This window comes from Mesoplodon densirostris, chromosome 12 (genome assembly GCF_025265405.1).
Source record: "Mesoplodon densirostris isolate mMesDen1 chromosome 12, mMesDen1 primary haplotype, whole genome shotgun sequence".
NCBI classification, from domain to species: domain Eukaryota; kingdom Metazoa; phylum Chordata; class Mammalia; order Artiodactyla; family Ziphiidae; genus Mesoplodon; species Mesoplodon densirostris.
The window spans coordinates 78,745,583-78,867,478 of NC_082672.1; the positions used below are offsets into that span (position 1 = coordinate 78,745,583).

Sequence of the window (121,896 nt, forward strand, 5' to 3'; positions counted from 1 at the left end):
AAGGGTATTTCCTCTATAGGGTTTCTTACACTCTGAGCTCTCATAATATGACTAAATGTTTGTTTTTGAATCTACTAGGTACTTAAATTAGAGGTGGGATTACAGGAATATTTCTTAAATATAAAGTTTTTGGAGCCCTGATTATTAAAGAGCATTATTAAATAAAGGAAAGCACCTTAGAAATAACAACAAAAATAGTTAATAAATATTGAGAATTTATCACCTAACAGACACTAAACTAAGCATTTTATACTGATTTTGTGTCTCCAGTAATCCCATGAAGGGGATAATATTATTATTCCAATTTTACAAATGAAGAAACTGTGACACAGAGAGGAATAATCACTAGTAGAGTTGGCCCTCCATATCCAAGGGTCTCACACCCACAGATTCAACTAACCAGGGGATAAAAATGTTCAGAAAGAAAATATTCCAGAAAGTTCCAAAAAAGCAAAACTTGAATTTCCAGTGCACTAGCAACTGTTTACATAACATTTACATTGTATTAGGTATTATAAGTAATCCAGAGATGATTTAAAGGAAATGCAAGGATGTGGGTAGGTTATATGCAAACATTCCACCATTTTACACATGGGACTTGAACATCCATAAATTTTGGTATCCACTGGAGGTGTCCTGGATCCAATCCCCTGCAGATACCAAGCAACAACTGTATTCACAATTTTCAACTCTGGAGCCACATTTATAATTCTCTTTGACCAAAAGAGAGAAATAGGACACAAATATTGGAAGTGGAAGGTAATGTAGACATAATATTGTCCATAATTTCTCCCACTGGGCTCCATATGAGAAGATACAGGACAAACAAATCCTTGATCAAATAAATTCAGAGATCACTGCATATTGTATTTATTATTTCTCTAGGTCAGTTACAACCTCTGAATTGCTTGAATTCTTTTACAAGTTCATATCACCTTTAAACTGAAAAAGGTATGTTTAATCATGAAAAAACTATGAAACAACATGCTAAAAGCATTTGAAGAAAATTCTTTTTCACATAGTTTACCAGTCCTCCTTCTGTAGTTTTATAAATTTTATGTCATTAGCCAAACTTTCGTTTAGTAAAACTACCTTTAGCAAAATGATTTTTTTTATTGAAGTATATAGTTGACTTACAATGTTATGTTAGTTTCAGGTGTACAGCAAAGTAATTTGGTTAAACATATGCATATTTTTTTGGATTCTTTTCCATTATAGGTTATTACAAGATACTGAATATGGCTCCCTGTGGTATATAGTAGGACCTTGTTGTTTACCTATATTATATATAGTAGTGTGTATCTGTTAATCGCAAACTCCTAATTTATCTCCTCCCCCTCTTACTATCCTGTTTGGTAACCATAAGTTTGCTTTCTATGTCTGTGATAATACTTCTGTTTTATAAATTTGTTCATTTATATCATTTTTTTAGATTCTACATATGTTATATCATATGATATTTGTCTTTGCCTGATTTACTTCACTTAATATGATAATCTCTAAGTCCAGCCATGTTCCTGCAAATTGCATTATTTTATTCTTTTTTAGAGCTGAATAATATTCCATTGTATATACGTACCACATCTTAATCCATTCATCTGTCTATGGACACCTTGGTTGCTTCCATGTCTTGGCTATTGTAAATAATGCTGCTATGAACACTGGGGTGCCTGTATCTCTTCAAATTAGAGTTTTCTCCAGAATATGCCCAGGAGTGGGAGTGATGGATCATAGGGTAACTCTACTTTTAGTTTTTTTTAAGTAACTTCCATACCGTTCTCCATAGTGGCTGCACCAATTTACATTCCCACCAACAGTGTGGTATAGTTCCTTTTTCTCCACATCCTCTGCAGCATTTATTATTTCTATATTTTTTAATGATGGCCATTCTGACTGGTGTGAGGTGATACCTCATGGTAGTTTTGATTTGCATTTCTCTAATAGTAAGCGATATTGAGCATCTTTTCATGTGCCTGTTGGCCATCAGTGTGTCTTCTTTGGAGAAATGTATATTTAGGCCTTCTGTCCATTTTTTGATTGGGTTGTTTGTTTTTTTTATATTAAGCTGTATGAGCTATTTATATATATTGGAAATTAATTATTTGATTTGCAAATATTTTCTCCCATTCTGTGGGTTGTCTTTTTGTTTTGTTTATGGTTTCCTTTGCTGTGCAAAAGCTTTTAGGCTTAATTAGGTCCCATTTCTTTACTTTTGCTTTTATTTTCATTACTCTAGGAGACAGATCCAGAAAAAAATTGTTGCAATTTATGTCAAAGAGTGTTCTGCCTCTAGCAGTTTTACAGTATCCAGTCTTACAAACGTAAGTCTTTAATCCACGTTGTGTTTATTTTTCTGTATGGTGTTAGAGAATATTGTAATTTCATGTTTTTACATGAAGCTGTCCAGTTTTCCCAGCACCATTACTGAAGAGACTGTCTTTTCTCCATTGTATATTCTTGCCTCCTTTGTCATAGATTAATTGACCATAAGTGTGTGGGTTTATTTCTGGGCTTCCTATCCTGTTCCATTATCTATGTGTCTGTTTGTTCCAGTACCATACAGTTTTGATGACTGTAGCTTTATACTGTAGTCTGAAGTCAGCAAGCATGATTCCTCCAGCTCTGTTCTTCTTTCTCAAGATTGTTTTGGTGAATTGGGGTCTTTTGTGTTTCCATACAAATGAAAAAAATTTTTGTTTAGTTCTGTGAAAAGTGCCATTGGTAATTTGATGAGGATTGCATTGAATCTGTAGACTGTCTTATAGTCATCTTAATAATATTGATTCTTCTAATCCAAGAACATGGTATATCAAACCATCTGTTTGTGTCATCTTCAAATTCTTTCATCAGTGACTTATAGTTTTTGGAGTACAGGTCTTTTGCCTCATTAGGTAGGTTTATTACTAGTTATTTTATTCTTTTTCATGAGATGGTAAATGGGATTTTTTCCTTAATTTCTCTTTCTGATCACAGAAATTGGCAGTTTATACAGACTTCTGTATATTAATTTTGTATCCAGTAACTTTAACAAGTTCATTGATGAGCTCTAGTATTTATCTGGTCGTGTCTTTAGGATTTTCTATGTATTGCACCACATCATCTGCAAACAGTGACAGTTTTACTACTTCTTTTCCAATTTGGATTCCTTTTATTTCTTTTTCTTATCTGATTGCTGTGGCTAGGACTTCCAAAACTATGTTGAATAAAAGTGGTGAGTGTGGGCATCCTGTCTTGTTCCAGATTTTAGCAAGAAGGCTTTCAGCTTTTCACCACTGAGTATTATGTTGGCTGTGGGTTTGTCATAAATAGCTTTTATTATGTTGAGATATGTTCTCTCTATGCCTACTTTGGTAAGAGTTTCTATCATGAATGGATGTTGAATTTTATCAAATACTTTTTCTGCATCTATTGAGATGATCATGTGGTTTTTGTCTTTTCTTTTGTTGATGTGGTGTATCACATTGATTGAATTGCATATGTTGAACCATCCTGTGACCCTGGGATGAATCTAACTTGCACGTGGTATATGATCTCTTTTATGTGTTGTTGGATTCAGTTTACTAATATTTTGTTGAGAATTTTTGCATCTACATTCATCAAAGATATTGGCCTGTAATTTTTTTTTTGGTAGTGTTTTTGTCTGGTTTTAGTATCAGGGTGGTGGTGGCTTCATAGAATGTCTTTGGGAGTGTTCCATCCTCCTCAATCTTTTGGAAGAGTTTGAGAAGGATTGGTATAAGTTCTTCTTTGTATTTTTTTTTTTTTTTTCTTTTTGCGGTATGTGGGCCTCTCACTGTCGTGGCCTCTCCCGTTGCGGAGCACAGGCTCCGGACGCGCAGGCCCAGCGGCCATGGCTCACGGGCCCAGCCACTCCGCGGCACATGGGATCCCCCCAGACCGGGGCACGAACCCGTATCCCCTGCATCGGCAGGCGGACTCTCAACCACTGCGCCACCAGGGAGGCCCTCTTCTTTGTATTTTTGGTAGGATTGGTCTGTGAAGCCATCTGGTCCTGGACTTTTGTTTGTAGGCATTTGATTTTTTGTTTGTTTGTTTTTGTTTTTTGGGTTTTTTTTTTTTTTTTTTTTTTTTTTTTACAGATTCTATTTCACTTCTAGTTATCGGTCTGTTCAAACTATTTTTTTTTTCTTTATTCAGTTTTGGTGGAGCATGTTTCTAGAAACTTGTCCATTTCTTCTAGGTTGTCTAATTTTTTGGCATATAATTGTTCATAGTATTCTCTTTTGGTTTTTGCTATTTTTGTGGTATCAGTTGTTATTTCTCTTCTTTCATTCTTATTTTGTTTATTTGGGTCTTCTCTCTTTTCTCTTGGTGAGCCTGGCCAGAGGGTGTCAATTTTGTTTACCCTTTCAAAGAACCAGATCTGGATTTTACTGATTTTTTTCTATTTAAAAAAAATCTCTATTTATTTATTTCTTCTCTGATTGTTATTTCCTTCCTTCTGATTTTAGGTTTTGTTTGTTCTTCTCTTTCTAATTCTTTTAGGTGGTGGGTTAGTTTGTTTATTTGAGGTTTTCTTGTTTCTTGAAAAAGGCCTGTATGGCTATGAACTTCCCTCTAAGAACTGCTTTTGCTGCATCCCATAGATTTTGTATGGTTATTTTCATTGCCATTAGTCTCAAGGTATTTTTAAATTTCCTCTTTGATTTCATCATTTATCCACTGGTTTTTAAGTAGCATATTGTTTAGACTCCTTGTAATTGTTTTTTTTCTCATTTCTTTCTCTGTCATTGATTTCTAGTTTCATGCAATTGTGGTCAGAAAAGATGCTTGAAATAATTTCTATCCTCTTAAATTTGTTGAGGCTTGTTTTGTGCTCTGTTATGTCATCAATCTTAGAGAATGTTCTATGTACAATTGAAGATAATGTGTATTCTGTTTTGGGGGGATGTAATGTGCTGAAAATATTAAGTCTAGCTGTTCTATTAGATAATTTAGGATCTCTGTTGCTTTATTGATTTTCTGTCTAGAAGATCTGTCAATTGATGTGAGTGGGGTGTTAAAGTCTCCTACTATTATTGTATTCCCATCAATTTCTTTATGTCTGTTAGTGTTTGTTTTATGTATTTGGGTGCATATATATTGAGTGTAATATCCTCTTCTTCTATTGATCCTGTTATCATTATATATTGTCCTTCTTTATCTTTATGGCCTTTGTTTTAAAGTCTATTTTGTCTGATATGATTATTGCGATCCCTGCTTTCTTGTCATTTCCATTTCCATGAAAGATCTTTTTCTATTCTGATACTTTCAACCTATGTGTGTGCTTTGCTCTAAAGTGGGTCTCATGTAGGTAGCATATTGTAGGCTCTAGTTTTTTTTAATCTGTCCCTCTGACTTTTGATTGGAACATTTAGTCCACTGACATTTAAAGTAATTATTGTATTTATTGTATATGTATTTATTGCCATTTTAAACCTTATTTACCAGTTGACTTTGTATTTCTTCCTTTCTTTTTCTTTTTGTTATTCCTATTGTGGTTTGATGATTTTCTTTTGTATTATGCTTGTTTTCTTCTTTTTGATTTTTGTGATTCTATTGTATGCCTTTGATTTCTGATTACTGTTTTTAAAGTATGTCAATCCCTTCTTATATCTACTTGCTTTAGACTGGTAGTCATATAGGCTCAAACACACTCTAAAAACAAATCTACAGGTTCTTACTCTCCTCCCCCACATTTTATGATTTAGATGTCCTCTTTTACATCTTCATGTTTATCCTTCTGCCATTCATTGCGGTTATCATCACTTTAGGAAAAATGTTTTTATTTTTTAATCTGTGTACTGGTTTATTTAAGTGATTTACTTTCCAACTGTGATTTTTCTCTTTGCTATAGATTCTTGCTTCTTTTTTATTTTGAAAAGAACTTTCAAGATTTTTTTTTAGGATAGGTTTAGTATTGCTGTATTCTTTTAGTTTTTGCTTGAGAAATTCTTTGTCTCTTCTTCTATTCTAAATGATAATCTTGCTGGGTAGAGTATCCTAAGTTGCAGATTTTTCCTTATATCATGCCACTCCCTTCTGGCCTGCAAAGTTTCTGTAGAGAAATCAGCTGGTAGCCTTATAGGGGTTCCCTTGCAATTAACTGTTTTTCTCTTTCTGCCTTTAGAATCCTCTCTTCATCTTTAAACTTTTGCCATTTTGATTATAGTATGCCTTGGTGTTTGGGGCCCTCTGTATACCTTGTACTTGGACATGTTTCCTTCTTTAGGTTTGGGAAGTTTTCAGCCATGTCTTCAAATACATTTTTGAACCCCTTTCCTCTTTCTTCTCCTTCTGGGATCCCTATTATGCATAGATTGGCTCACTTTATATTATCCCATAGGACTCTTATATTGCTTTCATTTTTTTTCCATTTGTCTTTCTGTTATTTTGATTGGATGATTTCCATTATTCTATCTTCCAGATCACTTATTTGTTCTTCTGCATTATTCAATCTGCTATTCATTGCCTTTAGCTCAGCTTTTGTGTCGGAAATGAGTTTTCTAATTTTTCTAGGCTCCTCTTTATGGTTTCTAGTTCCTTTTTACAGTAATTTGCATTTCTATCGATAATTTTTTTTTTGGCCACACCACGTGGCTTGTGGGATCTTAGATCCCTGCACTGAACCTGGGCCCTCAGCAGTGAAAGCATGCAGAGTCCTAACCACAGTACCACCAGGGAATTCCCTCAATAAACTTTAATTCCTTCTGTATTTTCATTATCTTTTTAAAACTTGTTGTCTGAAGAGGTCTGTTTCATTGTTTGTTATTTCCGGGGAATTCTCTTGATCTTTTAATTGGGAGTGGTTCCTCTGCTTCTTCATTTTACTTATATTTCTGATTCTATGAGTTTAGGAGAAACTGTGTTCTTGGAGGGTTGTTTTTATGAGGGAACATCCCTTTGTAGCCTGTGTGGTTTTAATATTTTTGGTGTGAGGGCTGTTTTTTGTATGGATGCCTGCCATGTCTTTCTTCAGTGTGTGCTGGCCATTATCCCCTTGATAGCGGGTGTGACTGGTGTTGTGGTGACCAGAGCCTGCACTGGATGTTTAGCGGGACCTCCTCTTTGCTCTGTGGCTGTCACTGCCCTATTGTGGGGCAGGGTCTGCTCCCTAGTTGTTGGAGTAGAAGCCACCAGATCCGTTTCTGAGCTGTGGTGTGTATAGGTGGATTGGAGCATGCCCACTGGGAGATGAGCCACTGAGTATTCCTTCACTGGAGTTGTCCACCAGGGAGTGCGCTCTGTGGCGTCACCTGAAACCTGTTGTGAGGGCTCACAAATATGTTATTGTTGGCACTGCCCCCGGCCCTGGCTCAATTGTGGGAATGCTGGCAATCGTCCCTGGTGTCCCTCAGGTGCTCTGTTCACAAAGCCACCAGTGCAGATCCACTGAAGACGTCAGGTACCAGGACCGCAGCAGTCATGCACTTGGACCCACCATGGGAACTATGGAGGCAGCCCAGACCCTGGCCCTGTCTCTGCATGCATGTGCCAACAGAGCCCACAGCTGCTAAGGCCAGACCTGACCCAGCTGCGGGAGTACCCATTGTTCACTTGGAAGTCCTGTAGGCAGAGCTTACAAAGCTGGTGGTGGTGGTGTAAATCTGCAGATCCCACGGCTGAGGGGAGGGCTCAGATTTCATCCGTTTCCTAAGTCATGCGGCCCCTGGGGATCAGCTCTGATTTCAACCCCACCTCTGCGTGTGGGCAATCTGCTGGCACTTACGAGCTCCCAGAGCTTGTAGAGGTGGCACCGAGCCAGTTGAGAGTGCACCAAGAGGCTGCTATGGAGGCCCCGCCCCTCCCTTCATGCACCACTTAATGAAGGTGCTTCACTTCTATGGCAGGCCCAGGCTTCTTCCGTGTACACCCCTGGTTGCAGCCATACCACACTCCAGCCCCTTCAAGCTGACTCCACATAGCCAACACTAGCCCTCTCCCTGGGTCTGTCCTCTAAAGTCCGAGTTTAGCACCCGGACCCACATGCAACAGAGAACAAGTCTCAGGCTGGCATGTGCAGGGCAATGGCATGGACCATCTATGCAGTTCTCTTTCTGTTCTGCCTGCTGCCAACTTGCTGTTGTGCTCTCCTCCAAGCCTCTGAAGCTCCCTTTCTGTCCTGGCTGATCTCTCTGCCAGTGAAGGGGCTTCCCAGGATGTGGGAACTTCTGCTCTTTCACAGCTCCCACCTAGGGGCGCAGGTCCCATCCCAATTTCTTTCTTCTTTCGTCCTACCCAGTTATGTGGAGATCTTTCTTGCAATATTGGGTGTCTGAGATATTCTGCCACCGTTCAGTAGGTATTCTGTGAGAACTGTCCACATGTATGAGTATTTTTGATGTATTTGTGGGAGGAGGTGAACTCCACGTCCTTCTATTTCGGCATCTTGATTCTTCTCCCATAAAGCTTTGAATTAGCAAATTCGCTTGCCAACTGAGTGCTTTCCAAGTGCAGGGAGCTGCTCTGGCACCAGGGTCAAAGTTCAACGACCAGATATGTGTTCAAGGACTTGCAGCCCAGAGGAAGCAGCCCTGAAGCTAACAGTCACAACACACTGTACAGGGAGCCCTGTGAGCAGGGAAAAGACAGCACCTAACTGTGCCTAGGAGACTAGCGGGGGGTAACTGACCAGATAACGTCATGGCTGAGATCTGAAGAGTAAGGATTCTCTTAGGAGACAAGAGGAGGGGAAGTGTGTCATAGGCAGAAGGGACAGTTCAGCAGAGTGGGGATGTGAGAAATCAGAGCCGTTTGGATAATGGTGAGACATCTGTGGGGATGGCAGTGAAAACTGGATAGGTAGGTAGGACACACACCAGAACGGCCTTAGATGTCACATGAAAGCTATGAATTTCATTCTGAAACAACGGAAAGCTTTTCACAGCAAAGAAATGTCATCATCTGATTTGTGTTTTCACTGTCGAGGAAGGATTGAAAGGAGCTGGGACTCAGCAGAAAGCCCAATGAGGAAATTAAGAAGCACTGTGCGTTAGAAGGCTTGGGCTGCTATAACAAAATACCACAGACTGGGGGGCATAAACAACTGAAACCTATTTTCTCACAGTTATGGAGGCTGGTAGCCCACAATCAAGGTGCCGGAAGGGTTGGGTTCTCCAGAGGCCTCTCTCCTTGGCCTGCAGGTCCTCACGTGGCCTTTTCTCTATGCACACACATCCCTGATGTCTCCTCTTCTTATAAGGGTACCCGTCATACTGGATTAGGGCGCCACCTAATTACCTCTTTAAAGACCCAATCTCCAGATATAGTCAGTCTCAGTTACTAGGGGTTAGGACTTCAATATGGAAATTTTTCTGTGGCGGCAGGGCGGGACACAGCTCAGTCCATAACATAGTAAGAATGGAGAAGAGGGAAAATGGAAGGACAGTTAAGCAGAGATCAACATGGCCTGATTAGTGATGGGCCAGGTACACACAGGAGATAAGGAGGTCTGCTTGAGTTTTGGTTTTGGCAACTAGGTATGTGCTGGTACCATCTGTCAAAAAAATGAATAAAGAAGGAGGCTTGGTATGACCAGAAAAACGAGTTCAATTATCAACATGCTGCAATTGAAGTAGTAATTTCTAGTTAACAGGTAAGTAAAAGTTTGGAAACTGAGGGTATATGAGATTGTCCAAAAAGAAAATGTGAATTAAGAACAGAAGGGAATGGAATCTTGGTGAATAACATCAAAGGTGCCAAACATGAAGGGTGTGGAGGTCTATCCAGAGAGACAAAGAATGAGAGCAAAGTGACACAAAAATTAAGAGAGAGATGAACTGAATGGGAGATGGTTGTTAATTCCTAAGTCTTTTTCAGAAACTTAATGGTATTCTACTTCAAGGATCATAATATGTGCTTTTCATGAGTTCTAATTTGCCTGTGTTAGTAAACTAGGATCTCAGTATCCAGGATGCCTTCAAAATACCCTATCGATAGTATAGAGCTTTCCCTATATCTTTTGCAAATTCTAAATCTTTAGAATGAGAAAATCTTTTTAAAGGTAAAGTATGATGTCATATATCTTAAACTGATCAGTACACTGATTTTTTTCAGGATTACTTATTCTTGACAATATTCCCATTTATGCTGGAATACAACTTTTGAGGTTATTTTTAACAATGTATATGCCTTAAATACTGTAGAGGTGATAAGATATCTAATGGACTGAACAATATAATACATCTTGGCACACCAAGCAGCCTGAAATCTGTTCATGAAATCTATTTCAATGGCGCTAGTGATTTAATGTAGAAAATAGAAAACAAGCTGCATAGCGGAATAACATTTATTTATCAGCTATACTGTGAATATTATTTTTCAACAATCAGATATAGACACTTGAAAATTCCACAGTACTCTAGAGACCCAAAGGCACAGATACAAGTGAGTTATTATGTTTTTAAAAAGTGACCAAAGGGAATATTAATTCTGGAAGATTTTTAATCAATTCAACACTATTATACACTAGAGGAAAAAAAAAAATTGTTACAAACATTCCCTCACAAGGCCGGTACTTTTATATTTATATAGCATTATTATAGCAATTTAAAATGTTAATCTATGATATAATAATGTCACTTCAGAAAACATAAAAAATATAGTTTTTTTTTTTTTAATAGCCATGCTCTCATTTTTGATGAAAGCTAGTCAGTTCATTCTCATGTTAGTTTGACACTTTACAAATGCACAAGAGATGCAGAGTCAGCTTAGTAAACCTGTGTAACAGAAGCCCTCAGACGGAGTGGAGAGAGGGCTCATCATCACTCAGGTCTGAGTCATCCTCATCCACCCCTTCAATGACCGACTTCTTCCCTTTACAGCAGGAGACAATCAACCCAATCATGAACACCTGCAAATGTAAACAAGGTGTATGTTATTTCTCAAACCTGAAGTCATCCAGAAAGCACCAAACTTAAAACCCAATAGCATTGCTGTGACAAAAACAGCCCACTAATGGTCACAGCATCCCTGGGACACCTGTACTTACCCCAAGAAAGGCCCAGTTACCAAAGTAGTAGGCGGCACTGAAGAACCAGAACTTGTGAAGGAACAGGTAGGTCCGGGTGACAATACACTGATCTATAAAAGCAAATAAAGGACTAGGGTGAGGTAGTTTCTCTCTTGAAATAGACTATTAATACTTGACCTAAAAGGTTATTAAGCAAGACTAATTATCAGTGTTAGAGACAGGATTGAAATATAGGCCTATCTCCAAAGCCCACTCTTTCAATCACCTTAATATAGTTTAAATTATCAACTAATATGACATATTTTTAAAAGTCAATGCTACCACTGTAACCCCAGCTCTTGGGTATAAAAAATTATATTGGCTAGTTCAGTGTAATTGAAAAAGCATTTTAACCTGGAATGCCAGACACATCCTAAAACAAAACAAAGTTTTCCTGATGAAGAATGAAGAAAGTAATCAGATGTGGTTAGCATTCTTTTCTAAGAATCCAACTGAGATTTTTTTGAGCTTTTTTTTTCTTTTTAAGAATGCTATTGAAAAAATGGCCACTGCTTATAAAGAAATACAGAAAAATCATTATCTACTGATTTGCTTACTGTCTGAATTTTAGACAGCATTATAGCTTGAATTTAAAAAGAAATCACTTACTTTTCTCCTTCAAAAAAAAAAAAAGTAACCTTTAAAGAGAAATTGGCAGACTGGTTACTTGGTATTTGTGTGAGACTCCATACTATTTTATCCAAACACATTGTTTCCATTAGTTTACAAAGTCCTTTATACATATATCTAGTACAGGAAGTCTAAGGAAATACTTGTTTATGAAAACCACTTGTCCCATGGATTTCTGAAAAGTAGCATTAGGTTCTATTTTATCCCAACCCTCCCCTCCCTTCCCCTACAGTTCAGCATGTCCTTCCGGATGGCTCAATGCCCAGCTGGACAGACAGCCTCTGCTTCTGGCAGGAAAACATGCCACTTAACAGAGAAGCACCTTCCTCTCAGAAGCAGGACAGCAATTTAATGCGGATCCTCTGATCCCCAAGGGCCCCCTTTGTATTCCTCGTTCTCTTTCTCAACACAAAAGTCTAAGAGGAATATTCCAAGCATCCTAAGAAAAACCAAAAAGGTATCAAGCAGCAGGGGAGGGACAAATGTTTCTCTCCTGTCCTACAGTCCCTGGCCCCCCAGATCACGGCCTCACACCAGGCGCCAGAGCTCAGGCAGCAGAGACGCCTCCCTGCAGGAAAGCCACTGGTCAGCCACTCTGCCCCAGAGCAGATTTTCCCCTCGATCACAGAAGGTGCTTCACAGTAATATAACATACTCAATTTGCCACTTTTTCCACTGGATTGGCCTGAATATTCCACAGTACCCATCAGAATACCTGGCATTCATATTCAGTATGACTGCTGAAAAACTAAACTTTTTAAAAAGGGGATATTTTACTTTAAAATCATATTGCTAAATAATACATTTTCTAATTTCTTTTGACTAAAATCTGAGAAGATTCCAAGGATGTCGAAACAAGATGCTCTGAATATGCCTCGAAAATGAAAGTATAACTTAAATGTCCAGCACGACAAAGCAGGTCCAGGCCCTGGTCTTGACAGACTTGACGTCAGGTATCATTTGGTCACTTCTCTGCCATGTGAACAGGCAAAACTGAACCATGAGACTCTGCTTGTCACCACACTTCCTGATAGGGTCATCTTGAAGACCAAACGAGGGTTGCAAAGTGGAAGTTAATGTCCATTTTCTTCTTCAAGATATACTAAGACCATGATAAAGAATAAAATTTTCAAGAGCTGCTCAAATGGTGCCAATAAAAACTCATCTTAAGATTTTAGAAGATTATGTGCACACTAGTAGTGAGGAAAATAATCGCTTAGGTATTAGCATCATGACTACTCTGTACATGTTCATTATTCTTCTGTCTCTACAGTCAAAACAGATACAAATGAATTTGGTGAAATTTAAATGTGTATAATTCAGTAAAAGGATACCTGCTGCACAGCAATATACTTTTAAATAAAAATAACCAATTTGGAATGAAGAATGGAACGGGCTGTAAAAAATGCCTGTTCACAGTTATTTTAAAAACATCAATGCTTTTTGAGCGTTGCGCCAAGGGCTTTCTCTTGTTACGCCAAGGGCTTTCTCTAGTTGCAATGAGCGGGCTTCTCATTGCAGTGGCTTCTCTTGATGCTGAGCACGGCCTCTAGGCACGTGGGCTTCAGTAGTTTTGGCGTGTGTGGGCTCAGTAGTTGTGGCTCGCAGGCTCTACAGCACAGGCTCAGTAGTTGTGGCGCACAGGCTTAGCTGCTTGGCAGCGTGTGGGATCTTCCCAGACCAGGGCTCGAACCCGCGTCCCCTGCATTGGCAGGCAGATTCTTAACCACTGTTCCACCAGGGAAGCCCACAAACCTGTTTTTAAAAAGTTATTCAACCTTCTCAACATTGCTAATGCTCTAAACTTAAAAAATAAAAAGTTCTATTACTCATTTCCATACCTAAAGGTATTTGGGGGGTCAGAACTTGAGTGAACCAGAAATTTCAAGGCCAGAACAGGGATTACAAGACAAAGGCTGAGCTGGCAAAAGCAGGTAGAATCAAATCACTTTTCCCAGGGGGTCTAATAATCCACTCAGTGACATTTTAAATTGGCTATACCTGCTGATTATTTTCCCCACCACAAAAAAAAAATATCTTAAATATTTTTCCTATCACATTATTTTACACGTTTACCACTTTCAAAGGCTGGAGATTTGATGCAAGCCTTCTAAAATAAGAAAAAAATGTACATTGTTAGTGTTCTGCTTTGTTGTTGAAAAGTATGTAACAGCTTTTACAGTTATCTTTATATGTACATGTCATTATATTTATATGTGTATAAAGTGGCATATGTCCACAGAGGAATTTTAGTTAATAATCCCCATGCATATATTTTATATTTGAGTGATAACTCCACACTGAATACACCATCTGCCACCTCCCAGCTGCCCACCTGAATCATAGATATCTAGGAGATCTAGAGAGGTGTTTCTACTGCTATCTAAAACACTACAGTAAGTATTTCGAACTTGGTTTGGCCTTCAAAGTAAATGTGAATTCCTCAATTTAGGGAGTACATTCTAAAACTGGAATTGTTCAGGAGACTTCTGGCTGTTATTCCTCACAGGGATACATAAACTTCCAATTACACCAAAGAGTGCATGTTTACAATGAAAAGCTAAAAATAGGGGTTCACACAAAATTTTTTCTTCAAAGTGGCCATACAGTAAGGATCAGGATTAAAAGAACCAAGAAAGAGCCCCTGGAGCCTATGAATAGAATCAAAATCCTGCTTCTACCATCCTCCCCCCATCTGCTCTCACTTATCATCAAACTAGATAAGTAACTAACAGAAAGTGCAATTAAACTTGTTTCTCATGTAACAGCCGCCTTTATAAATATACCTGATAGATTTAATACTACTTATTTCTTGTTTCCTTTTAGACCACTGGTTATGTCCTTGTTAATGTATGCTGACTGCCATTAACATAACTTTGCTCATTAACTGTAATAAACAGCACCTTCTACTTTAAGTATATTTTGAAAAACAATACTTAGCGTGATTTAAGCCACCATTATGCCATCGCCATGTTACACCTTCACTTGAAATCAGCTTAGAATTAATTAACTCTACATTTGTACTTTACTTATAAAACAAATCCTTATGTTACATGTGCATACAGAGAGAGGGCATTTGGGAAAATTCATGTACCACAGAGAATTTTAAAGCAATTTCTTTGTTTGACTAGTGACAAAAAAACTGGGAGAAGACTGGACTGTTTATAACACCACTTCCTTTCTCATGGTTGCCCGTGATCGTGCTCACTTTGGTTTCTGATTAGGGTCTTGCTACTACTGAATACGATAGACATACAAATCTTAACTGGAAACAGGCTAAGGATCTCAGGCTTTATTGTGATATGATTAGGAATTATTTATCAAATGGTTTTAACAAAGGGGATAACATGAGTGCACTGCAGGCTGGCAGAGGGAACTGAGAGTAGGAAGAGGTTCATCAAACCTGGAAACAATCCAAGTGAAAACACGAGCTGTCGGGATGAAAGGAAGGCTGGATCTGAGCTTCTGGGGAGTAAAATGCCAGTGAATAACTACTGTCAAGTGGATTTACAGCATGTGAAATATATACACACAAAAAGATCTGAGCAACTAGCAACATATATCCAAAGAAGGAGGGCAGAACAAATTTAAATATGTAATAAAAACCAAAATTGTATGCTCATCTGAAACTTAACAAATGGCATACAGTTTAATAATGTTTTGTTAAATCTCACTGCAGGAGATGGGTAAAAGGGAAAGAAAGAATTGGTGAACATCAAAAATCACAGAATCATTTAACTTCTAAGTATCAGTTTCTTTCTAAGTGTCACTGAGATAATATCTACTTCTGACGGATAGTGATAAGATAAACTGAACTTCTGAGAATTAAATTAGAGAGAATTCTACATGTGCTTAAATAAAAAAAAAAGGTTGATGTTTTAGGAGACCGCATCCTTAAGCAAGGATCTATAAAAAGTGGCTGAGAAATTTTACAAAATAACCTGGGCTGTCTTCAGAGTGGACTCCGAAGAACTGAGAAACCTTACACCTAGCTAACTTCAGTGGACTGTCCTAGCTGAACTGTCAAGAACACAATCAAAATGTCACCTAGAAAAACAACTTCAACAGTAAGAGACTTTCTGGATCTCAAGCAAAACCCAAGAAAAATATGCTGTGATCGATACTTAATTTTCTGGTCTGCACGGCAACCTCACTTGACAACGGACACAATACATAAGGCTTCCTCAGCTGGATGATACCAGCCAATGTCAGTGAGGCCCTCTTCTGACTCCAGGCCCACTTAGAAACTATGTGACTATAAAGTTGGTTTTCCAGATTCCTTCCTCCAATGAGAATTCACAAGCGCTGAGCCTCTAGTTTCTTTAATGGTTATACTTCCTATGGTAAATTAATAAACTGCCATCTGGCTAAAACTTTAGTTTCCTCTCCACTTATCTGGAGTCAAATACAGATGCTGGAGATCAAGCAGGATTCTTAAATAATAATTCTATCTCATCACTCTAACTTCAATATTGCTCTGCCCATTTGATGGGTAGAATTAAATCGAATGAGGCTATCAACACAGAGTTATTATTTGTCAAGTGAAAGATTATAAGTTCATAGTACTTAACCATGAAGGACTATTTTAACTTGTTGAACACAAAGTCTTCTGGTTCAAGAGGGTAGCCTGAGCACAGTCAGTTGTTTCCCGTCCTGTTTCCCAGGACCTCATTAAAGTTATGGAGCAGGAATAAAGCCAGGAGCAAACTTTTGTGTGTGTGTGTGTGTGTGTTGCGTCTTCATTTCTGTGCGAGGGCTATCTCTAGTTGCAGCGAGCAGGCGCCACTTTTCATCGCGGTACGCGGGCCTCTCACTATAGCGGCCTCTCTTGTTGCGGAGCACAGTCTCCAGATGCGCCGGCTCAGTAGTTGTGGCTCACGGGCTTAGTTGTTGTGCGGCATGTGGGATCCTCCCAGACCAGGGCTCGAACCCATGTCCCCTGCATTAGCAGGCAGATTCTCAACCACTGCGCCACCAGGGAAGCCCCAGGAGCAAACTTTTAACAGCAAAGAGAATGGGAGGAAGGCCACACAGTGATGGGAGACCTCAGCAATATTCTGGACGATGGAAAGCTGCATTTAAAAGGTCTCCAGTAAAACAGCTGGTTTCCTTCTCATTTACTTTAAAAAAATAACGTTAAGGATCAAGAAACCCCAGTCATAAGGTCCCCAGTGATGAGGCTTCCCAGGTTCCTGATACTTAAATACAAACTAGCATAAATATGAATGAATCATCAGATATATACAGAAAACGATGAGCATGAGGGGAAAGAACAAGATAGACAGAAATGCTCCAAGATGAACTGAACTGTAATTTACTTAAAGGAAACAAGGAAACGATTAAGAAAAATGTTTAGTATCTTCACATATTGACGAGGATATTACATCCATAAAACAAAGATGCTTGAAAAAGAAAAATGAGACACATAAAGTACCTCAAGGAAAGTACAAATTTGTTACAAAATAAAAAATTCAGGGTATAGTTTGAAGATAAAGCTGAGTACATATCCAAGAATCTAGAGCAAAATGGTAGGCTGAAAATACGAAATATGAGAGGAGTCAGATGATGAAGATATCCAGCAACTAATGAACAAGAGCTCCCCAAGGGGAAAATGGAGAAAACAGAAACTATCAAGTTAACTTCCAAAGAAGAAATAGACTGGCATTGGATTTCTCACCAGTCAAAAATGAAACACAGATGGTGCAATGCCTTTAAAGTTCTAAAAGAAATGAAGTCTTCCATAGAATTCTAAGCACAAACTCATCAATTCTATCAATTGTGAGGATATAATACTTTTCAGATATACATTTTGCGCAAAGCATTTCTTTTCTTTAACTCTAGGTAAACTAAGAGCTCTGGGAAGGAAATCAAGAAAGAAGATATGGTTTCTAATGCATCAGAAGTCCAATGAACAGAAATTATAACATTAGAGCTGAACAGCGCAATTAGAAAGCAATTAATCCAAAGAAAAGGGGTCAGTAGGTACTTAGAAGGAAGTAAATACAATGGGTTTCCTCCCATTGTGAGCAAGAAGCGACAAGACACTAGGTAGATATCAATCTTATGTTACTTTAAGAACATTTTTTAACAAGAGAAAGAAAAAAAGGAACAAATTTTAAAAGTGGTTCAATTCTACAAATGCTGGTTGAACAAGGCAGAAAAATATACTCATATATATATATATGTTTTCTTATCCTCAAGGAGCTTACACGTTCCTATAAAAGGGTAGGACAGAGATAAGACACATAAATGATGATAGATTAAGACAGAGTAAGGTCATGTCATCAGAAGTATAAATGCTATGGGGATTCAAATGAAAAAAACAGAAATGGCACACGTGTTTGGAGATTCAAAAAAGAAGGTCAGGTTTGAAAGAAACCTTGTAAGACGGCCAGGATTCTGACTGACAAAGATGGGAGGAGATGGGTAGAAACTGGCTGCGACATTCCAAGAACAAACAGTTAAAAAGCAAAGACGGAAAAGATGGGCACGTTCTGGAAGTGTATGAAAAAGGGCTGGAAACATGCAGGATGGGTTAGAGAGTGGAATCCTTCAGTCCTTGGCTGAATTTATCAGATGGTACAGGGCAGCACTTAAGGCTCCTGGTGGAAGAATGACATCGCCAGAGGACTTGAGAACAGCGGTTTCCACAGTGTGGTTTCCAGACCAAAACCGTCAGAAAATTCTAGGGTCCCTCCTCAGATCCACTGAATCAAAAATTTTGCGATGGCCGCTGGGCCTGCACATCCGGAGCCTGTGTTCCGCAACGGGAAAGGCCACAACAGTGAGAGGCCCGCATACCGCAAAAAGAAAAAATAAAAAAAATTTTTTGCGATGTATTTTGCAAGCGTTCCAAGTGATTCTGATGCACACGAAACTTCGATAACCACTGCTTCAGAACAATTAGACTAACAGCACTGTGTAGTGTGGATCAGAGTGGAGCACTAGTTAAAAGGCTCAGCAATTCATCTGACATGTCATTTAGGTGAGATGTGAGGGTCACTATGGCAACAGACTCTGCATCCCTTAGCAACTGATTAGCTGAAGAGAAAGTGAGTGAAGATAACTGTGCATTGAAGAATGATGGTAGTAAAAGCAATAGTGAAGTCAGGACATACGGCCCAAGACCTTATCTAATAGTTTGTACTTCCCCAATAATTATTCATTTTAAACATTTTTATAAAAGCACATTACCAAAATAAGAAGGCTCTGTATATTATTTTCATATGGTTGATAAGTCTCATTTAGGACTACCCATAGATTAAGCTAACACGCTAACATCTTAATTTCGCTTTCTTCCTTGACCCTGCACACCACACCGCAACTACACACGTGCTTTCAGCCGTAAGGGAAACCTAATGAAAAAATGTGCTGTAACCAACGGTAGACTGAGAAGTTATTAGGTTTCTTATTAGTTCTCAGTTTATGATGGAATACCAAGAACAAAGTCAAACAGGTTCAAAGGAAAAAAAAGCACAGCCTGGAAAGTTGGAAACAGATTTAAAAAGACAATTATTCTAGATATTATCAAATACAGAATATAAAATATTAAGCAATGTTTTCTAATTAAAACTCTAAAAACACACACATAACCCCTTTCTCTCTCATATGCTATGCTCGACTCCTCAGCAAATCCCCCTGGGTCTACCTTCAAAATCTGTTCAGAATCTGACCACTTCCTGCCACATCCACCACCACCACAAGCTCTGCCTTGGATTCCTGCAAAAGCTCTCTCAACTTGCCTTTGCCCTTGGTTTCTTATGGTCTATCTCAGGGGCTGGTAAACTTTACCCCAAAAGGAAACATTTAGACTGTTCCTTCCTTGTTTTTGTAAGTTTTGCTGGAACACGGCCACGGCATCCGTGACGTACCGTGTACTGCAGCTTCTGTGCTGCGGTGGCAGAGCTGAGCAGTGCGGACCCGACTGTAGGTCCCACGGAGCCTAAAATATTGACTATCCGGTCCTTTAGAGAAAAGGGTTGCCAGGCCCTGGTCTACATATCACATCAAGTCATCTGCTCACAACCTTCTAGACTTTGCATCTGAGCGTAAAACCTGAAGTCACCCTTGATGACTTGCCCTTCCTCTTCCTCTTCCTCGTCCAGTCCCCCTCCCCCGCCCCACTCTGCACCTGCTGTCACCTTGGTCTGCAGGGCTTCTCCCCAGGAATCTCACTTCCTGAAGGTCGTTTTGCCCAGATGTCAGCTTCTCAGTAAGGATTTCCTTTCTTCTCTACTCTACTCAGCATTTCAAACCGTCCCTCCTTCTGTGCACTGCCTACCCTCCTTTGGCACTTTATTTTTCTCCATAATGCTTACCGCCTGACATACTTATTTGTCTCCTTCTACTAAGTAAGCTCCATGGGGACAGGAATATTTGAGCTTTGTTCACTGTTGTGTCACTAGTACGTGGAATAGTGCCTGGCACATACTAGATATCAATATAAACATTTATTACATGAAAAAGCAAGGAAGAATAGATAAGAAAAACTAAATGATCATATGGAATCCTGGAAATTAAGACATTTATAAATTTATTTTAGAATTTCAAGACACACAGGCTTTGATTCTCAGTATTAGAAAAAGTATGTCAATATCTTCCAAAAGTGTTCAAATTGCAAAGGCTGTTATTATTGTTGTATTCCTCAAATAAACAGGATAACTTTCTAAATAAGGCTATCAAAATTATCACAATTCTAGGTGACCTGACTTCTCCTCATCTTTAGACTAAATCTAACTGTCCTTAACTTTCCCATCCCCACCTCCAAATTTGCAGACTGTAAGACAAAAAGACCATATAGTGTTTTTTTTAAAGGCCCCATGTGCTTGAGTCTAAGGGAAAGGATTACATATATTCTCCTGAAGTGGATCTTCTTGTTACAAAATTCCAGAAAGCTAAAATTAATTAGCTTCACTTAACATGGGGTAGGAGGTATTAAATTTAAAGTCCATATTCAAACCTGTCTTTTAAATCCACACAGAAAGAGTCTGGTAACATTTTCATTTCAAATTACATTTATGGACCACCCACTTGGGCACACAGCACCACAGGAGACATTAACAAATACTGTCATCACAAAGCATCGGTGTCCCTTTTTAACCTCAGGCCATACAGCTAAGTTTCTAACGAAATCCCCTGAACAGCTTCATTTTCAGCCTCTAAAAATTGGCTTTCCTTAAAATGAGCTTTTTATTTATAACTGTATACCAAACATCAAACGTAAACTAGTGGAGTAACTCCTTTAATAAAACTAGTTTTAAACAGTAGCCTCTCCTGCAAAATACATTTTTCAATTAAAAAAATTTATTTTTATTTTTATTTTTTAGTTTTGCTTACAGGCAAAAGTATTGGTAGGTAAAAAAAAAAAAAACAACAAAAAACAAAAAAACACCTGAATCCATTGTTAGTGATTATGTAAGTACTTGAGCACTACTGCTTAGTTACCTTGAGTTATAAAATCTCCTGGAAACTCAGTTCAAGTAGAAAGAAATATTCCACATTCTGGGAAGAAGATGTTACCAAGAATTCAAGAATTACATTTTTTCAGGGAATTCCCTGGTGGTCTAGTGGTTAGGATTCCACACTTTAACTGCTGAGAGTGCGGGTTCACTCCCTGGTTGGGGAACTAAGATCCCACAAAGCCATGGGGCATGGCCAAAAAAAAAAGAAATACATTTTTTCAAAGTCTCAGTAACTACCCTCCACACTGCTACCTTTCAACAAACTGGAAGGAAAAAAGTCTTCTCTATAATCAATAGCTACTGGGCAGACGCATGCCACTATCTGGTCTCTCACTGTTTTCATCCTTTAAAAGGCTTAACGATGTTTTTTCTTTAGTTACAGAATAAAAGCTATTTATCAACAACAAAAAACAGTGAATATTTATTTCTTTATTCCACATCTTGTTTCCCGGAGGTACAGCCCGACTTTTTAATATATTTTATATATATATATATATACACACATTTTTTTCTTATTGAAGTAGAGTTGATTTACAAAGTTGTGTTAATTACTGCTGTACAGCAAAGTAATTCAGTTATGCATATATATACATTCTTTTCTTACATTCTTTTCCATTATGGTTTACCACAGGATATTGAATGTAGTTCCCTGTGCTGTACAGTAGGACCCTGTTGTTTAGCCATCCTGTGTGTAATAGTTTACATCTGCTAACCCCAAACTCCCACTCCATCCCTCCCCCACCCCCCTCCCCTTGGCAACCACAGGTCTGTTCTCTAGTCTGTGAGTCTATTTCTGTTTCATAGATGAGTTCACTTGCATCATATTTTAGATTCCACATGTAAGTGATATCATATGGTATTTGTCTTGCTATTTCTGACTTATCTTCACATAGTGTGATAATCTCTAGGTCCATCCATGTTGGTGCAAATGGCATTATTTCATTCTCTTTTATGGCTGAGGAGTATGCCATTGTATATATGTACCACATCTTCTTTATCCATTCATCTGTCGATGGACATTTAGATTGTTTCCATGTCTTGGCTATTGTACATAGTGCTGCTATGAACAAAGGGGTGCATGTATCTTTCTAAATTATAGTTTTATCTGAATATGTGCCCAGGAGTGGGATTGCTGGATCATATGGTAATTCTATTTTTAGTTTTCTGAGGAACCTCCATACTGTTTTCCATAGTGGCTGCACCAGTTTACATTTCCACCAACAGTGTAGGAGGGTTCCCTTTCCTCCACATGCCCTCCAGCATTTGTTATTCGTAGACTTTTTAATGATGGTCATTCTGACCCGTGTGAGGAGGAACTTCCTTGTAGTTTTGATTTGCATTTCTCTAGTAATTAGCAACATTGAGCATCTTTTCATGGCCTGTATGTCTTCTTTGGAGCAATGTCTGTTTAGGTCTTCTGCCCATTTTTCAATTGGGTTGTTTTTGTTGTTGTTGAATTGTATGAGTTGTTTGTATATGTTGGAAAATAATCCCTTGTTGGTCGCATCATTTGCAAATATTTTCTCCCATTCTGTAGGTTGTCTTTTCGTTTTGTCTACAGTTTCCTTTGCTGAGCAAAATCTTGTAAGTTTGATTAGGCCCCATTTGTTTATTTTTGTTTTTATTTCTACTGCCTTAGGAGACTGACCTAAGAAAACACTGGTACAATTTATGCCAGAGAATGTTTTGCCTATGATCTCTTCTAGGAGTTATATGGTATCATGTCTTATGTTCAAGTAGGTAAGCCATTTTGAGTTTTTGTGTGACGTGAGGGAATGTTCTAACTTCACTGATTTACATGCAGCTGTCCAGCTTTCCCAACACCACTTGCTGAACAGACTCTTTTCTCCATTGTACGTTCCTGCTGAAGATTAACTGACCGTAGGTGTGGTGGGTTTATTTCTGGGCTATTCTGCTCCATTGATCCATATTCTGTTTTTGTGCCAACACCACGCCATTTTGATTATTGTAGTTTTGTAGTATTGTCTGAAGTCTGGGAGGGTTACACCTCCTGCTTTGTTCTTTCTCTTCAGGAATGCTTTGGCAATTCTGGGTCTTTTATGGTTCCATATAAATTTTAGGATTATTTATTTTAGTTATGTGAAAAATGTCATGGGTAATTTGATAGGGATTGCATTAAATCTGTAGATTTCTTTGGGTAGTATGTCCATTTTAACATTATTAATTCTGCCAATCCAAGAGCATGGGATATCTTTCCATTTCTTTGAATCATCTTCAGTTTCCTTTATTAATGTTTTATGGTTTTCAGCACGTAAGTCTTTCACCTCCTTGGTCAGGTCTTCCTAAGTATTTTATTTTTTTGGATGTGATTTTTAAGGTATTGTTTTTTTTACATTCCCTTTCTGATATTTCATTGTTAGTGTAAAGAAATGCAACCTATTTCTGTATGTTAATATTGTATCCTGCTACCTTGCCAAATTCATTTGTCAGTTCTAGTTGTTTTTGTGTGGAGTCTCCAGGGTTTCCTAAATATTGTATCATGTCATCTGCATATAATGACAACTTTACATCTTACCTACCAATGTGGATAACTTTTCTTTTTCTTGTCTGACTGCTGTGGCTAGGGCTTCCAATACTATGGTGAATAGAAGAGGTGAGAGTGGGCAGACCAGTCTTGTGCCAGATTTTAGTGGGAAGGCTTTCAGCTTTTCACTGTTGAGCATTATTTTGGCTGTGAGTTTGTCATAGTTTTTATTAGGTTGAGATATGTTCCCTCTATACCCACTTTGGTAAGAGTTTTTATCATGAATGGATGTTGAATTTCTTTTCCTGCATCTACTGAGATGTTCATGTAGTTTCATCTTTTGTTTAAGCAGTGTATCACACATTGATTGATGTAAGTATGCTGAACTATCCTTATGAACTTGCAGCCTGACTTCTACACTGTTTATGCACAAAAGCATAAAACATGAGATAATATATACACTCTTCCATCTATCATCAAAAATATGGTGAATATTTTTCTGTCAAAACATATAAAGCTGTATCATTACATTGTATGTAACGTTATTTCAAGTATCCTCATTGATGGGTAAATACCCAAGTTGTTTCTTTTTGTTTGCTATTTCTTATCTAACCTTGGTGGGATGTGGAAACTGGTTAGTATTGAAGGAGCAAGAAAATGCAAATATGATTTCAACATTTCCCTCTGAGTAAACAGTTTAGGGAACACAAAAGGCAGAGGACAACTCCTGCTACCCTATGAGATGAGGGTGACAGGTGGAAACTAAGTGGAAGAGGGAAGGAAAGGAGTTCAACCTTGGAATTGAGGCTTGAGGGCTTGGCAGGACATGCATTTTGGTACAGATAAACCAGATAGTGGTTAGAAGATAGGAATGGAAATCTAAGGTTCTGAATTTATTGATTAAATTATTAACACCCCTTAAATTATCCAGAATAACTAGGCTTATTTATTGTCAACTGTCAAGTCTCCAAAACATGACTTAGAAAACCTCATTGATGTAGTAAAGCTACATTTATTAGACTAACTACAGTGAGGGAGATCAAGGAGGGCAAAGGCAAAGGGTATTTATAAGGTTTAAGGGGCTGGGTTGGACCACTTTAATCAAGGTCTTAGAGACTGTGGGGGAACAGGCTAGAATTGGGCTACGTTTATGACATAGGTTTTGGGTTGGTGGACGCAATGAAATGAGAAATCCTGAAGCAAGTCTTCTTGGGCAATTCATCTTGGTAAATAAGCTTTTGGAGTTGTTTCACAGTAGGAGTTTTCAACCATTTGTGTTTGTTCTCGGTGGTATTTAATGCAGGGGAAGGGAAGTGCATCTGTGCCCAGAACTGTTGAGCATTAGCAACACAATGTTGGTGTCAGTTCCCCACATCTTATGGGATTAAAAAGCTTTTAAAACTTACAGAGCAGCATTTGGGAATGGTTTAGACTTTAGTCTACTATGAATTTTTAACGAGAGTGCCCTGGAATGGATAAGATGCTAGAGTTGGAGTACGTATGGAAAATATCCAGAAAGAAGGCACTAGGTTTCTGACACTATCATAAGAAGTGACTTTGACTAGAAAATCCTCCTGTTTCACTCACAGCTTTCTGAGCAAATGCTTAACATAAGAAAGTGTAAAAATTGCTCTATCTTTAAAAATAGGTGAGAAATTTATAGAAATATCTTAAATTGTTTAAGTAAGTTGGATTATATAACCAAACATAGAATACCATCTTTGCATTTAAATTGGTGGGTTATTTAAATATATGAAAAAATTCTTCAACAAGTTTTCAAGTATGGTGTGTCCTTAGAGGTTTAATTTCTGAAGGGTTTTCATTATGTTCTTTGTGTATTTAAACTGTCCTTTTGCAGAGCCTCAAGAGGAATAGATTCTGTAAACCTAGTCAAAGAATGATTCATTTTCCACAGCTTAATATTCCTATAATTAAACCAAGGTTTATTTGATGCTAGAAATTTATACCAGAAATGACAGGAAAATGTGAGAGACAAATTATTTTGTAGCAGATTCAAGACTGAAAGTAAACACAAAAGATCAACTCACTTGCACAAGAAGGTATACTTTTTTATCTAAATTGCTTAGGGAATTACCAGATAGCATACACTGTATTCACTAATTCTTATATTCAAAATATGTTCTGTCATTTTGTGGGGCAAAATTCATCATGTTGAACCACTGGGCATATCAATTTAAATTTTTTGGAATTTAAGAAAAATAATATATAGAAGTGTAAATGTTTTAAAGGATATAAGTAATGTATAATTAAATAATGTAATTATAATACCCCCCAAATGTTAATTAGAAGTGGTTATCTTTAGTAATTCCATATCGTGGCCTGCACTTGGTACTGTCAGTTTTTAAAATAGTAGCGTGTACAGTGGTTCTCATCTTTTTTCCCTCCCTTTTATCATTTTCTCAAAATATATACACTTATGTTTTCTGAACCATATATCATGTGATTTAACCTCTTAACAACAGAGCACTTTTTAATAGCCAGATGTTCTCTTACATAACCAGAGAACAGCTATTAAATTTAGGAATTTTAATAATGATTCTATTTTTTAAAATGTGCTCTACAGTCCATTCTTCGACATGTCATTTACCCCAGTGTATTTTTCACAGTGCATTTACCCTCTAGTGCAAGGTCCAATCCAGGACCATGTACTACACTGCGTTCTGCTGTCCCCTGACTACCCTGAATCTGTGACTTCCTGAGCCTCTGGTCTTTGAGGACACTGACAGTTCTGAAGCACACAGCCAGTTCCTTTATACCATGTTTGTCAGTTGTCAGTCTGGGTTTGTCTCCTGTTTCCTCGGGATCTGATTCTTGTTCCCTGTTCTTCCCAGGGTGTCACATCCTGAGGCACAGGCTGCGCTGCCCCTGGATGATGTTACTTTTGTTCACCCGGTATGGCGTGTGCCCATTTTCCTCTGAGCTGTGCTATGACACCTACTACTTTTCCTCTGACAGCGAACAAACGGTAAGTGGAGACGCCTCATTGTGGTTTTAATCTGCAGTTTTCTAAACTGAGTTTAACTTCAATTACTGTATCTTCATTTTTAAACATTGTATTTGGTTCATTTACAAATCTGCTAGGGTTTCATTCATTCTTTTTCAATACTTTGTTGTTCCCTGCCGATATTTTGATCTGGTCTTATTCCTTTCATCACAGTTAGCTGTTCCATAATCTGTGTTGGTAATTCCAATATCAGGGCTTTGCAAATCTCTTTCTGTTGTCTGCTATTTCTTCTAGCTCTCTTACATGGTATTTTGATTCCTGTGTGCTTGTATATTTGGCTCTGATGTCTTCACTTGCACTCCTCTGTGGGAATTCCGTGAAGCCAAGAATTATGGTACTTTCCTCTAGGGAGGATTAAATTTACTTGCACCATGTGCCTACCGCACTGCCAGAAATTTCAATGAAACAAAGTCACTCTGGTGATGTGCATTTGGCCTGCAAATCTGCAAAGGGCTAGTCTGTGGCTACAATTTCTTAGGAATGCGATTCCTTCCTTCCTGTTTTTGACACTAAGGCCAACTTTGCTTTCGGTTTTCTGCGAGTAATATGTTTAACTTTACTTGTGGTTCACACTCACACAATGGTGCCATCCTTGGGTGAGGGAGGGGCTTAGCTTTGTAAGAGGCTGCATTTCCTATGAGATGCCAACCACTCATGTGGGCCCTAGACCTGCGTTGTCAAATATAATAGCCACTGGTAACATGGCTGAGACTGAAACTAGGGAACTGAATTTCTAATTGTATTTCATTTTAATTAATTTAATTTAAACTAAAAACTGAAGCAGTGTAAAATATTTTTTCATTAAACAACTTTAGTGCTTTGGTAGAACTATACTTCACTTTAACCAATAAACGTTCTCATTTAGATGATGAAAATTTAGTGTTTGAATTAAGATGTTCCTTAAGTATAAAACACACACCAGGTTTTGAGGACTTAGTATGAAAAAGGATATAATGTATGACACAGAGAAGGCTCTTGGACACCTCCCTTGTTTACCTGGGACGAAGCCAGACAGCAGCCCTGTATACTCTGTCTCTCCTTCACGAAAGATCTGCTAAGCTGTTTGTCCCCACTGATCAATCAGAACAAGAGGCTTGTTGATTTGACCTGAGTAACCTTTAGTTAGATTTCCCTCCTTCTCCAGGCCCCCAAAGGGCCTCCTTCTGCCCTAGCCTCAGCCTGAGCCAGCAGACAGCCCTTCCTAAGCAAGCCCTCCTGGCTGACCTCAGGAAAAACATCCCATGGTCATCTCACTCTTACAGCTGGTTCCTTCTAGCCTTGCTTACTCCTCCCTAGAAAAGAAAAGCCCTCTCCTGCCTGGTGTCTGAAACACCTGCAAATATCTCACGGTCAGCTCCTCTTTTTGCAGCATCCCCTCTTCCTACTGTAATAATCTGTTTAAATATGTCTCTCCTTTTGACTGCTTGAAATGGTGAATCACTCTTCCTTTGGCTTACAGGAAACTACCGTCACCTAATCTTCCTTCTTAGTTCTCCATTGCTGGCTGCTCTTCTTTCAATGGGACGGCCACAGAGCTCCACCTCTGCACCTCTCCTCTGTTTGAGTTCACCCTCTAGGTGATCTCACATCCAACCTCACAGCTTTCCTTCCCACCTGCCCCAGCCAACCCGGCATAAACTTCTCCAGATCTCCAGACCCAACTCAACTGCCAACTCAAGATCTATACTTGGATGTTCAACAAAGGACTCAACCCAAAATACTCAAACCAGAACCCCATGTTCTCCCTCACTGCATGAATGAGGGAAACAGATCTGTGGAATTAAGAATATACCCACTTTGCAAAAAGCGTCAAGAGCCATTAGCCAAACAGCAAGCTCCTGAATGCACTTCTGTATGGTATCAGATTAAAAATTAGATTCATATACAACATTCAGCAATATCCTAATGCCTGCAGTCCACGTGCCACTTATATGTGGGATTTTTAAGGCTATTTAGAAAGCATGGTAAAAATCCCAAACAAAAAACAAATTCAGAAAGGAATTTTCTTCATAGTTAAATCTTTTCACTTAATTCTCTAATACTTCAGCCCATACTACCCTTCTGAAATTGCATTCTCAAAGGTTTAAGATTGGCTAGTTGGTAAATATCTCTCTGAAGCATCCACATGAATGATCTCTGCACACAGCAGTACCTTGGATCCTGCAATGCTTTAGTATTCTGTTCATCTCTCATTGTCCAGACTCATGTTTCCTTCTCAAATAACCTAGGTTTAAGCTCTCTGACCTCTGATTTTCTTTTATATCGTCTGTGACTTTGATTTTCTCGTGACTTCAAATGACTGTCTCCATTATACTAAAAAAGCAGTAACACCCTTTTGTTTTTAAAATTAAAGGACAGATGATGCAAACAAAACACAAAAATGTGAAATGTAGAAAAAAAGAGACTTGGAATCCAGACACTTGCATTATAGTCCCAAGTCTCATACTATCAACTTTTAACTTATCTCTTAGGGACTTATTAATATCTGTATCTGCAAAAAAGGGGTATTAAACCAGTTAGATGGATGGCCTCACTAAAGTTCCCTTTTTTTGCTTTAACATTCTAGTTTATATTTTTAAAATTGTTTACAACTTAAGTGTCTCTTTGTAGCCTGTATTTCCATTTCTATACTTCTAATACAGAAAACAAGGGGGAAAAGATTCTCTAACTGACATAATATCTTAGATAAAAGTTTGCAGAAGGATAGGTACTTGAGGTTCTGAGAAAACAAGTCAACCTGCTTTTATCATTGACAAAAGCAAAACAGCTTGGTAAACACGTTTTATTTATAGAGAATGTATTTTGAGTCACTCCTTGATAATGGGCTTGTTTACTCCAGAACTTAGTGTTCAACTACGTTCTAAAGTAAGATATCAATGCACATTTTACTTTATTAATTTTCCTCTAACATTATCTTTAGTTATTCAAAATAATTCTTACTTTTCCCTTTGTACTTAATATATATAATTTTAACCCTGCTTTAGCTCTTTAATTTTAAATCAGTTTTTTGTAATTCACGTAGTTTAAAGTTTAACACATCAGTTTTTATTTTAGCATCATCAGCTAACTTGAGGCATCTTAACCATTTGTCCTAGTAAAATTATATCCTAAAGCTAAAATCTAAAGCCACAGATTGTTCGATGATTTTTTAAGGCTGGCTATATATATTAACAAATATACTTAACCAGAATAATCCACAAAAATCCAGTTTGATTTATACAGATCATCTCATTTCCAGTTGCTTTAATGTCCAAATAAGACAACACAAGTTTACTCCAAGGAAAGATAAAGTAATTAAATAGGATGGCAGAAATAAGACTTCGGGTTCATAGATTTTTAAAAATGATCATTTGGAAATATATTATCTTGCTTCATCCCTCACTGTACTCCCCAAATATTCAGTGGTCCTGCCACAATTTATTTTTTCTGTAAGATGCCAAGTAGATTTGTTTTTATGCCTTGTTAATACAGGTTTCTTCTCTGCTTGGAATAGCCTCCAGTTTTTTTTTTGTTTGTTCATTTGGATTTAACTTATGCTTTGGGGCCCAGTTAAAAAGTTACACTGCAGAGAAAACCATTAGCCCCTTTTGCCTTCCCATAGCATTTTGTCTGTAATTTCATTACAGCTTGCCATTTACTTTTCTATTACAATTATTTATTTCCATATCCAAATCCATTAGGCTGTTTGCTTTCCAAAGGCAGGGACTGTGGTATATGTGTCTCCTCTGATGCTTTCTCTCCTTCCCAGAATCTACCCCAGTACTCTATTCTGTTTGTCCACAAAGGGACACTGATCATTCATCTTCCTATTTGGGCTCAAATATTTCTGTATATTTATGTTACTCTTCATAATTCTGTATCTGTTTTAACTATTTTATTCACACTAACATATAAGTTGTCTGTGTATTAATGCTTATTAGATTAAGCAGCAATTAAAGAACATGAAACTAAGAATGTAAATAAAAGTCCTTTTGTCATATTAGCATATAAAATTTTAAACTTGATTTCTAATTTGCTCAGCTGACTCACTTTGAACTTATAAACAATGCATTACCTTTAAGGGTAAATTAAGTAATATTGTTGTTTTAAGGTAACTTTGTGAACATAGTATGATAGGCATTCTTTATAAATCTGCTCAATCATCCTATTCTTTAAGGGATCATTTTAAACACAAAAAACCTTAACTATTTTTAGATGACTCTCAAACATTATAACATTTCATAAATGCCAGACCACCTCATATATGAATGCAATATTACTTAAGAAAAACAAGTCTATAAAAATGCACTCAATAATGGTAAGAGATCAATATATGCATTTTTAGAAATCACTGCTTTAACATCTTTCTAGGGAGATTACCTTTCCTCAAAAATAATTTTAAGGGCTTCCCTGGTGGCGCAGTGGTTGAGAGTCCGCCTGCCGATGCAGGGGACACGGGTTCGTGCCCCGCTCCGGGAAGATCCCACATGCCGCGGAGAGGCTGGGCCCGTGAGCCATGGCCGCTGAGCCTGCGCGTCCGGAGCCTGTGCTCCGCAACGGGAGAGGCCACAACAGTGAGAGGCCCGCGTACCGCAAAAAAAAAAAAAACCATAATAATAATTTTAAGTATAACACTCTAAATTACAATTTTTGTTTCATAATCTAAAAATCATTCTCCAAAATTCTGTTACTTGCAAAAGGTACATAACGAAGGTGACATCAAGTACTTTATGGGGGTATTTCTATTACAGTATTATCTACTCTAGTCAGTGTGCCCACTAAAATGTCACCAAGTAATAGTGTTGCGTTTCTCCTCTGCGTGCTGACGTTTCCTAGTGTGCAGTAAATGGACTCTGTCACCACACTTAACACCCCATCCCCACTCGTATGCATCAAATCTCATGTTCCAACCTGCTCCTTCATCTTTCTCTATCATTTCAAAAAATTTTTAACATTTAAAACTCAATAATTTTCATCTCCTTATATATGAATTAGTAGGATTAATATTTTCTTTATGAGCAGCAGTCCCCAAAGCCATCTTAATTTTGAATCTGGGGGAGGAGAGTTCTCTTACAGCCCCTCATCATTTTTTTTGTTTGTTTTTTTTGCAATACGTGGGCCTCTCACTGTTGTGGTCTCTCCCGTTGCGGAGCACAGGCTCCGGACACGCAGGCTCAGCGGCCATGGCTTACGGGCCCAGCCGCTCCGCGGCATGTGGGATCTTCCCGGAGCAGGGCACGAACCTGTGTCCCCTGCATCGGCAGGCGGACTCTCAACCACTGCGCCACCAGGGAAGCCCCTCATCATTTTTATTTAAAGTATTCTCTTAAAAAATCTACCCTGCCACCCCAAATTCAATGGTCATATTTCTACCACCCTCTTCCAAGTATGCACAGGTAAACTTGACATTTAGAGATTAGCTGGAGAACCAAAAAAATACTGGGAAAAATAAAGCCATAAACCTAAAGGGTATGTTTTTGTACTGCAAAGCAACATTTCAAAGAATAAGTCAACTAAAATGTTTTACAAAAATATTCGACAGTTCAAAGGAGGTCATTTTAACCAGTGGTCCCCAACCTTTTTGGCACCAAGGACCGGTTTCATGGAAGACAACTTTTCCATGGACTGGTGGGGGGATGGTTTGGGGATGATTCAAGCGCATTACATTTGTTGTGCACTTTTCTATTATTATTACAGTGTAATATTTAATGAAATAATTATACAACGCACCATAATGCAGAATCAGTGGGAGCCCTGAGCTTGTTTTCCTGCAACTAGATGGTCCCATCTGGGGCTGATGGGAGACAGTGACACCCAACCTGTGTAGCTATGTCCAGTCTACTCTGTGATCTCGTTTTGGTTGCTGCCACTGCAGAAAACCCTGCTTCACAAAGATGGGATGTTGGAAATGGAAGCAAGCTTTTCAGTGCTTTTGTGGCAATCTCAGGATATCCCGCCTTGACTTTAATCCAGAATGTATGGAGATTTGAAGTTGTCTCAAACATACTTTTAAGGCCACTGTCACTTGCGATCTCAAGCAGTTGATCCCCTTCTAGCACGGACAAAGTCGATTCACCTGGCTTATTCACAGATGGGTCGTGGATCCATTCCTTCCCAGTTCAGGGGTCTTTTGTGGTTGGGAAGTAATGCTCAAACTCCTTTGAAAGCTGAGATAGGTGACCATGCACCAGCTGGGAGAAAGAAGGCCCTGGCTCAGTCCTTCAAAATCTCTGCTAATGTTTGAAACATGTCAAAAATCCCAATGTTCACTCATCGCCCCCATAATTCCAGTTTGGCTTTGAATGCAGCCACTTTATCTGCCGACTTGAACACAGTTGTCGTTCTCCCCTGCAGTGACAGACTGACTTCTTTGAGCAAGTTGAATACGTCACATAAGTAACCAAGTTTTGTGACCCATTCTGTGTCACTGAAGTGGTGACTGTTTTTCTAAAAGAAATCTCTGGAGCGGCTCTGATAACTCAGAAACTCCGGCCAGTGATCTACCTCTAGAAAGCCATCTCACCTCTGTGTATAAGAGAAGACGTGTGCTCTGCGTCCATCACCTCAGAGTTGCGCCAACAGACGTGAGTTAAGGGCATGTACTTTAAGGTGGTTGATAATTTTAATCACATCCTGCAAAACATTAAGTTCAGGTGACATTTTTCGGCTAGCCAGCATTTCTCTATGGACAACACAGTGTGTGGACTCACATTCAGGAGCGACCTCTTTGACTCGAGTAGCGAAAACAGAAAGCCGTCCAGTCGTGGCAGCCACTCCATCCATGCATATACACTGACACAAAATGACCAATTCAGTTTTCCTGATATGTAGTCATTCAAAGACTTGAAGAGCTCTGCAGCTGTGGTGTTGGTTGGTAACAAAAGTACACATAACATTCTCATGCACACCCTCCTGAAAAATATATCCCACAAAAACAAGCATTGTTGCCTTGTTGTCAACAGCAGTAGACTCATCAACCTGGATTGCGTACCACAGTGACTCATTAATCCTCTCTAACAATTGTGCCTCAGTGTCCTCTGCTATTTCATCAATTCGTCTAGTTATGGTGCTAGCCGAAAGAGGATCACGTGACACCTTTTGAACTGCAGCTTCTCCTAAAAGTTCATGACAAATGGCCTTAGCAGCAGGCAGGATCGACTCTTCACCCAATATAAAGGGCTTCCTAGCTTTAGCAATGCAGTTAACTACTAAGAAAGATGCTCTCAGTGCAGACACATTTGATGAAGTGGTGGCCTTCAATAATTGCTTTTCTTCATGTTCATGTTTTTTCCTTTTGAAAAACTCCAAAGGCTTGCTTTTTAATGCAGGGTGCTTGGTCTCCATGTGGCAAAGCAGTTTTGAAGGTTTCATGGCTTTGTTGGATAGCCAGTCACCACATATTATACAAAGCGGGCTTGGAGAATGTGAATCACCTATTGCAATGAACCCGCAACTTAAGTAGGACTCTTGGTATTTTCTTTTAAATGCAGCTTTCTTTTTGTTGGCAGTCTTAAGAGTCTTCTATCTCATCATTGAGTCTTTCCCCCTTTTCAAAGAAGCTCCCCAGCGACGTTTGTTTTTTACTCATTTTGCCTACGGTTATCTTGTGGGCTTACCAAAAACTGTGACTGAGACAAGGATGCAGTGCAGGAAAGAGGCATGGATGGAAGTGGTAAATAAAATAATGGGCAGGCCAGGCACAGACTAAAATAAGTGTCAGATTCCAACTTAAAGCCTGCCACCAGATGCAGCTTAATTGTCACTTGCCACTCACTGATAGGGTTTTGATATGAGTCTGCAAGCAATTGATTTATTAGGGTCTCTGTGCAGTCAAACCTCTCTGCTAATGATAATCTGTATTTGCAGCTGCTCCCCAGCACTAGCATCACCGCCTCAGCTCCACTTCAGATCATCAGGCATTAGATTCTTACAAGGAGCGTGCGACCTAGATCCCTCACATGCACAGTTCACAGCAGGATTTGAGCTCCTACAAGAATCTAATGCCGCTGCTGGTCTGACAGGAGGCGGAGCTCAGGCGGTAATGTGCGCCATGGGGAGTGGCTGCAAATACAGACAAAGCTTCGCTCCGCTTGCCTGCCGCTCACTTCCTGCTGTGTGCCTGGTTACTAACAGGCCATGGACCGATACCAGTCCGTGGCCGGGGGGCTAGGGACCCCTGATTTAAGCCACTATAAATTAGATTAGACTGAAAAAGAAAAATACTGAATGTGATTCATAAAAAAGTTACGGCCAAGGGTATGATTTAACTAAACTTACTGATCTATAACATAAAAATTCACTCAGTTAGCAATATAAGGGCATTTTAAAGACCTTTACCAGTGCAACTTAATTTTGAAGCTTCTCTGCTAAGGTTTCAATACTACTGTAAGAATTTAAGAAACAGAACCTATTTTAGATCTTCAAGATCAGTGCCCTCTTAAAAAAAAATTACAAATCAACTCAACAGTAATTTTTCATTCTACTTTCACTGAGCTAAAAATGACAACCCAAAGCATTTCAACTATCAACCCTGCTGTGACGTGTGTATGTACATTTCAAAGTAAAAAACCTGGGACTAAACTCATTACAAAAGTAGAGCTGGAAAATCAAGTCACATTTATTTATAATAGAAACCTATAATAGAATCTAAAGAAAAAATGGTTCTGATGAACCTAGGGGCAGGACAGGAATAAAGACGCAGACATAGAGAATGGACTTGAGGACACAGGGAGGGGGAAGGGTAAGCTGGGATGAAGTGAGAGAGTGGCATGGACTTATATATACTACCAAATGTAAAACCGATAGCTAGTGGGAAGCAGCCGCATAGCACAGGGAGATCAGCTCGGTCCTTTGTGACCACCTAGAGGGGTGGGATAGGGAGGGTGGGAGGGAGACACCAGAGGGAGGAGATAAGGGGATATATGTATATGTATAGCTGATTCACTTTGTTGTAGAGAGGAAACTAACACACCATTGTAAAGCAATTATACTCCAATAAAGATGTTAAAAAAAAAAAAGAAACCTTTACTATTATTTCTTCTTCATGTCTGTTTCCCCATCTCATCTCTTGATTTATTCTTTTCTCCCAGCTTTAGTCTCTTCCTTTCTTTCCCTTACACCCTGGACTCTGCGGTAGGTCTCATTCTCTCACTCTTAGCTTGTCCGTGGCTTACCATTCTACTTCAGTCCTTCAACCCACCTTCCCAGACAGCCTAGGCAATGATGGAGAATGGTACCAGCTATACAGATTTGTTCAACAAAAATACAGAAAGATAATTTCATCTCTGGCCCTTGACATATTTATCTATCACTAACTTATCTTCAGTCAGATCCTTCTTCTGTTCACCGATCAAAACCTTTGCCACTTTCTTCAGTTCTGTGCCCAATGGCCCACACAATTCTCAGCAGATGAGTGAACTTAAACTTCACAGCAAAATGAGACAATCATATAGAACTTCCTGTTCACCCTAAGAAATCACTATCTGAGTCCATACTGCTGCTTCCTTCCTTGCTCTAGAGAAAGAGGTATCCGTCCTTCTAGCTAAAGCATTCAGTCTTTGATGTTCTAAATACCATCTCCTCCAGAACTGGATGGTACTGGCCCATCATTCATCCTTTCTGATATTTTTCTTCAACTTTTCCTGCTCCATTAATTCCATTCCATCACCCCTGAAGTCTCTACTCATTTAAAAAGAAAAAAACAAAGATTCTCCCCTGACCCTGCATGCCTGCTCTAGTTTCCATCCAATCCCTCTCAATCTCCACAAATAACTTCTGTGAAGAATATAAACTCAGTCACGGCTTTATATCACTTTTTATTCACTGCACTTAGCTTTCGCCTCCACCGCCTCTGTGCAGTCCCCTCCTCCACACCTGCTTCACCCGCCTGCCCCTGCGTAGCCATCCTCCTCCGAGCCCCGGTCTCCATGCTCCTCTCTCTCTACCTTCTGAGTTCATTATGTAAATATCCAAGGGCCCACGAAATCTCCGCCTCAAGGTCTGTGAGACATCTCAAGTCAACTAATCATTTCTTACATTTCTTCTCTAATCTTAGTATCCATTTTTAACTCAGTTTGCTGATACCAAAATTTACCCCATTACTCAGTAACTGGAGGGCCATTCTAGAATATTCTGTTGCCTGCTTCAGACCCAAGCAAGCAGAAATCCTCTTGCTTCTCTCTTCATCTCACACCCTCCAGGCCACTGTTCACTCCAGGCTCTCGCCATCTCTCCTGCATGACTGCACACAGCCCCTGCCGGCAGCCTCTCCCAGCCGATTTCTACACTCTGCTCTCAACTTCTCCAACCCGTTCTCTCTGTTATAATAAAGTTACTGAAAACAAACCAGACCACAGTTTCAACTTCCTTGCTTAGAACTCTTCCAAGGCCTTCCGGGGCTTGAGTCCTAACTCTGCAATCCCATTTTCTCCCTCCCTCTAACCCACACCCCTCCAGAATTAAAACAACAAAACAGTAACAGTGCTTTACATTCGCTGGACCACAAAACTTTACAGTTTAAGCGAATTACGTTTGAGCATTTTGTTCCTCTGCCTAGAACAGCCTCCCCTTGATGCACAAACCAGGTAAATTCTTCGTTCACCTTGAGAGGCAGCACTGCTCTCCCTTTTCCGAAGCCCTGCTTTCTGAAGCCCCCCGCCCCCGCCCCCGCCCCCCACCCAGTGATTCCATGTAGAGCTCCGTACTTCTTCCACTGGGCTACCCTGGACTCTGTACCTATTCCTGTTACTCTACCATATTCCAGAGTTGACCCTGGTAAAAAACTCCAAATTTATCTTTTCCATAACGGTACCCCTGAATGATTTATCAAGAAATATACTATATGTGACATATTATTTTACCCTGAAATAAAAGCATTTTGAAGACAAAAGTAGAAAAAAATTTTTGCGAATCCTGAAAGAATCAATTTAGAATCCTTAATCAGGACAGCATACTATAATATTCAAAGGGGAAAAAAACCTCATCTTAGCACATAGAAAACAGAAAAAAAAAGACTGTCTCAAAATTCACAGAGGTTAAGAGCACAGGATCTCAGAGCTTTTGTCAGAATACACACGAAGTACTTAGCACAGTGTCTGAAATACAATTACATGTTCTTAATAGTTAATCGCTGTCATCATTGACATTATTATTATTAGCTAAGGTAACTAGAGTTGGATGGATCAAAAGTTGTTCTAGGTCATAGGTACTTCTGGTCTCAGTCCTAAAAATTGCAGATACCACCAAAACTCTCCTGAAATTTTTAAGAACAATGAAAAAAGACATTTCGAATGTTTCTCATTATACTAGTACACGTGATAAATAATAACTACGTTTTGTTCTTCAAAAGTAACTACTTTGTAATGATACTTTCCCTAATGGAAATCAGTAAATTACCAAGATATTCTACTGAAGAGACCAAGGTCTTCTTGCTAGAAGTTCCTTTGTCGCCACATATTAAAACAATGCATCAAATGATTAAGACACCAAAATGCAAGACACATCTTTTCTTACAGAGCTATAAATTCTAAGATGGGTGATAAAACCTACTTTACCTTCAGGGGCATCTGCATCACATCTCTTTGAAACAGAAAGGGTTGAATTGCCTTTATGGGCATCATAAGTTATATTGCTCTGAAAGATGAAAATATAGTTAAAATATAAATAGTATATTAATAAATATATTTTGATTAAAAAGTAATCACTTTATGAACTTTATACTGTTTTCTATTAAACTACATCTAGCTAATATTCTAAAAGGTATATTACATAAAATTGCAACTAGAAGAAAAAGATTTAGGGTAAATTTAACATTAGGGCTTTCCTATAACAATCTTTAGGCCCTGTGTTGAACAACAGAGCTTCTGCCCAGAGAAACAGCCTACTTGTTTTTCCACGGTGGAATAAGAAAAGAATATCATTCATCCATGCAAAAGCATGCTGTTATTTCATTCATTCATAGAAGCATGTTTTATAAGCACGACCTAGTGAACCAGGTGCAGGAGATAAGGCAAGAAGAGAATAAAAGGTATAAGAAATGAAAAAAATGACTAAGGTGACCTTCTAGCATTGTTCCCCAAACTTGTGTCATTCGTTACCTCCATTATGATCGTGCCTTATCTTTGACCCACTGGCATTGTTACTTAATATTTTTCAATGAACTAACTTTTCAATCCTTAGCAATATTATGGATGGTATTGAAGGTCTGATGTGCTTACTAGATTTTGTTTGTTTGTTCCTAATTACATATTAGAGTAAAGAAAGAATGGAGGAAGTACAGGATAAAGGAGTGACCCAGGCAGACTGGATTAATAATGAAAAACTCCATTAAAGTAAGGCTTGAACTGGGCCCTGAAACATGGATTTGATTTGATTTGTTAGAAGGTAGAGCAAGAGATATTTTAGGAAAAGGAAACTAAACAAAGGCTGAATTAGATATGGTCAAAATATTTTAAGCTGTCAAAATATTCAAACTAGCTCGCCAGGTACAACTAGGAATCACAGCTGGCTTTTGAAAGATCAACACCAAGGAATCATTGTAACAGGTAAGAGAATCCCTGTCATGTTAAGAGAAAGCATAGTTACGTACAAATAAAAGAGTTATAAAGTCTCTTCTATGGGATTCATGGTACCAATGAGCAGACATAATTTTCTGCACATGAAAACTTTTTGGGGAGCCATATTAATAAACTTACTTAAAATATTATTTTAGAGTAAATATTATGAGTTTTAGCAAAGTGCTGAGATACAGCTCAGTAGCTTGGCACCATGGGATCCATTTAAGGAACTGCTGTAATGAAATTCAGTGTTATTTTTAAAAAGAATTTGTATGAAGCAAATATAAACATGCAGAAAAATGGAATGAAAAACTAGTTTGAGCAATATTAAGTTTAACCTGATGAGCTAATATTTTATGTTAGCTTTCACAAATTAGAATTTGATTTTAGATTTCACTATGTTTAAAATATCCAAATGATGACTTTTTTAAAGTTTGCACTTACTTCTGTTAGGTACTTTTGGCTTCCATACATAACATACTGGGGAGCGAGACTGTAAATCATGTAGCTAGTGTGAAGGACAATAAGCAGAAGTATCATGCAGAGAAATAAGAGCGCCTGGGGCCTGGTCCTACCCCGTCTGATTTTATACAACTGGAACGAAAGAACATAGTGACGGTATTTCAGCAACACGTTTCATGGGACGGGACTGAGTCCCACTCCTTTGTTCGGGGGTAATGAACACAGTTCAATCCACCATTTCTTTTTCCCAAAATAAATGCTAAGAATTCTTAATTTTTCCAGATAATTATAAGAATAACAAAGAATAACAAAGCTTTCCCTGTAAAGCTTTTAGGTTTAGATTCATGTTTATTTTAAAAACTCGAGACCTAGAGAATATATTCGTATTCACACGGTCTGTTTCAGAAAAATCTTCTAAACTTATTATGTAATAGCATCTGTTAGAAGTTCCTAAAGCTAAGAACTGAGAACTACTTCTCATTCTATCTAAAGATTAGAGGAGTTTCAACTCTAAGTATTAGTAATATATTTGAGTTTTATATAATATTACTTCCCAAGGACAGACATGTCACGTTTTAAATACTCATTTCTATGAAATACGATATCCTCATATTATACTCTACTATAAAACTATAATATAGTTTATGGTAATTTATGTTCATCTGACTACAGCTATTTTCACATGTATCCATACAGGAGGGAAACTAAAACATGTGGTAACAGATAGAAGGAGCCTGGTGACGGGCTTCATTTCAACGGCAGAGCACACTTTTATTCTAGCAACTAAAATAGCACCTCCCTGTTTTATTACCAGATTGTACTACAGTATAGAGTAACAGGACTCCAATACTGGATGGGATATGATCACCTAAAAATGTACATTTCCCAGCTTCCCTACGCCTAGTAGTGGCTGGTAGTGATAAAACATTAAACGTCAAAAGGAAGGCAGTCTGCTGGGGATTTCCGGGAAAGCCTTGCTTTTTTATATAGGTGTCACCACTTCTCCTAGCTACCTTTTCCTTACGGAACACAGACAGAATAAATGGGGTTGAAGCAGCCATATCACAATCATGAGGGAGAAGCCAAGAGAATCCAGAGATATTAGACTTAATCTAGCAATACTAGATTTAAAAAATTTTCCACAGCAAGAAGTCTTTCATTAGTTCAAGCCACTATTTAACTGAATTTTACCCACAGCTGGAAGTATGAAGATGATGTATCTCGTTTTAAAATTCTTAATTTATATCAAGATGACTCTGAGAAGAAAATAACCCTTTCTCCAAACATCCAGTAATCTTTCACTCCCAGTAGTAAGGGCCATCTTTTGAGCTACCATGCATCCAGTTGTGCTTCAGTGTGTTTCCATGCAGCCTAACACTAAGGAAAATAATAGAACATTCTAGCCCAGGGCTTCTCAACCTCGGCACTACTGATGTTTTCCGCTAGATAAGTCTTTGCTGTGAGAGGCTGCCCTGTGCAATGCAAGATGTTTAACTGAATCCCTGTACTCTAACCAACAGATGCCAGTAGCGCCTCCTAGTTATAACAACTGAAAACATCTCCAGACTTTGCCAAATGTATCCGGGAGGGCAAAATCTCCCTGTAGACAAAGAGCACTTTTATTTTAACATGAAGTGAAAAAGGTAGTATTTCCATTTTTGGTATCAAGATATTTACAACTTGTATATTATAAATCTAAGATAATTTGCAATAATGGAGATTATTGCACAAAATGATGAAACAATCAAAATGATATTGTAACATATACTCACTCTAATCCAAAAGAACCATATGCCAATACTTCGAATCCCCGCCATTGAAGTAAAAATAAAGTACATAATAATAATTGTAATAAGAATATAATCAAGAGGAAACACCTGAAAAAAGATAAAATTAAACTTAATACACAAACAATAAGGGCTTTAGAAGTCATGTAAAATTAACTGAAAATTCATTGTTCATATTTGGCAATGTTTAAAATATCAACACTGATCAGGTTACTATGATAATGCAAAAAAAAAAAAAGAAACAAACCTCCAAGAAACAATTACCAAACTACCAAACTATTACCAAATTGTTCAGTATCATTATCCTAAGAAAAATCCTATAACAAATTAAACTAAAAATTACATTTATATATGGAATAAAAGACTTCATTAAAAAGTAAAAACGGGAAGTGCTTGGAAAAGTTCACCCTAAGTCTTATAACGTATCCCTAAATCAAGTTATGTATAACATGAGAGTTCAGTAATACATCAATACAATAATTTTTAAAGCAACATATCAACATAGAAGTTATATGTAAATAAAAAGCCAAATCAGCAGAGGGCACAAGCATATACTTCCAAGTACTAATAGGTTTGTCAACATAATAATTTGATAGAGTGTGACAATGTTTGCTAGAGTATAAAATGGATGATTTTTTAACTTACTGTTTGTAGTAAAGGCAAAAGCATATTCAGTGGATTACTCAGGTTAGCTCCAAAAATTATGAAACCAGAATCTATTCCAGCTGAATGAAGAGCTTTATCCAAACTATAACAAAAAAATGTATAAAGAGTGAATTTATCTATTGCACCACATTTTCAGTTACTTTAGAAAGAATATCATTATAACTTAAGCATACAGACTCAATGGAGTCAAAGAAAACCATAGATAACAAATTAAACCTCACTTAAATATCTTACAGATATTGCTCAATTGATATAGAATAAAGAAATACTGTCTATTATTGGGGCTTTTTAGTCATTCTTTGAGTTAATGCTATAGAACACTTCAAGTAAAATTGCTACTTAAGATGGATAGGCTACACTAATGGAATTCAGCGTGGAAAATGTATAATATCATAGGATATGTGTAAGTGCTTTAGAAAATGTGTCTACTGTACTTACTTGGACAGGAAGAGAGAAATTATAAACAGCAAGGCAACTAAGATGAAAAATATTCCCCAAATGATCTAAAAGCAAAGAAAAAGAAAATAAATCATTACAATATACTTCTGAAGTTGATATTAAAAGCACAAAACCATTATGCTCAATGAGTTACTAGCATATGACAATGATCTAAACAAATGACCGAAGATAAACTTTAATTTAATATGTAATCATTTAGTATATAATCCTAGGCGCGCATCATCTACATTTTCATTATGAGACTATTTGAGAACAAAAACACAAAAGAGACAATGCATTTGAAAGTTTTCATTGGTAAGTAAACAAATGAGACTCTTTGCTAGGTCCAATAAAAGGTTTATATTCAGTTATACTCAAATATAAAAAGTTAACTGAAAACTACATTAAGACTAATACACATACACAAAAAACCAAAACCGAGAAACTCATCATGTGATGTTAACCTGTTAAAACAGAGAATTTGGAACATTTTCTCACAGAAGTAATGAGATACTATATAGCTGACCCTTGGACAATGCAGGGGTTAGAGGCACTGACCCTCTGCCCAGCCAAAAATCTGCGTAGAACTTACAGTCGGCCCCCTGCGACATCCACAGATTCAACTGTGGATGGCATGGTGCTATAATATGTGCTACTGAAAATTATCCATGTTTAAGTGGGCCTGAGCAGTTCACACCATGCTGTTCACGGGTCAGCTGTGTATATCTTATAAATAGATTATACCACAGCCTAGAAAAGTCTACATAACTGATAATATTCTTGAAATAGAGTGCTAACAGCACTGAAGAAACTGTCACGTACAACTCTCTCTGTGGAAGAATGTGGTAATAAGCATTGTACACTTCCTTGTACTCAAGTATGAACTTTATAGTATGAAAGGATATGTATGAAGTATGAAAGGATAGCATAGGAACTTTATAGTAGGACCACAGAAAACAAGGAAAACAATGATGGAACTGGGTCCCTAAGGAATAAAATTTCAGAATAAAAAAGGGATGAAATCTATGTTTGGCGAGAGCCAAAAGGAAGAGTCCTATTAAGTACAGTTAAGTGTTTTCGTTTCTCCTTTGCCTGGAATTGACAGGAATCGATGGAAAACATCATGAATGTTAAGGAGATTTTTCATCTTATTTCACATGATCGTTGAGTGTATTTTAGAATTCTGACAGGATAAAAAAAGTAGAATAACAACCCATTATCCTACCCAGCATATAAAGATGAATATGGAAATAAATTTTAGGACTGTGTTCTAGGGAACTCTTCAGTTCTGAAAGAGTGCTTTCAGAGCTCACTGGAAGAAGTAGCTTGGCAAGAGAGGACCAAAAAGACTATAGGCTTCCTGGTGGCGCAGTGGTTAAGAATCCGCCTGCCAATGCAGGGGACACGGGCTCGAGCCCTGGTCCAGGAAGATCCCACATGCCATGGAGAAACTAAGCCCGTGTGCCACAGGTACTGAGCCTGTTTTCTAGAGACCGCGAGCCACAACCAAGAGTAGCCCTTTCTCGCTGCAACTAGAGGAAGCCTGCGCGCAGCAACGAGGACCCAATGCAGCCAAAAATAAACAAACAAATAAATAAATTTATTTAAAAAAAACGACTATAGGCATCATTTGAAATAAAAACCCTTGCATGTATCCATTTTACATACGGGGTTTCACATGAGCATTCATTTATTTAAAAAAAAAGTTTCATTGCTAAGTAAGTTTGAAGTGATTCATTCATAGTAACAGAAGTTTATTAGTAGCAGGTAAAGGAGCGCACACAATCTTTTTCTACTAGGTTTGAGCATGGCACTTGATGCCTAAGTGAACTGGAGACAATATCCTTACACTGAGGAAACATATTACTTCCAAGTAGCCTGTTGATAAGAAATAGCTTGTAGCATGAGGTAGTACAGCTGCCAACTACCAATGAGCAGTAGAGGAACATGACCCAGAGACAGCAGGAGAAATTAACATTCCCCTCCCCTGATCCCCATTTTGGGGGAGGAAAAGAAAAGAAAATCCTTAACTACTTTTCCAGTCTGTTGAGATGAATGACCCAGAGTTAGACTGTTTAATCACAGCTACTTACAAAACAAAGAAAAAATATTAATAAGATAAATGTTTTATAAAGACCAAGGAAACTGTATATATTTATATATAAGAACTTAAGTTAGTACTTCCAGAATCATGTCAGTGGTGACCACCCTGGGCTGACCTAAATGCTACATATTCCACACTAGCTATAGTGTCAGTTTTAAAATAAAAATTAAGCCAAAGAGATGACATCAGTAAAGGTAACAGAATAAGAACCTCTGAAAATCCTTTCCCCCCTAAAAGCAATGAGAAAACTGGCATAAATGGTCAGAATCAACTTTTTCAACACTCTGGAAATTAACCAGAGGCATGCAACAATCTAGGAGCATTTATTCAAGAAAAACGGCTGAATCTCAGTAAGAGCACAGAGCACCGTGGAATTCCGACTGGCTCTAGTACCAATCCCTCCTCTCTCGTGCATGGTAGATGGCCTGTAAAAGCCATAAGCCTGGCAGCCACCTGCGAAAGCAGAAAGGGGCTGAAGTTCTCTCAGAGTCCCCTTCCCAGAGAACTGCCATTACTCGACCCGCCTGGTAACGCCATGGAAGATCCCATTTGCAAAACTGTCTGTGTTTGGCCTGAACTGGAGTTCACACAGTGCAAAAATTCCTTTTCCGCAGAAGTGTCTGTCAAAAAATTACAGGCAGCCAATGAACTTCATGGCCACAAGAGCTAGTCAATATCAGGCAAAGAATAAACTAACTAAAAAGATTAAAATGGAAACCTAGGGAATGAGATGTCCACAGGTGCTCTGAAAAGTTTCCACATATTCCTGGGAATGAAGAAGGCCCTGTGCACGCTCAGGAAAGACGGGAGAGGCCTACATGTCCACTTGTGGTTGACCCTGAAACTGTCTGCACGAGCAGGAAGTGCAGGTGAAGGCAGCACTGTAAGTGCCAGCCTTGGTGCTGAAGTCATGTCTCCACTCACACACAGTCCCTCAGCAAAGACTGGGAGACTTACTGGTTCTAGGTATTTAAGAAAATTCTTGTCCAGTTATTAACTAAAGTAACCAAGCAGAAACTTGGGTGACTACACACAACAAAGAATACAGACTTTACAGAATTAATTCACAAAAGTCACTAAACAAACAACAACAAAGAGTAATAACAGCAAATCCAGGGGAGACTCTGATCTCCAGTTACCACATTATATTATTTAAAATTTCCCAGGTTTTAACCAAAAATAAACAAAAAACAAAAAAGCAAAATTAAAGAGACATGCAAAGCAGCAAGAAAGTATGACTAATAGAGAGAAGAAAAAAATCAACAGGCACTGTCCTCGAGGAAGTCCTTGAGGAGGCTGAACTTACTAGACAAAAACTTTAAAGCCACTATTTTAAATATGTTAAAGGAACTAAAGAAAAGCATGTCTTAAGAACTAAAACAAATCATGAGAACAATTTCTCACCAAATACAGAATATCAACAAAGAAGTGGAAATTATAAAAAAAAGAAGGGAATTGAAATTCTCAAGATGAAAAATATAAAAACTGAAACAAAAAGCTCACTAGAAAACAAAGTGAAAAGTTCAGCAGATTTGATCAGTCAGGAGAAAAGAATCATTAAACCTGAAGATAAATCGATTGAGATGATCAAGTCTGAGGAACAGAATACAAACTCCTTGAGGTTATAGGACTGAGGTCTTCATCTCTTTGCTGGCTATCAGATGGGAGCCTCTCAGTTCCTTGAGGGCACTCATTTCCTGCATTCCTTTTCACATCCCCTCCATCCTCAAATCAGTAATGGCAGCTCAAGTCTTACATTCTGAATGTCTCTTTCTTACACTTTACTTTAGCACATCTGTCTGACTCTAGCCATGGAAGTTCTCTGCTTTTAAGGACTTGTGATACTAGATTGGGCCCATCAAGGTAATCCAGGGTCAGCTCCGTATTTTAAAGTCTATAACATTAATTGCATCTGCAAAGTCCCTTTTGACATTTTGTGTATATTATACTCACAGGTTTCAGGAATTAGGGTGTGGACATCACTGGGGGAAGACAGAGGCATTCTGTCTATCACAAAAAGTGAGAGTGATTCTTTGTTGGATTTAACGTTTTTGGGCATGAATCCTACTTTGTCTAATAGCACGATCATTACCTGCTTTCTTATTATTTCCATTTGCTCAGTATATGTTTCAATACACATTTTTAGCCTTTGTGAATCACTGTTTTAGGATATAGTTATATCCTGCTTTCTGAGGAAAATTAAAAATTTTTCTTTTAATAGTGAGTTAGGTTCATTCACATTTATTGATATGACTAACACATTTTGTCTCAAAAATATCTTGCTGTTTGATAACTGTAATTTCCCGTGTTTCTTTCTCCAGTTAATGTGAATTCCTTGCTCTTTGATTTTTAGTTCTTTTGTTAAGAGGGTTTATATTTTTGTTCTAGTGTACTTAAATTTTCAAGTGCCCTTAGCCCCCATTTCCTTATTCATTCGTTTACTAAACAATTTATTAGTTTTTACGTGTCCAACTCCTACCTATTGCCTACACAGTAATCTGTGAGAAATTCTACTTTTCTTTCTCTCCCTTCTTAATTACATTATGTCTATTCATCAGCACATACGTTTCTGCCTTATTCTCTGCCCTAACCCACACCTTCTCTCCACAGACCTACAATATTACATGTTCACCATTTTTTCCTTCGCTGATGTTTACGTTCTCACTTCTTAATTGGTCAAAGCTCGGCAACGAGTGGACTTCTCAAAAGAGCTCATGGGTACAGAATTCTGTAACTGTTTTTCTAAAGGCTATTTTGGCTAAATATAAATTCCTTGGTTCTGCCAACTAAAAACTGGCACTTGCCATCTGCCTCTACAAGGACTAAGTCACAAACCACTGCAGCCGCTGACCTTCAGCACCCCCTGAAAGGAATTCAAGGTGGAGATCAGGAGTGAGGCCCTCTGTGCTCTGGGAAAAACGGGCAGAACAGACCTTCATATAGTTAGATATTTTCTGGAGAAGATTTTATGAGCCCGATTCCTGCACCTCCTCGTATCTATAAAAGCACTGAAATCATCAGTGGTGACGTCTGCTCCTCAGGACTAGCAGCCAGCCTCTGCCCCAGCGTGTGCTTGGCTGCACGGGCCCCGTCACCACCGTCCTACAGCCTCTGCCCCAGCGTGTGCTTGGCTGCACGGGCCCCGTCACCACCGTTGTACAGCCTCTGCCCCGGCGTGTGCTTGGCTGCACGGGCCCCGTCACTACCGTCGTACAGCCTCTGCCCCAGCGTGTGCTTGGCTGCACGGGCCCCATCACCACCGTCGTACAGCCTCTGCCTCAGTGTGTGCTTGGCTGCACGGGCCCCATCACTAACGTCGTACAGAACACTGCCCTTCCCCCAGCTCTTGTGAGCGGTTCCTTAGAGCCACCCGAGAGGCTGTCTCCCAGGCTATAGTCTGCATTTTGCCCCCAATAAAACTTGACTCACAACCCTTTTTTCAGTCGACAGTTCATACATTTTCTTTTGAGTTTTTTTGTTTGTTTGTTTGTTTGCCGTACGCGGGTCTCTCACTGTTGTGGCCTCTCCCGTTGCGCAGCACAGGCTCCGGATGCGCAAGCTCAAAGTCCATGGCTCACGGGCCCAGCTGCTCTGCAACATGTGGGGACCTTGCCGGACCGGGGCACGAACCCGTGTCCCCTGCATCTGCAGGCAGACTCTCAACCACTGCGCCACCAGGGAAGCCCCTGTTTGTTTGTTTTTAATGTTCATCCATTCCTGCCTTGCTTTGTATGTTTTTTTAAAAAGTCTAACAATGTTGCCCTTGTGAGTTGATTTTCTTTTCTTAGAAATCTTGAGGATTTTTCTTTAATTTTGAAGTCAGTTTTACTAGGAAGTTGCACATAAACTTTCCCAGGTACAAAGTGTCTATTTCATGTCTATTCATGAAATAGAATATGTGGTGCTCCAAGGACAATGGTGTCTCAAGGACAAAGGACAACCCTGCCTGAAAAAGTGTCAGCGTTACACCCCCTACCGGACTCTTACTCGCCCTCCCCTCCATGTTGCCATGGTTATGAAATTCCTGAGCCCACCTGGGCGATGCCCACCTGGGCAAATAAGGAAAGGCATCTGCCCTGCCCCACTCCCACCCAACAGAAGGAACGTATATTTGCCTCGACCAATCAGTAAACGAAATTTTTACCTCAGACCATTCCTTTCTTTTCTGGCTATAAAAACTGATCCACAGCACATGTTCAGGCTCGACTCTACCTGACTACTAGGAATTCAGCCCGCTGTCCTGGCAGCGACCCTTCCCTCTAATAAATCCTGTCTTCTCTACATTCTGCCCTGTGTCTGGAAATTCTTTTCCAACCAGCGTTCGGAGCACGACAGAATATTCATGACACGTGGATTCAGGTCTATTTATTTTTTGGTATTTTGCGGGAGATTATGCATTTCAATATTCTGCTAATTTGTTTTGTTTTGCTACTGCATGGAAACCACTACACACAGGTAGTTTTTCTTTCTCTTTCATTTCAACACTCTTTTTCTGATCCTTTTTACTTCATCTTGTTTTCCTTCTCTTGGTTATCTTTCTGGCTTTCTTCAAAGCCTCCCCTTACTAAATTGTATTTGATTCTATTCTCCTTTGGACACCTTGTAATTTTTTTTTTCATTTCTGAAATTAGGTGTATTTTCCTCCCATTTTCCCCTCTGAGTTCAACTCTCTTCATTTCTACCTGCTTTTTGGCCATTTCTGTTTTTGGTTTTTTAAATAGTGGTAAAATACAAATAATATAAAATCACCATCTTAACCATTTTTAAGTGTACAGTTTAGTTGTGTTAAATACATTCACACTGCTGTGCAACCGATCTCCAGAATTATTTTCATCTTGCAAAACTGAACCTCTGTACCCATTAAACAACAACTCCCCATACCTCCTGCCCCCAACCCCTGGAGACCACCATTCTACTTTCTGTCTCTATGAATCTGACTGCTCTAGGTACCTCATATACAGTATCTATCTTTTTGTGACTGGCTTATTTCACCTAATTTTGGGGGATTTAAGATCAATCTTAGGCCCACCTCCAAATCTTCTCTTCTCTCTACCATGCAATGTTTTCCAGATTGTCTTTGCTTAACACAAAGTTTTGCAGTAAGAGTTGGAGAGAAAACTTGCTGGACTTGGGGATTTTTGTTGTTGTTTTTACTTATAAGTACAGTTGATTCTCTGGCATTTGCAAGCCCACTGCTCACTAAAATTTATTTATGACCCTAAAATCAATACATGTGGCTCTTGGCAGTCTTGCAGATACATGCAGAGAGGTAAAAATTCTAAGTCACCCGATGCTCAATTTCCTAGCTGAGGCTGAACCAGGCCACACTCTGCTTTCTTGTTTCAGCTCTCACACTGCAAACAAGTACCCTGTAAGTGGTCTATTTAGTGCTACATTCTTTGCATTTTTTGTGCTTTTTGTTGGTAACTTTGTTGTTTAAAATGGCCCCCAAGCATAGTGCTGAAGTGCTGTTTGGTTCCTAAGACTAAGAAGGCTATGATTACTGAGAAAACACATGTGTTAGTTTTGTTCAGGCATGAGTTATATTGCTGTTGGTCCTAAGTTCAATGTTAATGAATCGACATTATGTCAGTTGTTCTTAAACACAAACACATAACAAACAAGGTTATGTATTGATCAGTCACTGATATCCAAGAACCCAGTCCAAGCTTTTCTATGCACTTGAGGCTTACTGCTATGCCAGTGTAAAGATGGGATAGGTCATTTACAAGTGGGTTTATGTGTAATATTATAAATGAAGATATAGATAAATTTATCAATATATCTGCAAGACCTCTATACTGAGAACTACAAAACACTGCTGAGAGAAATTTACGATAACATAAATAAACAGAAAGATATCACATTCATGGATTAGAAGATTCAATATTAAGATAACAATTCTCCCCAAATTTACCTACTGATTCAAAGTAATCCAAGAGAAATTCCACTGGGTGTTTTGTGGAGTTATGAGTCAATTCTAAATTTATATGGAGATGCAAAGGATCTAGCAGAGCCAAAACAATACTGAAAAAGGAAAACAAAACTGAAGAACTGACACTGCTTGATTTCATGACTGATTATAAAGCTCTAGTAATCAAGTTTTAGCATAAGAACATGTAGATCAACGGAACAGCAGAGAGTCCAGAAACAGACCCACACATATATACAATCGATTTGACAGAAGTACCAAGGAAATTCAATGAGCAAAGGATAGTCTTGTCAAAAAAAAAAAAAAAAAAAAAAAGGTGCTGAAACAACTAGCTATCCATATGGAAAATAAACTTTGACCCCTAAGTCACATCATTCCACAAAATTAACTTAAAATGGACCACAAACCTAAAATATAAGAACTAAAACTATCATCTAGAAGAAACTCAGGAGAAAATGCTCTCTATAAAAACTTAAGAAACATCTTTTTGAATGACAGTGTTGAGACAACACAAAAGCAAGGCATAGGGCCTCCCTGGTGGCGCAAGTGGTTGGGAGTCCGCCTGCCGATGCAGGGGATACGGGTTCGTGCCCGGGTCTGGGAGGATCCCATATGCCGCGGAGCGACTGGGCCCGTGAGCCATGGCCGCTGGGCCTGCGCATCCGGAGCCTGTGCTCTGCAACGGGAGAGGCCACAACAGTGAGAGGCCCACATACCGCAAAAAGAAAAAAAAAAAAAAAAAAAAAAAGCAAGGCATAAACTAGGGGTCAACATTAAGAATACACAAATTTGGGCTTCCCTGGTGGCGCAGTGGTTGAGAGTCCGCCTGCCAATGCAGGGGACGCGGGTTCGTGCCCCGGTCCGGGAAGATCCCACATGCCGCGGAGCTGCTGGGCCCGTGAGCCATGGCCGCTGAGCCTGCGCGTCCGGAGCCTGTGCTCTGCAACGGGAGAGGCCACAACAGTGAGAGGCCCACGTACCGCAAAAAAAAAAACCCAAAAAACAAACAAACAAACAAACAAAAATACACAAATTTGACAAAGTACTTGATTCAGAATATACAAAGAAGTCTCATAACTCACTCATAAAGCAAAAACCTAACTTTAAAAGTGGCCAAAGATTTAAACAGGCCTTTGAGAAAAGATAAACAAAAGGCCAATAAGAATACAAAAAAGATGCTTAATATCATTAGTCACCAGGGAAATGCAAATCAAAACCATGAGATAAGATTACACACCCATTAGAACTATCACAAACAGTTACAATATGAGTTGACAAGGATGTGAAGCAACTGGAAATCTCATGCTGCTGTGGGAATGCAGAATGGTGCAACCACTTTGAAAAATACTTCACTTATTATAAAGTGAAATGTGTATTAAACATTAGACCCAGAAATTCTACTCCTAGGCATTTACTCGAGAAAAATGAATGAATGTGTAGCTGTCTACACAAAGTTTTGTACACAACGTTCATATCAGCATTAATCATCATAGCCTCACGCTGGAAACAAGTCGAATCCCCACTAACAGGTGAGTGGATAAACAAACTGTGATACAGACACACTGGAACACGACTTAGCAAGACAACAAAATGAACCACTGAAAAGAAATGCAGTAACGTGGATGATACCTCAAAAGCACTGTGCTGAGCCAAAGAAGCCAGACAAAAGCCTATATATGCCATGACTCCACAGAACAAATAAAAGTAAACCTCAGTGACAGAAGGCCATCAGTGGGTGGCTGGAGCCTGAGCTCAGTGGCACAGGGGAAGACGTAAAGTAGCTTTCTGTAGTGATGTAGATCTTCTATACCTACATACCTACATTTGGCGAAATCAATCTGCACACTTAATAAAGTTGGTCACCTTGGGAAAAGGGACTGAGGTAAGTCTTAAGAAAGGTTTAAAAGTGATACACAGTAGATCTAACTGATTATGGTATGTTTTTGAAGAAGTCTTTCCAAAGAGAAGCTTTTTAGGGGAAGCAGTCAGTGCATTTCCTCATTTCCTTTTGAATTATAAGAGGAAGACCACAGTCTGAAGAATTTAAGGCTAGCTAATGATGGTTTCAAAAAAAAAAAAAAGGGAAATTAATGGTTTTCCATTTTAAATAATACCTTTTTACATACTTTCAGAAACATGCCACCTCACAATGAAGCAAATTCTATTGAAATTTTCAATCTGAATATTGAAATCTGCCTATCTGAGAAAGGTGTAATATGGGTCCCAGATCTCCCACAGAAAAGTACAACCTTGTAAAACCAGGAGAATACCACATTACTTACCTATATTTTAATTTAAATTCCCCCAAGCCTCTGCTATAATACTTACATTACACATGAGTAAATGAAGCTCAGAGAGGTTACGTACCTGGCCCAAACTACCAAATATCAGAGCTGTGATTTAAAACCAGATTATTTTAACTGCGAAACCCATGCTCTTAAGTTCCACGCTGCAGTGCCTCACAAGGAGAACTCAACCCCTCTGAGAGGTACTACAGAAACTTGGAAGAGTGACAGCATAATTTTGTAAAACTCCACTTACCTTCAGGGGACGCAGAGCAGCACAGAATTTAGTCCACCAGCTATTTTCAATGACATCTAAGTGCCTCTCTCTCTTCCTAAGTGTTCGTAACTTTTCTTCAAGTTGTTTTAAGGCACGTTTATCCCTTGCTGGCAAAGGTCGACCATCTTTGCTCTGCAAATAACAGAACAAAATAAAACAGTATTTTTTACCATTAAGGTCTTTATAAAGTACCCATCAGATTTAGCAGATCAGGCAACACAAACTTTTTTAAGTTCGATTTGACTCCTTTGGCAAATGTACAAATTGGAAAAAAAAAAAAAAAAAGAAAGAACCCAACAACTTCTATGTGACAATACACATCTCTGAACCCAGATCAGTGTCAAAATGTGATGTGAATGTGTGTACATTTAAGGCTGAACTTCCTCTCGACCCCTATTTTCCAAATACCATATACGGTAAAGTCATGTGGAGACAGATAAATATTTTTAAAAACACCCTTTTTATGAGGCACTTTATGTTCTTTGCTCAATTATTCTCCTTCATCTCCAAATTCCTCATCCTATCCCTTATCTTAACATATCTGGTCCTACGCTCTCTCTCCTTTTGGTCAAGTGATTGTGTTACAGTGTATCTGAGCTGATGCTTCTCAGTCCCTGATTCAAACACCAGCAGAGTGATGCAGTACTAGTATGTGGTGTGCACAGGTTTTTATAACAATTGCTAAGAGCCAGCACTTTCTTATCTCCACTTACATTGGCAAATGAGTCATGTTTTCTTCGGCTGGCCTATCTGACAGATAATTCTCATCTATTTTCATATGATATTTACCGTAACCATGAGCAGTACCTTTCTGTGGCATCTGAGCGACACTTTCCCACTCGAACTCCCCCCTGCCCATAATTGTCTTCAACTCGGTACAGTAATAAACCACAATAACAAGACAACTGCTAAATACTAAAAAGGTGAAATATAAGTTTGTTTGCTTTTATTGGAAGGACCAAGAAAATATTTACATGGGACAACATTTTTTTTTTCTTTTTTTTTTTTAAAGTTTTTGGCCAGGCCATGCAGCTTGTGGGATCTTAGTTTCCCAACCAGGGATTGAACCCCCAGGCCCTCAGCAGTGAAAGCGTTGAGTCCTAACTACTGGACTGCCAGGGAATGCCCGGGACGTTTTTTAAAGCGTTAGATAATTCGAGTGTTAAAAATCCCTATCAAGGTTGAAATAGGATGCTGAGGGACACGCCAGCCAGTGTGCTCTGCAGCCCAGCCCAGAGCAGCATTAATGTGGAATAAGGGACACACGCAAACAGCCCGGATACCCTTTCATAAGGGGATGTCAGGGTCACAGCGACCTCTCTACACTACAGCACTGCCATGTTCTGTTCCTGATCCTGTTGCTTCCCAAACTTCACATGCATAACAATCAATAGGACAGTCCGTTCAATGCAGGTTTCTAGATCCTACCCCAAGAGAACATGACTTAGGTCTCAGGTGGGGCCCTGAATTTGCATTTCTGCCAAATTCCCAGGAGATGCTGATGCTACTGGTCCAGAGACCATACTTTGCATACATGGGACTATTATTATTATTTAACTATCTTCACTGCTTTAGGTACACTGGTTATTATCAAATTGTATCCCTCAAAAAGCAAGCTTACAGAAGGGTATTTTCTGAAGACCAGAGGAATAAGATACCTTCCTCCAGAAGACAGATCCAGGCCACGATACTTCCAGTGTGTGGTACTTTATATCTTAACTATACAATTTTTCTCAAAACTGCCATTCTTATATCAAAAGGATACCAACAAGGTAGATTTATTTCACTGCTGGCGTTCCCTATTTCAGGAAAACAATTTTTTAGTAAGCTGATTTAAGGGTCCACTGAAAACACACTCAAATTATCTGCCCATTTGCTGAAGCATCAGTGGGATGAATGGAGGCGCTGTACCAACTGTCTAAACCAACGTAAGAAGAACTGTGGTCAGACAGACACCAGGAGAGACACCCAGCAGTCAACCAATTATTTCATTTGGAAAGAAAGAAATGAAGTTACACAGCATATAAACAATATCCTTTGTTGGAAAAACAGGAAAACGTGAAAGCTGCTCTTCCCATGGTCCCCAACGACCACCCCCCCTTCTGTGGTTATCGCTGTCACAGAGACCATGTGTATCTATGTGTCTACATGTGTCCCTCTGCGTAAATATACTTATGGTTTTTGTTTTACGTAATAGGTAACATTTCCTGTGCCTTATTCTCCTTAAATCTTCCGAATAAAACTCTGAGGTTGATAACAGCATTTTATTCATTTATTAGATGAGGAAAATAAGGCCCACAGATATTACCTGCAAAATCAGGAGAGCCAGAATTTAAACTGAGAAAGTCTAACTTAATTTCATAAGATATGTTCTCTAAGCTATATAAATCTACCTCATTCCTTTTCATCATTGCACAGCACATTATACCATGATATTTTCATTTAACAAATACCTTATTTTTGAACATTTAGATTATCTTCTTTTTTGAGGGGGCAGGGACATGAATATCCTTATTCACCTGGGTACAAGCGCATACATACAATCCAGTAAGATAAGGCTCCTAGGCATCTGTTGCATTAAAATTTAATTATTAAAAGGTATGTTGTTTGTGTGTTTGTGTGTATAGGTGCATGTGACAACATTCAGTTTTCTTTAAAAAGCTGTATATTTTATATTCCCTCAAACAGTATTCCTATCCCCAAATTCTTATCAACCCCTGATGAAGGTAAAAATTTTATAAATTTCTAAAGGATAAAAAAAATACTGAGTCGCTCTAATTACCAGCCATCTGGTTTTAGCAATAAAAGCCCCCCCCCATGTTCTGGAAAACTCCTCAGGTCCCACACAAACTGGGATCTTAGTCAACCTACTCATTACTAATGAGCTGAAGCATCACTTCATATTTTCACTGAAGAGTTTAATTTCTCCTTCAGTAAACTCTTTAGGTCTTTTGTTCATTATTTCTATGTATTTCTTGTCTTTTTTTCTTCTTGACTTAAAGATGCTCAGTATATATCAGCTATATTGCAGATTATTTCCTCTCAAATTATTTTTGGTTCTTTAAATTCCCTTTTGGTGCCACTTTTTTGGTACATAAATTTAAAAACATAAAAATTTAAAGCTCACCAGTTGCTCAATTTGCACTCGAGTTCTGAGTCTTATTTAGAAAGGTCTTCTACATACCAAAATAAAATTTGATTTTCACTTTCTCCTAACGTTTTGTAACTGTTATATTGGATTTAAATTCTGAATTTGTTTAGTGTATGGTAGGAAGTTTATAAAGATTTCATTTTTTATCTTTTATAGACTGTATTGAATTTCCACCTAAACGTATGAAAACTGTCGTCTCTACAATATTGAATCTTCCCAAGTAGGAACGGATGAAGTTCTCCATTTATTTCAGTCTTCTATTATGTATTTCAATAAAGTTTATAATTTCCACCAGGAAGATTCTGACATTTCTTATTATTCTATAGTTCACAGTTATTGGAAATAAGGTCATTTTCTATTACATCCTCCACCTGGTGAATGATCCTGTACATTTGTATCTGGACACCTTGATGAACTCTTCTTAGGTCTATTAATTTGCCAGTTGGTTCTTTTAGATTTTCTTGGTAGAGGCTATCTGCAAATAACAGAAGTTACTTCCCCTTTTCTCTCCTCTCCCTTCCACAGTTACCCCTACGTTCTTTTCTATCTGACTAGGAATAGGATATGAACATCCCTGTCGTATATGTGCCTTTAGTGAGAACGTTTCTTTCATTAGGTACGATGCTCACGGTAGGCCTCCTTTGCTAAACAACTTCTTTTCTTCCAATTTGGTAAGAATTTTCTCTAAACATCGTTAACTACAAATTGACTCTTACCAAATACTCTTTGGCATCTATTAAGATGTTTATGTTTCTCATTTATTCTCAATATATTAAACTACTTTATTTTCTAACATATCATCCTCACCTTCCTGGGATAAACCTAATCTTATAATTATGAAATATTCTCTTATTATAGCATAGTTTTTGAATTGCTAACATTTTTATTTATATTAAATTATTTGCCTGTACTTTCATAAGAGAGCCCAGTAAACAGTTTTCTTTTTGGTGTGCTATTACCATCTGGTTTCTGTCTCAGGATTATGATAGTTTAATAGAATAATTCAGAAAACTTTCCATTTTTTCCTATGTTCTATAAATAAGATTTATCTGGTACTTGAAGGTGACAGAGGAAGAAAAAGTTTATTGTGTTTTTAGAAGTACATTTAATTGGCAATCTTATCTTATTCACGTAATCTTATCTTATTCAACTAGTACATAAAACTTTAACGTAAGTGATACAGTGAAATCTGATATTACACACGGAATCAGCACACCTGGGAACTAGCAAGGTCTTCATCATACGTAAGTAGAACTTTTGTGTTTTAGCTGTTAGAACACTGATAAAAATTCTCATACTGTCAGTGTCTTACATTTCACAGAAGACAATTTTTTAAAACTATGGTTCTTTAAAGATACGTTGAACAAAAACTCAAACAATGTCAAAATATGGGCTTACCAATGTCTAAGTCACAACACAGAGCAGCTCAAAGACAAAGTACTTTTATGCTCCCTGATTACAATAAAATATCAACTCACCTTTGATTTAATCATTTGGATGTGCTGCTCCACTTCTTCAATGTCTTCAGTGTTTTCTAGACGTTCATAAGCAGTGTTTCTAGTGCCTTTTATCAGATTTAAAGGCAAGGCCGACATGCCATAGGCCTGAAAGAAACAAAAGTAAAACACGTTTTAGTAATACTATTTTATTTTATTTCTTTATTTTTTGGCTGCGCCATGAGGCATGCGGGGTCTCAGTTCCCCAACCAGGGATCAAACCTGGTCCCCTGGCAGTGGGAGCGCCAAGTCCTATCCACTGAACCACCATGGAATTCCCTAGTAATACTATTTTAAACATATTATACAGAATTTTCAGGTAAAAAATGTCCTTTTAAGTAATAACAAAATGAGTAAGCAGTTGTGAAGGGGACAGTCACCGAAGAACAGGGTATATGGGAGCGAATCATGATTATATTGCCTCATAATTCTGTTTATTTCATATTTAGTTACATAGAGTTATGTCTGTAATACTATTCTTAGAATAGGTAATATCTATTTTTCAAAGGACAAGTTATAAAATTAATGTAAATATAATACTTTATCAAAGTAATAACTCACAATTTCAGGCTAATCAGGGGTTAAGATAGTATGAATCAGTAGAAACAATTTATAAAATTATTTTCTATGGAAAAAACCAATTTTACCCAAGTGTATATAGTAAACCCTTAGTAAAATGTAAGTATTTTAATATACATGTTATTTGATTAGCATACCAATGATCTGTATGTAGTTTATTTGTAAGTTCTAAATATTTATAGTCTTTACACTAAGTATTTTAAATATAATTCTTACAAGAAATTTTAAAATATTAATCGGCATTAAAAATAAACATATTATTTTATATTACCCAATTCTATATTAGCCAGTCCCGAATGTGAAATTTTATTGTAACTATTAAAAACACTTAATGGCAACTGCCATGTGACCATTATTCCAAATCGTTACTGACCTTAAATCCTAGAAGCAAAACTGACAACTATCACCTCTTGGTTGCAGCAATGGGCTCTAAAGTAGATACAACATCATGTATTTAAATCGTTCCATTTTCTTCCTGAGAACACAGCCAAACTACTTCAGCCAGCCTCCCTGAAGTTAGGTAGGGCCATGAGATTGAGTTCAAGCAATGAATGTGGGCAGAAGTGATAAACGTTACCTCTTAGGCTTAACCCCAAACTCTAAAATATCCTGAGTAATCCTGCATATTTTCTCTCATGCTCTCTGCTACCTGGCTGTCAACTCCCAGGATGATCTCAAATATGTTTAGTGTCGATTTTAATCACTTCAGTATTCTCACTGAGTCTCCTTTAGACATTGATTAAATATTGATTAAACCACAATTCATATAGGGAAGCATAAATTCTGACACATCAGAGTTGTTTTTTAATTAAGGGGGAATAGGAACAAACAACATGATTAAAAGGAAATCCCAGATATCAACCAGTTCTATCAGGTAGTATCAACTCACTCTATATAGCATGTTGTATTTAGATAATTAACTAGCTGAAATTATTACCCAATATGCAAATCCTTGCATTTTCTAAAGGAGAGACACTTAAAATCTTGCATTTTAAATATTGTTAAAACATAAGTTAATGTTCTCATGATTTCCCCATCATTCGAAAACAAAAACAACAAGGAGAGGTTGGGGAAAGGTTCTATTTGTATTAGAAGAAAATATAATTTGGACAGAGTAGAATACTTTTCTTCTAACTAGCTAAATTCTTATCTAACTTATACTCCTAATGACCTTGGTAAAATATAAAAAGGAAAAACTTAATCAGGTTTATTTTTTTAACAATAAATTTTATATACTCAAAATACTGAAAATGTAAAGAAAAAAGCATATGGAAGCCAAGGTGTCCCAGAGATGTTACCCTTCCCTTGTAGGAGTGTCCTATCCCTATTACCACTCTGACTTATCTGTTGTTCTAGTAGTTCCACACTTTTTAAAGGGTAATGAAAAAAAAGTAACACAGCACTTTAAGACTCTGATGAGTATACAGTATTACATGATGATTATTCACCAACTCTCCACACTCACATATCATTTTACCACAAGTCCACGTTGCTTTTTACAACCAACTGCCGAGGCAACATTATTTTGCTAAACCCAGTTTACGCCCAAGTATATTTTCCTGTCTTTCCAACCACCTCCGAACTAGGCTTATTTTACCCCAAATTTTGCTATTCTGATTGATGGATCTGGGTCTCTAAATATACTAACCTCAGAACTCAATACTATTGGGTTGGCCAAAAAGTTCGTTTGGGTTTTTCCATACGATGTTATGGAAAAACCTGAACGAACTTTTTGGACAACCCAATTATTTCCCAAGGAATCTGTACTCCAGTCAGTACTAAAAACGTGGCCACTACTTAGAGTTTACTGTCAAAGACAAGGTCATCTAAATTCTCCTCACTGGTCTGCTGGTCTCACTTTCTACAAATCCATCCTTTACGCTGTTTCCAAAGCGATCTTGCTCTAACCCTCATGTCAGATTATGTCATTCCTCTGATTAGCATCCACTGAGATTCCCCAGGACCAAGTGTTCTGGCGGGAGTCCCCAGGATTCTGCGTCAGGGCCATCAGGACCACACAGGAGACAAGAAGGCAGGGAGCCAGGGAGGGTCGGTCTGCTGCTGCTCCTTTAGCCAGAGCCACACTACTCTGTTCGCCTCTTTCTGTATGTATCAGAATTTCATGAACGACTGTTTGAAAATGTCACTTTACAATTTTTTTTTTTCCAATGAGAGGTACAATTACTAGTCTTGTGAATAGACGTCACTATCTAATCCTGGCCTACGAAGCCCTTCGTGACCTGATCCCTACCACCCAACCTCATGCCTCTAAATGGTTCACTGCTCCTCAGTCACTGCAGTTTCCGCATCCACACCTGTGTACATGCAGTGCCTCATCTGGAACACCCACGTCTCACCCTACCTCATTAACCCAGTCCACTGCCCTCCAGGTTTCAGCTTAATTACACCGCACCTGAGAAACCTTCCTTGATTTGTAAATGTGCCTTGCTTATAACTCAATTATAGTACAGGACATTGGACATTAACATTATTTGTCTGCATGTCTGTTTTATCACTAGATCTGCCAAACTTAGCTAATCAGAATCATGTGGAAAGTTCGTAACAATATAGATTTCTCAGCCAGACTAGTAATAACTGCAGTAGACTGTTTGGTACGTAAGGTCTCAATTCTTTTGCTCTATTAGAGCAAAAGGGTTAGAGCTCTATTAGGGTTAGAGCTCAATTCTAGGTCTCAATTCTTCTTTTACCTACCTTTATTCCAAGAACAAACATGTGTTCAATTAATAAAATAACTTCTCTAAGAAAATAATATTCAAACAAAAAAAAATTTTAGTTCCCTTTATTCACATGAACTTATTTCCTTACATGGAATTTACACATTTATTCAAAGAGTTAAACTGCATTCCTATAGCTTAAATAAATAGCTTAAAGTAAAAATTTTAGAAAATAAAAGTATGTCCTTGGTAACACCTTGTGGTAACATGGTACCAGAATACAACATCTTTTTGTGAATTATTAATTGTCTGAAGAGAACAAGTAAAAGAAAGTAATCATTGTTTTGGTTACCTAGCTTTTAGCTTATTTTTGGATTACATGCTTAAATTTCAATGATTATCAGGAAATTTAAGTATAATATTTAGATGAAGATAAACTTGACATAACACCATATACAAAATATTTAATCACTACAACTTTAAGATCTTTAAACAACAATCTTTTGAATTTAACCTCAGATTTCTTTGAAAAAAATATATGAAGGCTATCATTTTTCAGAAACACAAAACTTTTATTGCTTACTACTGCCCTCTAGTGAATTACCAGAAAATCAACAAAGATAAAGAGATCATATTTAAAATGCTTCCAGGTCAGCCATAATTGCTTCCAATTTTATTTGTTTCAACTTCCAAGAATAAATCACCACCTGTATTTTAAAAGCCAAATGTTTTGAAAGAATATATACAAACTACAAACATTTCTAATACCTTCTTGCCCCTATAAGAACAGCACTTTTCCCTGCACCTCTCTCTTCTGTGAAGGATGAGTTTCCAACCTATTAGCCTTGGATTAGAAAGGTCAGCACCAAGCACTGCCTGTAAACTGAATATATGTCCTGCGTATACTTATAACACCTATTATTCAAGGACACGGATGCTGTCATGACTAAGGAAACAACTCACTTAACATGTATTCAATGAAGATTTCCCTTTTAAATATTCATTGATTCTAAAATATACATATATTTTTTCACATTTAACATCAGTGAAATTTGGATGCATCTTACAAACAGTGGCTAGGCAGAAGTCATGATGTAATTGTCATTACCTGCACATTCACAAATTTGGTCATAGCTAGTTACATTATAGTTACTTCTCCAGTGGAGTTATCTGCATTCTTGGTACAACTCTTGAGTTTAACTGCCACTTACCATGTCTTATAAGATAGTACTACGATTTGACATTGAAGCAAAAAGTTAATGTGTAAGGAAAGACAGAACAAAGGAGCAAGCAGTGAAGCAAAAATTAACTGGAACAATGAGCATGATTCTATATTTTCTTGCAAAGCAACAGTCAAAGGCTTTATAAGCTTAAGAAAGGAAGATGCCCAAAGTAGAAGACATTTTGTACTTTGCTACTTAGGTAGCAAAAGAAGAAACAACAACAAAACAACAACAAAAACGGCTTAAATTTACACAACAGGTGTGTTAGCAGCTTCAAAGAAAATCCCTGAGACAAGAATGGAGCACCCAAGAAAAGCTGTTAGCATCAATTCCCTTGATAGCATAAAACAACCCTGTAGAGTGAAACATGGACATGAACAGCCAATTCAAAAAAGTGATTCAGAAGACTCACATTCCAAATGTAAAGTTTTAGGAATACCTTTACAACTTATTTCACTTATATTTTCCTTATCTTGTATGCAGAAGATTGATATGCCTTTTTTTTTTTTTTTTTTTTTACGTAGGTAAGGCTAAAACACTTCTCTCATTAATATAAAACAAAAACTATAAATGATTAGAGAGCATGGGCAGGGCCTTTTCCTTACAGTGCATCTTACATAAGGTGCATCTTACAAATCAGGTCACAGACTCAATGAAGCACACTATCACACAGAAGGCTGAGAAATTTAATTTTTAAAGTGGAGTTCTGTCTTCAAAGATTATGAGAACCACTGCTCTATTTATTTCTATTTTCAAATCCTTAATTTAGCACTCTAGTTTTCTTTAATACATGAGTCTACATTTATAGTAAACTGATATTTATTAGCATAAATATATATATATAATTCATAAACTCCTGGAAGACATGTTCAGTTTTTTTACTGATAAGTGTACATAATAAAAAGTTCAGTAGTCGCTGCCTTTACAGGCACTTCAGTGGTCCATATGATACATTTTGTATGAAAATAGCACTATTCAACATTTCCCCACTTGGTGGCACCAAAAAATTAAAATATCTGCATAAATATTTGTGTCTAGAGGTTTTTTTGTTTGTTTGTTTTTAATTTAAAAAGTAGCAGATTCCCTTTCAATTTAAGCTGAAAACAACAGGCAAGATAACATGTCATTTGACATTCTTCTCCTAAAATTGAGTGCCCAATTACTTGGCTATTCCTTGAGATGTGGTACAGTGGATATAATCTTGGTAAAATTTAAATAATCAACTAGTTTCTAAACTAAACAACAACGCATACCTAAGAAATTCACATTCAACTGACACATACATTACAAAAACTTCTGTGGTTTCAATACTGATAGCTACAGATTCAATAACAGACATAATCTTACCTTTAATAATTAATTCCTTGTACTCAGGGTCAAAGTGCTCTAAGCATTAACTTCCCACTTTCGGTACATATTAAAACTAAACCTCTTCTATTCCCCATGCTTATCTATTATACCCTCATTCATGTTCTGCTCCAATTCTTGAGTTTTCCCTAACTACTTAGGAGAAAACTTTGCTTTCACAAGCAAATATGATAATTAGCACCATTAGCCACCTACCAATAATAAAACCACGTATCAATAAACAGTTGATTTTCAACAAGTTTTTATTGAAGTCTGAATAAGTATTATTGGCCCATTTTTCAGATGGGGAAGTCAGGACTCAGAAACCACATTTTACATAAACACTCACACTCATAGCTAGTCTTCGGCTATGCATACCATGCTCCCCCTTAACCAGGGTCTTCTCTATCCCACCTAGGTAGTAAAACTGGCGAGACTGTGGTTTGGTAGCAAAACATTCTTCCACCCAGTTCTGAGCACATTCTGTAGTGCTATTTAAATGATGTTTATCTGTCTATCCACACACCCAAGAGTAACCACCACCCGACTGTGAATGTCTCTTTGACTGACTTACCTCTTCATAATCCACATTCTCACTGACCATGACACAGCTGCTGTTAACACCTGGTTTACTTTCACCGTGTGAGGAAAGCGGTGGAATCTGTAGCTTGAACCACATGAAACTGAACATTCAACAGTTTGAGCGCCTAGTGATTACTGATTGAGTGGCCAACAGATTCCAAGACTTGATGAATTGCTTAATTAAATCCTCACAACCTTATTAAATATTACTCCCACTTTAGATGGGAAAGGAGTTCAAGAGATCCATGGACTTAAAAGGGACCCACATTTAAGCCTCTCCCCCAAGGATCATAACGGTACTGCTTATGCTACTTAAAGAAAACACACACGGTAACTCCTAGGTAGGTAACCCCTAGGCAGTCTCACCTGGTGCCTATGACACTGGACCCTCCCCCTTGGGCTCAGGCCTTTGGTGGCCCCTCCCACCTACTCAGCATCCTTTCTGGTTCCCGCCATCAGGTCCTCTGATTATTTTATCAATGGCCTTCAGCCCAGCCCTCTGCATTCTAGAAAAAGTAAAGCTCTTCTAAGGCTATCTGAACTAAGTCAGTATAATTATTATACTTGGTTTCATTGCATAAATGATAAGTTTCACAGTTTCCATTTGAATATAAACTATATTAGTTTGAAATATTTATCTTTACAATATCGTTCCTACAGGGAAGCTCTCTTTCAAAGAGTTTTAATAATTTCACACATTTTTCCCACTCCCACTCATCAGCCCCAGAGCTTACTGAATTCAGACCCACCAGAGTAATACTGTTAAAATGTTAGTCAGATCCTATTACTTTCCATTTAGAACCTTCTAGTAGCTTCTAATCTCAGTCAGAATGAAATCCAAAATCCTAATCACGGTCCATGAGGCGCTATAAAACATGCCCTCATCCACGCCTGCCACCCTCCCCAGTTACCTGAGCTCCCACACACCAGCTTTGCCTCCCGCTAACTGTCTGAACACAGCACAGGGTGCTCACCCCAGGACTTCTGCACTCACCTCCCCTCGTGGCTGGCTGTCCTTCCACCTCACTCAGGTCTCTGGTCTAAGGTCAGAGAAGCTACTCCTGACCTGTCACTACTGTCTGTCCCCTACACTGCACTGTGTGAGCATCTTCACAGCATCCACCACTCGGCCCGGCCGTCAGAAGACAATCCTCCATGGGTCTCTCATTTCTGCACATCTTGCAAGCCAGGCACTAACTGCCCTTTTTTTCTCTGTACTATCTTTTCAAGAATGTTTGTGCAGCAAATAGCCTGGGAAGACAAAGACTGCATTCCTCTGGAGCAAGAGCAGGCACGTTTCCTGTCCGTTAATAAAGACTCAGCTTCCCTACACTCGAGGGTCCTCAGCTTTGCGACAGTCTCGATGGGTGCTCTTCATGTTGCCCCATGGGAGTCAGGACTCAGGAAACGGGCGCAAGACAACGCGCTCCCGTGGCTGCTGCCATTGCTGCGCAACAGAAAGTTCTTCTCTGACCAGAAGTCTTACACCTTTGACCAACATCCATGGAACTGTAGCAGACTACAAGCTACAAGTGGGGTAAAATCGCAGACCCTTCATGGTTCCTGACGATGACCTTACGTGTTGGTTTCCTCTTTTTCTGTTCGTTTCTCCCGACTCATCTTTCATTGACTGTTATATCCTCATCTCCCTATACTTCTCGAAGCACTTTTACAAAAAGTATCATTTGACCTTCAAAAATCCCTAAGAGGCATTTTTTTATTCCCATCTAATGGGGAAAACACTGACCCAGGAAGGGTAAAAGACAAACCCAAGATCAGCATAACAAATCAGTCACAGAATAGCAATTAGAGTCCTAATGTGTTATTAACTTGTGAATGTTTCCTAAAAGACAATTCACATGTAATATATATATTCTCTGAGATGGGAAGATAGTTACCCACCGATATATTCCTTGTATAGTAATACATGAAAAAAGCAAAAATGGCTATGAATACCCAAGCACCTGAAAGATACTAAAATGCATGATTTTAGACTTCTTTTATTATACATTATGACACTTGAATGATTATGCAACAAAACCAGATTCTGCTATCACACTAATAGCCCATTTCTTTTGTTTAAAGGGAGACACTGGAATAATACCCAAAATGTTTTCTTTATAACCAGCATTTTTCATCTTTGTATCAATCAAGAAGGCTCTAAACATAAACTCCATTAATCTGAAAAGTTTCCATATAATTTAAAGCTTCCTACACAACTCTCCCTTGGGAGGCAAGTAAGAAGCATTTTTACTGGCTTTTCCTCTATAATTTGAGCAAAAAACTCAAAAAGCACTCTGCACACAAGTTTGTCAGGCTATAAGTCATATCGTACCATTCCCAGAGAGACCAGAAAAAAAAAATCAAAGTCTCTGAGAGTATAAGATTAGATTCTTTATACTAGAGAAATATCAAGTGATGTAAAATATCTGATTTTAAAAGCCCTATATCCCCATATAGGATAAATCTACTGAATCCACAACAGGTACTGATCTATGGTTCAGAGTTCTAATATGCTTATAAATCACTAAATCTATTACTGCATAGTATATAACCACTTCAAGGTTCACAAGTTATAAAGTTTGTTTCTGAATATTAAATTTCACAAATACAGATAAAATGATTATGACCAAGTAGTTAAAAATCTACCCTCCTCTCAAGAAAAATGAAGAAAGTACTAGATAGTAAAGAGGAAAACAGAGCTAAATTGAATATACCAATAAGGTAAGAAAATTGCATCATCAAGTGATTCTTTAATTTTAACTCAATTATTACCATTATACTTACTGTGTAGGTTATAGCTGCCAACATTCCAATCAAGGTCAGAGAACTAATGGAAAATGACAAGGCAGCTAAACCATCTGCAAAAGAAGAAAAACACTGTTAAAAATGTACAACTATTCAAATGTTTATATTCAACAAATCAACAGAAATATAAAAATTGGGTTTCTCACACATTCCAAAGGAATAAACCCAACATGCATTACCCCATTCTTGAAGTGCTAACTCCAAGTGGAAAGGAGTTTTTAAGTAGCTCTTCATAAAAGGATTTGTTAAAGATCTTTCAGACTAAGACTTTCTTTCTTTCACCTCTTAAAATTAAAGAGGGAAATTACTGCCTAATTATTGAGCCTAAAAAGAAATCAGCAAAATACTAGATGCTCAAAAGTTGGCCAAAAAAATGCCCTGGCCTTTCTCAAAGGCAGCCCCCTGAGAAATAATATGATAGGAATGCCACTGACCTTGGCCCTGTCTTCCCTCTCCACTCAAACTCCTAGTTCCTCTGTTCTTAAACTTCAAGTTAAGTTTTTAAAATTTAGCCTAGAACTAAAATCGTAAAGAGTTTACTTCCCTCTTTAACTTGAAAGGAGCTAGCATGCTCCCTTAGTGAGGGGGGGAGAAGCAAACAAACAGAAAATAGATTCAAACATAATACCAAAACAGGAATACTATGCTAACAAGTTAGATTTAGGAAACTTTTTAAAGGAAGGCCAATGAGTGAGTAGTGAGAGTGACACTTTCAAATAAACATACCAGATAATACAATGAAATATGCAAATTTGAATATTCTTAAATTGGAGTAATACTAATTGTTCTAGTTTTAATACAGGTTCTATTGGACCTGTATTGATCTAGTTTAAATGCAGGTACTGTGGAACCAAATATAATTTTTAAATTAATTTAATGTATCAATATTAAATAATAACAGAATGACCCATCCTATTAAAACTCACATCTCAGTTTTAAAATATAACACTTAGAGACAGCATATTATTAACAAGTTCAGAAACTATTCAAGACAAATTTTTAAGCCTTAATTTTTTTTAACTACATATAATACTACATTTTATTAAATCAAACACCATTGGTGCTGTTACTTTCTTGATCTTACTAGAAGTATCAACAGAAAGTATTCATACAACTAGGAGAGGTCTGGCATTTCGCTGATAGCCATTTTAAGGCACCTCCACTTATAAAATACATCACAAAATCAGAGATATGAAAATGTATAAAAATATGCATCTTAGAATTGATAAAGTGGAGTGTTCTGCTAAGATATCTGGCTAATCAAAAAGTTGATATTACTAATAGTGATAAGCCAAATGTGCTCTAAAATATGGTATTTAAGATATGAGGTTTTTCAAATGTTAAGACTAAGGAGATTACAGCAAGTACAGTAATGCTACCTATTATAATCACCGATTCAAGTTATGCTAACACTCAAAGACTATCAAAACTTACAGAATAATGTTTAGGGCAGAAGAGTAGTTACTAAAGAGACCTGAAGGAGTTAACTGCAGGAAAAGAAGCAATTTATTTCTCAGTAACAGGCTCAGGTACATAAATCCTGACACACAGTATCAGTATATGCCAGACCCGCTATCCGTATTCTTGCTGGTATCAGCAAGATATTAATGGACCACAATTTACAAGATGAAATCTTAAGTGGAAAGCAAGAAAATTAAGAAGTTGTACAGCAAAGACTCCAAGACCTAATTTAACCATCATTTAATATTGTATCTGGGTAAAGAGAAAGTGCTGATCAAGGAACGTGCCGTACCTAATAAAAAGAATAAATACAAAAGCAATACGAATTTTCAGCATAATGTTTATAAAATAAGTTATCTAGCTTTCTTTGAAAATAGTTCAAAGGCACATGAAATTCTCAGTAATAAAATACACATTCTTATTTGATATCAGTTTCTAACACCAACTATATTTTTCAATGATTAAGCAACTTTCTTAAGCTAACTTCCTAAACCTGCTTTTTTGTTCCTCTCTAAAAACCAAGGTCATGTTGATTAAGAGAAGGAAATCTTAGATCTTTTGGTGAGGTAAATTTATAATAAACTATATTTCATCCACATAAAACCTCTGTAATTTATATTCCACAAAAAGATTACTTAATCATGGTCAAATAGCAATATAGGGTTCTCTCAGTTAAAAATTAAAAATAAACACCAATATATCTAGCACATTTCTTTAACATATTATTCTATATTATCCTAAGTGAATTAAAGATCACACAGAAATTATAAGACCTTTACCGCTAAAACACTTTGAAAATTACATTGTCTTTTCAACATGGTAATTTTATGAAGAGACTTCTAGCTAGATGGCTAGAAGTCTCAGTAACACAAAGTTCCTAATTTGTCTAATACCCTTTTAACCACAGGTTAAAAGAATTATGAAGTTAAATTTTTAACAGTGTAAAAATAGACTACTTATGAAAAAAGTTGCAAGAGTCATGAAATGTGAATTATTATGGATTTTATTTTTTCAAAGAATACTTACGACTACTTCCAAGTTCTTCAAACAGGAACTTCACCTTTTCCCACTCTGTAGAATTTTTGTTACTGGGAGGATTCAATGGAACAAAAGCACTATGAAGGAGAAAATAACTGTTTAATGGTTTTAAGGACAAAAGGTCAAATAAAAGGAAATGACCTGAAACTCAATTTTTAGTAATTTTTTAAACCGAGATCAACTTTCCCCCCAAAAGAATTAGCAAATCAGATCTGCACCAAGTACAGAGAGGTGTGAGAAGTTGCTTATCTATGTGTTTACCATATCACAAATTTGTTTTAATGGCTTAATTACTGTATTCAGCATAATCAGTTTCCTTTGTAATCCTGTGTATTTTATTTTTTGCATTTAAAACTATTTTGAGAAGGAGGCATAGGCTCAAGATGGTCAAAAAGGTCCACGGCACAAAATAGGTTAAGAATTCCTTTGTTAAATCAGGAGAACAGAATATGAACATTAAGTAATGATTTCAGTATATTTATATGCATAAAAAAGAACAGAAAGGAAATACACTGGAATTAGCAGTAAATATCTCATTGTAGAATCAGGGGTGCTTTTTACTTTCTTCTTAGTATTTTTCTGTATCCTTCAAGATTCTACCTAATATACATAACGAAAGTAAGTATTTCCTGTTTATTTTTCTACCTAATATACATAATGAAAGTAAGTAGTTTCTATTTATTTTTCAATCGACAGCTGAGAGAAAGAGAGAGACAGACAGACAGAAAGGCGCTTTATTATCTAGCTCAGAAGCAACAAGAGACTAAAGTAGAGGGCCCAGTATCCCTTAGATTGTGTATATGGAGAATCAAACAGGAATGTAAGAAGTAACTCTAATACTACCTCCTTTCCAACCTAATTTTAATTGTAAGCAAAGCAGTAACATCTATCCGTTTTTGTGACAAAAAATACTGCATGAGTTCACCAATATATTTAAGTACCTGCCCTGATAACGTAAGCAAGTAAAACAAAGTAATTATTCTAATTTTTAAAAATTCCAAAAACCTTTACTCCTTGGTACTACCAATACTTTTTATTCTTATAAAAAGATGAATCATCAGACATGTCATGAGGTTATTTAAATTTCTAACTATTTGTACTGACAGCAGTTTACTACACTCTTCTCAGTCTTGGAGATTTACTTCTCACTACTTTTAGAAAGAAAAGTGATTACTCACAGGGATAGAGCAATAAATGTAAAGAGCTCATTGTTTGCTGCCCTGGTTATAAAATCAAAAACAATTAAATAAAAGCAGAGGGTGGAATCAAAAAACAAACTCTTGCATATTATACTTCAGCAATGATATTAACTTATATATCAGCATTTAAACAAAAATATAAATCAAGCAAGAAAAAACTACCTATGTAATATCCCTCTATTTTATTTGAACAATTTTTTCCAGATATATATATATATATATTTTTTTTTGAAGAGTATATTTTGAACTTGTTATTTGGAATAACCACTTCTGTGAATATGGGGAAAAACTTCTATGTTGTAATAAAATATCATCTAAAGTCTATTAAAATAGAAATACGTGTCACAAATACCTAAAAATAGCATTCCTACTTAGAACATTCAGTATTTATGTCAGTTTTAGGTAATCAGACGTTCTGTCCAGTGGCAGAAGAATAGTAATTAGCTCTCTCGATCTTGACACTTTCATGTTCTAGCGGCTGAGCAGGGCTCTTGAGCAGTTCAAATATTTAGTGAAGAATAACACCAGAGGAAACTTGACATGACCAAAAAATTTAAAAATAAAAAAAATAATAAAAGGTTAAATGGCCCAAACTCCGGTCAGAACGACTTCAGGAAAATACTTACTCTGAAGCAATCCAGCAGAGCGCTAACATCTCAGCACTAGTATTTTAGGTACAACTAGAACGAGTAGCAAAAGCACAAACCCAGGGCTGGCTCCGCAGCCACCTGGCCACCAGTGAGGTATAATCCAAGAAACAGACATAAAGTATCTTCTCATAAGCTAAGAGTAACATCCGGAAGCAGAATTCAAACGAGTCACAACTAAATATGTCAATATGTCCTGGGCAGTACTACTCAAGACATTTAACAACCAATACGGCAAAGGCACTAACTCATCAACGGACGCTGGCCTTGGTCCTGAAGACCTTGCTAAACAGGGCTTTACCCTTTGACTGGGCTGAGGGTGAGGTAAGGGACTCCGGAACATGGAGCATAACAACCAGAAGGGCCCAAGCAATGTTCACGGCCAAATACCAGCCCCGCAGACAAAGACCTGCCGGGAGCACCTCCTAACAGACGAAGAGGCCGCTTCAGCCAGACGAGCCTGGACCACAGCCAGAGTCATTTTGAAGGGAGGAAGCAGTTATAAGGTTCTCAGGCCTTTACCAAGTGGTGACGGTCCTCAAGTAACCGAGAGTGTAATGGGATTTGTGTGGTAGGAAGGTACAGATACTTTCTTCATCTCAGTCCCTCTCAAAGAACTGGATACAGAGAACCTCAGCTTTCAAAGACACACAGTGCTAGAACAAGATAAGAACCGGAATCTCGTGAGATTATAAATTTCCCTTAGGCTCTTAACAACAGTGAAACTGCTTAGAAAAAATATTTTACATCCCATCTGACTGAGTGAATTAGCTGAATACAGATTACCTCTTCAGGAAGAGACAAAGGAAAGGCTAATGCATTTCAGTGGATATGGAATTGAAATGATGAATTCAGCAGAACTGAAAATAAGATTTTCACCTCCTACACTCAAATGCCAAGTCCTATTTATCTTCCAAATAGCCTGTTTCTTCCCCTCTGCTCTCTGTAACTACTCTCGTTCAGGCCCTCACCTCTCCCCTGAACTACGACAGTGGTCACTAAGTGGCCTTCCCAGCTACCATTTATATATCACTCCCTGACCAACTCCCAAGTGCCCCTTTTGACGCATCCTTCAGTGTTAGAACCAATTCACACGTATTTGCTTTCCTGCGTTCACACACCAACACATACACATCTGCCCTGCCTTTCAGTTGCTCAGCAGGATAAAACGCAACGTCTTAAACACTGTAAGTAAGACCCAGAGTCCACCTATGTGGCTAAGGTCATGGTCTGTCACTTGCCACCACAAACACTTGAAATGTCACATCTTACATTTTTTTTTTGTACCGAGGGAGGGAGGATTTAAATTTACATTGTACTTTTTATATCATTCTTTAATTATTCCATGCTAACTTCAGTCTCTCAGTTACCATATGTTATAGACGCAACTGTGTCCCCTCCCCCCAAAACTACTATGTTGAAGCGCTAACCCCCAATGGGGACGGTACTTGGATACAGAGCCTTTCGTAAGGTAATTAAGGTTAAATAAGGCCCTAAGGGTGAGGCTCTGATCCGATGGGATTGGTGTCCTTATAAGAAGAGGAAGAGACACCAGGGCTCTCTCTCCCCACTGCTAGCAGAGAGGAAAGGCCGTGTGAGGACACCGTGAGAAGGTGGCCGTCCACAAGCCAAGGAGAGAGCTCCCACCAGAAACCAAACTCACCGACACCTTGATTGTAGACTTCTAGCCTCCAGAACTGTGAGAAAACAAGTGTCCACTGTTTAAGCCAGCCAGCCTGTGGCATTTTGTTAAGGTAGCACAAGTAGACTAATACAGATTTTGGTACCATGAAGCGGGTTGCTACTTTGTAACAAATACCTAAAAAATGTGCATGTGACTTTGGTACTCAGTGACAGGGAGAGGCCTAAAGAGTTTTGAGGTTGCATGCCAGAAAAAGCCTAAGCTGCCCCGAAGGGGCTACTGATAAAAATGTGAATGTTAAAGGCCATTATGTTGAGGACTCAGTAAGAAAAGAGAAGCGCTACAGAGAACACCTCTGTCATCTTGGAGAAGACATACATCACCATGAATGGAATGCTGGGAGAAATATGGACACTAAAGGTCATTCTGGGGAGCTCTCAGCTGGAAACGAGGAACACGTTAATAGAAACTGAAAGAAAGGAGATCCTTATTAGAAAGCGACAGAGAGCTTGGCTGAACTGTTTTGTAGTGTTTTATGGAAGGCAGAACCTGCAAGAGATAAAATGGGATATTTAGCTTACGAGAATTCTAAGCAAAGTGCTGGAAGAAGCTGGTTGGTTTCTCCTTACCATTTATAGTAAAGAGAGAGAGTAGAGAGATAGGTTAAGCAAAAAGGAAGCAGCCTATCCATATTGCAAACAATGAGAAAGGATGTTCTAAGAGTGTGGCTGAACAACCATTTGACAAGGAGATTAGTATAGGTGGAAACCATGGATTCAATCAGCTATCTCAGCAGAAGACAGGAAGAGAGACAGGGTAACACTAGCAGAGACACGGCCAACTTGAACTAAGGGAACAGAGATGAGACAAAATAAAGGAAGGCTATGAGACTTTGGGGATTCTACGGGACAGGGTGATAGTTATTTAGCTGAGAACATGCTTTATCCTTCAAGAAAACCCAAGAATGACCCCAAAGGCAATTCAGTTATCACCAAGGCTGCCACTTCTACTGCCCCAAGGAGGCAAGGCTGTTTCCTCCTCAATTTCAGAGGACCGGGTACCCCCCCGCCCTCCACTCAGCTTTAGCTGCCAGGGAGCTGCTGCAGAGTCAAGGGGGCAGAACCCACACCCAGAATCAAGGGGGCGGGCGGGGCCGCTGCCTAGGGCCATGGCAGTGACCTGCCCCTTGGGGGCCTGCAGGGCAGAGCATCCATCCAAGATGCTTAGCCTTGAGCCTTAAGGTCTGAGGGAATTTGCCTTGCTAGGTTTTGAACCTGCTTGGCTCCCATCACTTTTTCTTTCCCAGTTCTCCCTTTTAGAATGGAAATGCCTGTCCCACCTTGTATCTTGGAAGCACATAACTTGTCCAGTTCACTTCTGGGGAAGAATTCTGACTCAGGAGGAATCAGTCTCACCCATACCTGATCTAGATGATGTTTAAATGAGACTTAGGACTCCAGCTGGATGCTGGGTTAAGACTTTGGGGGCTTGCTGGGATGAAGTAAATGCATTTTTTGTGTGAGAAGAACATGAATTTTGGGGGGCCAGAGAACAGAGTATAGACTGAACTTGCCCTCACAAAATTAATGCTGAAGCCCGAACCCCCAGTGGGATGGTATTTGGATACAGGGCCTTCAGGGAGGTAATTAAAGTTGAATGAGGTCATAATGGTGGGACCCTAGCCCAACGGGACTGGTGTCCCTACAAGAAGAAGAGGAGACCCTGGAGATACTCTCTCCCCTGTGAAGCACAGAGGAAAGACCAGGTGAGGACACAGTGCGAACGACACTGTCCCTGAGCCAGGAGGAGGGTCCTCACCAGAAACCAAACTTGACCACACCCTGATCAGGACTTCAAGCCTCTACAACTGTGAGAAGATAAACACCTGCTGTTCACGGCAGTGTGAGCAGACTAATACAGGCGACCCTAGAACAATACGGGGGTTAGTGGCACCAACCCTCCACGCAGTCAAAACTCTGAGCATCGACTTACACTCGGCCCCCCAGACATGGTCCCACCACGTCCACAGTTCCTCAGCGTCCACAGTTCCACATCCACACACTCCACCAGTCATGTAGTACTGTAGTGTTTACTACTGAAAAACACCCACGTGTAAGTGGACCTGCACAGTTCAAACCCATGTTGTTCAGGGGTGAAGCATACATAACACCTGCTGTTCATCTTTTTTCTAGTCTGCTGACCAACTTCCACTCCATCAAATTTTGATTCCAAGATTACTTCCTCTTATGTCTTACCTGATTCTGCAAGGCAGAACCTGCTACTCCACCATCAACACCTGGCGTCTATCTCTTATTAGAGCCCTTAAATATTGTAACTCAGGTTATCTATTTGCATCTCTCCCCATGTGAACCTTGAGGACAAACATCACGACCCTCCAACCTTATTCCCAAGACTAGCCAACCCACAGGAGTTCCAAGTGTTAGCTGTGTGAATTAGTTAAACCTAGACCACGTTTTTGCCATAAAATTATCTACTGTTTTGTCAGAAAAAAATACTCACTTAACAAAAACTAGAAGCGTGTCACCTTCAAGAAAGTTTCAGGAAATGCAGTCAATCAGTTAACCTAAATGCACCTCATTCAAATACTCACACACAGTAATGAGAAGAACACTGCCCTAGATGACCAGACACCACTTGTCTTTTAGTCACAAACTTCTGGCTTGCGAAATAGAGGAGTCCACACACTCTCCCCTACATCAGTGTCCGGGGCAGATGCCTTCACCTCAAATATGGAGGAGAAAATGAAGGCGACCAGAGAGGAACTCCTTCATTTGCCCAGCAAACCTCTGCACCTACCTGGAACTCTTTCCATTCTTATCCCTCTCAGAACCATGCAGGACACGTCCTTCCCCACTGACTGGCCCTCCCACGGCCTGAGTGCTTCGGACGCCCTGCCTGCTCTCTTGTTGCCCCCCGACAGCCAACGCCATCAACTCCACCAAAACAGGCTCCTGGTACTAAGAAAGGCAGGAGGCGACCCAGGGAGAACCGCACAGCCGTCACTTAGCTTACTGCCCACACCTCACACAGGATAAAGCTCATTTTCTTCATTGGGTGTCGCTACTGGAAAAGAGCAGGGACTACAACTTGAGTGTCCTGAAGTCTGACCTGGCGGCTGACTCCGAATCTCCGCCTGAACGTTCCAAAGACTTAGCCATGGACCAGGCTGAGCTTCTGATGCTCCCTCTCCTAAGCGGCTCCTCCTTCAGGTCCGCCTGCTGATGATAACGTCACCCCTCCTGTGTAGTGAAGAATTCGGCCTTGCCCCAGAACGAGGGCTGACTTTTGCCCATGATTCTGGGATGCCATCCGTGTCATTCCTGATGGAAGTGTCTGTGTTTAGGACAGGGGGTGGCCACACCCAACCTCAGGTGGTGGCCAGAAAGACCAATATGTGGTTTAGGGTGGGGCTTTGGGTCAGTGGCATCAGTGGGGGTTGATATAACCAGGCAGGCGACCAGTGACTCAGACACGCCTGCATGAGAGGGTCTCAATAAAAACTCCAAGCACCAAGGCTCACGTGAGCCTCCCTGGCTGGCAATACAAGTATTCCCCCAGGTTTCCGAAAGTCCACTTTATACCACTTCACTTTTACTAAAGACCTACATTAGCACCTGTTGTCACTAACCAAAAGAAATCTGAAGGATCGTCACTTTTACAAAAAAGGCAAAAAGCAAAGACAACGTCAGTGCTGGTTCTGGAGTGAGCTGCTCCGGAGGCGGCGTGCAGCGCACCTAGAGCAGAGAGCGCAGCCCCGCCAAGCTCCCTGCCGGGGACCACGCTCAGCATCTCAGCATCGGCCACCACAGCTCTGACCTTTGTCTGTGGGCATCTGTGCTTTACCCGATTTATCTTGTGCGTCCATGAGCCAGATGTGTCCTAAGGTAATTGCTTCTTCCCTTTACGCCTTCTCAGCTTACGAAAGGTTTCATAGGAACCGTCTACTTTTGGATGGCAGGGGAAACCTGTACTCCATGCACGTTGTCATACATGGAAGCCACAAGGGGAATGTGTCCCGAGGACAACACACGCTTCACATCTGGAATCTTCCCAGACTCTGTCCTATGCATGTCTTAAAAGGTTGATTTTAGTCTGTATTCTTTACCTGTAATAGATGGTAACCATGAATATAACTGCTTTTGGTGAGTTCTGTGAATCCTTCCAGAGAATTATCAAAGCTTGCGGTTGGTTTCAAAAGTGAGAGAAGGGCTTCTCGGACTCTACAGCTGGGCTAACTCCAGGTGCACCCTCCATCCTTTTCTCTCTCGTACCCCCCCGTACCTGACCTACCAGAAGATTCTGCCAGCTCTCTCTCTCCAGAAGACAGGCAGGATCCAATCACTGCTGCTGCCATCCTGTCTTGCCTGGGTTACTGAACAGACCTCACGTCTCCTGCCTTACCCCCCACAAAGTCAACCCTCAAAACACCACCCGGAGATCTCTGCAAAATGTCGATCATGTCACTGCACGACCAGACCCCCAGAACAGCTCCCCACTCCTCGAGAATAAAGGCCAGAGTCCTGGCAACGGCCCCTGATGCCCCACTCGGCTCGGCAGCTCCGGCCCCTCTACCCGCACCTTCAGCTACTCCCGCCTCCACCCCTCCACTCCAGCCACCCTGTTTTCCTCACTTCGTCTCGGACGTGCCAGACGCTCTTCTGCTTCGGGGCTTTTTACCTGATTTTGCTCTGACTGCAACGCTCTACCCTCCACATGTGTTCACGGAGCCTGCACCTCCCTCAAGCGTCTTCTCACCCCACCTTCTCAGCAGTGCCTTCCCCGAAAATGTCACACTCCCAACACAAGCTATTTTCTTCGTCCGCTCCCCTAACCCCTACTGAACGTACGCCCCATGAGAAGAAGGAACTGTCTTTTCTATTAATTGCTGTTTCCCCAGCACCTTGTACAGTATCTGGAACACATCAGGAACACAGTAAGTATTTGGAAAATAAGTGAATATTTTATTGTTCAAAATATCTGGTCAAACCATCACTTCTCGTTATTAATGGATTTACAAGGAGCTGTTTGCTTCACTTTTAATATACTGCTTCTAAATAAATAAATATCATGTAGACAATCAGTTAAAGCTTATTAAAATCATACAAAATGTAAACTCTCTAGGACTGAAGATGATTTTCCATGCAAAGAACCAACAAATTTCAGAAGAACCTTCAGGAACCCTTTTGTCTGGGAAAGATATTCTGGCTCTTGTAAAGATCTGTGGTTTTACTGACGGTTCCCAGTCATGGTCTAAATCAGAAGCTGGCCAATTATGGACTGCCCGTGTTTGTAAAGTTTTACTGGCACTCAGTCACGTCCTTTGGTTTATGTATTGTCTGTGATTAGAGCTACAGGAAGAGAGCTGAGCAGTGCCACATGGACCCCTAACCTGAAATATTTACTATCTACCCTTTAAGAAAAGTTTGCTGATCTCTATTTAGATTTACAGATAAGGGACCTGAAACTGACAAAGCAAATTCACCTAACTATATCTAGCTTAATTTAAAAAGCCAAAAAAGACTTTAAAAAATATACTTAAGAGCTAAAATAAATAGCAAAACCACTAAAATGTGTCCTTTCAGCAAGTACTCTTTTTCATGACATATCAAGGCAAGGAAGGGACCTAAAAATATACTTTGACTATAGAACATGTGCATTCTAAGAACTCCTAGAACTACAAAAAGTTACTGACCAATTTTATTCACACCACAAATTGTATTTGATAATTTTTTTTTTACTTATTGAAAATTCTGAGACCAAATTACAAGCAGAAACTTTAAAAAACTTATTAGCACCTCATATATTTCCTAACATAAAAAACAAAATTATCAAGATCTATTTTAACAAAGATGAACATCTTCCATTAACAGGGACAAATGTTTTCCAAAAAGAAAACTTTAAATGTATAAAAAATGTGCAGAATTTTATTGCCATTACTTTATAAAAACTTAAGGAAGAAGAATTAAGAACGAAACTCATTGACAAAGTTTAATTCAAAGATTTAAAGACTGATGCATCAAATCTAAAAAGATATCCAGACAAGGATTTTTCATCAAAGTGTTGTTTATAAAAATGGAAAAACCGCTAACATGGAAAAACTGCTAACATCATAAGAATCAAAGTAGTCATCACTAGAAGATCAATTGTTGTATCCTAAGAAGGAAATGCAATACAGACAAAATTGATGGATATACATTCACTATACTGAAGAGATGTCAACCAGTGGATTACCAAGAATCCCATAAAATATAATCACATTTGTGTAAAATTACAACATGGAAGGTTATGTGGGAGAAGGGGCTTTCCGCATGTATTTGAGCACATAAAAAATGTCTAGGGCCTCCCTGGTGGCGCAAGTGGTTGAGAGTCCGCCTGCCGATGCAGGGGATACGGGTTCGTGCCCCGGTCTGGGAGGATCCCATATGCCGCGGAGCGGCTGGGCCCGTGGGCCATGGCCGCTGAGCCTGCGCGTCCGGAGCCTGCGCGTCCGGAGCCTGTGCTCCGCAACGGGGGAGGCCGCAACAGTGGGAGGCCCGCATACCGCAAAAAAAAAAAAAAAAATGTCTAGACAGAACATTGTAGAAAAAAAGGTTAATTATGGTTATTGCTTGTTGGTGATATAAAAGGTAGTTTGTTCTTTTTTTTAGATTTTCTTAATCTTCTTTCCTATACTTTTATGAATGAGTCCTTATTATTATTATTATTGTTAAAATAATGCTATTTCCATTTTCAGGAAAACAAAAATCAAGACTTACCCAACTAAAAGAAGTAGTGCACAAATCACAACAAATCCGAAAGTATACTTGAATGCCGTTTTAATTTGCTAGATGTCAAGAGAGAAAAAAATATTCCATTTAGTAAGACTTTTAAAATATAAAATATTCTCGGCTATAGTGTAACAGCACTTTCATATCCTATGCACATTTATATTCAACTGTGTAAAGCTCCCCCTGTTGAAAAATAAATCTTAAAATTTGAAGAAAAACAATGTATATACCACATCTTAAGTATCTATCAAACTACACTAGATTTTTAAAATCTTTTCAACGGTTAGACCTTGTGAAAAGCAGAACACCTAAAGCATAATTAACTCTCCAGTGGGAGAATTAATAGTAATTAATTTACTTTAGTAAAATTATCACAATATTTAATAAAATATTTCTCAAAACAGGGAGCATTCAGAATCCACAATGCCCCTACCCCAATTCACCAAAATGGGTTAAGTAATAATTAATAATTACAATAAATATTTAATTTACATAGGTTTGTATGTATATGTCATATATAAAACAAACATATACTTATGTATATAAGTATTATATAAGATCCCACATGCCACAAGGCATGGCCAAAAAATAATAAATAAATAAATAAATAAATGTCACGAGACGGATGATGGTATCATTAAAAAAAAAAGAAATTAACTTTATGCTTAAATGATGAATTCTTATTCACAAATACCTAAAGTAAAGGTAAGGAGGGTCAACCAAAAGGGATGGGGAAGATGTGCTTTAGAAGAAGTGAAGAGAAGAGAAGAGAAAGCATTTATCTCATTCAGTTTTCAACAGTAAACTGGTGACCAGCCACTTTACCTTACATACCTTGGGTTTTCAAATGTAGAGTTACATAGTATCTGCAAACAATAATTTGACTTTCTTTATAAATATTTCAGCATAGTATTTTTGTTCTCTAACAAACTGCACTGATTACCACTCTGGGAATCATTTAAAATACTGTTGAAGTGCTTTGTTCATGATCTTAATGCAAATGTTTTAAGGTTTTAATAAACACACCTATGCATAATGCTGGCTTTTGAGTGAATATATCTGTGTATTTAAATACAAAACAAAAACAAGGTATAAAACAAACTCCTATAACTCAATAAAAAGACAAAAGAAATTTATTCCTTTTCTGCTGCTTTTTCCCCCTGAAATCACAAATAAAGTGTTCGATTTTCGCAAATACCCTTCAACATACAATTTCTTCGAGGACCTATTAAATTACTATTTATTAACAGATGTGCTGATTCTAAACCACCAATGCAATCTAGAGATAGGCCCAACTCAGTTATACTGCATTAATGTACTTTTAAGATGCTCCTGAATTCTATCTGCTAATGTTTTAGTGAAGATTTTTCTACCAAGACTTAAGTGACCTTGATCTGCAGTTTTGGGCGTGCATCTGTGCTCTACTAATCAGGTTTCTGTAGCAGTGTTATCATGGACCAGTAAGACCAGTCTGCAAATGTCCCTCCTTTATGCCCTAGAACAGGGGTCAGCAATCTACATCGTGTGGGCCACACGCAACCCCCTCCTACTTCACATCACACTCGCTGAGTCCCGTCTCTGGCTACGTTCACACTACGACCACAGAGCTGAGTGCCTGAGATAGAGTCTGTAAGGCCTACAAAGCCTAAGATATTTACAACCCGACCTTTTACAGAAACAAGCCTGCTGACCCCTGCTCTAGAAGCGCTCTAAAACAGCAGTCACAAGTCCCATGTGGTTCCTGAGCACCTGGAATATGGCTGGCTGGAACTGGCGTGTGCTGTAAGTGTAAAATGCACTCTAAGTTTCAAAGACAAAGTGTGACAAAATGTAATGTCTCATTACTAACATGTTTTTGACTATTTGAAATAATAATGCTTGCAACATATTACATTAAATACAATGTGTCATGAGAAATAATTTCAACTGCTCTTTACTTATTTTTATGTGGCTACTAGAAAATTTAAAATTTCACATGTGGATTACATTATATTTCTATTAGACAACACTGCTCTAGAATAAATTCAAAGTCACATCACTCTCTGAAAAAGAAGGAAATAATCTTTTCCCCCGTAAACTGAGACATCTAAATTAAAGCTACTCACAGTGAATTTACCAGTATCATCATCATCCTTTTCTTCATAGTAGAAGTAGACAAAAGGGATCCAGAAGAACACACAGAATAATATAACAGAATATAAGGCTGTGGAAAGAAATAAGCTGAGTTAAAATAAAACACATGAACTTAATAACTGTTTCATACATATATGCGCACACACACACACACACACACCCCATCTGATCCCTAGAACCGTAACTCTATACATATATGTAATATCCAAAATCAGCCTTTTCTGACCCCCATTCCAAGAAATCAACACCACTATTACATAACAAATCATAATTCAAGTTAACTATGGGGCAATTTTTAGCAATAATCATGATAGTAATTGTGCTGATAAATTGTGGCAGCTAACATCTCAGGTCTCACTATGTACTCACCAGTGCTAAGAACTTTCTGTGAGCCATCTCATTTAAATAAACTTTAACTTTTGTCTTCCTTCCACCTTAATACTGCGTACAGCTGACACATTTGCCAGTCACTCAAGTTAAAGAAACAACTATAATTGATACTGCATTTTTGATATAAATAATTTCCCTCATCTAAGTTTAAAATATGCAGTGTTATGAAACTGATCTTATAACAAGTCAAGATAGAGAAAAAGTAAGAACAGTAAAACCAGATTCAAAGTTAACTAATATGAATTTCTATTAATCTGCTTTAAAATAACGTTAGATTTCAGATACTTGCAACCAGTAGTCAGTCAATCAAAGTATTTCTTTTAATTCAACACAGAACTTAAAATTTGAACAGCAAAAGATACAGCATTTAAAATAAAAATAACATAAACAACTTTTTGAGAACTAACAAACCTACCTAAGAAACCTGGCCTTAAAACCTTCTGTGGGGCTTCCCTGGTGGCGCAGTGGTTGAGAGTCCGCCTGCCAGTGCAGGGGACACAGGTCTGTGCTCCGGTCCGGGAAGATCCCACATGCCGCGGAGCGGCTAGGCCCGTGAGCCATGGCCACTGAGCCTGCGCGTCCGGAGCCTGTGCTCCGCAACAGGAGAGGCCACAAGAGTGAGAGGCCCACGTACCGCATAAAAAAACAAAACAAAACAAAACAAAAAACCTTCTGTGTATTTACATTTATTTGCATATACATAAGTTCATGGAAAATAGTGACAACATAATTATATAAATCAACCACAGGAGGATAATAATTATACTCCTTTATTTAAAAAAAAGCATTTGTTAGTAATGTGTAATAAACCCCAAATTACTTATTCTCTTGGAAGGAACGACTGTATGAGTTACAGAGTTTTTAAACATGATCTAAATACCTGCTAGCACCATCTCATTTATCTGGAGGCCACTTATGAAACAGCCCCCACTAACTGCAACAGTTAAAAAAAAAGAACTCAGAACAGGGCCCTAGATAACTGACAGAAAAATCAGAGTTAATTTATACTGACCAATCACAAAATGACTGTCAGCCTACTGAATTTTGGCACTACAGATATTCAGTGAAATTTATGCAATCTTTTAATATTATGAGAAACTAATAATGACAGTAAATCTTTAAGGGTAATGAATACTGGTGTTTCTACTACAAACCAGAGAGTAGTCAGTATTAACATTTCTATTACAGATCTAAGAGCCAGTGGAAATAAGCAAGTACTGAAAAAAGTAACCAAAATAAGTATTCTAAAAGCTTCAAAAAATTAAACATAAAGGGAAAGTACTATAAATCACTCTAAACACCATACCAATATTATGACTGAAATAATCAAATGATCTGTACAGAAGAGGAAAAACCCTAAATTAGGACAACAGAGTATAGTGGGCTGACAACCACATGCCAAAAACTTTGATAAACTGACAGACGCAGTAAGGTTTGGCTTCAGCCTCAGTATATCATTTGCGTCTACTACTTGGTGGCCTAGGCCTTCACACAGCCAAAGAGCCTAATGACTATTTCGTAAGCATTCCTGGCATTCCTGAACTTGTGTGATCAATGACCTTGTAAATGCCTAAGTTACCATTATACTCATTTAGCATAAGAAGGTATAAAATTAACTCCTATAAATAAAATACAAATAACCCACTTTTAAAAATAGACAAAAGACAGATACTTCATCACAGAAGATATACAAAATGGCCAATAAGCACTTTTAACAGGTGCTCATCATCATTAGTCATCAGGAAGATGCAAACTAAACCTGTACTGAGATACTACAGACCCACTAGGATGGCTAAAATTAAACTGACAATACCAAGTGTTGACAAGAATGCAGAACAACAGACATTCCCATACTTTGCTAGAGGGAGTGTAAAACAGCACAACACTGTAGAAAACTGTTCAGTAGTTTCTTACTAAGTTAAACATATACCTACCATATGACTGAACAATTCTATTCCCCCAGCAATGAAGTGCAGCAATATATGCAAAGTCCTTCTGACCAGAGAAGCCTGCCTGAGTTGCAGAGTCCAGGGCTCTTACTGGGGACTTAGAATATAGGCACACTTGCCTGACTGACCAGCTATGATGACCAAATACAGACCCTGAGAAGGAAAGCAAGTATTCACCATAAATTACGCACACAAACAAGCTAAACAAGTTGGACTGTGTGGTTCCATGCCGTATTCAGCTGTACAGAACCTTTTAGCAATTAGTAACATTAGGGAACAACCAAGCGCCAGATTCCCAGGTATTGGTCAAGTGTCAGCCACACAAGCAGGTCCTCCTAAAGTTAGGTGAGAATTAAACAATATCAGGTCTGATTCACAACAAGAAAGTTGACAGCAACATGGCTAACAGTGATCAAAAACTGGAATCGGGGGCTTCCCTGGTGGTGTGGTGGTTGAGAGTCTGCCTGCCGATGCAGGGTACACGAGTTCATGCCGCGGTCCGGAAAGATCCACATGCCGCGGAGCGGCTGGACCCGTGAGCCATGGCCACTGAGCCTGCGCGTCCGGAGCCTGTGCTCCGCAACGGGAAAGGCCACAACAGTGAGAGGCCCGCGTACCACAAAAAACAACAACAACAACAACAACAAAACTGGAATTGATCCAACTGTCCACCAACAGGTGTACGGATACACTGAGTGGTACAGTCACACAAATGACTACTATACAGCAATAAGGAAGAATAAACCTTGAACACATGTGATGAGGATGAACCTCACAGACCTGAAACTGAATAAAAGCAGCACCGACACAAGAATACATCTTCTACTGTTGAACTTAAGGAAGTTTGAGAACTAGCAAAACCGGTTTATTATGACCCAAACCCAAAAAGTGGTTGGGGCAGCTGCTGACTATAAAGAGACGTGAGGCTGTAGAGCAAGCAAAACTCTCCTATGTTGCTGGAAGGAATACCCAGAAAAGACAACTTCTAGGAGTGAACACCTGGAGGAAGGAAGTGGGGCAGACACAATTCTGAAGAGACTCTTGACATACCCTCAGTCTGGCACTGCTCTAAGTCTTTGTTTCCCTGAAACCACACTCTAAGCTACCTTCTGGTTATCTGACTGTTTTTTCTCAGTGTCCTTCAAAAAGATTTCTTCCTTTAGCCTGTAAATGTTAAACTGTAAAGAAGGAATTAAATTAACATTTTTATTTGTTTTGGATCAGTTCTAATGCCAAGTTGGACTTATATCAATATATCTGTAAATGGAAAAAAAAAGTGCTGCTACCACTATCACCAAACAGAGAAATTGCTTCGTTTAAAGCTCTACTTCAGCCTCACGGGCTTCCTCCCTGCAGAGCCTGGGAGCGACAGCCCTCCCCTCGCACCTGACTGGGCCTCTGGGGTGAGGAGGTGCTACACGAAAGGAAATCTGAGGCAGAGAGAGGTACACTGCCTGGTCCAAGATCACAGAACTACCATGGGGCTGCCAGGGTCTCGGTGCTCTGGCTGGGTGTCAGGTCGGAGCCTCCGAGGTGGGAGAGCCGAGTCCGCGACATTGGACCACGGGAGACCTCCCAGCTCCACGTAATATCAAACGGTGAAAACCTCCCGGAGATTTCCATCTCAACGCTAAGACCCAGCTCCACTCAACGACCAGCAAGCTCCAGTGCTGGACACCCTATGCCAAACAACTAGCAAGACAGGAACACAACCCCACCCATTAGCAGAGAGGCTGCCTAAAATCATACTAAGTCCACAGACACCCCAAAACACACCACCGGATGCAGTCCTGCCCACCAGAAAGACAAGATCCAGCCTCATCCACCAGAACACAGGCACCAGTCACCTCCACCAGGAAGCCTACGCAACCCACTGAAACAACCTTAGCCACTGGGGGCAGACACCAAAAACAACAGGAACAACGAACCTGCAGCCTGCGAAAAGGAGACCCCAAACACAGTAAATTAAGCAAAATGAGAAGACAGAGAAACACACAGCAAATGAAGGAGCAAGGTAAAAACCCACCAGACCAAACAATGAAGAGGAAATAGGTAGCCTACCTGAAAAAGAATTCAGAATAATGATAATAAAGATGATTCAAAATCTTGGAAAGAGAATGGAGAAAATACAAGAAACGTTGAACAAGGACCTAGAAAACCTAAAGAGCAAACAAACAATGATGAACAGCACAATAAATGAAATTTAGAAATTCTCTAGAAGGAATCAATAGCAGAATAACTGAGGCAAAACAATGGATAAGTGACCTGGAAGAAAAAATAATAGAAATAACTACTGCAGAGGAGAATAAGGAAAAAAGAAAGAAAAGAATTAAATAGAGTCTCAGAGACCATTGGGACAACATTAAACGCACCAACATTTGAATTACAGGGGTCCCAGGAGAACAAGAGAAAAAAAAAAGGGGGACTGAGAAAATATTTGAAGAGATTATATTGGAAGACTTCCCTATTATGGGAAAGGAAACAGTCAATCAAGTCCAGGAAGCGCAGAGAGTCCCACACAGGATAAACCCAAGGAGAAACACACCAAGACACATATTAATCAAACTGTCAAGCATAAAATACAAAGAAAAAATATTAAAAGCAGCAAGGGAAAAAAAACAAATAACATAACCCAGAAGTTTAACAGCTGATCTTTCAGCAGAAACTCTGCAGGCCAGAAGGGACTAGCAGGACATATTTAAAGTGATGAAAGGGAAAAACCTACAGCCAAGACCACTCAACCCAGCAAGGATCTCATTCAGATTTGACAGAGAAATTAAAACCTTTACAGACAAGCAAAAGCTAAGAGAATTCAGCACCACCAAACCAGCTTTACAACAAATGCTAAAGGAACTTCTCTAGGCAGGAAACACAAGAGAAGGAAAAGACTTACAAAAAAACCCCCAAAACAATTAAGAAAATGGTAATGGGAACATACATATCGATAATTACCTTAAATGTAAGTGGATAAAATGCTCCAACCAAAAGACACAGACTGGCTGAAAGGATACAAAAACAAGACTGATATATATGCTGTCTACAACAGACCCACTTCAGACCTAGGGACACACAGAGACTGAAAGTGAGGGGACAGAAAAAGATATTCCATGGAAATGGAAATCAAAAGAAAGCTGGAGTAGCAATACTCATATCAGACAAAACAGACTTTAAAATAAAGACTGTTACAAGAGACAAGGAAGGACACTACATAATGATCAAGGGATCAATCCAAGAAGAAGATATAACAACTGTAAATACTTATGAACCCAGCATAGGAGCACCTCAATACATAAGGCAAATGCTAACAGCCATAAAAGGGGAAACTGACAGTAACACAATAATAGTAGGGGACTTTAACACCCCGCTTTCACCAATGGACAGATCAACCAAAATGAAAATAAATAAGGAAACACAAGCTTTAAATGACACATTAAACAAGATGGACCTAGTTGATATTTATAGGACATTCCATCCAAAAACAACAAAATACACTTTCTGCTCAAGTGCTCATGGAACATTTCTCCAGGATAGATCATATCTTGGGTCACAAGTCAAGCCTTGGAAAATTTAACAAAATTGAAATAATATCAAGTATCTTTTCCGACCACAATGCTTTGAGACTAGATATCAATTATAGGAAATCTGTAAAAAATACAAACGCATGGAGGCTAAACAATACTCTACTAAATAACCCAGAGATCGCTGAAGAAATCAAAGAGGAAATTTAAAAAATACCTAGAAACAAATGACAATGAAAACACGACAACCCAAATCCTACGGGATGTAGCAAAAGCAGTTCTAAGAGGGAAGTTTATAGCAATACAATCCTACCTTAAGTAACCAGAAACATCTCAAATAAACAACCTAAGCTTGCACCTAAAGCAATTAGAGAAAGAAGAACAAAAAAACCCCAAAGTTAGCAGAAGGAAAGAAATCATAAAGATCAGATCAGAAATAAATGAAAAAGAAATAAGGAAACAATAGCAAAGATCAATAAAACTAAAAGCTGGTTCTCTGAGAAGATAAACAAAATTGATAAACCATTAGCCAGACTCATCAAGAAAAACGAGAAGACTCAAATCAACAGAATTAGAAATGAAAAAGGAAAAGTAACAACTGACACTGCAGAAATACAAAGGATCATGAGAGATTACTACAAGCAACTATATGCCAATAAAATGGACAACCTGGAAGAAATGGACAAATTCTTAGAAAAGCACAACCTTCCGAGACTGAACCAGGAAGAAAGAGAAAATATAAACAGACCAATCACAAGCACCGAAATTGAAACTGTGATTAAAAATCTTCCAGCAAACAAAAGCCCAGGACCAGATGGCTTCACAGGCGAATTCTATCAAACATTTAGAGGAGAGCTAACACCTATCCTTCTCAAACTCTTCCAAAATATAGCAGAGGGAGGAACACTCCCAAACTCATTCTACGAGGCCACCATCACCCTGATACCAAAACCAGATGAAGATGTCACAATGAAAGAGAACTACAGGCCAATATCACTGACTAACATAAATGCAAAAATCCTCAAAAAATACTAGCAAACAGAATCCAACAACACATTAAAAGGATCATACACCATGATCAAGTGGGGTTTATCCCAGGAGTGCAAAGATTCTTCCATACACTCAAATCAATCAATGTGATACACCATATTAACAAAATGAAGGATAAAAACCATATAATCTCAATAGATGCAGAAAAAGCTTTTGACAAAATTCAACACCCATTGATGATAAAAACTCTCCAGAAAGTAGGCATAGAGGGAACTTACCTCAACATAATGAAGGCCACATATGATAAATCCACAGCCAACATCATTCTCAAAGGTGAAACACTGAAACCATTTCCACTAAGATCAGGAACAAGACAAGGTTGCCCACTCTCACCATTATCACTGAACATAGTTTTGGAAGTTTTAGCCACAGCAATCAGAGAAGAAAAAGAAATAAAAGGAATCCACATGGGAAAAGAAGAAGTAAAGCTGTCACTGTTTGCAGATGACATGATAGTATACGGAGAGAATCCTAAAGATGCTACCAGAAAACTACTAGGACTAGGTAAAGTAGCAGGATACAAAATTAATGCACAGAAATCTCTTGCATTCCTACATACTGATGATGAAAAATCTGAAACAGAAATTAAGGAAACACTCGCAGTTACCACTGCAACAAAAAGAATAAAATACCTAGGAATAAACCTACCTAAGGAGACAAAAGACCTGTATGCAAAAAACTATAAGACACTGATGAAAGGAATTAAACATAATACTAACATGATGGAGAGATATACCATATTCTTGAATTGGAAGAATCAACATTGTGAAAATGACTATACTGCCCAAAACCATCTACAGATTCCATGCAATCCCTATCAAACTACCACTGGCATTTTTCACAGAACTAGAACAAAAAATTTCACAATTTGTATGGAAACAAAAAAGACCCTGAATAGCCAAAGCAACCTTGAGAAAGAAAAACAGAGCAGGAGCAATCAGGCTCCCTGACTTCAGACTATACTATAAAGCTACAGTAAGCAAAAGAGTATGGTACTGGCACAAAAACAGAAATATAGAGCAATGGAACAGGATAGAAAGCCCAGAGATACACCCATGCACATATGGTCACTTTACCTTTGATAAAGGAGGCAAGAATATACAATGGAGAAAAGACAACCTCTTCAGTAAGTGGTGCTGGGAAAACTGGACAGCCACATGTAAAAGAATAAAATTAGAACACTCCCTAATACCATACACAAAAATAAACTCAAAATGGATTAAAGACATAAATGTAAGGCCAGACACTATAAAACTCTTAGAGGAAAACATAGGCAGAACACTCTATGACATAAATCACAGCAAGATCCTTTTGGACCCACCTTCTAGAGAAATGGAAATAAAGACAAAAATAAACACATGGGACCTAATGAAACTTAAAAGCTTTTGCACAGCAAAGGAAACCATAAACAAGACGGAAAGACAACCCTCAGAATGGGAGAGAATATTTGCAAACAAAGCAACAGACAAAGGATTAATCTCCAAAATATACAAAGAGCTCACAGAGCTCAATATCAAAAACACAAACAACCCAATTAAACAATGGGCGGAAGACCTAAATAGACATTTCACCGAAGACATACAGATGGCCAAGACGCACATGAAAAGATGCTCAACATCACTAACTATTAGAGAAATGCAAATCAAAACTACGAGATATCACCTCACACTGGTCAGAATGGCCATCACCAAAAAAATCACAAACAATAAATACTGGAGAGGGTGTGGAGAAAAGAGAACCCTCTTGCACTGTTCGTGGGAATGTAAATTGATACAGCCACTATGGAGAACAGTATGGAGGTTCCTTAAAAAACTGAAAACAGAACGACCATATGACCCAGGAATCCCATTACTGGGCATATACCCTGAGAAAACCATAATTCACAAAGAGACATGTACCACAATGTTCACTGCAGCACTATTTACAATAGCCAGGACATGGAAGCAACCTAAATGTCCATCGACAGATGAATGGATAAAGAAGTTGTGGCACATATATACAATGGAATATTACTCAGCGATAAAAAGAAATGAAATTGAGTTATTTGTAGTGAGGTGGATGGACCTAGAGTCCGTCATACAGAGTGAAGTAGGTCAGAAAGAGAAAAAGAAATACCATATGCTAACACATACATATGGAATCTAAAAAAAGGAAAATGGCTCTGAAGAACCTAAGGGCAGGACAGGAATAAAGACGCAGACGTAGAGAATGGACTTGAGGACACGGGGAGGGGGAAGGGTAAGCTGTGAAAAAGTGAGAGAGTGGCATGGACAAATATACACTACCAAATGTAAAATAGATAGCTAGTGGGAAGTAGCCACATGGCACAGGGAGATCAGCTTGGTGCTTTGTGACCACCTAGAGGGGTGGGATAGGGATGGTGGGAGGGAGACGCAAGAGGGAGGGGATATGGAGATATATGCATATTTGTAGCTGATTCACTTAGTTATACAGCAGAAACTAACACAACAATGTAAAGCAATTATATTCCAATAAAGATGTTAAAAAAAGAAAAACACTGTTCCATGCAAAAATAAATAAATAAAAATAATAAAATTGTACTTCAAACTGATAGCTATTTTCAAAGTAAAATTATTCTTAACTCCAACAGGGATGACACTCATATCCTGACGTCTTTATATTTACTTGTAAATGTTTTTGTTAAAAGACTTCTACCAGGGCTTCCCTGGTGGTGCAGTGGTTGAGAGTCCGCCTGCCGATGCAGGGGACACGGGTTCGTGCCCCGCTCCGGGAAGATACCACATGCCGCGGAACAGCTGGGCCCGTGAGCCATGGCCGCTGAGCCTGCACGTCCGGAGCCTGTGCTCCTCAATGGGAGAGGCCACAACAGTGAGAGTCCCGCGTACCGCAAAAAAAAAAAAAAAAAGACTGCTACCAGCACGTAAAAGATAAACAGACTACTTGGTTTAATAGTCCCACTAACATCAAAGAAAACAGACTGGGCCTCCCTGGTGGCGCAAGTGGTTGAGAGTCCGCCTGCCGATGCAGGGGATACGGGTTCGTGCCCCGGTCTGGGAGGATCCCATATGCCGCGGAGCGGCTGGGCCCGTGAGCCATGGCCGCTGAGCCTGCGCGTCCGGAGCCTGCGCGTCCGGAGCCTGTGCTCCGCAACGGGGGAGGCCACAACAGCGAGAGGCCCGCATACCGCAAAAAAAAAAAAAAGAAAACAGACTAAGAAAAATATTTTAAACCTCACGTCCAAAAGAAAGGGGGAAAAAAAAAAGAAAAAACAAAGAAACACAAAAAAACAAAGAAAAATAAATAAGTTTAAAAAACCTGGGCCTCCCTGGTGGCGCAGTGGTTGAGAGTCCGCCTGCCGATGCAGGGGATACGGGTTCGTGCCCCGATCTGGGAGGATCCCATATGCCGCGGAGCGGCTGGGCCCGTGAGCCATGGCCGCTGGGCCTGCGCATCCGGAGCCTGTGCTCCGCAACGGGAGAGGCCACAACAGTGAGAGGCCCGCATACCGCAAAAAGAAAAAAAAAAAAAAAAAAAAAAACCTCATGCCCAGAGAAAGTGGCAAAAATTAAACTCATAAAACGAGTTTTTTAAAAACGAAACTAACAAAAACAAGTGCACAGAAAGACGTCAACTCTCAAAAGGCCAGACAAAAACTGTAACAAAGAATACATGATAATTCTTATGATTTTTGAAATATATGCAAAGCAAACAATCTACCTTTTCAAAACTGCATCATTAATTATAACTCACATAAGAATTAACCTGGATAAATTAGACTTCTGAATTTTTAGACATTCTTTATCCCTCCCAACTACCAGTGAACACACTAAAACAAAGAATAACTTAGTCAATATTGTAATAGTATAGTTAATCATTACAAAGCATTTTGTTTTAGAGGGTCAAAGTATAAAGATGTTCTGGGCACTGTAAAAGCCTTCTAAAATTATCCCATTGTCCCAGCTGAAACAATCTGGGGTCAAGGCCGCTAGCTGCATACAGAATACTCATTTTCCTTTCAGCTCCCACTCCCTTTTTGTCTTTCTCCCTTCCTTTGACTTTCTGCCTGAAATGGACATATCACAGCTTAAACTCCAGCTGCTCTCTTGGACTCTGTGGTGACCTTAAGGTAGAGATCAGGTACTAAGGGTGGAGAGCAGAGGAAAGGAGCTCAGGCCCCTCCTGATGCTGCCTTACCAGCCGTGGATAACCTCTCTCCAGACTTATTTTAAGTAAGACTGAAAAACCACTGTACTATTTAAGCCATGCATTTCCAATCTGTTCACAGCAGCCAGGTGTAATTCCTGAGAGAGAATTTTGTTAAGAGAGAAGGGGGACCCCAAACATTCACTCCTGAGCCATCCTGAGTCCCTGGTGGTGCTGGGAGGGGTGAGTGGAATAGATTTCAGTTTGTTTCTGCCACTGAACACGGCAGCATCACGAGGTGCCACAGAGTCCCCTGGGTTCCAGATATACTTCTCCTTCCCTCCTTCCCCTAATAATCAGCACCAGCCTCTCCAGCTGATACAGTAACTATTACGGCCTGTTCACTCAGTGGAATAAGGAGACCAAAATGGTCAGACAGAAATCACACCTCCTCATTCAATGAAATCATTGTTTCATCCCTGCTGGATGGACTCCCATATGGCTGGTAAGAATTCTACAACAGAGGAGCTCAGCTGCAAGGTGAAAAGCAAAACTTTTGTGAATGGTTCCTTAGGAATATTAGTACAAACTGCCATGCTCACTTCTACCCCTTAGTCACCAGTCAATGTAAACAGATTATGGGAGAAAAGAACCATATGGAAGCGCTCAGTGGTTCACAGCATTCTCTAACACACAGAAAGAGCACTTCTCCATTCATTTTGGGAAGCTAGCAGAGTCTTGATACTCAAATCTTATGAGAATAAGATAAAGGAAAATTACAGACCAGTTTCACCTCTGAATCAATTTTTAAAAGTATCCTAAACAAGACAGCAGCAGTCAAATCCAGCAGAAGACTTAAAAACAAACGCAAAAAGCCACCGTTATGACCAATCTGGGTTTATCGTAGGAATGCAAAGTTGGTTTAAGAGCGATTTATCCATGTAACACATCACCTGGAGGAACTAAAACCAAAAAACTTCATGTGATTATCTCCCCTGACAAAGGTATTCAATTCAACAAACGTCTACTGAGTACTTTCCAGGCATCATTCTAGGGGGTCACAGACATGGTTAAATCAAAACTCAGAGTTCCCTACTCTCACATCGCTTAATTCTAGTGGGAAAAAGAGAGAATATTTAGAATCACTGTATGAACTACTCAGAGTACATTAAAAAATTTCTTGGGCTTCCCTGGTGGCACAGTGGTGGAGAGTCCACCTGCCGATGCAGGGGACATGGGTTCGCGCCCAGGTCCGGGAAGATCCCACATGCTGCGGAGCGGCTGGGCCCGTGAGCCATGGCCGCTGAGCCTGCACGTCCAGAGCCTGTGCTCCGCAATGGGAGAGGCCACAACAGTGAGAGGCCCACGTACTGCAAAAAATAAATAAATAAATAGAATACCTCTCAAATAAAATCTCTTTAAAAAAAAAAAAAATTTCTTGTACCAGTAAGAAAAACACAGCCCAACTGCAAAAAGGCACTTGAAGCAGAAAACTGAAAAAGCCAATAAATCTTAAAAGATATGCAACTTCATTTCCAAATAAGTGAAATGCAGATTAGTGAATGCTCATTTCACACTCGCCAGACTGGCAAAAACGAAAAATTCATGGCAATTTCAAAGTTTAGGGTATAGAGCAACTAGAAGGCTATATCCTCCTAACAAGACTTAAACTGGTACATTTAGAAAAATGATCTGTCATTATTTAGAATGTTGAAGATGAACATAACTTACGACCCATCGACTCCATTATATGTATATATTTTGCACACATGCAACAAGAAACGTGTACAAACATGTTCATGGCACAATTTTTAACAGCAAAAAATCCAAATGTCCAGACTGACCAACATGCAGCATATAGACATACACAATGAAAATAAACTACCTTTTATGCAATAACATGTTTTTTTTTTTTTTTTTTTTTTTTGTGGTATGCGGGCCTCTCACTGTTGTGGCCTCCCCCGTTGCGGAGCACAGGCTCCGGACACGCAGGCTCCGGACGCGCAGGCTCAGCGGCCATGGCTCACGGGCCCAGCCGCTCCGCGGCATATGGGATCCTCCCAGACCGGGGCACGAACCCGTATCCCCTGCATCGGCAGGCGGACTCTCAACCACTTGCGCCACCAGGGAGGCCCGCAATAACATGTTTGAATCCCCTGAACATGTGGTTGAATGAAAACAAGCAAGTAATTTCATATAAAGTTCAAAAAAATGTAAAACTAAGGACACAGTGGTAACACTATAAGGCAAGCAAGTAATTAACACAGACAATTTAAGTAGTGGTTATTTCTAAGGGGGTTGGGGAGGAGATGGCGTCAGGGAAAGGCACACAGGGAACTTCAAAATGCTGATTTTAAACCTCAAACTTTGTATGCTTAATAAATACTTTGCAAGTATAAAAGTACTTTGTGTTGAGTAAATATCAAGATTGTCAACATTTGCAAGACAGCTGTGGTGGGCAGCCTCTAAAATGCTCCTGATGAGGCCAGCACTTCCAGTATTCACGCCCTGCCTTTCAGTGTGGGCTGGACCAGTAAATCACTGCTGATAAGACAGTAGGACAAAAGTGGGGAAACAAGTTACTGAAGGACTGGTTTCCAGCGTGCTCGCAGGCCTGTTGTGAACTGCTCTACGGAAGGTGCACATGGCCAGGAACTGACACTGCTGAGGACACACAGACAAGACCTGAGGCCGCCCAGGCCCATGAGGTGGAGCTCGGGAGCCAGGTCCCCCCTAGAGGAGTCTTCAGACACTGTTTCTGGACTCCTGACCCACAGAAACGGTGACACAATGTTTGTTGTTTTCAACTGCTAAATTTGGGGGTAATGTGTTACGTGACAACAGATAACTAGTACCACTGCTGACAGTAGACCAAAGTGATTAAAACATTCTGGTGCGTGACCTGACAGTATAGAACTTGGAGAATAAAACCGTTCACAGGTTTTAATTTAGAATATGTCGTCTGAAGAACAGTCCTGTACCTTAAGGACTATTTTCGTTGGTTGTTTCCTCTCTCTATGGTATTTATTTCAAGGTTTACGCTGCAATGCCATTTTTTTTTTTTTTTTTTTTTTTTTTTTTTGTGGTACGCGGGCTTCTCACTGTTGTGGCCTCTCCCGTTGCGGCGCACAGGCTCCGGACGCGCAGGCTCAGCGGCCATGGCTCACGGGCGCAGCCGCTCCGTGGCATGTGGGATCCTCCCAGACTGGGGCACGAACCCGTGTCCCCTGCATCGGCAGACGGACTCTCAACCACTTGCGCCACCAGGGAAGCCCTGCAATGCCATTTTTATAAAAAGAAATTGTTAAACTACATGGTCAGAGAAAAGGCTGAGCAATTTATAGTGTGACTCACAGTTGCGTGGCAATTAATAACTAGACTGTTATCAGTAACTGTTGACTCCAAAGCTATACATAGAAATATTAGCTGAAATAACAGCACATAAAAAAGACATAATGCAAATTAGCATCACTACCTGACTATTCTTGGAAGCCATGTTGTGTGATATACAAAGAATCACATTCCAATTTATAAACCTTAGCACTTCATAACTTTTCAGCCTCATTTTATTTCCATCTGTAAATTAGGATAAGATTCCAACTCTAGAAAATAAAAAGAAATCATAATAATGCAAGTCCCCTCAGGTTTTAAGTCATAATACTAGCAGCTATCCTGTGCTGACAGCCTGTCGTATATCCAGCTCTGTGCTAAGCTCTTGACTTACGTTTGCCCATTAAATACCTTTCCCAACAACTTTGTAATACGATTTACATATCACAAGATGCACGAATTGTAGGTCTACAATTCAATGACTTTTAGTAAATGTATACAGTTGGGTAACTATCACCATGATTCATTTTTAGAACATTTCCATTACCTCAGACAAGCTGCTCTGTGCCAGTTTGCAATTAATCCCACTCCAACCCCCAGTTTGAGGCAACCACTGAGCTGCTTTCTGTCCCTAGAGATTTGACTTTTCTGGACATTTCATATAGATGCAATTATACAAGATGCAGTCTTTCGTCTCCAGCTTCTTTCACTAAGCACAGGGGTTGGGAGATTTTTTTCTGTAAAGGGTCAGATCATATTTTCAGCTTTACAGCCTATACATCTCTGTCACAACCACTCAACTCTGATGTTAGAGCATGAAAGCAGCCACAGACAACAGGTAAACAAATAGGTCTCTAGATTCAGGGGCCCACGGGCCAAGCCACAATTTGCTGATCTCTGACTCAGATTGCTGAACATGCATCCCACTGTAAGGACAGAACACATTTCACTTAAATATTCATCAGTTGTCAAGCATGTGGATTCTTTCCAGTTCTGTGCTATTACGAAAAAAGCTGCTGTGGAATTTGCATACATCTTCATGTGGACATCATGTTCAGCTGGATCATACAGTAAGTTTAACTTTTTAGCAAAGGTGAAGACCGCTTTCCAACGTAATGCACCACCTTACATTCCCAACAGCAGCGTCTGAACTTTCCAGTTTCTCCGATCTGTCAATACTTGGATAGTGTCTGGTTTTTACTACAGCCATTATGGACTGAATGTTTGTTCACCCCAAAATGTACAGGTTAGAGCCCTAACCTCCAGTGTGATGGTATTTGGAGGTGGGACCTTTGGTAGGTAATTAGGTTTAGATGAAGTCATGAGTGGGACCCCCATGACATGATTCAGGTCCTCAGGACAAAGGGAAGAGAAGCCAGATCTCTCTCTCTCCCCCTCCCTCTGCCACGTGAGGACACAGCAAGCAGGCAGCCTTCCGCAAGCCAAGAGAGGAACTGAATCTGCTGGCACCTTGATCTTACACTTCCCAGTCTCTACAACCATGAGAAATACGTGTCTGTTGTTTAAGTCACCCAGTCTGCGGTATTCTGTAATAGCAGCCTAAGCTGACACATTCTGGTGGCTGTGTAGTAGCATCTCACTGGGGAATTTTTTTTTTTTTTTTTTTTTGCGGTACGCGGGCCTCTCACTGTTGTGGCCTCTCCCGTTGCGGAGCACAGGCTCCGGACACGCAGGCTCAGCGGCCATGGCTCACGGGCCCAGCCGCTCCGTGGCATGTGGGATCTTCCCGGACCGGGGCACGAACCCATGTCCCCTGCATCGGCAGGCAGACTCTCAACCACTGCGCCACCAGGGAAGCCCTCTCACTGGGGATTTAATCTACATTTCCCTAATGATGAAGAATGTTGTACATCTTTTTATGTGCTTACAAGCAATTTAGAGATCATTAATTTTTTTAAATAAATGTTTTTTTTGTTGTTGTTGTTGTTGGCTGCATTGGGTCTTTGTTGCTGTGCGTGGGCTTTCTCTAGTTGCAGTGTGCGTGCTTCTCATTGTGGTGGCTTCTCCTGCTGCGGAGCACAGGCTCTAGGCTCGCAGGCTTCAGTAGCTGTGGCACATGGGCTCAGTAGTTGTGGCTGGCGGGCTCTAGAGCGCAGGCTCAGTGTTGAAGCGCACGGGCTTAGTTGCTCCGTGGCATGTGGGATCTTCCCGGACCAGGGCTCGAACCCATGTCCCCTGCATTGGCAGGCGGATTCTTAACCACCATGCCACCAGGGAGTCCCTAGAGATCATTATTGATGAACGTATGCTCAAATATTTTGCTCATTTTTTAACTGTATACTTAGTGATTGGTAAGAACTGTTTATACATTCTGAATACAAGCCCTTTATGAGATACATGATTTGCAAATATCTTCTCCTTGTTTGTGGCTTACCTTCATTTTTTAAAATTATGTCTTTTGAAGGACAAAGTTTTTAATTTTGATAAAGTAGAATTTATCAAGGTTTCCCTTATGAATAAAGCTTTTGTGTCATATCTAAGAACTCTTTGTCTAACCCATCATGAACGTATGTCCTTGAATTTCTTCTAGAAGTTTTAGACTTTTATAGTCTAGGCCTCTGACTTTTGAGTTAATTTTTGTATATGTCAGGTAAGGCTCAATGTTGTTGTAATTCTGGCATGTGGTTATCCAATTTACCCGACAATTATTGAAACTGAGAAGAATTAAGTTGAATTGCCACAGCTGTTTAAAATCAATTGATCCTGAATGTAAAGGTTTTTCTCTGGTCTCTGAATCCTATGGCTCTATGTACCTATCCCTCTTCAATATCACCTGTCTTGTTTATTGTGTTTTATGGTAAGTTTTGAAATCTAATAGTATAATTCTCTAAAGTTATTCTTTTTCAAAATGGTTTTTGGCTGCTCTAGAGCCTCTGCATTTCCACGTAAATTTCAGGAACCATTTGTCAATTTCTAAGAAAAAAAAGAAAAAAGAAAAACACTGTCAATTTGAGAGAAAATTGCTATAACTGCCATCCTTACAATATTATGTTTTCAAATCCATTAATAACAAATGTCTATTTATTTAGATCTTTAATTTCTATCAACAATTTTTTGTAGCTTTCAGTGTGTAAGTCTTACACTTCTTTTGTTAAATGTGTTCTCAGGTGTTTTCTTTTTTCCTTCTCATGCTTTGTGAATGGAATCGTTTTCTTCATTTCATTTGAATTGTAGATTTCTAGTTTTCATATGAATCTTACATCCTATAGCCCTGCTAAACTTGTTTATTGGTTCTATTTGACTTTATATAATTCCTTGAGATTTTGTACCTATCGGATCTCATGTCAGCTGAGAAAATAAGAGTCTTAATTCTTCCTCTCCAGTTTGGATGCCTTTATTTATCTATTTATATATGGGCTTATTACACTAGCTAGAATCCCCATGAGCAGCACTAGTGAGAGCACACATTCTTGCCTTGTCCCTAATCTTAGAGGAAGAGCACTCAGTCTTCCACCTGTCAGGAGTAGGTTATCCATAGATACCCTTTACCAGGTTGAGGAAGCTCCCTTCTGTAACCAGACAGCTGAGAGTTTCTATCAGCAATGGATACTGGATTTTGTAAAATTCATGTTTTTTGTATCTATTGAGATTTTGTATCTATTGTGGGTTTTGTCCTTAATTCCATTAATATGGTATGTTACATGACTTGATTTTGGGATATTAAACCAACCTTGCTCGCATTCTTGGGATGAATCCCACTTTGTCACCGTGTATAATATGTGATTTCTATTTCATTGATTTCCCTCTAACCTTTATTTCCTTTCTTGTGCTCGCTTAGAGTTCAGTTGGCTTTTCTTTTTCTAGTTCATAAGGCAGCAGTTTAGGCAACTGAGACGACTTTTTTTTGTTGTTTTTTATTTGGTTGCACCAGGTCTTAGTTGCGGCGGGCAGGATCCTTAGTTGCAGCATGCAAACTCTTAGCTGCTCTGTGGCATGTAGGATCTAGTTCCCTGACCAGGGATCGAACCCGGGCCCCCTGCATTGGGAGCGTGAAGTCTTATCCACTGCGCCACCAGGGAAGTCCCAACTGAGACTTCTTTTCTCAAGAGAAATTTAAAGCTGCAAGTCATCCCCTGAGCACTTCTTTAGCCGCACTTCATAAATTTTGATATGTTGTATTTTTATCTTCATTCAGTTCAGAACATAACCATGCTGAAGAGGGGAGAGCTGGTTAGAGGGGAGGCAACAGACCCAGTCTAAAACATTACACACGACCACTGTCCTTACCAGTCTGCAAGTACAAAGAGTGTTGTATTTGGTTGATTTCCAAAGCACTGAAGTTGTTCTTCTGTCAGTCCTGTATTGCTTTTTGGGGAGAGGCTCTGCCAACCTTCTTACTTGGCCATGTGTGAAGTCACACCACAGATCATGCAACCTTAACAACATGGAAGTACCCATTATCCCTTCGCATTTACACAGCGTTATGGACTAACGGCGTCTCCCCAAAATTCATACACTTAAGTCTAATCTCCAATGAGCCGGGGTTTCAAGGTGGGAGGTACTTAGGTCACGAGAGTGGAGCCCTCATGAACAGGATTAGTGCTTGTACGAAGGGACACGAGAGCTTGCTCTCTCTCTCTTTCTCTGCCATGTCAGGACACAACAAGAAGAGGGCCATCTGCAAACCAGGAGGCAGGTCCTCACCAGACACCAGATCGTCAGCACCTTGATCTTGGACTTCTCAGCCTCCAGAACTCAGAGAAATAAATGTTTGCTGCTTAAACCACCTAGTCTACGATGCTTTTGTTACAGCAGCCCCAACTGACTAAGACAGCAGTGAGAAGTGGTCAGATTCTGGATGAATTTTGTTTTTGTTTTGCCATGCTGCATGGCTTGCAGGATCTCAGTTCCCCAACCAGGGATTGAACCCAGGGCCACAGCAGTGAAAGCCCAAAATCCTAACCACTAGGCCACCAGGGAACTCCCAGATTATGGATAAATTCTGAAAGTCAAACACAAGAGAATGTACTGCCATATGTGATACACAGTGTGAAAAAACTGAGTCAAGGACGACTCCAAGGTTTCTGGCCTGAGCAACTCTATTCTTCCAGTTGCTGTTCACTGAAACCAGGAAATTTATAGAGTATAACAGATTGAGGATCAGCTGTTCTAGAAATGTTAAGTTAGAGATGTTAACTTCTTGGTAGAAATTGACAAATGGACCACTGGACACAGGGATATGAAGTTTGAGAGAAGTCTGCCCGGCATTAACACCTACTCAGCACTAACACTTCTCACACTCCTGCTACGATGAAGAGGCACTACTCCAGTATCATCTCACAGGTGGGGAAGTCAGAGAGAAGTTAAGCTGACCTCCAGGTCCCATGGCACTCTTCACAAATTAGATACTAAGTTCAAAATGACTGTACAATTTTTCGGCAATTAACCAACAGGGAGTGAGGAGAAACTTCCTAAAAACTCTCTTAGGTGCTCTAAAATGCCTGGCATAGAAACAGGAGTTTGAAACCTTCTTGGTCCATCTTATTCTTCCTCAGTTCCATAACGTAACTCATCTAAATATGCACACACTTTGGCAAAGTCTCCTATTTTCACTATAGAATTGCTTAACAGCAAAAAGTAAGAACGTACTAAATATCTAATTATCTGGGATTATTTGAAAAAGAGTATCCATACAGTGGAAAACAATGCAGTGTATATATTTATATATATATGTATATGTGTCTATCTATATGTATATGTAGACACATACACACACCACACACATATATACAAGAGCCTCACAGCAGCAGTATTTGAAACAGCCAAAAGCTGAACAACCCAACTGATCATCAATACAAGGATGGATAAACTATGGTATGCTGTTACAATGGAATATTACACAGTAATCTGTTACCCACAACAATACAGTTAAGTCTCAAATGTAATGCTGAGCACTAAAGAGGCCAAACAGAAAACAATACATAGTATATGACTCGATTTATATGTAGACAAAAAATGACAGCCCGAAAAATCAGCATCAAGAGGAGAAAGGGTCTCTGAAGAAAGTGACAGGACAACTACAGACAAGCCAGCAGGACAGCCTTAAACAATCCCTGCTCTTGGTTTGGTCTCTCCCCATCTCTACAACCCCTGCACTCACTACAAAATCAAAACAAGGGTTAGGAAAAATGATTAAATAAAAGGAAAATTCACTTAAAAGAAATTAAAGGAAAGTAGATGGTGAAAGAATTAAAACTAAAAATTTCAAGAATAGTCAGAGAAAACAGAATAAACATTTACAATAGATTACAATAAATAAAATGAAAGAATTTAAAGATAAAAGTAAATTCAAGATCAAAAACAGAGCTCAGATAAAAGGCTAAACATATACAGAAGAGATAAAAGATTTCATAAGAGGTCCAAATATGAGATTAAAACAGAACCGAGAGCCAAAACGTCAGACAAGAGACGCTTTTTCAAAGAAAATATCAAAGAAATTTGAAGACACAGATGAAGAAATAAACAAAAACTTTCAGAACGAGAAAAAAAAAACAAGTCCTTAATGTTTCTGGCGGGGGCACAACATCCTCAGATGAGGAAGTCTCCTCCTGTGTGCAGGGTCCCTATGACTACAGGGCAAAGGGGCAGAAACAAACTACCCTCTCAGCCTTCCACGAGCTCCAGGAAACTGCACCTTTGCAGGCAGCTTCAGTTAATGAAGACTGGTAATAACCGATCAACAGCTGGGGGTATCCAGTGAGTAGAAGCAGCAGGCCTCACTTCCACAAACTTTCCAGAAAAAACACCCGAAGTTCCATTAACGTAACAGAAGTTTCTTTAAAATGTCGTTTTGAAACCTTAGGATCAGCAAGATCCTTGCAGGGTATCCGCAATGTGAAATTATTTCCATGACAATGTTAAGATGCTGTTTCCCTTTCCACTAGTAGTTACTATACTCTTCACCCTACAAGCGCTCACCAGCGGGGGGCACTTTTATTCAGCAAAGTTCCTCTAAGTAGAAAAAATTCTGAGATGTCCTCCCTTGAGTGCACATCTTTTTAGTGTTCTGTGTTTGGGGAAGTACACATTCAGTGTACTTGTGAGAACCACCTGTGCTATTTCAGTTGTGAGCTACGCTAGGCACTTTTTTTCAAAGAATATCATTTTTACTTGAAAGAACAACGGACAGAAAAACTATAGCTATCCAGACTGGAGTATTAGGCAGATTCTCTCAAAAATGAATAAAGTGAGTCCATCACTTTAAAGAAAATAAGTAACAGTATTTTTTACTAATGACAAAAATTGAGGGTCCAAGAGAAAACCGATATTTTTAGAAAACCTGAATCCAGCACCTTGAGTCTTACATCCTTCCAATACATAAACACTTCTCTGATAAGAACAGTGGTGATATTAACTGAATGTCAAAGTAAATCAGAATCTCTGCAGATGTAATCTACATTCTGTACTATTTAAAAGGTCTCCAGATGATGTCTGAAGCGGCCCCAGGGGTTCAGGGCTGGCTAAGCATTCCCAGAGGTAACAAACATCCCCAGAACAATTTATTAAAAGGCAGCTCACTTAACGGTAAGCAGCTCCAGCTTCGGAAATAATATCCACTCTGGGCTACATCACTCACTAACAAGGTGATCTTTAACATCGCTAGGTAAAAATTTCTTCACCTGTAAAATGTAGAAAATACCGGGCTTCCCTGGTGGCGCAGTGGTTGAAAGTCCGCCTGCCGATGCAGGGGACACGGGTTCGTGCCCTGGTCCGGGAAGATCCCACATGCCGCAGAGCGGCTGGGCCCGTGAGCTATGGCCACTGAGCCTGCGCGTCCAGAGCCTGTGCTCCGCAACGGGAGGGGCCACAGCAGTGTGAGGCCCGCGTACCGCAAAAAAAAAAAAAAAAAAAAAAAAAAAAAAAGTAGAAAATACCTCCACAAAATGATGTTCATGAAGATCAAAGAAAGTGTTGAACATGAAAGCCCTGCACAGTGCCTGGGAAGGTCAGACAACGAAAATGTGTTGATATGTTAGGCGATACTAGATGAACTACAGAATCTCACAGAAGGGAATGGATAAAAATAGTGCTTCGGATTCTCTGGAGTCTGCTTAGTCCTCAGCATGCAGAATCAGAGATGTAATATTTAATTAGATAATATCCAGCATTTCTGGGCAACGGCTGGGCTTGAGGACAATAACCATCTCAGAAGCTATGGTTCCTAGCTGTAGGGCATTATCTGAGTCAAAGGCCTACCAGCCATAGCTAAAATAGATATAACTAACTTTATGACAACAACCATTAATATTAATGAATTAAATCTTCTTGCTTCAATTCCATAGTCATCAAGAAATCTTCTATTCATAATCGGGCTTCTCATGCAGATTTCTTCCCTAGATCAGTGACTCAACTATCCTATCCCGAGGCAGTTATTATTTCTCACTACAACCCAAGTTATACAGAGGATCAAACCCTAAGTCCCGAAGTCATCTTGCTTATAATGATTAATTTTCTCCCATGCATTTAAAATGATACTAGAAACACACTATCCTTGGAAGGATTAAGAAAAATAATCACAGATCACTTCCTGTAGGCTTAATTCTCTCTATGAAACCAACTGGAAAGACCACTGAATTAACATTTCAGTGTAGAAGTCTCTGTAACCTTGGTTACAATGGATCAATCCACTAGCCTCTAGATTCATTGATAAGATATGGTTCATAAACCTGGACTGCACTAAGATAAAAGCTGGCTTATCTTGTCACAGGTTCCACAGCATAAATACACTGTAGTGTTACACAGGAGAGAGGCCCCATCCCACAAAACTGTTTTTGAAGAAGTGATTTATATCCTGGCAATAAGTTTGTATTCTGCTTAATATACCACCATTTCAAAAGTTTTCACTTAACAGGTCAAATCTAGATTTTATGATATACATTTAATTTATTCATCAGAAATAATAAATTCTACATTAAAATACCATAAAAATATTTCTGAAATCTATACCAAAGAAATGGAATTTCATAGGTCCTGTAGATTTTAGATCAGGAGACGAAAGAGCCAAAGCAGCTAAGCTAAAATCCAATGAAACCCCTGAAAAACTTACCCCATCAATAGAAACTTCTATAGATTTTTTTTTTCAGTGTCCTACTGAAATTTTATTCAACCTCTTGATTCATTGCTGGGAAAAAAAAAAAAAAAAAGGACATCCCTTTCCTAACTCAGCACTTACACATTTGTATAAAAGCACGAGTCATATTTATTCAAAGAGACAATTTCAAAAACATTTAGGTGGTTATTATAAATAGCTTCTCTAATCCAACACTAGGGAAGGAAGAGAGAGGAAAGGAGGGAAGGAAGGGCCAATCCACCACCACCCCCGGATTAATTGGTTCCGTAGAGTACAAAACACACCAATCCACCATGACCCCCAGGTTAAACTGGCTGATGCTGCAAACTCCCGGACAGTACACTCTACTAATGCCAATACATAGAAGAAATTTCTAGAAAACTGAGATTTTCAAAATCAAGAGTGCAAGTGGGAAAGTGGTAACAAAAGTTACCAAACAATGGTATCACAGGAAGAGAGCAGAGATTTAAGGGAACTTGACTGAACCTTCACAAAGAAGGGCTGAAAGTGAACCTAAGTGAAACAAAGTACGTAACAGAAGTTTCAGGACGACCAGATGAGTTCTATACTACTTATTCATGGTGTTGAAACAGTCATCTCAAATGTGATATCAGAATTAAAAGGAAACCATAAACAAGACAAAAAGGCAACCCTCAGAATGGGAGAAAATATTTGCAAACGAAGCAACTGACAAGGGATTAACCTCCCAAACATACAAACAGCTCATGCAGCTCAATATCAAAAAAACAAACAACCCAATCCAAAAATGGGTGGAAGACCTAAACAGACATTTCCCCAAAGAAGACATACAAATGGCCAAGAGGCACATGAAAAGATGCTCAACTTCACTAATTATTAGAGAAATGCAAATCAAAACTACAACAACATACCACTGTACACCAGTCAGAATGACCATCATCAAAAAATCTACAAACAATAAATGCTGGAGAGGGTGTGAAGAAAAGGGAACCTTCCTACACTGTGGGAACATAAATTGGTACAGCCACTATGGAGAACAGTATGGAGGTTCCTTAAACAACTAAAAATAGAACTATATTATGACCCAGCAATCCCACGACTGGGCATATAGCCAGAGAAAACCACAATTCCTAAAGATACATGCACCCCAATGTTCACTGCAGCACTATTTACAACAGCCATGGAAGCAACCTAAACGCCCATCAACAGATGAATGGATAAAGAAGATGTGGTACATATATATAATGGAATATTACTCAGCCATAAAAAGGAACGAAATTGGGTCATTTGTAGAGACATGGATGGACCTACAGACTGTCATACAGAGTGAAGTAAGTCAGAAAGAGAAAAACAAATATCGTATATTAACGCATGTATGTGGAATCTAGAAAAATGGTACAGATGAACCTATTTGCAAAGCAGAAATAGAGACACAGAAGTAGAGAACAAATGTATGGACTTCAAGGCGGGAAAGGGGATTTGGGACGAATTGGGAGAATGGGACTGACACATATACAATAAAATGCATACAACAGATAACTAATGAGAACCTACTGTGTAGCACAGGGAACTCTACTCAGCGCTCTGTGGTGACCTAAATGGGAAGGATATCCAAAAAAGAGGGGACGTATGTATACATACAGCTGATTCACTTTGCTGAAACTAACACAACATTGTAAAGCAACTATACTCCAGTTAAAAAAAAAAAAGTCTATATGTAGCTTTATTCTACATTTTGGCGAGCAGCCCAGACAGGCAGTGAAATAGAAATATACTCACTGTAGTAACCGTACAATACGGTGTCCTCGATCTGTCTGCTGACATTAGCGTTAGCCCAGACCTAGGATCAAAAGGAAACAATAGAAATATTAATGAAACAGCCATTTGCTTAACAATTATACTTAAATTTTAATATGATTGAATATCACTTATAAATGTATCATGGACTCTGACAGGTATGGTCTGTGCCCTCAAGAAGTGACAGACAGACAAGTAAACAGGCAATTTCAACAGGTGAATGCTGAGCTAACGTGACGACATGGTTCTGGGGAAGCACGTGAAGGAGAGGCAGCTACGGGCCAGGGCCACTCAACTGGGGCCGGAATAGCACAGTGGGAAGGAGGGAAGAGAATGAAGGAACATACATGGAGACTTTGAAAAACCTGCAGGAAGCAAAATATAGATTGACTAGAGCTTTTGGAAAGGGAAGAGAAAGCAGGTGGAGTGAGGGAGGGAAAGGCATTAGGTTTGAGGGACTGTGAGTCACGCCAAGTATTCTGGCCTCTGTCCTAAAGGCAACGGAAAATAGTGATGCAGTTTTGTGCAGAGTGACAGGTATGATTTGTATTTTAGAAAAAAGATATTTTAAAATACCTAAAAGAACAGTCAATATAAACTTCTTAGCAGTCAACCCACATTTTCTTTAAATTAGTCATTTAAATTTAGTACTTTAACATAGAAAATTAATTCTAATTAATCTTTTCAAATAAAAAAATCTATACATTAATGAAATAGAACTGGGGTATAATAGCAAGCCTTTTTGACTATCCTAATTGTACGCATATAAAAAATTAAGCCTGGAGCGTCAATGTGACTGGTCATTGCGATTAAGTACCAAGGCTCAAATTAGTATCCAGGTCAATTTTGTTCTATCAGTACTTTAAAAGCTCAAGTCAGTATCAACATCCCACTTACAAGGTCTCTTAAGGAAGAGTGGAAACATTTAACTCCCCTAAAATAATTCAGGTTTTTCTTCTTTTTCCTTTTTCACCTACAAACACCTCTAGCAATGAATACCTATGAATTTCTAATTGACAAATGCCTAAAAGAACAAAAATGTGGAAACCCCAAATTTAGCACTACAAATGCAAACCTTAACACACAGTGCACAATGAAAATAGTATTTTTCCAATAGCAATTAAGACTACGAAAAACTTAAGAGGACCTCCCCAGTGGCGCAATGGTTAAGAGTCCACCTGCCAATGCAGGGGACAAGGGTTTGATCTCTGGTGCAGGAAGATCCCACATGCCGCGGAGCACCATTATTACTGAGCCTGCACTCTAGAGCCCGTGAGCCACAACTACTGAGCCCACGCGCCACAACTACTGAAGCCCGCGCGCCTAGAGCCCGTGCTCCACAACAAGAGAAGCCACCACGATGAGAAGCCCATGCACCGCAACGAGGAGTGGCCCCCGCTCGCCACAACTAGAGAAAGCCCGTGCAGCAACGAAGACCCAACGCAGCCAAAAATAAATAAATAAAAAACAAATAAATTTTTTAAAAAAAGAAAAACTTAATGGCCTAAATTTTAAAATTACGTTAACTATATAAAGAAACAAATAATTACAGAATATAAAAAAGATCCAAATAAATGAAAAGTTACACGTTCCCACATGAAAAGACTGTAAATACCAAATCCCCCCAAATTAATCTATAAAAACTATATATTGCCTATCAAAATCCCAATAGTGGGTAGAGTGTTTTGCCATGCTGATTCTAAAAGTCATCTGAAAAACATACAGGCGTATATGGATATCCATAAAGTACTTTTGAGTGCGGGTAAACAGAACAAGTTGCAACCAATAGTTTTAACAACATACGCAATCTTTGTCTAAAAAACGTAATGAAAGAAACACTGTACATATACTATAGAAAAATGGAAAGAACGTTAGGCAGTGCTCACCACACAGGACTGGAGAAGCACTGGGGAGAACTCTAGCCAATGGCTGGAAATTTCTTCATCAACGACTCAAGTATCCAAATGAATATACACACAACCAAAGCTTCCACTCCCAAAAGCTGTGCTTCTTTAGTGATTGTTTATACATCAAAACAGACATTTTAAAAGATTTTTCAAACTTGAAGGTTTTTTGAAACAGAGGATAATTACATCTATCCTCACACAAGCTCCCTACCAACTTCCAAGACAACCCCACGAGGTATTAACGTATCCATTGAGAATCACATAAAAGTTAAAATTCGAAACTGAAGAAGACCCCAACCTCAGAAAAAGATTAAATGTAGAAAGTCTGAAGGTAATTAAAGCCAAAGGTTCACTGAAATTTAGTATCTTTTACCCTCCAACGTTCTTTAGTTTAACCAAATCTTGTGGCAGTTAGAGCATTACTGTTACTATTCTAAAGCAAAAATATGTGTAAAATATACAACATCACTGAAGTACTACTTGTGTATTTGGCTTTTATATACAGTCTTGCTTCCAAGGTATCTGATGTACTGTCAAAAGAGCTCAGTGTACGAAATTTCCTTCTACATTTTGAGAAATGCTGTGCCCTTGATACATTTCACAAGCTCCTGCCTCCCAAAGTAGAGACCACAAGGAACTTCAGAAGCCCCACAGGAATGTGAGACAAACAAGAACTAATACTAAGTAAAGAATACGAAAGAAAAACATTTTAGAAGAAAGCAAAAGGATATAAAGTCCACAGAACAAAGAGGTAGCGGTTCGTGTATGTAAAACTCCCTCTCCCATTCTTCAAGATGACTTCCTGAAATGCTCAGTCCAACCCCAAACCACACTTGACTCTCCTTAATTTTACCAGATAACCTCACCTTAGGCCAATGGTTCTCACGAAGGGGTGACTCCGCCCCCCACGGACACCTGGCAATGTCCTGGAGACGCTGGAGGGTGGCGCTGGAGGGTGGCGGCGGGCTCTGTACGCTACCAGCACTGAGTGGCAAAGGCCAGGACCTGCTAAACACCTGTGATGCACAGGACAGCCCTCACAAGGGTCACCCAGCACAGAAGCCAATGGTTGACAAACACTGACTTAAAGGTCTCTCAAATAATCTGAGGACAAAACAGAGCTACTCAATTCACCCCCAAGTCTAGAACCGACCGCCATCTGTACTCGAATGCTAGCCTTTCCTTCTGCCGAGCACCGGCGCTATGTACAGCCAACCCTTTCCCTTTGGGTCCCCACCCCTCCGCCTTCACAAGGACACTGCACCTGCAGTGACACCCTTTCTCTCCTCCCAGACACCTCTCCCACTCTACTGAACCCTAAAGCACACACGCTCTAGCAGTTTCCATGAAAGGACACACCACCACCACCACAGATAAACACACCCCACCCCGCCTCCTACTCCCCTGGAGGACAGGGCTTCCTGAAAAGCTGTCAGCATCCCCTGTCACTGCTTGCCCACCTTCCGGCCCGCACACTGCCCCGAGGCTCCATGGAAACTGCTCTTCACCAGAGCCGCGGTCACTCCCCTCCCTCTCTCCCTTCACCTCTCAGCATCCCTCTTCCTGAAACACATTCTTCTCCTGAGAAGCCCCTCTTTCGTCTTCCTTCCCACCTCCCAGGCTGCAGCCCCTCCCCTTGGGCCAGCCTCCAGGTAACGAATGCAGCTCTCGAATCCATGGCCCATGCCAAGCCTTCTCTGACCACTCAGTCTCCCCAGCCTCTGGACAGTGCATAGCTCTAAATACCACGCACATGCTGATGACTTCCAGACACTTCTCTCCAACCCTAAGGTGTCCCTGGAGCTTCAACTCCCTGTTCGACGCCACACTTGAATACGTATGATAGGCACCTTGAAGGTAGCTTGTCCAAGATACAGCTCGTTTTTCTACATCCCTCACTTGCCCGTGTGCACACACAGGTCTAATTACTCCCCCAGGCTGCCCTATTTCTCTAAGGTGTACTAGGCTTTAGTGCTTCGTTAATCTCTAGTTTTCATTTTCCTTCCACCCCCATATCTAATCCATCAGCCAATCCAAGCAGTTCTAGCTCCACAATCCATACCGCTTTTAATCACTTTTCTCCACTAGTGCCCCTCTAACCCACATCACCTTTATTTTTTACCTTCACTAACTTCCCATTGCCCTTGGAAGAAAATCTAAACCCATTAACATGGCCGAAAAGTCACCAACAATCTGTCCCCACCTTCTTCTTCATCTCAGCTCGCAGCAAAGCTCGGCCCCCAATGCCACACCTCGGCCAAACGGGCCAAAATCGTGTCTGCCTAAGGGCCTCTGCACCTGCTGCTGCTTCTCCCTGAGGCGGCCCTCGCTCAGTTCCCACCTCCAGGACCGCCGGCAGCCTGGTCCTCCTCGGCCCGTTCTCCTGCCTCAACACCCACAGCCGAGCTGACCCTCACACATCGCTCTGTTCTGCATCCTCACAGAAGTGAGCACGAGGAAGCGAGCTTGTTCTGTGTGTTGACTGTTGGTCTGCTCGCACAGAATGTAAGCTCCCTGAGAGCAGCGGCCTCATTGGTTGTAATCGTTAATCTCTAGCATCCGCATCTGTCAGGTACACATTTCATACTCAGTAAATATTAAGTGCATGAATATATTTAAGGTGTAGCAAAGAGTACAGAGTTCTAAGATGAAATTACCAGCATGTGAGGGTAGGAATGAAGCAGTAGTGGAGTCCAACCCAGACATCTCCTAATTATGGGCCATAAGGAGACTAACCATTGATGGAGGGAAGGAGGAGGTGAACCTCTTAGCTACCAAAACGAATGCTGCGATGTTGTGATGCCATATCTTAACTACGGATTTTATTTTAAGTTTACACACTGTATAAAATAAAGAATATTTGTTCACGTTAGTGGCCATTTCTGATCTTTTTGATTGGTATACTTTGTGTATATCACTAGCTAAAGTTATTGGTCAACTAGACACTATAATAGAACACTTCTGGCTAGACTTTAAGGTTTTTTTTCCTTTAATCTATTAAGTTAATTATTTCACAAAAACTAGAAACAAAGAAGTTATCTGGCTGAAATTATTCATAGTGCCATGTGTTTAAAAAAAGGTGAATGGAAACAGTTCAGACATTATTACAATACACCCTTGGCCAAAAGAAGGCAGAAACAGCTAGGAAGGCAAATAAGACAAAACAGAGAAAGTAAGTTGATTGCCTGCCTGGCACCCTCAGTTCCTAAGCCAAATGTCAGCAGTCCTTGACATCTCGAGTTTCCAAACAATTATACCTTTTAAGCAGGTCCCTAATCGGTTTAGAGGCTTCAATATTTGAGGTGGAAATGGAGAAAGTTAGACGATACTTATATTCATTTAGGAATAAGAAATGCACATTGTAAAACTTAGGATACAACATAATTCATCATGGAAAACAACGTCAACTTGCACATTCATCCTGACTAATAAGGATAGAAGAGATTAAAGACACTGTGGACACTTCTACCTGAAGACAGCTAAATTTACAGCTGCGGCATGAAGTCTGAAAACCAGTTCTTAAATACCTACTCTTGTCTTTCACTAAGCATCTCAAGAGAATTCATTAATAACATTTTGGAGAAAATACTCGCTACGGTTTACTGGGGAAGTGTCCTTTGAAAGTCTTTTCAGTTCTCCTTTGAGTGTTAGCACATGCCAGCTTCAAATGACAACTCTTATGAATTTCACTAGTCCCCCATCCAGCCCTCTCAGAAAAAGACAGAAAGGGAAACAAAGAATGTTTAAAATATCAAGAAAGGCATCAAAGTATTGGGAAAAAAACTGGTACATTAAGCTGAGTTAGCTAAAAACAAACAGAACTAAACAGAGACAACTAAGCAAATGAACAGCAGGAAAAAAAAACAAAACAACATACAATTGCTGAATAAATAATCCCTCAATAATGAAAGAAAACTTTTTTTTTAATTGGGGGAAAAACACTAACATGGAATTTTTCCCTTCTAATTATTGGTGCACATTCAGATTTAACAACCATAAAATAAGCACATTAACTACAGTTATACATTTTCTTCTCTTTTGGGGCATATTATTAATAAAATTAATGCCTTAAGTTTTTATGGGTAATACTTTTGCTTCTTTAGGTGGGTGAATTCCTGAAGTCTTGTTTAAACAAGTATAAATGCAATCTCACAGATTAAAAAAAAACAAAAGTAAAACAAAAAACTAGTACCCAGGAAGTGACTACTAAATTAAGCATGGTCCCAGAACAACTACATAAGCTAAGGGGAAGTTCATAATTTCATGAAAATACTTACTTTAGAAATTTCAAGATGCAAACATAATCCCACAAAATCTAAACAGATCAAATATTCTAAATTTAAAACTTAAAAAATCTCCTACTCAAACAACAATTATACAAGGGATAACACTACTTCCACTGTATCAGATGGACAGATATAGATAGAGGTACAGATCCAGATCCCAGTGAGCAAAGAGCCTTGGAGCCGGACTGCAGAACTTCAAACCCCAGCAACAGCAGTTACAAACCCCAAGACCCGAGATGAGTGACGTCACTTCTCTGAATCCCGGCTTCCCACCCATAAAAACATGGATAAACACTATCTACCTCATAGGGTTGTTGGGACATTAATGGCGTGAAGACAGGTAAACCATTTAGAAAGGGTCTGACACACAGTAAATACTCAACAAACGTTAGTTACTATCTCTGTACAGTGGATAGCACATACTAAGTGGTCAACTGATACTCGCTAACTGAATGACTGACCTACAAAAAATAACTGTAGTTTTCACAGCACTCAGAATCTATCCAAACCTAACTACAAAAAATTATCAAATCATTTCAGCCCAGTTGGCCCAATTTAGGAACTTATTTTGGAACCATGCATTACTGAGATAACTGAAATAATATTTCATTCAAATATTTAAGTGCCTACTGCTTGTCAGACCCTGGGCATACAGAAACAAACAAGACACAGTTCCTGCCTCACAGAAGGTTACGCTAATAAGAAATGTAAAAGTAACTTGCATAATTGAAAAGGATCTCAGAAATTTTCCAGTCCAACACCATGCATTTTAAAAATGAGGAACTTGAAGTCCAGAAAAGTTCGGTTGGGCCAAAGACACAAGTTAGACAGTGAGAATCAAGATTAGAACTCAGGTCTGATAATCCGCAGCCTACATCACAGTGACTCACAGTACTCAGTAAGACATAATCTAATCTGCCACTAACAAAATCCCTTCTAAATTATCTATGTACTGCATTGACGCAGATCAAGTCAAACGGACTTCAAGGGAGCTGCAAGAGGCACAAAAATAACCCTATTATGATTACTTAGCACATTTTCCGATTAACAAAAGGCATTCTTCACACTTGGATGGTTGTAAGTCAGCGAACAGTCTGTTCCATGTAGTTGTCACATACTTGGCCTCTATGTGCATTTCCATTCTCGCTTATTCCCAGAGACGACAATAAAACACAACATACACTGCACTGCTAAACATTTCAGTAAATACTTAATTGCCAAGAATATGAAAGGGAAAAATCCCCATAGTATGATGATAATTACCTTAAATGTACCATTTTGGTTTTTCATGTAGGAAACCAAAAATATATCCACGGGTAGAAGTGCTGATGTGATAAGAGCAATCGCCAGAGAAAAGATCGCTGTTATGGTGGAGACAACTTCACTTTCCCGCTGACTTTGATATTTACGAACATATATCCAGCAAAATGCCAAAATAGCCTGAAATAGAACAGAAAGAAATGTTTTGTTACTGCCCTATGTATTCTCTAAAACTGATTTTAGTCTGTGTTTGGAAGTTCCCAATGGGAAACATTATGTCAAGTAGCGATTCTTCCGGATGTGCAAGCAACATCCACTACCCCTTATAAATTTATTCCAGATTTATAACTTTCAAAGCAGAGTTCATGAAAGCAGTATAACTTCACTTGGGTGCCAAGACACCAAAAAAAAAAAAACAAGCAAAAGTTGTAAATAACAGTGCTCAGTTACATATTTCCTCACTGAACACAGTATAACCATTCATGGTTTCACACAACATTACAGTTCTAACTAGCTCTGAATACTTTTCCCTATAGATCTTCCCAACCTAAAGAAGACATGACTAGAAGTTATTCTATCCTACTCCTACTGCTGAAGCATCACAGAATACCACTTGAATTAAAATTAACTTCCGTCCCATTATGACAGTTCAAGAGTACCATTCAACTAAAGATTAACTGCCAATCATCACCATGCAACTGACACATTATAGTATAATTCACATTTCAAAGGGCATTAAATGAAGAAAAGTGAACACTGAAAATGGATGCACGTGCACTGCAAGGAACTTTTCAGGGAAAAAGTACACTCAGAGGTACTGAGGTTGACATCTCAACAAGGTACCCTTAAGAGTCATCACCATCTTCCTAGAAACTAACAGAGGGTATAGGACTGTACTCTCGCAATCCTCTAACTTCAGATTCCAGCATCAGAATCCCCTGGAGGGCTGCTAAGGCACAGAGTTCCAGATCCAACAGGTCTGGAGAAGGTCCAGAAAACCCGCGTTTCTCACAAGTTCCCAGGTGAGGCTGATGCTGGTCCAAGGACTACACTTGCAGAACCTCCGCCCTAATCCTAGGGGAAGCAGACAGATCCTGAATCAGTGATTCTCAACCTTGGCTGTGTTAGAATCCCCTGGGTAAAAACTTAAATACCTACCTGTACACCCACCGAGCAAACCACTTCAATCAGAGAGTGAGGCTCCTACAGGCCTCAGCACTTCAAATGCCTGAGGATTCCAATCTGAGGCGAACCTGAAAACCAGGGTGTTAACTAAGCTCTATCAAAGCCCTGGGACACAAGCTTAGTTTTGGCATTTCATGCTTTTCAACAGATTTAACTTTCACAGTAAACAGATAGGGCAGGGATTCCCTAGAGAAAGAGAACCAGGCATGGCCTTCTTGACATAAGAGAAGCCACTTTTGGCCCAAGCCATTTAGTGATCTAAGCCTGGCTACAGGGCACAGGCTTGAATGGGTCTCAGTAATTAAAGATCTTAAAGGAACAAAAGACTTATCAGGTGAGAGAAGTAACAACAGTAAAGATAATAAATCAGTTGTAAACTCCCAATTCTGTTTCAATGGTGGTAAAGGTTAGCCTGAAGCACTTCCTTGAGCTGTTCTGCAGAATTTAACCCCGCCTCAGGCGCTCAACCACTAGATCAACTGGAACCTAAGGGGTGATGATGTTGACCTTTTCTGACCCTAGTGACTTCAATCAATTAAAGCTTGGACTCTGTGGACCTCTGCCTCAGTTCTATTCCTCTGCTCAAGCCCCTTAATAATATGCATACACCCTTAGCTTAAAACTTCCCCAATCTTGCTGTTGAGGAGACACTGCTTGGGGAAAGATCCCCAGTGGTCTCCCTACTCCTGCCCTTTGGCTTGGTTGTGTCTTTTGGTTCAACACCCATCAACAGGCAAACCCAGTTTTTCATGTAACGTTACTTCCCTTCTAGTTCAGAAACCAGAACTGAACTAAGCACCACCTAACTAACCTAAGCACCACCTAACTAGTTCCAGTTTCCAAATTCTTCAACCACAGTCAAGATATAATCACAGTTCCATCACCGCAGAAAAATCCCCTTTGCCACTCCAGAGTTAACCTGTCTCTCTACTCCCCAGCCCTCGACAAGCACTATCTGTTATCTGTCCCCATACCTTCTGCTTTTCCTAGAATGTCCTCATGTCCTTATACAGTATGTCTTTTGAGTCTGGCTTCTTTCACTTAGCATAATGAATCGGAAATCCATCCAAGTTGTTGCATATAATTCCTTTACATTATTAACATTTCAGTTGGTATCAGAATAGCAGGGAAAAATAAGGTGAAAAGGAGAATGTGCTCCTGGGAACCTGGTTGTTGGAGAGAAAGAAACAGAGGAAAGGGAGGGAGGGAGGGAGAGAGGAAGGAAGGAAGGGAGAGAAAGAGAGAAAGACAGAGAGAGAGGGAGGGAGGGAGGGAGGAAGGGAGAGAGGGAGAGAGGGAGAGAGGGAGAGAGAGAGAAAGGGAGAAAGAAGACCTTCATTCAAATTCCGGCTTAACAACCTACTAATTTCTTTTTGTTCTGGAAAATATTCTTTCATAAAATGTTGCTTATATTAATATTTAATGGGTTTGTTTCTAAATTAATTCACAGATATTTAAAACATTCCCCAATTATTTTGGAAGTCACTGGAAGATGAGTCTTTTCTTTCTATCCTTAGCCGTACCTGACACAAAGTGCTCAATAAATTTTTTGTCGGACTTCAAGGAGATGTGCACTTTTACAAAGTTCAGCGTGACACGTATTACTGCAAAGGAAGGAGTTTGCCAATAACAGGCAGGGAAAGGGCAACGCAGGCAAGATAGTTAAGCCAGAGGTCCCCAAACTTTTTGGTCTCAAGATCCCTTTACAGTTTTAAAACAGAACCCCAAACAGTTGTTTACAGGTTAAATCTGTAACAGGGAAGAGCTAAATCGGACTCCACGCTGGATCTGTTTCTTTGACTTTAACCTTTGCTTTTCGTTGCTTTTGTTATTATAACCATACCTCATGGCCTGCCTCAGGGAACCCGCCTGCCTGTGAATGGCTGCAAGGAAAAAGAAACTAACACACCCCCTCTCCGAGGCTGGTCATTCCAGGAAGTGTTTTGCAAGACTGATGGCCCTTTTACTATTACTTCCTCACCACCTCTCCCTCTCTGATTCTGCAGAAGAAACTGGCATCCAGACCCCATAAGATGGTTTTTCAGAGACACTGGTCTGCCATCTTCTCGGTCTGCCGGCTTTCCGAGTTAAAGTCGTATTTGCACACCTCGTCTCATGTTCATTGCCCTGTCACGCGGCCAGCAGAGCGAGCTTGGACTCTGTAGCAAACCTATCAATAGTTACTGCATTATAAAATAAACCAAACTGTGAGCTTGACAATTCTCAATACTTATTTCTGAGACATTTCTTCTGAAAAGATCAGTAGTGACACTGATGAATGTGATATTTTGATTTATATAATGAAAGGTATCCATATTTGGAAGGTCTGCATAACTCAGTGAACCAGTATCTTCTAAATGATCAAATGCATCACATTATAAAACCACGCATGGGGAAAGATCCGTTCAAAGTACAACGTGGACTTTAATACAACTGAACGAAAGTCCATTGATAGGGTTTCAGAATCCATATTTCATATTAAGAAGCTTCGACTTACTGGAGTTTTGGTGTAGTATTATAGAACAAGGTCCACAGTGACCTAAAAGATACTCTGCTTCCAACTGCATATCACTAAAACTTCACATACTTCAACCAAAATAACCTCTGAAAAGGCTGAATGCAGAAGCAGACATGAGAATACAGCTCTCTTCTAATAATCCAGGAACTAAAGAGACTTGCAGAAAATTAAACAATGGCCCTCATTACTAACTTCTTTCTACTCCCACATCTAATTTCAGACCTTTAATTCTCTTCTCATTTTATCTTGTTCCCACTGTAATATCACCAACTTCAACGGCTTCCCTTCATTACCTGCCCAAAGTTTGCCTCAATTCCACTTTCTCCCAATACTGTTCTCTATTCTCTGAAGTCCTATTTAATTCATAAAACCATACTTTGGTTTTCAGTACTTAAAATAACCTGTTACAAGAATTTTTGTTTCCCCACCTATCTTCAGGCCCTCCTAAAGGCCACATTCTGTTTTGTTTGCATCCTCCTACAACTGACAGCACAACTGCTGTACCTTACATGTTTTTCACTGATAACTGCCAAGAGACTCCCCCCTGGACTTTGATACAGGTTACATGCTCCTTTGTTTTCCTCTGTCAGGGAGGAAGAAATGCACCTTTCGTTCTTCAGTTCTTCTGACTGGTCTAACAATTAAATGGACATGGGATACATCAACAGGAGAAAATCAAACAAACGCTTGAGAACATGTATACAGGGGAGATACCCAAGAAAACTCGCCAAAATGGCCAAAGTCCTCACCTTAAATACCACTTTCAGCTATAGACAGAGGATCCTGGCGGGGGGTGGTTTGGGACTTCAACAAGGAGGAAGGCAATTCACATGCAGATGGAAAGCAAAAGGTTGGCAAATACACTTTTGCTGGGCCAGGCAGACACAACAGGACAGAGGGACTCGGATCTCTAGGCCCAGCGGAGCACCACCACCACCATCACGCCTAGCCCACGTCCTCTGCAGATATCTCAGGTGATGCCTCTATTTTGGAAACAAGCCCCTTACCTAAAATTCTCCCAGCAGCTAAGACAGAGGTAAAAAAGAAAGATTTCCCGAGTCTTCTGTTTCTTACATATAATCAGCCTGAACTAGCCATCAAGCCAGAGAGCCATTTTGGGGCGCCAAATTTTGCTCCCCTACAAAGTCAAGTGAATACGAGGGTATAGAAAAGCCAGTGAACTCTCCAAGTATAGGCTTTGGAAACCACTGCCAACCTTCACGGTTTCCACTTTTCTCCAAGCAGAATAAAGTGTGTTCCGGGGCAAAGGCATTATTACTTTCCGGGCGAGGGGTAAAGGCAACAAGAGAAGCCTTTTCAAGTTTTCGCACTTTGGAGGGGAGAGTAGTTTCCGCGTCAACACTTACTGGAAAAGCAGACTATATACCACAGAGGTTGCAGACACGGTAGTGGAATCAAGAAAGTGAAGTAAAATGAGACAAGTCTTGATTTCAACAAGTGAAGTAAACAGTTCTTTGGTTTGATTTTGTTGTTTTCCTAATGAAAAGTGGCAAAACACTTTGGGGCTGATAGTTGTCCTGTTGAAGCAACAACAGGATGGGCTGGAGACCACGAGGGAAGAGTGAGACTGGGGAAGGGTACGAAGAGAAATAAACTGAATTCCCAAATAAAAGGGTTTTAATATGGGTTAGGGAAGTACAACCTAGGCCATTTGGCCCATTAAGGCCCACGTTTTGCTCAGTGGAGAAGCAGGAACCAGGGGGCTGGGAAGGAGGCACCTAAAGTCAGACAGGTGGGTACACAGTCCCTGACACTGGCAGTGACCGGGGCCCCAGCTCCGCCCTGCACAGGTTTTCGCCCATCAGAGACCTGGAAAGAACGCGAAACCCGGCGTCAGAACAAACACCGCACGTCACCAAGGCAGGGTCTCACAATGGGAAGAGAAGGCTGCAGACCCCCATCCTAAGGGAAGGGAGAAGGTGGACCACTCAGAGGGGCAGAGACACCCCCCTCCCGGGGCAACGATGCGCCGCCCACGGGACTAGCGCAGGCGGGTGCTCCCGGCTCCCAGGGCCTCTCCTCTCCCCGGGCCCCCATACCCAGGTGCGCCAGCGTGGAGTCCGAGTCAGGACGCAGCCACCAGCCGGGGGAACCACCCCGCGCGGGCAACGAGGGGCCGGCGCGCCCCTCACCGCGGCCCCGACCAGGGCCCCCGCAGCCCCCGCAGGGGCGGGCGCGGCGGGGCGAGGAGAGTCCCGGCCCCGGAGGCCAACGGCGGGGCTGCCCCCTCCCCCGTCCAGGCCCTGGGGAACTCTAAGCGTCTCCCCTACCAGGAGCAGGAGGCCGAAGATACACCAGCCGATCACCAGCTCGGCTGACGCCGCGCCTACCGCCGCCACCGCCATCTTCGCTTCCGGCCGGGACAACCCCGGCGAAAGGGGTAAAGGGAGAGGAGAACGCAGCCAGCGCTGAGCGCGGCCCCGCGAACCCTAAAGGTTAAACGGGTTGAGGGGCGGAGCGCCTGGTTGCCAGGAGACCGGGCCCGCGAGCGGCCCCTGGCGACGAGCGTCCGGGGGCGGGGCGCGTCCGGGACGCCGTGGCGTCACGCGCTGCCGGCTGCGGGGCGGGGCGGGGCTCTGAGGGGCGTGGCCTCCCGGCCACGTCACCATTGTGGAATACTTAAGTAGGTCCTGGCTGCTGAACCGGAAAAGCAAGGAGCGCACGCGCGCCGCAGCCGTTGTTTCTGCAGAGCTCGGCCGCCTTTGGAACTTCCACTGCCGCTGTAAAGGAAGAGGCTCCCTAGTGTCCAAGGCAGAAGTCCTCCCCAGGTTGCAGAAATGGCGGACAATGAAGGGAACGTTTCCCAGCTCCCAAAATGACCTTCTGATTTGCTGGCACCGGGGCCCAGCCTGAGTAGCTGCTGGGCTGGACGCTGCCTTATCATGTGATGTTATGGCCTTTATATTTAGATCTCTACATGCCTGTAAATTTCCATGATGACTTTATACCCTAAACGTACTTGTGAACATATCAGAATGAAATCGCAGCTTCTCGTGATGTTCATAAATAAGTGAGCAAGGTACCGCCATAGGCCCATAGTGAAGCCCACGGAATGGTTCCGGGTGGCTTGCCTGGGTCTATGGAGTGTGGGTACATCGTTAACCACTGAATTGAGCAAACGTATTTGTAGTCACAACACAACTTTATGGATGAAGCCCACATCTCTTGACAAAGCATTATGTGGTTGTTACCCCCGACCTGTTTCGGGCTGGAATCCTGCTGAAGGGAAGGGAAGGGCAAAATGAGGGGGGAAGGAGAAAATCGAGAAGAGAGTTTTACTGTGAATTGTACTATCCAAGGTGGTTTCCTGCTCTCTGAACTTGCGAGTGTTTGAATGTGACCTTTTCTCCTGTGGGCCATTCACTTCTGGGGAGGCCTCTCTCCTATAGTTTCCTCAAAGTGGCTAGAGACATCTCTACTCCAGCTAGCCACTTAGAATTCCCTCACCTGCTGCAGGGCATACTGTGGTCACTTAAACTTCTGCCTCTTTCTGCTAAGGTCTCCTAATCCTCTCCTGAAGGCCCGCTGGCTTGGAGGAGAGATTTAAGACAACGGCAGGCCAGTTTTCCCCCTTCTCCAACACCACCCAAATCCCCTGTACACCACATGATCCGTATGGCTTGCA

General features: G+C 39.6%; 1 protein-coding gene across 1 annotated transcript; it reads right to left on the minus strand.

Annotated features, from left to right (window-relative positions):
* Positions 1-10,274: 10,274 nt before the first annotated feature.
* Positions 10,275-120,777, minus strand: LMBRD1 (LMBR1 domain containing 1). Its single transcript, XM_060114707.1, has 16 exons — positions 120,542-120,777; positions 114,551-114,727; positions 107,077-107,137; positions 81,838-81,935; positions 79,721-79,788; positions 69,445-69,533; positions 66,937-67,010; positions 57,726-57,851; positions 53,076-53,228; positions 42,499-42,563; positions 42,040-42,142; positions 41,380-41,484; positions 39,590-39,739; positions 38,144-38,222; positions 10,991-11,082; positions 10,275-10,852 (listed from the first exon to the last, which is right to left on the minus strand). The coding sequence occupies exons 1-16, from the start codon at positions 120,614-120,616 to the stop codon at positions 10,736-10,738; spliced, it is 1,632 nt and encodes a 543-aa protein (XP_059970690.1). The 5' UTR covers positions 120,617-120,777; the 3' UTR covers positions 10,275-10,735.
* Between the last annotated feature and the right edge of the window lie 1,119 nt (positions 120,778-121,896).

Excerpts from the sequence above, each read along its gene's own strand:
- LMBRD1 (XM_060114707.1), bottom strand. The coding sequence starts at position 120,616 with ATGGCGGTGGCGGCGGTAGGCGCGGCGTCAGCCGAGCTGGTGATCGGC. Across the intron at positions 67,011-69,444 it reads TGAAGAACTTGGAAGTAGTC|ATGGTTTAGCTGCCTTGTCA; the intron begins GTAAGTATTCTT and ends CTTCTTTTGCAG. Across the intron at positions 39,740-41,379 it reads TATGGTTCTTTTGGATTAGA|TTGTATAAAATCAGACGGGG; the intron begins GTGAGTATATGT and ends CTTTCGTTCCAG.